We start from the raw sequence: 121,618 nt of genomic DNA, 5'->3' as shown, positions 1-121,618 counted from the left end.
CATTAAATTCAATACCAAGTCCCTCAGTAACAGAGGTTTCCTGTACCGACTTTGATCATTTTGTCGATAGCGCTGTAGGCTCACTGCGAACAACACTTGACTCTGTAGCTCCTCTTAAAAAGAAGTTAAAAAAGCAAAGAAAGTTCCCTCCTTGGTATAACTCTCAAACCCGTAAGTTAAAACAAATATCGCAAAAATTTGAAAGGAATTGGCGATTAACCAAACTGGAAGAATCTCGTTTAATCTGGACAGACAGTCTCAAAACTTATAAGAGGGGCCTCCGCAATGCCAGAGCAAACTATTACTCAGCATTAATAGAAGACAATAAGAACAACCCCAGGTTTCTTTTCAGCACTGTAGCCAGGCTGACTGAGAGTCAGAGCTCTATTGAGCCTTGTATTCCTTTAGCCCTTAGCAGTAATGATTTTATGAGCTTTTTTAATGACAAAATTCTAACCATTAGAGGCAAAATTCATGACCTCCTGTCCTCAGATAGTAGGCCTACCTATCTAACCTCAAACACAGCTGTAAGACCTAATATATATTTAGATTGCTTCTCCCCAATTTCTCTTCAAGAATTGACCGCATTGATTTCTTTCTAAATCATCAACGTGTCTCTTAGACCCCATCCCAACTAGGCTACTTAAGGAGGTCTTTCCTTTAGTTAACACTCATACATTAGATATGATCAATATATCCTTATTAACAGGCTATGTACCACAGTCTTTTAAGGTAGCTATAATTAAACCTCTACTAAAAAAGCCCACCCTGGATCCAGAGGTGTTAGCCAACTATAGACCAATATCTAATCTTCCCTTTATGTCAAAGATCCTTGAGAAAGTAGTCGCAGACCAGCTGTGTGATTTTCTCCATGATAATAAACTATTTGAGGAATTTCAGTCAGGATTTAGAGTGCATCATAGCACTGAGACAGCACTAGTTAAAATTACAAATGACCTTCTGATTGCTTCAGACAAAGGACTTGTCTCTGTACTTGTTTTATTAGACCTTAGTGCGGCGTTTGACACAATTGACCATCAAATTCTACTGCAGAGACTGCATCACTTAATTGGCCTAAAAGGTTCTGCACTGAGCTGGTTTAAATCTTATTTATCTGATCGTTTTCAGTTTGTTCACGTTCATAATGAATCGTCATACGTACCAAAGTTTGTTTTGGAGTTCATGAGTTCTGTGCTCGGACCAATCCTATTTACTCTATATATGCTTCCTTTAGGTAACATCATTAGAAATCACTCTATAAATTTCCATTGTTATGCGGATGATACACAGTTGTATTTATCGATGAAGCCACAAGAAAGTAATCAATTAACTAAACTCCATAACTGCCTTAAAGACATAAAAACCTGGATGAGCACCAATTTCCTGATGTTAAATTCAGACAAAACTGAAGTTATTGTTCTTGGCCCCAAACAACTCAGAGACTCTTTATCTGATGACATAGTTTCTCTAGATGGCATTGCTCTGGCCTCTAGCACTACCGTAAGAAACCTCGGAGTAATATTTGATCAAGATTTGTCTTTTAATTCTCATTTAAAACAAACCTCACGGACAACATTTTTTCATCTGCGTAATATTGCAAAAATTAGGCCTATCCTGACCCGAAAAGATGCAGAAAAATTGGTCCACGCTTTTGTTACCTCAAGGCTGGATTACTGTAACTCTCTATTATCAGGTAGCTCTAGTAAGTCCTTAAAAACTCTCCAGCTAATTCAGAATGCAGCAGCACGTGTACTAACAGGAACTAAGAAAGGAGATCATATCTCTCCTGTTTTAGCTTCTCTGCACTGGCTCCCTGTAAAATCCAGAATTGAATTTAAAATCCTACTGTTAACTTATAAAGCTCTAAATGGTCAAGCTCCGTCATATCTTAGAGAGCTCATAGTGCCTTATTATCCCACCAGAACACTGCGCTCTGAGAACGCAGGGTTACTCGTGGTCCCTAAAGTCTCCAAAAGTAGATCAGGAGCCAGAGCCTTTAGCTATCAGGCTCCTCTCCTGTGGAATCATCTTCCTGTTACGGTCCGGGAGGCAGACACCGTCTTCACATTTAAGACTAGACTTAAGACTTTCCTCTTTGATAAAGCTTATAGTTAGGGCTGGCTCAGGCTTGCCCTGTACCAGCCCCTAGTTAGGCTGACTTAGGCCTAGTCTGCCGGAGGACCCCCCTATAATACACCGGGCACCTTCTCTCCTTCTCTCTCTCTCTCTCTCTCTCTCTCTCTCTCTCTCTCTCTCTCTCTCTCGTATTCTATTACTGCATCTTGCTAACTCGGCCATTCTGGATGTCACTAACTCTGCTTCTTCTCCGGAGCCTTTGTGCTTCACTGTCTCTCAGATTAACTCATATCGCAGCGGTGGCTGGATAGCGTGACGTGCGTGGTTGTGCTGCTGCCGTGGTCCTGCCAGATGCCTCCTGCTGCTGCTGCCATCATTAGTCATTAGTCATACTTCTACTGTTATTATACACATATGACTATTGTCACACTTGTATACTGCCAGATATTAATATATACTTTCAACATATTGTACCGCAGTAGCCAGAACTATAACTATAATATTATTACTTTCAATAATGTTGTTGTAAGCTACTGTCATTACCTGCATCTCTCTCTCTCTCTCTCTCTCTCTCTCTCTCTCTCTGTCTCATTGTGTCATGTGGATTACTGTTAATTTGTTATGCTGATCTGTTCTGTACGACATCTATTGCACGTCTGTCCGTCCTGGAAGAGGGATCCCTCCTCAGTTGCTCTTCCTGAGGTTTCTACCGTTTTTTTTCCCCCGTTAAAGGGGTTTTTTGGGGAGTTTTTCCTTATCCGCTGTGAGGGTCATAAGGACAGAGGGATGTCGTATGCTGTAAAGCCCTGTGAGGCAAATTGTGATTTGTGATATTGGGCTTTATAAATAAAATTGAATTGAATTGAATTGAATTAATAAATGGATGGATGGATGTACTTCTGCTCTAACCTGCTATGGCTATATGGTCTTGGACATGTTGTTGTTTTGGTTTAACAGTGAAGCCTTCTGACCTGACCATTCCCATCACTGCCGCAGTGGCTGTTCTTGCTCTCATCCTCATCGCTGTCATTGGATTCATCATTTGCAAAAAGAAGAAAGTGAGTTTTTTTGAAGTGGTCTATTTATTTATTTTCAAAAAAAGGGCATCAATCACTGTTGTGAAGCAACCAACAGAAATACTTTTAGCATGATGATGATTAGACAGAGGGTAGAAAAATAAAAGATATCTATTTAACTTGAGTTAAATAGATAAAAAAGGGGGATCAGATTCAGTGGGGAAAAGGTGACAACTAAAATGATTTGTCGTCTCTTCTTCCTCTCTGCAGACACACAATCTCTGTGCCGCAAGTGGACTTTGTTTTTATGCTATTTTATCTGACATTAACCTATTCACCAGAATGAACTTTGGCACTGTACATGTCTGCAACATTTCTTTACATTTCAGCTGTGACAACTCTGTGGTTAATGTATGGTTAGGTTTAAGCACAAAAACCACTTAGTTAGGGTTAGGAAAACATCATGTTTTTGCTTGAAATACCCAGTTTGGTCAATGTAAACACGGCTGGAAATGTCACGCCGTCTTGTTAAAACAATACCCACTTATGTTGGTCTTGAACAGTGGTCTGTGGCAGCCATCCTAGGTGTCACAACACCCATCCCATCCTCCTCCTGATGGGAAACTCAGCTCATACACATGTAATACAAACAACAGCATACATATGAAACAAACAAAATGGATCATATCCGTAGTTAGCAGACACTTAAAACACAAACTTTATATACAACAGAGCATTCTCCATTCTGAATGACCAGCCTCTGCAACAGGTTGTAGCAGCTGTTTGTTGAAGGCAGTTCAGTGCAGGATGAGTGGAATAACAGTGTCTTTTGTCTTACAGCTCCTGAAAACAGCTCTGAGCTCTCCGAAAGACTGAGTCCAGAAACTTGATTCACAGACTCATTCTGCACACAATGAATTACTTCTAATGGGAGGGCAAAGCAGTAATTGCTGTGACTATTCACATCTCCAGTTAAACATCCCCTTAAGCTTCCTACAACAAACCTTTATATAATAAAGCCATTGAAAGCTTGCTTTCAAATCTCAGTTCAAACTGTTTTTCCTCTGTAAGATTACAGTCATGACACAAAGCAACAATTAACTTTCTAAAGCATCTCATGATATCATTTATCTGTTTCATCAGGACTTTGTTGGTGTGATACACACACACACACACACACACACACACACACATATATATATATATATATATATATATATATATTTATATATATATATATACATACATATATATATATACTGTCTTAAACAAAATAAACTTATAGCGTAGGTAAAACACCTCGTTTTTACGTTTATTTCCTTGTGCAACCAAAGCACGTGGTTAGGGTTAGGCAACAAAAACTGATGGTGAGATTTTTTAAAAAAAACAAAAAAACATCATGGTTTGGTAACATTTACATGTAAAGTGAACAGCTAGCTCCCAGGTGAACATCCAGGGTTTATTGGACCCATCCACCTCCCCTCCCGCCATTCCTATAGGGACTGACACCACCTGGCAGCATATCATACCATCGCGAAAAGTGCCTTTCTGTGTCGGTGTCTGATGCCACAAAGCATATGTGGTATTTGATGAGTTTGAAATGAGAACTGGCTGGGAATCCAAATTGGTGCAGGGAAATATGTGTCAGCTCCTTTTTGCTTTTTAGCTCTGCCCACTTCATTACTTATAGTGATAAGATGAGTAAGAAGATGAGGCCTTGTCTCTTTTTGAAAATTAGAAGTTTGCAAAAGAAGAAAAAAAAGAAAATTTCCAAATGTCCAGTGCTGTCCTGACCCAAAGCAAGAGGTTGCAATATAATTATAACCCTAAAGCCATTTTGGCCAATCACGCAAAGAGGACATTGGTGCCATCAGTGTGTAATGGCCCCTGACGGCTTCAGGGGGCAACAAGAATCACAGACTTTCACCTGGGAGGCCAGTGTTCTCTTCTCACATGAATGTACAGCCAAACCCTGTTATTATTTTTTTCAACCCGTGTGCTTTTGTTGCCTAAACCTAACTACATGCATTTGTTGTTGAAGGAAACAAAACATCAATTCTCGGTGTTGTACCAATGTAGTATATTTATTTTAAGAGAGTGCATACAAACTATACTTTTCCTGTGAAAACGTTAGTGTATTTTGAAAAGACACAATGCATGTAACAGGCAGAAGTTGACATGACGTCCCAGAACGTCAACAACAGATGCACCCAGGCTACAATGTAAGTCATATGTAGACATGGAAAGTCCACGACCAAGCGACGATATGTGATGAGGTCGGAGTGAGAATGTCTTTTGCGAACGTGTACAAAGTCCGGTTAGCAAGGTTAGAGCAACAACTATTTTGTGATGCCTCACAAAAGAGACGTACACCAGTGGTTTAGTGGCGGTTTAAGTGGTGAGTGTATTACTTGGTAGATGTGTAGGTTAACAAGGGGGAAGTGGGTATACTGGGCGGCACGGTGGTGTGGTGGTTAGCACTCTCGCCTCACAGCAAGAGGGTTGCTGGTTCGATCCCGGGCGTGGGAGCCCTTCTGTGCGGAGTTTGCATGTTCTCCCCGTGTCAGCGTGGGTTCTCTCCGGGCACTCCGGCTTCCTCCCACAGTCCAAAGACATGCAGGTTGGGGACTAGGTTAATTGGTAACTCTAAATTGTCCGTAGGTGTGAATGTGAGCGTGAATGGTTGTTTGTCTGTATGTGTCAGCCCTGCGATAGTCTGGCGACCTGTCCAGGGTGTACCCTGCCTCTCACCCGATGTCAGCTGGGATAGGCTCCAGCCCCCCCGCGACCCTCAAGAGGATGAAGCGGTTAGAAGATGAATGAATGAATGAATGAAGTGGGTATACTCTCCTGTATATTCCAGTGTTTTTTTGGCTGATAAATGGGTACACTGTAAACAGCCAGAAAAACAGATGGTTATACCCCGTTGACCTGCATATGCCCTCCACAACATCACTGGTGAACACTGATGTCACAAGCCAAAAACTCTGTTTTCCCTGTTTCTACATGTCAACACTGGAAACAGAATCTCTGAAATTCTTCACCCTGGACAGAGTTTAACAAAAATCTGTTTTCAATGATCTCAAACCCAGTTTGCATGTGGACAAAAGGCCACAGCACATAGAAACGCCACTTTTGAAAATTACCCTAGTATATGTGGACTTTACCCATGTTTTCAGGGCCTTTAAATAAAGAGAGGTGATTAGGAGAAAAAACAAGATGTTTGAGGCACAGATACTACTTGATAATAAATAAATAAATAATAATAAATAAAATGCTGAACACAGAATTTAAACAAAGAATGGCACTTTCAGGGCAGCTGACATCCTCGGCCTAATCTTGAGGATGTGTATTTATGGTTTTTGGTTGGTTTATATGTTGTTAGTGTATATGTGTGGTCATCCTTTCTGTATTTTAGGTTTGTGCACACACAGTCAGTTCAAGGTACCCACCCACTTCACTCTATCTGTATTCTATCTGGACATGTCTATAGTTTGGCTCTTATGTGCAGAGGGTTTGAGATATACCACTGTAAACATTTCTGCCAATAAAGTAAATATAATTTGCTTTATTTGAAAACTTGACTGCCATGTCCTGATAAAAAAAAAAGTTAATGTGTTAATATTCAGTCTGTATATTTCTTTGAAGTGTTGTAATACTTTTGCTGGAATCTCAGCTAACACTAAGTGTGTAAGGATGTGTGTTTGATAGCCTCATACATTGTATTTTAGTTTAGAGTCATTATTTCAAATAAAATTACTCCAAATCTTAAATAGATTGATGCCTGTATTTTTTCTTTTCATCAGAAAAGGTAAATGTTACATCTTCTGAATTATGAATAAGATTTTAAAATTATTAGTCAAACTTTAGTGCAAGTCAGATGTTTTGTGGACACACTGTCTAATCTTTCAGTATATTTTAAACCAGCAGTGTAAAATTCATGTAAGTTCATTGGTCACATGCAGCCCAATTAGATCCCCAGTGAGCCAGAGCAGTTAAACCATTGCACAGTAACCTATAAATAACAACACCTCCAAATGATGAGCAGTCTGACATGTCTTAAGGAAAGTAAGTGCAACTTCAACACTATGTCTCAGTTTTTCCACATTCAGTCAGTCTTATGCTCACTGTCATTACATGTGCATTTTTCCATTCACTTCCACTGCTGTGTAGTAATGCTGGCATCACCACACCAAACTAAAGTGGAAGCTAAAGAAGAAGCACATGAAGTTCTGTTTGATTTCGCTCTATAAAGAGAAATATTGTCTTTTTCAGAATAAGCAAAAAAAAAAAACCCAACAGAATATTTTGTACATGTATTCACACTTCAACAGTCTGACTTCTCCTCTGACGTTCTCAAAGCTTCATTCATAAATACACATTACAAATTTTGATACAAAATATATTCTTTTTAAAAAGGTGTGCAATAAGAATCAAGTGCTTCTAACAAAAGAAAAATTTTGATGCCACAATAACTTCACTGGAGTCATCCTCTAATCTTCAGCAGTAGCCTGTTGTGACAGATTCACAAAAGGACAGATTGAGTAACTGACCAACACTTACTAGACTTCATAGTTGACTTATTATTAAACTTTCATATGGAAGCAATTTATCTGTTTCTGGACTGTACTTAAGTGCAATTCTGAGATACCTGTAGTTTACGTGAGAATTTCTATTTCCTGCTGCATCATATTTCTTCTTCAGTACATTTCAGAGGAGCCTGTTGTTTACTTCATCCCCTCGTCACATTACTTTGATTTTAAGTTCTGGTTTAAGTCCAGTCTTTGTTGGTTCCTTGGTTTTCTTATGTGATCAGTTTTGTGTTTTCCTGCTCAACCCTTGAAATAAAAGTGTTTCATTTAAGTTCCTGTTGCCTGCAGTCTCCTGCGCTGGGGTCCACCTGCTCCACACAATGACACTTTTACTTAAGAAAAGGATCTAAATATTTCTTCCACTGTTGATTCCTAGTCTAACAGGCATCAGATGTGCATATAGCCACATTTCCACCGGACACTGTCTGTTCCCTTTAGAACTTGTACAACATGGACATAAACATTAGATCTTTTAGTGTTTCCACCACAGACACTACTCCTTGGGCTCATTTCTGCTCAATATTAGAAACATACACAGACACGGATAGAGCCTTCTGTCTGTACCCTGCCTTCGTTTTGTCTGTGTTTGTACATGTTTTGTTAAAGCTTACAGGTGCCGATGAAAGAGCAGTACCACTGGAGATCTGGGGGACAGTGTAATGTGCAATACGACTGTAGAAAGCAACAAAAAAATGGAACAAACCAGTAACATAGTGAAAAGAATTCTTTGTTAACATGTCACAATGTATTTAATGGCCCTTACAGACCACCGTTATCTACAACGCAGCCTCCATTAACATGACTTAAAACAAATGTTCTGCTATAATGACCTCTACATGCAGCAGTGCATACTCCTATTAACATGCCCTAATATGTTGTTAATCATGTCAAATATGGAAAAGGGAAACAGCTGTCACTTGTGCCATTTTCCTTCTTGGCATCAGTAGAAGATTCTTTCAGAGTTTTCCACAGGTGGCGGGCTTGTTGGACCGTGCGAACACAGCCTCCCTCTTCCATTCCTTCAAACACCTTCTTGAAAAGATCGATGTTGCGATATTTTTGCATATCTACAAACCTGTTAATATCCAAGTCTTTCATGATGTGTAAAAGTAGAAATGTAGGGGGGCATGCATCTGCAGCCTTCCAAACTGTTGTTGAATTGGTTTGTGTAAAATGTATCCATGAAAACACACAGAGCTGACTGTCAACAGACAAGAGACTGTAAACTGCGGTTAAACCTGAATACTATTAGCATATCCCACATCTTAATAAGAAAGTGCTACATTTGGAATAATATCTGAACAGAATTATGCTATTTATAAAACTAATAGAATAATAGTGAAGTATTAGTTTGCATGTAAACATAGTCAGAACTGACAGAAACACTGCTGTGGTGGGTAAAGCTTCAGGAGTAACAACATCTGGAGAAAACTGATGCTGCTGTCTGCAGACTCTGGGTCACTTATTAATCTGGGACCTTATGTGGGCTATATTTTTAGGCACTAGGCAGTCTTTTTGTTTTTTGTGGTGATTATTAGGTAGTCCAGCCCTTTATCTGTCACATCATGGACTTCTTTTGGATTTTCCACTTTTGAAACACAGTAATAAAGAGTTGAGTTTTAAATCTGTGAGACTGCTGGAGCCCCTGCCCCTCCCTCTTTGACTTCCATTGTTGTCACAGTCGCCACAAATTGGGTGCCCTCTACCGCAGGCCTGGGAGTTTGAGGGCTCTGCACAGTATTTTAGCTGTTCCTGGGACTGCGCTCTCTTGGGCAGAGAACTCAGATGTTGTACCTTGAATCTGCTGGAGGTCACAGCCACCAGTGCTCTGATTACCACTGGCACCACTGTTGCCTTTACTCCCCACATCTTTCCTAGCTCCTCTTTCAGCCCTTGGTATTTTTCAAGCTTCTTGTGTTCCTTCTTCCTGATTCTTGCTGGTGCTCAGGATTGCTTTATCTGTCACCACTGCCTTCTTCTGTTGTTTGTCCATCAACACGATGTCACTTTGGTTAGCCATCACCAGTTTGTCAGTCTGGATGTGGAAGTCCCACAGGATCTAAGTCAAGCTAAGTCATTCTCAACCACCGTAGAAGGTGTCTTCCATTGTGACCTTGGGACTTCCAGCCCATACTCAGTGCAGATGTTCCTGTACACTATGCCAGCCACTTAGTTATGGCGTTCCATGTACGCTGTTCCTGCTACATCTTACACCCTGCTATTATGTGTTGAACTGTCTCAGGAGCATCTTTGCACAGCCTGTACCTGGGGTTGTGTCTGGTGTGACAGACCCCTCCTTCTATTGATCTTGTATTAAGTGCCTGTTCCTGTGCTGCTATGATTAGTTCTGCTGTGCTGTCTTTCAGTCCAGCCTTTTCCAGTCACTGGGAGGATTTCTTGATGTCGGCCACTTTTTCAATCTGTCAGTGGTACATGCAGCACAGGGGCTTGTGATTCCTCAGTGCCCTGCTCAGGGTAACCTTGGCGGTGCCCAGGAGGTGAACTGACATCTCTCCAGCTACCAGTCCACAGTCCATATTTGGTCTGGATGGGGACTTGAGCCTGCTGCCCTCCAGTTTCCAACCCAGGTCCCTATGGACTGAGCTACAGCTGCCCCACTTTAATGCAACACTTCTGAAGGAAAGCATTTATGATAATAACATGCATATATCTGAGACTTTTATTGCACATGTGGGACCAGAACCATTAAAATAGGACGGAGGTGTTTTGACTTCAGTCTTGAAGGGATGCTGTGAGTTTTGGAAGCCACCAGATGTCGCTGTGCTGCTGCATTTGAGGCCCCAGAGCTTCATAAGGATTCATCCATCCATCACCAGTTCTGACTTAACTAAATTAGGGACTGTACAAACTTAGGACAGGAAGGGGGGTAATTTCACTAACCTAAAATTCACATCTATGTCCATTTTGAAAAAAAAAAAAAAAATCATGCTGCGCAACCAAATTATTACTGTTTCATTGCTGTTGATAATTTTAATCATATTGAGAAATTAAATCACTATTCCTGTTTTTTATAGGAATGGGAATCTGTTTTTTCTGATTTACCCAACAAAAAAAAGAAGAAAAAAACACACAATTTAAATGCATCTTTGAAACACTTTATTTGCTTTAATCATATTTACCTGACATACAAGTTTCTGTCTTTATGTACCCTTTGTCTTTTTGTCCACGGGATGATAATTTGAACAACAGCACAAGGCTAATTTCATCAGTCTAAATCTGTCTAACAGGGAGGGGGACCAGCTGTATGTTCCAGAGCAAATAAAAATAAATGAGCTCACAAATTCTTCTGGTTCCTATTAGAGTAAACATCACTTATTTTTATCTACAATTACCATTGCTGGTCTTTTTTTTTTTTTTTTTTTTTTCTTATTAAATGTAACGTAACAGAAGTTTTACATTAAATGGTAAAACAGTTTTAGAAGCTTTTAGCTTCAGGCAGCTTATTTAACTGGAGGTGTGGATACTTAATGTCACAGCATTGACTGCTCTGTAGTCCCACATGACATCACTGTGTGCAGGATGGTGTGTTTGTCAATTATGTTTCTGGATTCAGTCTCTCAGAGAGCTCAGAGCTGTTGACAGGAGCTGTGAGGTCAGAAACACACTGTTAGTCCTTTATCCTGCGCTGAACTATATCAGCTCACACTGAAAAACTATTACAATCAAAACCTTTTTAATCTACAGAGTGTGAGTCATATCAGAGACAATATAATAAAAGTAAGTTCTACTTACGAGGTGCAGGGCGACTGGCTGAAATATGAGGAAAAGAGAAATTTCAGTTGTCACAGTTTAAAATGCCAAAACATTTTTATTCTTATGTCTTTCACATAAATCAATCAATAAAACCTGTTTCCTTGTCTTTTTAGACCTCATTATATTTTGTGTATTAGATACTCTGTGGCTTACAGAGCTAAGGCTGATTGCTGCACTATTAAATGTTGCTTCAGTTTAGCAGTCTGAATATGAGCATCAGCTCAGCTGCTCTGGGTCTCTCACCTTTCTTCTTTTTATAAACTGTAAATCCAACAGCAGCAATGAGGACAGCAGCAAGAACAACCACTGCAGCAGTGATCGGGACGGTCATGTTACTGGGCTCCTCTGCTCAGACCAAATATAGAAAATAGAAATGAACAAAGAAAAAAGATCACAACATGTGCAGACGCATTTAAAACAGAAGTACATCCATCCATTTGTTCATCACACATACAGGTGGTGAATACAGTGTAATGACAATAAGCATCAGTGGTTGTGTGTGTGTGTGTGTCTGCAGAGATATACAGTACTTAAAGGGCACCACATATAAGTTAAGCTAAGTAGATACTGTACATGTTAGTGACTTTGATGTTTTTAAAGAGTGGACAGGCAGCATTAAAGACACCTGTCATTATGTGGTGAGAAAAAACAACATTTAAAAACAAGCACCTCAAGCTGGACTCGAAGGTTACAATATTTTTGCTGAAGGCCTACAATACAACCTAAACAAGTGGAGTTTATTAAAAGAAGTAACACTAAGCAGTGATGGTCTAACTAAAGACACTGTTGAGATGCATTATGGGAAATGCAGGACCCAGTGTTTTGGGGGATTTTGAAGACAGGGGGGCCTATCATACACCCAGTGACCCGGTGCATAGTGGCACACATTGCAACGCAACCGCAGTCAGCACCCACGTTGTGTAAGCAGCAAATGTACCTCCATAGTTTAGCTCTTTTACCCTAATTAGGTTTTAGTTTTGCTGCTTTAGTGTGCTACAATATTTGCTGCAGTGACATTACTGCTCTTACTTCATCACTCTCAGCAGAAAACAGCTCGCTTCCTCAGTTTAATGAATTTACCATGTAAATAGCACCAGCTGCAGGTACACCTGGCTTTAAAAGGGAATGGGGAGATTACATTTCAATTGGTTGAATTGATGTTGGGCCCAAAAAACACTTAGAGTTATTTAAGGGGCAAAACGTAATCCCTTTGCCCATTGAATCTTAGTTTGCAGTTAGATTATGCACTGGTTAACCAGCAAAGAGAAGTTGGACACACCCTTGATGCACTTGTGCCATGCACTTTAGACCATGTGCTGTAGATTGTTTAGCTAGGGCCCTAAAGGTCAGGATATATTGGCATTTACTGCTATGCCTTTCATAAATTAGACTGCATGATGAAAATGCATCATAAGTCACTGAAATGTCTCTTTAAGGTAGCATTTCTGTGAGTTTACTATATATTAAGAATTGGTAATTAGGAAGTGTACTGTATTTGTAAATTACGCTTAAAGTCTTCATGTTACTGTGAAGGTCACATGGTCTGATCTGTGATCCTGGAAAAGGAAGATAAATTAATATAATGCTGATCTTAAAATTATTAACAAATTTCGAGCAGATGATAAAAGCTAAAGTGACAAGAGAGTCAAACAATGACATCATTCAGCATACAAAACAGCAAGAAATTAAAAAAAACCCTCACCTTGGTCATTTGTGAATGCAGTTTTACCCCAGTTGGTCCTGATCACTGCTTTGTCCAGTGTGGTGACGATGTGGTCCTTCACACCAGAGAGATGAAACACACAGTCGTACCTCCTCCAGTCTTCAGGTGGGACTGATGAAAGGTTCAGGTCAACACTCATCTGGAAGGATCCATCGTGGTTGGGGAGGATCTCTCCGAGCTCCACGTCCTCATGAATCTCCTCTCCATCTTTCCTCCAGAACATCATGGCTCTGTCAGGGTAGAAACCTGTAGCGTGGCAGCTGACTGGAGAGGAGGTAGACTTCTGGAGGAGAGACACTGAGGGAAGGTCTGCAGAGATAGACAGAACAGTTTATATGATCATGAGGGTGAGCTGTTATGTATTACAAAACATGAAGTCACACTAAATCTAACTAGAAACAGTGAACATATCTTGTGCATCAATTCAATGCACAGCATGCAGTTTACCTGCATGACACTGCACTCACTGAATTATCAGAGAGGTACTGTACTACATCAGCATTACTCAATTACAATAATGTAAAGATACTCCATCTCATGCAAAAGTCCTGTAGTCAGAACTGATGCCTCTACTTAGTTGGGTAGTTTAGTCCAGTGGTTCCAGACCAGAGGGTTGGCCCCCGTTTACAGGGTCATGACATAAATCTGGGGGATCATGAGATGAGGGTCATAATAGAGAGGAAAGAGGCAAAATAGAGTTCTGTGACACAAATCTGTATTAACTGAGACTGTTTTCTAATCTGTGATTTTTCATTAAATATTGGATAATTTTACCTCTTACAGCCATGAATAGTTTTTTGTTGTTGTTGTTGTTGTTGTTGTTGTTGTTTAACTTTAAGAGTTTACATATAAATGACATCATTTGATGTTTAGGCAGGCCTCCGCCACCACACTTGAAGCCAATTTGACATAGTGGCCAAACCATGAAACCACAACTTCCAGGTCCATTACATGATGCCATAGAGACAGAGCGCAACACGTCATAACTTGATCGAAACTTATAGAGGAAATGTATCTTTGTCTGACAGACTTCTGAAAAGTGATGGGGGCCCCGAACAAGAAGAACAGCTGTTTTGTAATAAGTTGTAAACCAAAAATTGTAAAATTTACAATGCATTGTGTTTTATAAGCTTTTGTTTTTAATGTAAATATAGCTGTTAGTTAATAACCACTCATTTCTATGTGCAAAATTACCATTAACATCAATAATCTATCAATAAATCAATAAATCAGCCCTTATTGTCAATACTATTATCCCAATATGAGGTACTGTGAATTAAATGTATTAGTAGCAGACACAGATGCGAATAATATCACTAAAATGAGATTTATGAGAAAAGGGGAGAGGAGAGTGAGAATAAAGAAATAAAAAGAGGTGAGGGATAGTATGTTCATATCAGTCCGTTCCCATTCCCAGGTCAACAAATACCGACACTTTGCCATGCCCCTCAGCGTCTGATAGGGACACACAGGGCACCCTTTAGTGTATCAGGCTGTTCTCCTACACTGTTTCATGTTTTGCTGAAAAAAGTAATGCAGCTATGTACATATCCTTTGTAATTATGAGCCAATAATTCAAAGATGCAATTATGTGACCAAAGTGCTGCCAAGCGTAAAGAATAAAGGATCAGATCCATAAGGGGGAAGGCTGGAGAGGTGGATGGGTCACAAAACCCAGGACTTTCCCTGGGACACCTGTACTCAGAACTTATATCAAGGTTATGGCAAGGTATGTCCTTGCCATGTTTCTTCTTCTAACCCTAACCTCAGTAACTTTAAGTTCAGAGCATAACTTCATGTAAAGTACATAACGTCATTTGTAGGTGCTAGTCCACTTGTGGTTTCACATGGGACACAAACTGCGGTCCCCTGGTGAAAGGGTTTTGTATGACCCACTCCTCCTCCACCGTACATGAGCTTTCTTGCTCTACAATCTACATCAGTTGGTAACAGCATCAAGTATTGCTGCAGATGGGTTTACAATACAGTTATCTACGCCTGGCGCATCTCATAGAGATGACAAAGGTTGCCTTTGGCATCAATATCATAACCTAAGGGGTGTAAAAAGGGTCAGTGTTTGATGTCCTGGGAGTGAGAATGGGCTGTTCATATTTATAATACACTAAAAACAGGAGAGCTGAATGAACACTTTTGTGTCATTTAAAAAGCATCAGTGGTTGTGACTGTACCTGTTCTCTGTAGAAGACTCTTCCCATAGGTCCAAAACATCTTAAGCCATGCAGGAAACTCATTGATGAGGAAGTTCTTCCAAAACTCATTATTAGCTTTATTTCCATCCCACTCTTGTTTAATGATTTCAGCCTGCGGGTTATCGGCGATCCATGTCTCTGTCTCCGCGTCAAATGTGAGGAAGTCCTCTCCATTATAACCATACCTGACCAAACCATCTACCTTTTCAGTCTCGTCATCCCAGTCACAACCGACAATCTGCTGGTGAATGTGTACACCTAAGAGACAGAGATAGAGAGAAACTGCCTTGAGGTCCCAACACAGTCAGCTGTAGTTGATATTACATCTTATTACAGCACTTTATATACTTATGCATTTGCACACACTACATTACACACTAAGGCAGAAGTTCGTTCACAGGCAGAAGCAGAGTAATGTAGTGTATACAGTTCAATGCAGCCAGGAATGCACAAATTTGTACACTGGTGAAACAAAACAATCATTCCACAAGCGCATGGCACAGCACAGGAGAGCCAGCTCCTTACACTCCTTTGAGGACAGCAATGTGCACATCTTGGCCAGGGAAGAAAGATGATTAGAAAGAAGCGTGAAAGAAGCCATCTACATCAAACTGGAACGACCACCTTAAACAGAGGAAGTGGCCTATAACACCCACCTAAAATGCAGTCTTGGGATCCCTCCTCAGACAACTTAACATCCATTCACACCTGGAGCCATCTAACCATAACAACACTCATGATGGCCTGATGGGTCAATGACTCACATGTGACCTCGATGACTCTGCAAGGGCACACACCCACATACCGTTTAAAGAACTGAAGAAGTCTCTTGGTTGCGAGGTCTTCAAGAAACTCAAGCAAGTCCAGCTGACTACGATATAGCACTTAAGATATGTTTACTTTAGTGTATAATCACCTGGAAATAACAATTATCACACATTTGTTACCTTAAAATAATGTGTTTATATCTCTATGGGCAGCATGTCCTTGTCTGTGGGGATGGCCATGTTGCACTGCCATGTTTCTGCAGTGGCCCAGAATGGACAAACGAAACACTGGCTCTAGATAGGGACATTGTTGTTTTCATGTCAGCCACTGTGGTTATCAGCCCCTCCCTAATAGTGTTGGAAAAACACTAATTTTGAATGCGAAACTGATTTTTTCACTGTTTTTGCTGGTTTAAATCATCTGGTCCATTTGTTTTTGAGCAGTGGAGACGTCTGCAGATAAATTGTCCATCAGCAAACCCCCCTGATCAATGAACACTGAAGGAAATTTTACTAGGAGAGTTTCAGATGGTTGCAATCTGCAATCATCATTCTCAGATGCCACTAAATCCCCCTAAATCTTACACACTGTTCCTTTAACTAGTGATGGCCAAATGAAGCCTCATGAAGCATATTTTTTTATTTTATGAGCCCAATAGATGGCGTTCTTGGTTTGTAGAGAGAGGCTCAAAGAATGGCAATTCAGTGTGCTTTCAACCTTTTGTTGAACAGAAAGTGCCATCTAGTGGGCTCATAAAATAAAGAAAATGTCTCATGAGGCTTCATATGACCATCACTTCCTTTAACATACCTCCAGTTTGGTTGAGGTGTTGCCTGAAACTGATGGTTTGAGCTTTGAAGAACTGCTGATAATCCACGGCGCTCTGAGTGATCCTTTCCCAGAGTTGTGGTTCTTCTTTCATTAATTTTCTTATCCAGTCTTGCCTTGGTTCTGGTGTTGTCATGCTGCCATCATAGTAAGACAGAGGGACTCCTTCAACGTTTGCGACAGCCACATAGTCTGGGATGTTTGGAACTCCAGAAAATATCATTTGGTAACCCCTAAGGGAGTGTTTCACTGTAAGACAAAAAGTAATTTAAATGTATTACATTTATTTTTGACATGTTTGAATGGTTGTCACCTCTCCCGAAGACCAGAGAATCTTTTTTTTCTGTCCACTATTTGCCGAGACATACAGAATACATATTAGCCCTATACCTTTTAGTTCCACTGTAAATTTGTGCCTGTTATCTGTATTATGTTGTCACCTTCCAAGACCTTTATAAAAAGGTAGCAATACCAGTAGGCTACACACCTTAAATGGTATTCCTTAAACTTGAACTGCCTTGCACGCACCCAGCAGATACAGAGTGTATAAATAGCCTACAGTTACTATCAGTACAGGACACCCAAGGAAAAGATTGTAAATGCTATTGTACATAATTTTGATAAGTCCATTTAATGTAACCAAATCTCAATGAACACATCATCTAGGCTATCTTTAGCTCATACATTTATTTAATTTCACCTGACAGCCAAAAGACAAGTATCTGTGAACACATACAGTACCCTCCTGCACATATACAGTAATTATAGTCATGCCAATAAAGCAAACTAAAAATACAGTTTTTGATCTTAGCATGTATCATGACCTTACCTGCAAATGCAGCATGACAGAGGAGAAGCATCATCATCATCTTCTTCATCTTGTTTAGAGAGGAGTAGAGCTGTGTGTCTGAGAAGAGTGTCGATTTATGTTTTCGTTCAGTCAAAAGATGTTTGTTGGCTGTGTTGCGTTCTCTGAATATCTTAAGGTATGTTCACCTGTGAGTGACTCCCTACAGGAGTCACTAAAAAAAAATCCCCTTTACACACACACACACACACACACACACACACACACACACACACACACACACACAGATGTTATCAATAGCATGACAGCATATTTTCTCCACAGTGTGTTCAACAGAGACTTGTTCCTTGTCTTGGCTCTGTGTGGTAATTTGAGCCTCTGTTATGTGTCCATTTGTCTTTAGCAGCAGACAAGCACAGACAGACCTTTAGAAGAAGCAGGCAGTGTATCATATAACACACAAAATTTGACCCATTGGACTTGATGCAATTCACCTGTAAAGCTTTATTTATAAAGCACTTGTCAGTGAGTACAGCATGCTTTACAAAGGGCACTGTCTGCAGCACAGCAGTAGTTTCAGTGACAACTTGTTAATATTCTCCTGATAATACCAGAACTGTGGATTATAAAGGTCTGTCTAATTACACACAAACTAAAGTTGTTTCAGTTTGTTTTGTACCTCTGTGTCTGTCTTCACAGCCCTCCTTGTAAAAACAAAACAAAAAACCCCTGATTGACTTGCACGTTATTTCCTCATAGATCACACGATAACAGTTTCAGATAACAAGTCCAGCAAGAAATGAGGTCAGATGTTCCTTTCTTCCTGATGACTAGAACCAATTTATTTACTGTTACAGTGATCATGAATGAAAATCTGCAGAATTTAGCTGACATTTTTTGTTTGTTTGTTTGTTTTTCTTGTGATGTGATACAATAATAAATTAAGAAAAATGCAAATGCATTAATTTTAATGTATTTATTTTAAATCAAATGGGAGAACTATGGAGTTGCCACTGAAATTTCGCAGACGCAGGTTCCCTGTGGGCCCACTGATGACACATTTTCAACACAAGGATGTATGTAGATTAAACAAGTAAGTTTAATGTTTACCATGTTGTTTTCTTTGTTTCGCATGTCAGCCTGCCAGGTGATACTTCACAATAAGGGACACAACATTTGAGTACTCACTAAGGAACAAATTAGGAATGACTGAGGGACTAAGTGCTAGTGAAACATTAGTTGATAACAATCTTTCACGAAAACACATTCCATTCAACTGCGACCATTTCAGATAGCAACATATGACAGCAGTTATTTTTATAGTACCAAACATGGACATGACTGTTTGATGAATCCGTCTTTGTATTTTAAATATTATCTCTTTCACTGAATGTTTTGATTAAATAGTATTCTGAAATAGTAATGTTCGGGTACCCATTAGCTGACCCGGGAGAGCAGGCGACCCATGTCCTTGCCGCAGCGGCCGGGGGTTCAATTCCAACCCATGACCCTTTGCTTGTTACACTGGTCTGTGTCACGCTTCTTCCTGAAGTCCACTATCATCTCCTTTGTTTTTGTGATGTTCAGTGTAAGGTTGTTCACTGAGCACCACTCTGACAGTCTCTGTACGTCCTTCCTGTACGGGGACTCATGCTCCTCCGAGATGATGGTTGTGTCCTTCGCGAATTCAGTGATGTTATTGGAAGAGTGGGCTGGTGAGCAGTCCTAAGTATACAGAGAGTAAAGGAGAGGGCTCAGCACACAGCACTGTGGGGAGCCAGTGCTGAGAGAATTCCTTGATCCAGGCACAGATGAAGGAGGAGAGACCCAAGTCCAGCAGTTTGCCAACCAGGATGTCTGGTGGGATTGTACTGAATGCCAAGCTGAAGTCAAGGAGGAGTATCCTCACATAGCTCTCTTGGTGTTCCAAGTGACTCAGCGCGGTGTGGATAGTGATAGCTATAGCATCCTCAGTTGACCTTTTGGCTTCATAGGCAAACTGATGCAGGTCGAAGGAGGGTGGAAGGTTGGTTTTGATGTGATGGAGGACCAGTTTTTCAAAATACTTCACTTTCACAGGAGTGAGTGCAACCGGTCTATATTTGTTCAAATCCCCTGGGACTGCCTTTCTGCGGACGGGGATGATGGTTGCAGACTTCAGTTGTCATGTTAACCTCAAACCTGACAAAGAAGCGGTTTAGCTCCTCAGCCAGTGCACCATTGGTGGACGCAGTGCTGTCAGTTCTGCCTCTCTCAGGGTAGATAGAAGGGTCTACATGACACCGAGAGGGCTTCAAGATCAGGGCAGCAGTGTCGGGAAACAATCCTGCTGTCAGTACACTGGTCATGGTGAATATAGATACAGAGTCCCCCTCCTTTGTTCTTACCTGACTCCCTGCTTCTGTCCTGTCGGTAGCTAGTGTAGCCCGCTAGCTGTACTGTGGCTTTGGGAATGAGCAAATGTAGAAATGTTTCCATTATAATCAAACACACAAAATATGCACCAGACTACAGAGCCAAGAGCTGCTGCACAAGTGCGTGCTGCCATCTTTTTTGCCATCTTGAAATGCAGATGATATGCTGCTTTATATATCTTATTCTACAAATCCCCTTTCCAACTTATTTCTATTCATGTAAAGATTTGGGATCATTTCTAGGAACAGATCAAACCCTTGTTACATATGAATCTTTGTAAAAACCTGACCTGAATAATAACAGATAGTTGGGTGATTTTCTATTAAAATGGTGTAAATATGGGCAGTGTTGACAAAGTTCATTAAAGCAGACAAAACTATAGAAGAACATTTTAACCAGATATACATCAGGGTTAAGTCCAGCCTGTTCTCATTATGAACTTATCAAATACTTATGCTTATTCAGTGATTTCAGCATCAGATGCTGATGTGCAAAGACACCTTTTATGGCAATATGATCTGTACCTGGGTGGTGTCAGTTTGTAATGCCACTGGATGGCACCACCGAGTAATCCCACCAAGCAACGTAACTTTGTAATGCCACCGGTAACAAAGTAATATTAAAGGAGCTATATGTAAGAAATCTAAAGCAAATAGTCGTAAAATCCTCCTAATATGTCACAGAGACTAAGGAATAATGTTAATATAACATACTGATCTCACCGACAACAATAGTACAGCCAGAATATTTGCATTTAAAAAATTTTTTTGCGGTCTGCAAATCATGTTTATGTTTAGAATTTGTGTTTTGGCCTGTTGCACCACCCACTGCCGTGTACCAATCATGCAGTCATTAGAGTCTCAGCATCCAGGTTGCCAGTTACGACTGAGCTACAATGGCTGACGGTGCGACCAAAACCAAACGACCTTGTTATGAGTCCCAAAAACACCAAGATAAAAGTCGAGGTAAAGCGAGGGTCTATATAGGAGATGCGTTTGAATGGTGGAGACGGTTGAAAGCGGAGAAGAATTTGAAATCGGATGTCGAAGTGACTACTCTTCTCCTCGACAGGTAAGCTTTAGCCAAAGTTGGCTAACTAGCATCATAGCTAGACAGGGATGGACATTTCGAATACTTTCAACTGTTACTCATTTTCGATCATACATTGTAGCCCATGTGCAGGTGGGTCATTGACCCGACTGATTTTTTTGAGAAACAAATGTTAGCAGCACGGCAAGCAGCATTAGCAGTGTCCCAGTACATAGCATTAGCAGCCAGCTCCTCCTCAGCTGTATCCCAGCAGCAGTGTTAGCAGTGTCCCGGTACATAGCATTAGCAGCTGGCTCCTCCTCAGCTGTATCCCGGCAGCAGTGTTAGCAGTGCCCCGGTACATTATTAGCAGCCGGCTCCTCCTCAGCTGTATTCCAGCAGCAGTGTTAGCAGTGTTCTGGTACATAGCATTAGCAGCTGGCTCCTCCTCAGCTGTATCCCAGCAGTAGTGTTAGCAGCAGAGAAGCCGGACTTGCTCGAACGGTCCGCTGGAAAACCAAAGATCAAGGACGCGGCGGCCCTGCCACGGCAGCCGCCTGTGGGCAAACAAATCAGTCTTCAGCGTGCCGCTGTTCAGCCGCTGCTGGCTGTTTGCTTTGGTAACGGCGGAAACATTAGCATGATAATACTAAACTTTACATTTGACACTTGGCCAAATTTGAGTCCTCATTAGGTCTTCGCATATATATCGCTATAAAGCTATATAACATTACAGAGGTGAAGCAAAAATGAAGCATAGTTAGGTCAAATATCCTGCATATTTCCTCCAATATGTCCATCCCTAGTCAACAGCTAACATCAATTATAATACATCTTGACCTTTACTGATATAACAGGAAATGCGTGTACCCTCTGAGACCCACTCATGTATGATAAAACGCTCATCTCTTTAGCTATGTGGGTCCGAGCACCTCCACCCCCAGTAAGAGGCAGAGACCAGGGAAAAAGCACGTGATAGCTCCATCACTGTCAATTATTGGAGGTCCATCATCTGATACCCTTTCTAACCGGTCAGTATTCAGTGTCACATTGTTTTTATTTTCATTTCACATGCTGAAATGTTTTTAGTAGTCTAAAACAAATACAGTGTCTACAGAGAGGACCTCCCACCTATTGAGGAAGGAACAGTGCATGTTGAGAGCACCATGGATACCCCTGAAGACCTGCAGGAAAGGTAAATAAAGCCTCACAAGCCTCATAATAACATTGAAGAAAAGAAAATTCATTGAACATATACTTTTTTAGTGTAGTATCTACAATCCACACCTATGGTGACAGTCATCTTTTTTTCCAAAAGTATACAGAACATGAGTATCCAGGATGATGAAACCCAGACCATGTATGAACGTCAGATAAATGACCTGAGGAACAGTGTGTAAGTTCCACTGGATTTGCCTGTATAGTGTGACAAGACGTGTTGATGTGCTTTGACCATTTATATTTTCTGATTTCAAATTTGACAGTATTGATTGGGGTAATGGTGATGAGACTGAGGAGGAAATTGACGGTGATGACAGTCAAGATGAGGACTACGTTCCTCGTATTTGTATTCGGTATGTTACCATTTGATTCACATTGCTTCATGATGTTCCACTTGATAAGAATCTTAACAGTGTCATGAACACAGAAACAAATATTGCTCAGAATCATTCTCTCTCCTTAGACAGTCACTTAACTTGAAACACACACAAAAGATTAATTCTCAGAGAACAACCTCCAAGGGCAACTACACACAATAAATAATGTAACAATTTATGTAATTATGACTGCTTCAACACTATGTGCAATCATATACATTTTGAATTAATAGGTAATGTATAAATAGCAACTGTATTCATCTGTTTCATGTCTATAGGATGGGTGGAGCATTGCAGGCACCACCACACCTAGTCTGCCTGTAATAGATGCCAGTGAGACAGTACATGACATCCCAGAGATAGAGCCTCCATCAGTTGACCTACCCCTGCCTCAACCTCCCAATTTTCCTAATAAACTGGATGTCATAACAGAGGATGACCTAATCGGGAAACGTGCCTCCATCACCTATGAGGACTGTCTGAACCAGCTAGCAATATTCCTTGCGCTGCCTGTCTACAAGTGCCCATACACATGTGGTGTCAGCCAAGTGGAATGTCAGTACCGCCCCCCCTTTGAAGTTTCTATAACTCACAGGGGTACTGCAAGCATCATGGAATGGGTGAGTGGTTGTAATCACACGACATTGCAAACTAGTAGTTGTTTCTGTGTTAGAGGCATTGAAAATGGTTTTGTGACACTTGATTATGCTTTCAAAGTTGTTCATATCTACTTATTATTAGAAGCACATCTGTATTTGTATTTTGTAATTTCAAGTAATTTGTGTCTCATTCATTGCCAGACCTGTCGTGTTGGCCATGTTGTATGGAGATGGAGCTCACAGCCCACTGTGAAATACAGGAAGCTGGCAGGGGACTTCATGTTGGCCACCAACATCTTGCTCTCAGGGAGCAACTATGCCAAAATTGCCCTACTGTTCCGTTTAATGAACATGGGGATGGTGGACCATAGTTCCTTCTACAGTATTCAAGACACGTATTGTGTTGATACTATCAAGGAATGTTGGAAAAAGAAGAGGGCAGAGAGCATACAACGCCTACAAAACAAAGATGTGGTGATAGTAGGTAATGTAAAGTGTTTTTTAAATTCTTTTAGGCTTCAGTGGTTTGTTGAAGTGTGAATGTGATGTTCATTGAAAATAAATCATTATTTACTCTTTCAATAGCGGATGGAAGAATGGACAGTCCTGGGCACTGTGCCTAGTATTGTACATACACTGCCATGGAGAATGATTCCCGGGAAATCATTTCCATCATCACAGTGGACAAAAGAGAAACTGGGAGAAATTCAGTCATCATGGAGAGAGAGGTATTTGTGCGCGAACAGTCGATAGGCTTCTGAATGAGGTGAAGCTTGTCGAGGTCTGCACAGATGCCCATGTCCAGATCTCTGTTTATGTTAGGAATATTACTGGAAAAAATAATTGTAGTCATCATTTTATTTATTGTTTGGGGAAAAAAACTGTATTTACTATACGTAATGTTCATTTAATTTTCCTGAATTAGACAAAGGAAAATACAAAGACCTAGAGATGCAGCACAGCTTGGACATGTGGCATGGGGCCAAGAATTTGACCAAAAGGAGCCATTCTGTAAGTGTATTTTTCATTACAAAGACTTTTTGCATAATAACTTGTGGTTTGTTTTGATGACTGTTTTATCTGTACATCCTAGGCTGCACAGGTCAAAGGTCAGTCCAGCTTGTGCCATTGGTTGAAGGACATCGTCAACTGCTTTTGGTGGTGCTGCAAAATGGCAGATTCGTACCAAGAATTCATGGTAAGTTGTCATGGTTTGGAAAATACTTGATTGTCATGTTTTGGGAAAAGTCTGTCGTAAATGAATAATAAAGGTTGAGCTCTCTGAAGTAAACATGCAGTATAATAACAATAAGCTTGTTGGCAAAGGTAAAATAAAGTACATATGTTTCTATGGTGTTAGACAATACCTTATTGATTAAAGGTTACCATTGGTTGCTACTGTGACAGGTCATTGTGGACAGTGAGGTGACTCCCACTTATATGACAGCAGTTGTCAGTATGAAGCAGCAACATCAGCAGTATGTCATGTACAGTGTGCGTGCTTGTTTTTGCGAGTACATTATTTTACAGATACTGCCAACAACAAGTGTGTATTTTTATTTTATAAGCGTGCTCTCAAGAAGTACTCAAATCAGTCTGTGAAAAAAATGCAGTTGTTTATATATTTTTCCTAGGAGCTGTGGCTTGGACTATTACACCATGTCACCAGTGAACACAAGTGGGTGCTGGGCAGCTGCCAGCATGTGGACCTGGAATCTGGTGGAACTCAGCAGTGACTTGTGAGAGGCTCCATGGCACACACTGCCCTCAAAGCCGTCATGCAGGAACACTTAAAGTGTAGGACTAGTCGCTTGCCGTGGTCGCTCCTCGCTTGTTGCTTGACGGATGCGCCAACCTATCTGGCAACCTCGAGTCTGTAGGGGAGGGAGGGTGGACACGACTTGCAGCAGTATTTTGAATTTGAGTGCAGTACCCGTTTTGGCCACATTCTTACGTACAGCGCCCTTAAGGCCCAATCCCAATATCCCCCCTTGCCCACTACCCCTTAGCCCTTGGCCCTACCCCTAGCCCTTGCCCACTACCCCTTGGCCCTTGAAATGAAGCAAGGAGGGGTAGGGGTTGAAATCATTCCCTAGGAATTGGGACACCACTCACTACGTCACAGCGTCAGTTCCGTTCATGCATACGTAACTATTTTAAACAGGAAGATGCCAGCCATCTACATTTCCAACCGGCATCTACAATGGAGTCTTCAGTTGAGTTCATCCTACCGATTGCGTTTCCTGTATTCATCATGCTTCGTTCGATAGGGGACTTCTGCTAGCTAGCTAGCTAACCAGCTAACATTACGAGGCAGCATAGTTATACTAGCTGGCGTGTTATCGTAATGTGAAAATTCCGACAATTTTGCAGAACAGGACAGCAACCTGACGACAGTAGCGTTAGCTAGCTGGCTAGCTTTCTGTCAACTCCAATCAAGACATCGTGAATAGCAATAAAAAAATTGTTATGCCGTTCTCTACACAAATACACAGTTATTCGCAAACATTTTTACAAAAGTTCCATGTTTATTTGCGAAATTATACGTACATGTATGAACTTTTTTCCCTGTCTCTTGCTCGGTGGTAGCCATGGTGACGTCTACCCCTCGCTGGCAAGTCAGCATCTGAAATCCCTTGCACCGAAGGGCTAGTTTCATACCCACTACCCCTCGTTATGCCCCCTACCCCTACACGCAAAAAGGAATTGGGACACCCCTACCCCTTGCGGGAATGTGCAAATCTAGGGGTAGGGCCAAGGGGTAGGGCTAAGGTGGGGTATTGGGACGGGCCCCAAGAGCTGGAAAGACAGGAGGGGGGGGTGGATGGGTCCAACAAACCCTGGACCTTGCAAGGGAGCCAGCTGTTCACTCTCTGTGTCAGTTTAAAGCCAAACCATTATATTTTTTTCTCAACCTAACCATGTGCTTTTGTTGCACAAGGAAATAAATGTAAAACAAGGTGCATTACCGACTTTGTGAGTGTATTTTGAAAAAGACTTAATGCATCTGCATATGAAACTGTATATTTCATATAAGCATAGATTGACATGCTGTTCTGAACAGACGCAGGAGGTGACCTAGCCTAGATGTGAGAGTCCACTGACAGAGCAGTGATATTTGAGGAGTTGGAATGAGAACACTAGTAAAATCATTGTGCTGCTCCAGCTATAGAGGCCGTCCTCCAGCACCCCAGAGCTCCTGCTCTCTACCCAGCTGCTGCTGCTGCCGTCCACCTTCCAGGCCAGACTCCAGTCTGAGGGGAAGCCCTTGTTGGCCAGACACTTGAGCGTAACCTCTCCTGCAGCAGCTCCTCATCGGACAGAGGCAGCACCACCATGCTGAGGTTAGCACCACAAATGAAATGGTGTACGAATCAGTAACTATGACAAGCACAAATTAATACACTGGTGCTGGGGGACACACACCTGCTGGTTCCCGGTGTGCTGGTCAGCTTCAACAGCACCAGAGAGAATTACGCATAAGAACGGGACTGTGTGCTGGTGTTGCTCTGCAGTTGTGGGGGATGTGAATAGAAACGTCCAACATACTGTATACTATCAATTCCCAGATGTGTTGATCAGTGCTGTACACAGACATTTTTGAGGGCAGGTGGTCGAGCAAAAATTATGTTCATTCATCATTATGTACTGCTTTCAGAAATGTATCAGATCAATAATTGTCATCTCACCAAACATACAACGGTAATGCAGGTAAAACAGAATAGTGTTTGCGGGGGGCGTTCCAACATGAAATTAATAAATACGAATACCATAAAATATACATCAATGAAAAACATTAAAACCCTAGCTATCCAGTAATAAATCACAAACTAAAAGTCTAGTATAACACTCACACATCACACATCTACAGTGACCATTTTCAGAAATAGTGACAATTGGCAGTGGCAATGTGCAGTGCTGTGCAATATGTATAAGGTGCATGGAGCAGAGAGGCCAGTTTAACTGTTTAGCACCCTGACAGCATGTGGGAGGAAGCTGTTAAGAAGTACTGGTCCCAGATTTGACACTGCGGTAGCGTTTGCCTGATGGCAGCAGTTCAAAAAGCCTGAGGAGAGGGTGTGAAGGATCCCTGATGATGCTCAGAGCCCTGTTCCTGCATCAGCTCTGAAAAAGCTTGTCCCTGTACATGCCTTCATTGTCCATGTGGATGAGCCCAACAACTGTCAACAATCAGGTGCCCCTGGTGTCTCGCTACACAGTCATGTGTAAGCAGTGTAGACAGCAAAGGGCTGCGTACACATCCTTGAGGGGATCCTGTGCTCAGCGTGATTGTGTTGGAGGTCATGTTACCAACTCGGAGTGACTGAGGTCTCTCAGTCAGAAAGTCCAGGATCCAGGGACAGGTGGCGGTGTTGATGTCAAGTTGAAGCAGCTTATCTGTTAGTCTCCGGGGAATTATGGTGTTAAACTCTGAACTTGAGTCCATGTATAGGATCCTGGCGAAGGTGTTTGTACGGTCCAGATGAGACAGGACCAAGTGAAGTGTGAAGTGAAGGCGGGATACGTCAATTTTTTTGGCCACAGGGATAATGGTGGAGGTTTTGAAGCATCTTGGGACAGTGGCTTGGCTGAGGGAGACATTCCATTAAATTCAGCTTCTTACAAACATGTGTACATGCATTATGGCAGGGCTTGTTTTTACATTTTCTCGTGATGTTACTTTGCCATCAACACTCTTTAATTTAACCACAAAGTGAAATGTTGCCTCATTTCCTGCTTGTTCATAAATAAAATTAAATGTATGTTTTAAAATTCAATCCAAGGGGCAAGGGCTCTTACAGTCTCGCAGAATTAAAACTGCAAATGAAGCTCTAGCCAAAGTTCAGTCAGGAAGACAATACCTTTTCATGCTTAGGCTGTAACTTTCTTCTGCACCCTTGAGGTCTGTTAGTAGTGCATAATGACATGACAACACACAACAAACTTCGGGGGTTATGGAGCAGTGTGCATCAGTGTGTATGAATGAAAAATGAAAACAATAAACAATTTATTTCAGTTGATAACATTGTAACATGTAATAATATCACACAAAATCAACCTGATCTGAACTAAACTATATATATACTGTTGTGTATCACCCTTAGGGCTCTTTTTTGGAGTGTATATACATACATATATATATATATATATATACATACATACATATATATATATATATATATATATATATATATATATATATATATATATATATATATATATATGTATATGTATATACATATATATATATATGTATATACACTCCAAAAAAGAGCCCTAAGGGTAATACACAACACAGGGTATTGGGACCATACACAAAGACTGTTTCTGGAATCACATATTTTGAAGTTCACTGATTTGGTTACGTTTAAAGTTTTGCAAGTTATGTACAAAGCAAGATGCAATCAACTACCTGGTAATGTACAAAATAAATTTATGGAAAAGGAGGGGGGGTACAACCTCAGGGGACCATTGAACTTTAAAAAACCTGTAATGCATACAACCCTTAAAATAATGAGTATGTCCTCCTATGGTGTAAACGTATGGAATGGGCTAGAGGAAGAACTGAAACAGAGCAAAAACATCATTCAATTCAAAAACAGACTTAAACAATCAATTCTCAACAGGTACAGAGATGAAGCAGAAGGGGAAATGATCTAATTAATTACTTTACCATATCATGTCACACTGCATACACCAAACTGTAGAATTTGATATTGTTATGTATCATATTAAAGCATCTATATAGATGCATTACCGATGTTCTTTGCCATCTAAGCTTAAATCTAAAGTTAGTATGCTGCTTATTCAACTTTAAATATTAACTGGTCAGGGGTATAAACTAGGGGTAGGGCACGACAAGCGTAGTGCTTCTCCCTATCCCCTTTTTTCGGACATATGGACTCAAAAATTATATACAAAAAAAAAAAAAAAAAAAAGTAGAGTTTTCTAAAAAGGGCGTCATGATAGGATTTGTATTTCCTTTTGCATATTCTTTTTTCTTTTTTCCTTTTCTCTCTTCATTTATATTTTCAGATGAATGTATTCTATTTTCTTTGTCCAACAACCGAAAAACTAAACTAAACTATATATATATATATATATATATATATATATACATATATATTTTAATCAGGAAAAATTACAGTTTGCAGGTCCAAGTCCTTTTATGAAAGGAAACAAAGACAACACTTGTTTGCATGTTTTGCAGAATTCCCTCATACATTTCATGGATTTCTGTTTTGAATATAAACGTAGGAGAGCAGCTCTTACACATGAAATGCAGTACATCTGTTTAGCCCCCTACTATTTTTTTGTTTTACACTTTTATTGTTTCAGAATAAATATGTTTATTCACATATTATCCTTGTGTTGAACCTTCATGTTAAATCCAACAGTGGAGTAAAATGGCTTCACTCACCATTATTGTTTCTACTCCAGATGAAGAGCCCAGTGATGCAGAGAGTCAGCAGCAGTCCTACAACAATTCCAATCACAGCACCAACAGGAAACTGTGAGAGAGAAACTGGAACCAAAACAGATCATTCACACAGATGTCTTCACCACTGGATGGAGTTCAATGGGTGAGTGGGCCTTTAGTGTGGCTGGCCCTAATCTGTAGCATACCCTTCCTCAGGGTTTGCATCAGTGCACATTGGTTTTGTCATTTAAGTCACAACTGAAAACTCTCCTTTTAGAACAGCCTTTCCTGATGTTTCATAATGTTTTTTGAATATGTTCTCTCATCTGTATGCACTTCATTATTGTTGTTGTTGCTCTTTGTTTTTGCTCATTTGTTAACTTCTGTTATGTGTTGACTGGTTTTATAAAGTATCCTTGGGTGTCTTGAAAGGCACTTATAAATAAAATATATTATTATAATTAATATTATTATTGATCTGTCACACCTCCTTAACATCATTAAATGGTCGCAGTTCCACTCCAAAATTACTTGCTTAAGTCATGTCTCTAGTGTAGCATGCTACACATGCTAGCATACTATGCTACGTGGTTATTATGGCTGAATCCAAATGTCTAGACTTCACTGCACTTGCAGACTCGCAGACTTTGCAGGCACCTTCCCGGGAAGTATGAGAGTGCTTAGGGCTGTCCATATCCACAATTCATCCAGTCCACATGGGGCCTCTAGTGGACTTTCTGCAGGGTGCAGACTTCACTGATTTAATTACCCACAATTCATTGCAATATCATATTGCAAGTTTAAGTTTAAGTTATTGATAGTTTGGGCTATTAAAATTCTACTTGAATTGTGTAGGCCAGAAATAATATTCAACCACATCATGATACAGACATTTATTTAGGCTGTAGAGGCACTGAAAATACATTTTATTATTGTGGCCTATCAGGCTGCGCAGTTTAATAAGCTGAAAAATTGTGTGAATAACACAAAAGAAGGTCTTCTTATGTAAATAATGATTAGTTTATTGAGTTATAGGCTTGTCCTGATTTACAAACATTTCTGTTTTTGAATGCCTGTAGCCTGTTATATAGAGATGTATGTATACATTTTTGTTCAGTCACAAGAAAAGGCTGTACATGGGACTATATGACTATGACAGTAGCGATGAATTGACAGTTGAATGTCTCCATCGCAATATTATTATTCATTTATTTATATAGAGAGAAGCCAACACAATTTCATTGTACATGTTTTGTATAGTGACAATAAAGTTTCATTCATTCATTCATTCATTCATTCATTCATAAACATGTCACATTACATACGACGAAAGTCCACAAGGACTTAGTCCGCAAGTCCAGAGGGTGGACATTTAGATTCAGCCCCCTATAGGGGCTTCTTTGATATTTGTACAACATTACACCAACTTTATTGCTTTGTATGCTACATCACATTACTTACTGTGTGGAAGTGTGGGGAAATAAATATACAAAACAAATACAAATCCAATTTTCAATTCTTACCTTACCTGAAAGTATCCAAAAGTTGTTTCCAGACAGAGAAAGTCAACATGTTTTGAGAGGTGTTTTTATGTTCAAAAAGTCATCGGTGAGGAAAAATGCAGAACTACATTATATCTCATAAAGGAATGAGTTTATGGAACAGTTGTAGTGAGGAACTGAAAACATGCAGAACATTAAGTAGGCTTAAACATAAGTTTGAACATAAAGTATTGATTAAATATGAAAATGAATGATCAGACTGTAATACTGACCTTGAAGAACAGGGTACAGAAGCTTTAAGTGTGTAAGTTACCTTTTGTAAGTTGTTTTTTTGTGTGTATGTTGTATTTTGTTTTGTTGTTGATTGCTACAAATGATGTGCTGTTAAAAGGGTAGGTGTTATAAGCTGTGGCTTTAACCTACTGTACACCTTTTTCAGAATGCAGAAGTGTCTAAGTTATGTTAAATCACTTTATTGTAATGTTTTGCACTGTACTCTTTAAGTATCTGCCATTTTCTGTGAGAGGCTGTGACTTTATTAACATGAATTTGTAGATGAAGACATGATGTTCTCATTTCTGTTTGCAGACCGAAATAAATTCTAAATTCTAATCAATTCCCTCCTCTGCTTCTCTAATAACTACTATGGCCACTAGGGGTTACCTTACAATAATGGATTGACATAAGCTGCTTGCACTGCAACCTATGTGGTTGGTCTTTTGGTGAAAGCAGGACGTGTAGCCCAAGATTAAGGATTAATGAAAGAGGCACGGTGGTTTGGTGGCTAGCACTGTCGACTCACAGCGAGAGGGTTCCTGGTTCATCCCAGGAAGGAGCCCTTCTGTGCAGAGTTTGCATGTTCTCCCTGTGTCAGCGTGGGTTTTCTCCGAGTACTCCGGCTTCCTCCCACAGTTCAAAGACATGCAGGTTGGGGATAGGTTAATTGGTGACTCCAGATTGTCCGTAGGTGCCAATTTGTGTGTGAATGGTTGTCTGTCTCCAGTGGTGTAGTGGTAATTGATGAGGTGGGTGTACTACTAGGTAGATAGGAAGGTTACCGATGAGGAAATGGGCATATTCTCCTATGTGTTACAATGGCTTTTTAGCTGATAGGTGGGTATACTGTAACTGGATAGAAAAAGAAGTGGGTATACCCTGTATACCTGAGTATACCCTCCACTACACCACTGTCTGTCTCTATGTATCAGCCCTGCGATAGTCTGGCGACTTCTCCAGGGTGTGCCCTGCCTCTCGCCCAATGTCAGCCCCCCCGCAACCCCCAAGAGGATAAGCGGTTACAAAAATGGGTGGATGGATGGATGGATTGATCGATGGAATGAAGTATGACAGTTAATGGATAACAAATTAATTTGAGCATAACCTCTGCAGTTAGGATCCATGTCTAGCTTTAGCAGATAACCTAACAGGTGTGTTTTTTACATTTTCATTATATTTGACTTATTCTTACCCATGTTGGTCCTGATCACTGCTTTGTCCAGTTTGGTGATGATGTGGTCCTTCACACCAGAGAGATGAAACACACAGTCGTACCTCCTCCAGTCTTCAGGTGGGACTGATGAAAGGTTCAGGTCAGCACTCATCTGGAAGGATCCATCGTGGTTGGGGAGGATCTCTCCGAGCTCCACGCCCTCACGAATCTCCTCTCCATCTTTCCTCCAGAACATCATGGCTCTGTCAGGGTAGAAACCTGTAGCGTGGCAGCTGACTGGAGAGGAGGGAGACTTCTGGAGGAGAGACACTGAGGGCAGGTCTGCACAGAGAGGGGAGCGGGGGTAGAGAAAGATGAGATAGCGAACATGAACGGACAGATGAAGAAATATGAAAAGAAATCAGGACAAGGAATAAATACAAATAATTAAAACTGTGTTAGCTTAAAAACATTACAGTTGATAATAGAGTATCCTCTGCCCGCTTTCTAGGGATCATGGTGGATGACCAATGCAACTGGATAGAACAAATTGAATGTGTTGCAAAAAAAATATCAAAGTCTGTAGGAATTATCAGGAAAATCAGTTCATTCCTCAACAGATCCACCTTGCTTACATAATACTACAGTTGAATATATCCATACCTAACATACTGCAATCTGGTCTGGGCTAACACCTATCCCACCAATCTCCACAGGCTCCATCTGCTCCAGAAACGCTTTGTTAGAACTGCTACAAATTCAAATTTCAGGGCTCCATCCTCTCCGCTGTTTTCCAAATTGAACATTTTGACTATAATTGATATTAACATCATGCAAATCTGCGTCTTCATCTACAAAACAATCCACCTAAGTCATGTATTACCAAATCATTTTCAACAGTATTTCTGCACAAACTGAAGTTTCCACTCATACGCAACAAGGCAAGCACGTGACCTCCACCAACCCCGTTGCAATACCACCAGAGGGTAGTACACCATCAAATACAAAGGATTCTGTTGTGGAATGAACATCACCAACTGGCCAACAGCTCTTCTTCTCTGGCAATATTCAAAAAAAGATTACTGTTGAAATGATCAGAACAGCAAAAATTGGTTTGACTGTCTTAATTTGCCTTCCCTAGAGCCACACCGTTTTTGTTAATCTTACCTATTTTTGCTAGGTTTAGGTGAGTTCATTCTATAAGCCTTTCGGGTTTCCGACCTCACCTGCACATTTCTCTGTATCTTCCTCTCTACCAAGAGAGATATATACATGTATTTGTCTTATTTTTAAATGTATATGTGCAAATAAATAAATCAAATCAAATCAATTAAATCACGTGCAGTGATTCTCTATACTGGCTCATATCAGTTGTAAATAAGTATATGTTGCAACAAGACTAATGTTGTGTCTCACATGGGATACTTCTCTACTTATACCTGCTATTTTTAATGCATGAGTGCGCTCACGCTGAGCAGTATGGTGAAATGCACTGCACTATGAGTAGCCAGATGGTACACTAATAATGATCAAAAAGTTGAGAGTGGAATATTTGACACTTTTCACCCTCAGTGGTTGCCGTGTCGCCATCAACTTGGGCAGGACCACAAACACATTTCAAACTTGTGAAATGTTGGGCATATACCGCGGTGTACAACAAAGCATCATACAGATATACGTGCATTTTTCACTACCCGTGTATGGTGGTCAGATATGAGGCATCAGTTTGTTTACAGGGTTTATTTTTCAATAATTTGGTACCTCAAATTATAACATGAATGCTAACAGTAGCTTGCTAGCTAGCTAACAGAGGCACATTTTGTCATCAGGCATGAAGCTCAGCGTAAATTCAATCAGGAAGACTTTCTTTGCACTCATCCATTCACAATTCAGTCCCCCTCACTCCCACTGCTTCCTCTAATCAGCTGACTATGGATGTTCACTCTTCTAATTATCTAATCAAACCTTGCCACGATCTCTATTAGCCAACCAGGATGCTACTGCAAAATTTTAAATCTGCTCTCTCCTCTGCTTCTGTCAGCCATCATTTTAGGCAGAATCATTGCACCCTCCTCCACCCCGTTCACCTCCAGCCATCGTATCCAGAGTCCAGGACAAGCTCAACAAAGACTCATTCCTCTGCTCATCCAGATCATCAGTACTTCTCCATCTTCTCCACATCCTCTTCTCATCTCATCTCACCACCTCTACTACCACTAGCATCTAGACCCCAGGAGGTTCCCTATTTGATATGGATTCATCACCCTGTTTAAAGCATACCATCTCAAAGAGGTTTCATCGCCAAAGACCTGTGCACATGTTAATAACTATTCTTTTCACTATAAAAATGAGTCTATGTGAACAATAGGTTATGTTTGATATTCATGCATGCAAAATTGTTGTCTTCACTGTAGAATAATTAAGTATTAATCATCATTAAAGACTGGGTATAATGCTCCGCCCGGTTGCAATTTGCCAAGCAGAAGAAAAAAAGCTGTCAAATCTTGTGATCGTCATTTCTGATAAGTGCTCAGTGGCTGTGTTTGATTTAAGACAGCAGTACCCTAATAAAATTTGTACACAACGCAAGGAGGCTCAGTAGCCTACATAGTGTTTGCAGTGGGCTAAATGTGAGTGAACCAATGGAATTATTTGATTTGAGACACATCATGTGAGTCTATGCCATGCCAGCAGCTGTGAGAAATTGTCACAGCACCCTTTGAGCTAAATGCTAATCTCAGTTTGCATTCTCAGTGCATAACAAATTTCATGGCAATCCAGTCAATAGTTGTTGGGATATCTGAATCCTGACCAGAAAGGTCAACCCACTGGTGGCACTAAAGGAAAAGTCAAAGGATCACCTAGGTCAGTAAAATTAATCCTCTGGGGATCTTGAATATCTGTCCAAATTTTACTACAATCAATTAAAAAGGTTGTTAGAAAATTTCATGTGTAGAGCACTCAAACATGTCAGTCTCTACTGATTGGTGAGATCTAAATCAAATGTTCCTGCCACAGAAAACGGCCAAAAGAAGGTAATGTCAGACTGATTGGAGTGAAAATACAATGACAGTTCAATCAGTTGCATGGTGTAGCTATTGAGCAAGTGTTCTTTATTCAAATAAATACAATAAGTTTGTGCTCTAGAGAAAGGATCAGCACTCAGTGAATAACCTCCTAAGCCCTATGATAAGCTATTATGGCAAGGCTTAACTATACAGACCAGTGAGCAGTGATATCTAACACATCTTTGGGGTCATTAGGTGGGAACCTCCTTTCACCAGTGTTTCGTCTCGTTGGTCCCACGACACCTCTAGGAGGCTAGACAGTGATCTCTGGCATCCCAGAGACACTCTCCTAATGCCAGGTCTCACTGCTCCCCACACCAACCCAATAACCTCCTTTACCTTACTTACACATGGCTTTCTCAGCCCAAAAAGCACTGCCACCTTCAACCAAACCCAGGCTCCGTACATGCGAGCTCCAGGTAGAGACAGTGCTGATACTACCTTTCCTAGCATATTCACCATACTCTATTTCACACGCTACATAGCATAACTCCAGTATAAGCTATATACAGTAAGTGAAGGCCAAACTGTTGGGGGTCACTCTTGAGGGAACACTTTCATGGTTGCTAAAATGAGTAGAGGCATTTCAGTTATCAGAAAGTGTGCTTATGTTTTTTTTGAACAGAGATGACAATTAAACAAGCTGCCTGTCTTGTCCTTCACTGGTCTAAGAGATACAGTGCGGAGGGGATGCATGCCAGCCATGGATGAGGATAGAGGACAGATCCAGCCTGATCCAGTATTAATGAAATATCTGTGCCTTAAGAAAACCAACACACCTATATTCACAGACACACACTGTTAATAGACACCATCATGAAACCAGACATGCCTGCATGGGAAGCTTTGTGCTGCCCTTACCGAAGACCAGTGCTTTAAAGAATGTGTAATGTACAGAGCCATGTTGATATGGAATAAACTACCACTATACTTAACCCAGGTTACTAGTAGTACTTTTAAGTACAGATGGTGTACTGTTTGTGAAGGTTATGTGTATTTGTGGTGCTCTTTTGGGTGAACCATGTTTCGTGTAGTCACATATAGTTCATGCAGTTACGTTTAATTCTATGAGCCTAGGTTTTGGGCTCTATTGGTTTGCTATCACAAAATTTGATTTGATTTGTCAATGTTGTAAATTGTCTATGATGTCATGATTGATTATTTTGTTTTGTTTTGTGTTGACCTCAGGAATAGTAGTCATTACTGCGGTAACGACTTATTAGGATCCTGATAAAGGAATAAAGAATAAAGTCTGAGCAGGTTGTATGAACATTGCTGTGTCCATGAAACTACATCAGATTATGCTATTGTACCTTTTCTCTGCAGGGAGCTCTTTCCAAATGCCAAATACATCTTCAGCCACTCAGGACAAATGTTTGTGAGGTACATCTCATAGTATTTAAGTCTAACTTTCTCAGTGTCCCATCTCAGTTTGGTGATGACAGCCTGTGGTTTCGGAGCGACCCATGTCAGTGTCTTCAGGTCCAACGCTAGGAAGTCTTCTCCATTATAACCGTACTGATTGAAAGCATTATCCTCTCCAGTCTCATCGTCCCACTCACAGCCAAACATCCTCTGTAGAATGTGGTCACCTGCGAGAGAAACAGAAGCCGAGACTGTAAATAATGATGTACAAATAATATCTCCAGTGGAAATATAACCTTAAACATGTTGTACATTGCATCATGCACTGCAATCCTCCCAGTTACGTGATGTGCTAATGATTCAAGAGCAGATGATCAATGCATTTTTACTCAGTGTGAGTGATCAAACCCAACTTCTACTTCATAGCTTAAAAGTTACAATAATGGCTATATTCTGTAAATCCCAGATGGAAATGATCAAAATGGTTGTGTCTTGCATTCTGTGTACATCAAACTGTTACATACACAAAGTCACACCATGGCTTAGGTTTTATGATGCCGACCATGAACTGCAACATCCCTGATTGGAGTCCAGCTGGGGACCTTTGTTGTATTTCTCTTGATCCTGACCTGCTGTGATGTTATGCAGTTATCAGCAATGGTAATCACATCAGATGAGGGTAGCTGCAGTTTCTACAACCAGGTACCACAGTTACTCTAACTTCAATGCATAATGGGAAACACCATCTAAAAGCTCATTGACTCCGATATTTGACAACAAACATTACGGGTTATAGAAACTCTTAGTTTTCTAATTAACTGTACAGATTTAGATTTTCTTAGTCGTATTTTCTACTCTGAAAGTTTATTTCGTTAACAAAATATTTATTCTGCATGTGATGAAAACTTGTATCAGCCTAGAGAGGCAATCCAACTACTTTGGATAAAGTATTAAAATCTTACATAACTTAATCTTACAAAATATTTGCTTTTTTAAAAAACAATTATGCAGCAACACAGAATTTAAGATGAAAAGTGGGGCTTTACGATTCTTGAAATAAAATCGGTGCAGACACGTGAAACCCTGTTAGTCCAATTATCTGACAACAATGTATTCCTGCTTATTCTCTCCCTGTTAATGTGTAATTGTGAGGGTATTTTGACTACTGATGGATGGTTTCAATTCCTATATCTTAGAGTGGGAGTTAGTTTGTGTTGGACAGGTCCAGCAAACAAGCCTAACCAGCAGCCGAGTTGTGGTTGACAGTAGTAGTGATATGGCTGCTGTATAAGCAAATTGGTTTGATGGCTGATTATTAATTTGTGGCCCTGCAGAGGGTTTCTTCACTTTACAACTAGGGTTCATCCCAGTATCCCTCTCTGACTCCTCTATCCTCGATCACTTGACCCAGAAATTGATTGACACCGGCCATCTTGAAGGACGTCTCAATCCGTTAAACGCGCTTGGAGGAAACCAGGGGTTCATTAGAATACCTGGTCTTGCATCCATGTTTCCCTCACTTGTGTCTCTTCCTTACGTCAGCTGGATCAACTGACAGGAGGATTTATTAACTGATATACATATATAGATATATCTATATATGTACATATAGATATATATATAAAGCCTTCTGATAGCCGATCCAGTTATCAGGAGAGCTAAGAGCTAAGATGCAAGGAAGAGACACAAGTGAGAGAAATGTGGATGCAAGATCAGGTATTCCGATGAACCTCTAGTGCTGTGTCATGGTCTGGCTTCTGTTCTCATTCACTTCATTCACCTCACCTGTCCAGCCTACACAGCTGCCTCCCATCATCTCATCTACTCAACAGTATTCCTGCTCTCGATCCCATCATTGCCAGATTGTTGTTGCAACCAGTGTGGTACTTTGTCAATGTACACTACTCTATTCTGTACCATCACTTATTTTTCCTTCAAAGTTCAGCTTGCCTGAACTTTCGTTGTTTTTTTTTTTTGTGTCTTCAGGAACAGGACTCTCCGACCCCTCTGTCTCCCCAGCTTGTCTCACCACCAGCTTATTCCCCCATACCTTGAGCCATCTCCCAAGACACGCTCACCCCTCACCAGCCTGCCCAGCTCGGCCCTGCCATCTTCCTTCACCCCACTCCCCTCCTGCCTCTGGAGCTCCTCCACCATCCTCATCAACCTTCATTCATACAATAAATCCATCATCACTCTACACTCCCTGTCTGTGTCTGTGTTTGTGTCCACCTAGAGATCATAACAGCCAGCCTTATACCCAATGACTATTCAAGCAATTTCATTCATTCATTCATTCATCTTCTAACCGCTTCATCCTCTTGAGGGTCGCGGGGGGGCTGGAGCCTATCCCAGCTGACATCAGGCGAGAGGCAGGGTACACCCTGGACAGGTCGCCAGACTATCGCAGGGCTGACACATAGAGACAAACAACCATTCACACTCACATTCACACCTACGGACAATTTAGAGTTATCAATTAACCTAGTCCCCAATCTGCATGTCTTTGGACTGTGGGAGGAAGCCGGAGTGCCCGGAGAGAACCCACGCTGACATGGGGAGAACATGCAAACTCCACACAGAAGGGCTCCCACGCCCGGGATTGAACCGGCAACCCTCTTGCTGTGAGGCGAGAGTGCTAACCACCACACCACCGTGCCGCCCTCAAGCAATTTCACTGTCAGACAAATTTCCAATGTTGGAATAACATCATGAGTTTTACCTCAGTTTATACATGCTTCCATGATCTTGATCGTTATAGGTGTAAGGTGGTCATTAAACTCAGTTTGAGCTATTTAAAGTCAGTCTTTTTTCATTCTGACATTCAAATAAAATCAGTTTTTCAAAATTCAAAGTTTTTAGTCTTGGCTCACACAAATAGTGAAGTTAAGTAACCAATAGCTGCGCTCTCTCCAGCACCAAATAGGAAGCAGCAAACTGGGTTAGAAAGTAAAAATAGAGGGGACTCTGGGGAGGCACAAGGATGTAAACAAGTCTTGGTTCTCTTGGACTGTGGAAAAGAGGAGGAACTGATGGAATGAACAAGGGTTGGTGTTTAATTCGGCGTGTATCTGATCCACCAACAAGCTCTTATTTTAGAGAGAAATCCAAATTTTTTAAAAGGTTCACTTCTCATTCCCAGTCTCCTTTTACTAAAATAGCACATCTAATATTTGCAGGCTGTTGGTGAGTTAAGGCAACATTGTCCACAAATACAACTCGAATTCGCTTTTACATCTGGAACCTCCCGTCTACAATGGGCTTGAGACATGCCCTCGTTGAGGATTTGGCTCAGATTCTGGAGTTACTCTCTTATTCTGAAGCCTCCTTTAAGGAATCTGATGTGTGGAAGCCTCTTGCGACAGCATGCCTTTGCTGACGTCGACCCCAGCAGAATTCAAACCCTTGACCTTTTGCATGGAAGACGAGTGCTCTAAGCACTACACTAGGTATCTTGATCAATTATATTGATGCCGAAGTGACAAGAATACTGAAAACATATCAAAGCTTTTATCTTGTGACTCTAGAGTTATGTGTTTTTGTTGACATGTAAGGAGTTGTTAATATATCAAATTTCTCAATGGGAGTTTGCTGCAAAAGTTTCCACTGGAAACAGGATGAGAAATAATCTCAAAAGGAATCTAGTTTTCATCCTGAAAAAGGTTACCCTGTAAGATCTCCAGTCTGTGCAAAATCTTATAGTATGTGACTGAAAACTCACAGTGTCTTTAGATGTGAGAGGCTGTCACACTTTAGTCTTTTCAAAAGCCGTCTGATGTATGGTAAGCATAAAATGCACAATAGTTTAGCAGTGAAAAGTGAAATAAACCAAATACTCTACCTCCACTTTGGTTGAAGTGCTGCTTCAAACTGTGAATTGTGACTTTGAGGAAATTAGGTTCATTTTCAAGACACTGTCGAGTGTACCACTCCAAGTGCTGAGGATCATTTTCTAACAATTCTTTGGCCCAGTCCTGTTTTGGTTCTGCTATCTTTTTGTTGGTGTCGCATCAACCCACCAAAAGGTCATCAACCACTGCAGCAGCCATGAACTCTGACAGATTCGGGACTCCAGATGAAGCAGTTAAGAAAAACCTCAAGGAGTGTTTCACTGCGGGACAGACAAGATTAATAAATATACATATGATACATATGACGTATTCAGTTTGAGTCAATTTAAAAAACATCACTTACCAAGTTTAGGTAACAGCGAAACTAAATCAGTGTAAACAACTGTAGCTAAGCAGGAGCAAAATGCAGAACTGAGTGGAAAGTGAAGATTTGTTCAATGTGTCTTCCTGGCAGAGGGAGGTGGGAGTGTCTCTGTTCTGACTTGAAGTGGGCAATGAAACAGAAGTTGTTTCACTTCTGTGTAGATCTCTGTTTCAGCACATTGTCTCAGAGCATGTGACAAATGAGAAATACTGTGTGACTTTGACATCTGACACATCACATGTCACTGGTGTATCAGAAAATGTTTTATTCAGTTTGACAGGTTTGCAGTAAACTCTGTGATCGTCTCATTTGTGGGCTAAGAACAAAAGACAATAATTAGATTTCAGCACATGAGCCCATAGTAACACAGAGCCTGAACTACAACAAATAGGGGTGTGCATATTTCTCTAGGTTTTATTGGACAGTGCACTAATTATTTTTATTTATTGAATTATTTTACTTAAGCATATTGAACAATAACATTCACATTCGTAAGTCAACCCTCCTTTGAAAAAAATTGTAACACCCTCCACCAATATCTAACATCTATTAATGACAAAGATGAAAAAATGGTGTCTACATTTGAATAAAGAGCTAAATAAATATAAATGTAAATATAAATAAATGGTTACTGAGGTTTTGTGGCTAGTGATGGGCTTGTGCATTACAATATTTCCACATGAATAAACATGAATTGGATCAGATGATGCTGCCACAATCAAACCAATAAGATGATTTTGCATGACCAGGGGTCTCATTATAAACATGGCATATGCACAGAACGAGACCTGAAATAGGCATCTATAAAAAACATACTTGACAGGAAGATGTATGCACTTGTACCAAAACTCTGACCCCTGTGTACGAACATTTTGGAGACAGGGGAAATTGGCAACACGAATGGCGATGATGTTGTGGAGAGGGTGGCTGCAGTTCCTGAGGGCGGCCTGCACCTTGCTATGTGTGCGTCTCTCCACCACAGTCTCGACTGAATCCAAGCTCCTGCCAAATACTGAACCTGCCTTCTAAATCAGCTTGTCCAGCCATTATTTGTTCTTGTGCTGCCTCCCCAGCAGACGACAGCGTACGGGATTTCCTCTGCCACCACTGGTTGGTAAAACATATGCAGCATGTCACTGCACACATTAAAGGACCTAAGCTTCCGGAGCAAGAAGAGCTGGCTCTGCCCCTTCTGGTACAGGGTGTCTGTATTAGTAGGAATGCAGCTGATACTCGGAGTGGAGTGCACACCAAATAGCTTTAAATAATAGCAAAACAGAGCATCAGCAGTTTCCAGTAATATTTTCCAACACTGTAAAAACTGATCACCATGCACAATTTCAGTTTTCAGATAGTTTTTGCGTGTAAAATGGCTGCAGTGAGCATGGCTATGCACACACAGAGCACACTGGAGACATAGCAGTGGCTGCCACACACTTTTCCTTCTCTATTCACCTTACGTACATCTTCACCACCTGCATACATATGGAACTATATGGATTGCATAAACTGGTAAAGTCTGGGGGGGGGGAAGCCACATTATTGAACTCCATATCCTCATTTTGAGTCCTAATAATGATGCAGGCCAAGCTCGCAACAACAAACTTAGATTAATGAATAAACTGTGTTCACCTATAAACTTTCATCTTATAATAACCTATAATATCCCAGCATCGAGGATTCACTGATAGTCCCAGTCAGTTTGGTCCGGTGTGAAGCAATTGGTCTAAATGCTGTAAATTATATATAAACACTGAAGTGACACTTGGTTGTTATTGTGATTCACTCTTGAAGTCCTGTTGATCAGCAGGCGCATTTCTATGCATCAATACTCTCAAGGTGCCTTGCATTGACCCTTTATGGTTGGATGTGGACATGGGAGCACATGGGAGAAGTTTTCTTGTAGGCTTTCTCCAAGAAATCTATTTATTTGAACCCTTAACCAGGACATCCCCTTCTGGTAGAAAGCCCTCGAGGACAGTGTCTCGTAACTGAGGACAATTCCAAGCTGATTTGGGATTCATAAAAGGAAATTGCTCACTGTCAGGCCTACGCATGGCTTTATAAGTCAGAATATTTTTTACACTATACACTTTTAGCATGGATCCTATGCACTGTTTCATAAATGAGACCCCAGGTATGTTGGAGACATTTCCTCCAGAAAACTGTTACAAAGAGTATCAGGACAGTCCACAGACAGATTACAGCAGTACTGTGGGGCAAAGAAGTAGACAGTGACATCTGGTGGCTTTAATTGGATATGGCCACAGAGAGCCAAGAGAGTGCCCCAGGAATGAGTTCTACAACCCAGACCATCAATAAATCTGCTTGACTCCGTGGCAGTCACCCTCATTCATGCCTTCGTCATATCCGGTCTGGACTATTGCAATGGAGTCTTGTCCAGGGTTCCCAACACAGTGCTGCACAGGCTCCAGTATGTGCAGAGCTCAGCTGCTGGGTTCTCACCCATACCTAGCCCGAGCATCAGATCACCCTCACCCTTTTCCAACTTCACTGGCTTCAGGTCAAATCCCGCATCCACTACAAACTCCTCCTTAGCTACATATCCCTTCACAGTCTTACCTGAGTATCTGTTTGACCTCCTCCACCCTAAACCCTGTCCCAGACGTTACGGTCTTTGAATCTAGGTCTGCTCTCCACCTCCTAACCCAGCCTGCAAATTTTTGGTGACAGAGCATTCAGTGCGGCAGGCCCCACGATCTGGAGCTCTCTCCCAGCAAAGATCCACAAAGTTCCATCTCTGGACATTGACAAAAAACTGCTAAAGAGGCTTGTGGCCTCTAGCTCACTCATCACCAAGAAAAATTATTATTTCCGTTCTTGTTTTTTTGTTAAATTTATTGATTTTATGTTTTCTTACCCCATAAAGCAGCCTTGGGTACCCTGAAAGGCGCTACATACAGTACAGGCCAAAAGTTTGGACACACCTTCTCATTCAATGCGTTTTCTTTATTTTCATGACTATTTACATTGTAGATTCTCACTGAAGGCATCAAAACTATGAATGAACACGTGGAGTTATGTACTTAACAAAAAAAGGTGAAATAACTGAAAACATGTTTTATATTCTAGTTTCTTCAAAATAGCCACCCTTTGCTCTGATTACTGCTTTGCACACTCTTGGCATTCTCTCCATGAGCTTCAAGAGGTAGTCACCTGAAATGGTTTTCCAACAGTCTTGAAGGAGTTCCCAGAGGTGTTTAGCACTTGTTGGCCCCTTTGCCTTCACTCTGCGGTCCAGCTCACCCCAAACCATCTGGATTGGGTTCAGGTCCGGTGACTGTGGAGGCCAGGTCATCTGCCGCAGCACTCCATCATTCTCCTTCTTGGTCAAATAGCCCTTACACAGCCTGGAGGTGTGTTTGGGGTCATTGTCCTGTTGAAAAATAAATGATCGTCCAACTAAACGCAAACCGGATGGGATGGCATGTCGCTGCAGGATGCTGTGGTAGCCATGCTGGTTCAGTGTGCCTTCAATTTTGAATAAATCCCCAACAGTGTCACCAGCAAAACACCCCACACCATCACACCTCCTCCTCCATGCTTCACAGTGGGAACCAGGCATGTGGAATCCATCCGTTCACCTTTTCTGCGTCTCACAAAGACACGGCGGTTGGAACCAAAGATCTCAAATTTGGACTCATCAGACCAAAGCACAGATTTCCACTGGTCTAATGTCCATTCCTTGTGTTTCTTGGCCCAAACAAATCTCTTCTGCTTGTTGCCTCTCCTTAGCAGTGGTTTCCTAGCAGCTATTTGACCATGAAGGCCTGATTCGCGCAGTCTCCTCTTAACAGTTGTTCTAGAGATGGGTCTGCTGCTAAACTCTGTGTGGCATTCATCTGGTCTCTGATCTGAGCTGCTGTTAACTTGCGATTTCTGAGGCTGGTGACTCGGATGAACTTATCCTCAGAAGCAGAGGTGACTCTTGGTCTTCCTTTCCTGGGTCGGTCCTCATGTGTGCCAGTTTCCTTGTAGCGCTTGATGGTTTTTGCGACTCCACTTGGGGACACATTTAAAGTTTTTGCAATTTTCTGGACTGACTGACCTTCATTTCTTAAAGTAATGATGGTCACTTGTTTTTCTTTAGTTAGCTGATTGGTTCTTGCCATAATATGAATTTTAACAGCTGTCCAATAGGGCTGTCGGCTGTGTATTAACCTGACTTCTGCACAACACAACTGATGGTCCCAACCCCATTGAATAAAGCAAGAAATTCCACTAATTAACCCTGATAAGGCACACCTGTGAAGTGGAAACCATTTCAGGTGACTACCTCTTGAAGCTCATGGAGAGAATGCCAAGAGTGTGCAAAGCAGTAATCAGAGCAAAGGGTGGCTATTTTGAAGAAACTAGAATATAAAACATGTTTTCAGTTATTTCACCTTTTTTTGTTAAGTACATAACTCCACATGTGTTCATTCATAGTTTTGATACCTTCAGTGAGAATCTACAATATAAATAGTCATGAAAATAAAGAAAACGCATTGAATGAGAAGGTGTGTCCAAACTTTTGGCCTGTACTGTATATCCATCATAAGTTATTAATATTATCATCAAAGTTCAGTACTCGCTGGCATGCAGGGAGGATTATTAGACCCAATCTAAAATATTGTTGATTCACAGGCTCAAACTGAGAGAGAGAACAGCAACAATGGCAGCTATATGATGTGCTACCAGTTTATTAATCATTATTTTTTACATGAAAAACAAAAAAAAAACAAAAACAAATTCTTCTCCTATGGTGACATCACATCAGATCATAGTTCACTTGGATCCATTTATGGAACCGGAGAGAGCCAAACACACTACAGCTTATCAACACAACAAGAAAACATCTTCACCTCTTTGACACGTCAGAAAAACACAGGTTACTTTGTCACAGGTGAAGAGAGGCCGACCGACTCATCTATTAACTTTACCTATAAACCAGTTTTGAGCATAAGAAGCAGTTCTTGCTCACAGTAAAATAACTTATATTTACATTATAGACAATAATATAGCTATGTGATTATATATACAATATACAAATAAGCACCCTTTACTGTAAATCACATTTCATTGTTTCTTTTCACACCTCAACTATGTTTGAAGTTGTCAGAAGCATCTTTGACAGAGCTACTGGCAAGCTGTTAGACTTCTAGTGGTCATACTAAGCTAAGCTTGTCTGGGAGCTTCCTCTGCTCAGAGTTGACACTGATATCAATCTTCTCATCCAACTCTTGTAAGAACGCTTCATGCTCAGATAATATTCATATTACTGCAGCTATAGTCACAGATGAGTATGTGGACTCCAGACAAACTTTTGGAGACTTTATTGAAAAGCAAAACATCAGCAACAAAAGAGAGCAATTCGTTTGACTTTCACATTCATTTATGGTTATCAGTACACAGGAAAATGTGCCAAAGGTTGTGTGGATTCATACAGAAGCCCAGTATTCATGTTAAATGATGTTTAACCTATCAATAGGTCCTGGGTTAGGTGTGGTGTTATAAATCTGCTGAGCCCTCTGACAAGTGACACAATTCTCTTACCCCCACCTAAATATTCCGCAAAAATCAAAAACATTAATTTAGCATGCATAGACACAGGAAACAGGGAATAAATGAGAAAAAAAGGTTCCTGAAAAAACAACAACAAAAAACCAGACATTTGTAAAACAGACTTAATATGGGCCCTAGGCCTTGTTGGGGTATTTTTACTGCCTTTACTTTTAAGCTCATATCACAGTCATTATAAAGGCTACATACACATGCTATATCTTGTTTTTTTTTTTAGGACAATCTGGGCTAATCAGATTTGCCATCATTCCATGTCCTTCTATGTGCCTGTATTTTATATTAATTTTTATATCAATGAAAAAACAAATCTGTGTTACTAAATTCTTACATTTTTACATGTATCTCTGCATAGCAAGTTGGAAGAAGACATATTCTGCCATATATGAAGAGGGGAGACTCTCTGGAATCTGGCAATATAAGAACCATGATGGTGGGACATTCTGTCACTTCACAGTTGTCCAAAACATGCGGTTTGTGCCAGGCGGACATGATTGCCAGTATTTTTTCATTATTGCAAGAAATTCCATTGACTCATTCACAAGTCAAAAATGTGTTTTATCTGAAAGAAACATGCAATATTTACATCTAAGATAACAGAAAAATAGTCACCCAAGTGCAGTGATGTCCTCCGAGATAATATTTGCCACTTTGTTTGCATAAAATTCTGGACGTTTTCTTGTCGACATGATCTTGACTTACTTCTCAGTGCTCTGTGCTGCTCTTTGACCTGACCTGAATGTTTTTTTGTGGTTGTTTTTCAGTTTCAGTTATATATTGGGGGGGCATGTCCCCCTCAATGTATATGGTGACTACTGCCCTGTCAGCATGCATAATTAGGCTACAGTTGTCTGGGTGCGCAAAGGTGAAGTGCGCTTGTCTTGTAGAGCTGGGTTGAAAAAATCGATTTAATCGATTCTAATCGATTTTCCTTTAAATGGCACAATATCGATTCATTAATTAAAAAATCGATCTTTTACTTTAACTATTTTCCTCCGTGGACGTGCTGTACAGCCGGTAGCAGACTGCAGCAGCCTGCAGTACTATCAACCCAAGTAGTCTCGCGAGATCAGCATTTAGCACCTGAGGTCATGGCGAGAGATCTCGCGAGACAGCCGGGCACTGAATGAAGACAGAGCAGTACAAAATTGTGGGAGCGTGTCCACTGAAGGCATGGGTCTACGGTGCAAGTATTTTCACTCGCATTTTCCCCTAAAAATATAAAGCGCACAATTAACGTGGTGCACCACTATGACAACACCACATCATTGACAGATCCATTAAAAATCCGACAACATACAGCCAGTTATGTCTTCAAATTGGGAGGTAGCCAGATCAACTTGTGACCACACTGTCCATGCACTGAGGAACATTTTACAATCTCACGGCTTTCCAATACAAAAAACAGAAGTTTTAAATCCACTTAATTGATAAACATAACGTTTATTGTTGTGCTACAGGCTGATAAGGCCAATATTCATATACTCACATGGAAATACTTTATTTTAAATTAAGCAATAAAGCAGTAGCTGTGTATGTACAGCCTAGTGTTTGTCATATTTGTACGCTTTTAATCGCCTTAATGCTACAACATAAATAGATAATTTATCTTAGAGATAAATCTATTATACAGCTACTGCTTTATTGCTTAATTTAAAATAAAGTATTTCCACGTGACGTGAGTAGGCTATATGAATATTGGCTTTATCGACCTGTAGCACAACAATAAACGTTATGTTTATGAATTAAGTGGATTTAAAACCGCTGGTTTTTGTATTGGAAAGCCGTGAGATTGTAAAATGTTCCTCAGTGCATGGACAGTGTGGTCACAAGTTGATCTGGCTACCTCCCAATTTGAAGACATAGCTGGCTGTATGTTGTCGGATTTTTAATAGATCTGTCAACAAAGAGCCATTGTTCTAATGGCGTACCGCGTTAAATATGGGCTTTTAATTTATTTTCCCAAAATGAAGCGGATTCGAATCCCATGAAAATATTCTTTTTTACGTTTCACAGGGCTGAACGGTTCTTTAATATGGCATATATTTATTTAGGCAGGAACCAGAGACGAAACTGTGTAGTCCTATTTAGAAAATTTATTCGAGATAAGAGTTAGATTTACAGGAAAAGCAACTTGGCCTCTTCCTGTTTTCAACATTCCGTCATAACAAGTGTGATTCAAACCGCGACTGAGTGTCGGTCCGTGACTGGGTTCCTCCAACAAGAGTCCAAAGACGGATCAGGTCGACTATGTTTTGATATTGTTATGAAAAACTGAATAAAGAGGCCTTCGCGAGGACAGCTACGTGTTCTCTTCCTGGTTGAAAACAGCTGTTGTCACTACGACAACCACAGACGCATTCGGCTGAAGGTTGCCAGTTAACAGGGTCGCGAGTAAATCCGAAACGCCGGCGATAACGTTAACACGACAAACAGCAAGGCTAACGTACTGATGCTCCTCAGACACACACACACATACATATACCGGACAGCCTCTCAGTCCTTAGCCGCTAACGTTAGCTCATGTACAATACAGGAGGTACCACACAGAAACTTTTCCGAAGGGTCATAATGTGCTTCCAGTGACTGTCACATCACTAGCGAACGTTGTGTACACTACGGACACGGAGAGCAGCGTGCCTGCTCTCATGGGACAAAGATCCTCTGAGAAGAAAGACGGTTCACTCTGCTCTGCCGCCAGGGACAAACTGGGAGGCAAAGATCCTCTCTGAGAAAGAAGTTTCACTTTGCTGCAGGGTTCACCTACGTATATTGTGCATCACAACCACTGTAGTGTATTGCACAAAAGCTTTATAAGACGGTTACAGGCAGCAAACTTGTGGATGTCCTTTGTTTACATTTTTTGTAGCCACTTCATTTAAATTGTCTGCCTTGTGATTAGATTTAATTTAAAATATTTATTTTGTATGTGTTAGTCAGGTAATGTTAAATAAAAGTACATGATCACTAATGTAACTGCTTTGGGGTCAATTCTTAATGTAAACAGTATTTTTAATAGTAATGCACCAGGTCAGAGGGTTCCTTGTTAAATATACTTCGTTAGTTCTCAGAAAATATCTTAATATCCAAGCAAATTCTGTATCATAATTGAAATATACTTGACTGAATGGATATTGAACTGAACTGAATCGGATCAAACTGAGTCCTTGAAAATCGAATCAAATCGATCTGGAAAATCTGAATCGATACCTAGCCCTATTGTCATACAAAGTTTGATGGAGTGTCAACTGGACAATATGGAGATATTTGCATCTTGAAAGCCGGACTACAAATGTTGATAGACAGGCAGAAACACACACAAGCCTAAGACGTGGTAAGATACGATATTCCTCACTATATGAAGTGACTGATAACGAGATCTGTATAATGGATTGTAAAGAAATTTGTCAGGTTTTTATTTTGTAGACAATTAATCTGTATTTATAGTGTGATGGGATGACAGCACAATGATGTGTGTGGTATCACTGGAAAGCTCTGGTCCTGCGCTTTCATGTGATATGCATGGCATTTCTGTGCGAGCCTGCATTCGCAAGTAATCCATCCAACAGTAATGTGTGTGCAGAGCTGTATGAAAGCTTTCTTATACATAATTTTAGTGCAACTTTATAATTTTTTTTGCTGTGAAAACACTGGACTACCGACAAGCTACAGCTACGGTTCCGCTGTTTCATGTGATATGCGTGGCTTCTCGCTATGACGAATGGTCGCGGAGAAAATCCATACAGAAGAACAGGTGTGAATTTGGATGCACTATGCGTCGTTCAGGCCCATAGGGTTAAACCACTTCATTCAGATTGCAGGGAGCCATCTTCCAGTCTTTTTTTGTAAAGCACATATCATAGTGTTTACTCTTTTTGTCAGTCAGGTTTCTGGATTGAGTTTCTCAGAGAGCTCAGAGCTGCTGTCAGGAGCTGTGAGGTCAGAAACAAACTGTTAGTGTGAAACTGTGTGAAGTCCACTCATCCTGCTCTGAACTTTTATAAACAGTAAATAAAAGAAACATTCTTGAAAAAGTTCATGTGCACAATAATGTGAAACCTGTTTTAATCTACAGCATTAAGTGTGAATCAGATCAGTAGAAACAGAATAAGAGTAAGTTTTACTTACAAGATGGGGGACATTGGGCTGAAATCAAAACAAAAGACAAATCATTTCAGTTGCAGTTGGAAATGCCAGAATATTTTTTGTCACCTTATCCCCAATGAGTATGACCTCTCCTGCTCACTGCAACTGAAAAATAAATTAATCCCACTCTTCTGTTCAGTCCTTACTGTGCAATCTCTGCCACGCATAAACCTGGAGGGGATCATGCATTTGGTCGTGTGTAAGTGTGTGTGTCTGTCCAGAGAACTCACAAACTACTGGACCCATCAGCCTAATATTTTGTGAGCACATTTCTGCCTGTATACTGAAGGACCTCTCCTAGTTGTAGTGGTTCACAGTTGTTGGAAAACTTGTATTATTGACTGTTTCATACCATCACTGACAGCTGACTTCTCACTCCTCTTAACCAGCTGGTTATTGGTCACAAGTTTTCCAGAAATCAGCTCAGCTAAGGCAGCACTCACACTAAAAATGGGTATCTGCATATGTATGCAGAATCTGCAGTCTGTTTGTAGTTCGGGTGGTATTGACCGATCATGTTTGAGTGGCAGGTAAACAGTCCACTCATATTCTGATATCTGTTTAGAGAGACTGGTTGCAATGATCCACACACAGAAGAGGAAGTCATGGCCCTGATACCTACTTGCTACATCTGAACTCTCGAAATATTGGCCATTATCTGTCAGACTGATACTGATCGGTTCCAAGATTACATTCAGACCAAATCAGTTGTTGTGGTGACGAACCACACGGTTGTGTGGCAGTGTGGGAGTTTCACTTAAATGATCAAATCGTGGAAGTGGTGGATGGAGACTATATAAAGCCAATCTAACCATTTCAGCGGCTGAGTATTTGACTTAACTAAGTGTGTTAATGTTGGCTTAAAAGATCTGTAGAATTCCTGTTGATTATCATCACTGTAGCATCTTGACTGCCACAAAAAGACACTTGAGTGCACACACACACACACACACACACACACACACAAACAAAACCAGTGCTTTCCTTTTGTACACTAGTACAGAAGCTGTTAACAGCTGTTATTATTATTATGACTCAGGCTTTAAGCCCAACAACACTTACTGTTGGTTGCTTCAAATTATGGGATGCAGTGAACTGATCTGTGTTTCAATTTGCAACCTGGGTAAGAACATCAACTAAAATCAAAGTACTGGAAAAGCCAAGTAAGTAGATGATCTTTCCATTTTTCTCTCTCACCTTTCTTCTTTTTGTAAATGATGAATCCAGTGGCAGCGATGAGGATGAAAACAAGAACAATCACTGCAGCAGTGATGGGGACGGTCATGTCACTGGGCTTCTCTGTTGAACAACAACAAAACTTACGATCACTACAGATAAAGCAGGTCAGAACAGAGGCACATCCATCCATCCAGTGTTTCATTCATACTTACATTTGGATTTGTTGCTGTGAACTAAGACTGAATTAGAGTCCAGTTAATACAGGATAATTGGCTGTTGTCTTAAAAGTGTGTGTCTGTAGAAATATATGGAAACCCTCATGTGCTGGACTTAAAAGCAATAAGCACCTTGTGGTGGTAAACCTAAGCAAAACAGTCAAGTTGCAGTTACAGTTTACAGCCATGTCTGTCCAGACTCATGTGTAGTCATGACAGTAGATGATGCTTCAAATATGGATGTTGCTGCAAATAAGCTTCAAATTAGCTCATCTTTGAGCCCGAGTGGATGTCTGTGCCAAATTTGAGAAAATTACCTCAAGGCCTTCTTGGATTAGTGCGTCCATGAGAATGGGACAGACGCAAAGTCAAAGTGACCTTGACCTTTGACCACCAAAATCTAGCTAGATCATTGTTGAGTCAAAGAAGACGTTTGTGCCAAATTTAATGAATTTTCCGCAAGACGTTCATGAGCTATCGTATTCATGAGAATGGAACAGATGGACAACCTGGAAAACATAATGCCTTTCAGCCACGGCTATTGCCGCTGTGGAGGCATGAAAAATTAATAAATACATTCACATGTAAATACATTTATGTCAACAGCTTAAGAGAAATATAATCTTTTTCAGAATGAGGGTAAAAACCAGAATAATTTCAGCATGTAAACATGTAGTCAATGTGGCCTGTAAAATGCTTGAAAACTTTCTATGACCTTAAGAAAATCAAATAATCTTGTTAGGCTCAGATGATCTGACCACTGATCCTGGGGCAAGCAACTTCCCAGTCACAGGGAGACCAAAGCAAACAGACAACCAAACAAACTGTAAGCCCTTTTTAAATAGAGATCACGCTATAGTGCCATGACTCCTTTCTTTGTTCAAACAACAGTGGCATCAAGTGTGTGATTTTAGACAGCATCCTGGCATCGTGGAATCAAAAGAGGCATGACGGGCGTGACATGTAACACAATGGTGTCAGCCTGTAGTGTGAAACATGACATATGCGTCAGGTAGCGCTTTATAAAAGATAACAAAAGCATAACATAGCAGTAACAATCATTAAAAAGTCCCTGTCACATGGCGGCTGATCTCACCCTCTGCTTGGAGGGTAAGGAGCTCCCAGACCTCATTGTGTTCCCAATTTGTGAACATTTTCAGCCGCTGTTCTTCTTCTTTGAGTTAGCTGCTAACTGCTATCAGCTACTTTTGAAATATTCCAGCGGTGGGTCTCACACATAACACGTCACACCTGTCCCATCCATGGTCCTGTCATGCTGACAGTCCCTTTTACACAGATGCTGCTTCGATGCTGTCATTACCTCCACTGCTGGCTTAAAGGCAAGACAACTCTGTCACCCCATTCCTCCATTATACCTTTTATACAAAACAGTGAGGCAGCATAATAGTGTAAAATTCCTGCCTTGAAAAGGCAGTGTAAAAGGAGCTATAGACATACAGTCCCTTTCAGCACCCTCTGATCTCACTCTTACCCATGTTGGTCCTGATCACTGCTTTGTCCAGTTTGGTGACGATGTGGTCCTTCACACCAGAGAGATGAAACACACAGTCGTACCTCCTCCAGTCTTCAGGTGGGACTGATGAAAGGTTCAGGTCAACAGTCATCTGGAAGGATCCATCGTGGTTGGGGAGGATCTCTCCGAGCTCCACGTCCTCATGAATCTCCTCTCCATCTTTCCTCCAGAACATCATGGCTCTGTCAGGGTAGAAACCTGTAGCGTGGCAGCTGACTGGAGAGGAGGGAGACTTCTGGAGGAGAGACACTGAGGGAAGGTCTGCACAGAGAGAAGCAAATAAAGACATATGTGAGTTCTACCTTTCTTTTGCACAGTACATTTCGATGCTTGTTCATACCAGTGGTAGATAATTGTTGCTGGTCAGTCTAAAAGTGATCTCAATCAACAACAGAAGGTGTGAAAATTCTCCCTGGCAAAATAAATGAATAAGTAAGTATTCAACAACAATCCAACATCCGCCTGTTTTTGTGGATTATAACAAAGCAGATCATAGCAGTGTTCAATGAAACAGCAATATGTCTATTCTGAAACTCTGTGAACTTACTTAACTCATGCTAACTGTGCACTAACTATCACAGTCTCAGCTTGGATGGACAGAAATGTCAGAGCACTCCAACATGTCAGTTATTGTCAGACAGTCTGGAGTGAAAATACAACAGCAGTTTATTCTGAGCAGGTTGTATGAACGTTGTTATGTTCATGAAACTACATCAGGTCATGTGATTCTACCTTTTCTCTGCAGAAAGCTCTTTCCAAAGGCCACATAAGTCTTCAGCCACTCAGGACAAATGTATGCAAAGAAGTTTTCATGACGTTTTAGTTGGACTTTGTCAGCATCCCATCTCAGTTTGGTGACGACAGCCTGTGGTTTCGGAGCGATCCATGTCAGTGTCTTCAGGTCCAATGATATGAAGTCTTCTCCATCATAACCATACTGCATAAAACCCTTAACCTCTCCAGTCTCATCATCCCACTCACAGCCATTCAGCCTCTGGAAAATGTGGATATCTAAGAAACAGAGTCTGTAATTAACAGTGATGTACAGATGATACCTCCAGTGGAAAGATGATCTTAAACATATTGTACATTGTGTGACGCTCAGTCTTTTGGTGTGTTTATGATTCAAGGTCAGATCATCAGTGCACTTTTTCTTCACATAAGTGATGAAACCCAATTTCTATTTCACAGTTTAAAAGTTACAAAGGTGACCATATATTTTAAGATGATGTAGTTTTGCTGTTGTTTAATGTGTTCCCCAATCAATCAATAAATCAATATGTTCACTGTTTTCCATGGAGACATGCGAGAACAATAAAGTTTCCTTCACAAATTCAAGGTAACAGGGTGAGACTAACTGATTTACACATGGTCATTTTGTGGGTGAAACATTCCTTTAAGATGCCAAACACGAGCTGCAGTGTTACTGGTTGGTGTCCAGCTGAGGACCTCATCTCTCTCCCCCTCACTTTCTGTCATATCTGAACTGGTGCTATCTTATATCCTTAGTCTTTGATGCAGTCCCAGGTTCCAGTGACCAGTACAACTGACAGTTATCCAGGAATTCACTGAATTATCTTTATTGCATAACCTCAACTCCTTGGATTACCAAGTGAGCAAACTGTGCAAGGCAGCTGGAGTTTATAGAGCTGAAACTACTAGACTTGTCCAGACTTGAAACCCAGGCAGCTGCTTGGTTGCCTGGTGGAGATCTGTACTCTGCTGCAGTGGTTCCTAACCTTTTTCCTTAAGGGACCCCTTTTCAATTACCCCTGACTAAGTGACATATGTTATGGATATTTCATATTATATTCAATACATAACAATAACAGTAAAGAACAACTGAAACTTTACAATTAACTCAAATAGTGAACTCAATCATTGCAGGAAGTTGTGCAAAATGAGTAAATGAATTTTGAGCAGCGTTATTTCTGTGAATTTTACACCAGAGATGAGTTTTCCTGATATTTTTAGAACTCTGTCTTATCTTTATTTCAACAGTCTTACTTGATCAGTTCATTTTTGAACAAATTCAGTGTTTTCATCTCCCAGATGTTTGGCCATTGTTCTATAAGCTCTGTGGCAGGATGAGGCTGTTTCACAAAGACTGAAGGCTCTATGAATATAGCTTATGCTCAGGTCTTTACTATGCACCTATCCTGGGAGATTTTATAACTTAAATAATAATCAGAACTTTAAAAATAACAATTTAATTTACTTTTCTTCATAGACATAAAATGAAAGGCTGAGTTATAGGCGGACTGTATATGAAAGAAAAAATTTCTTACACTCCTTTAAATCAAGAAGGCCTCGCAGTGCTGGGAACCAGTGCTCTCCTGAGTGCACTTTTCTGGTTTGACTATCGATGTTTTGAAATATCATACTGTGGGAATGAGTGAGGGTCACTTTACTTTACAGCTAAGATGCAGAGCACTTTAACAGTAAGAATGAAATACAAGCTGTACCTCCACTTTGGTTGAAGCGCTGCTTCAAGTTGTCCATTATGGCTTTGAATATATGTGGCAGGATCTCAAAACAGTATTGAGTGTACCACTCCAAATGCTGCGGATTGTTTTCTAATGCTGTTTTCATCCAGTCCTGTTTTGGTTGTATTCTCTTTATATTGGTGTCACAGTAACCCGTCAGAAGGTCATCAACCATTGCAGCAACCACAAGCTGTGGGAAGTTTGGGATTCCAGAAGATGTAGTTAAGAAAAACTTCAGGGAGTGTTTTACTGCAGGACAAATGAGGGACATTCAGTTTAAATATACACATCATCATCACCTTCATCATAAATATGATATATTCAGTGTGACTGTGATCCATTTTAAACTTACAGTCTTACCAAATTCTAAAGTAGCCTACTGTAGAAGTGAAAGTGAACTTAAAAGTGTGTCCTGGAGCTACGCAGGAACCAAATACAGAGCCCAGTGGAAAGTGAAGCAAATATTCACAGTGTGATCTCACCTGATGACGACACGTGACACAAGAGAAGCAGCAAAAGTAGATTTTTCATCTTGTTTTGATAAAAAAGTGACCGTGCTGGATCAGCTGTTTGTTCTGCTTTTTCTTGGCACTGGGAGGAGGGAGTGTCTGCTTCTTCTTCTTCTTCTTCTTCTTGTAGGTTTTATGGCAGACGGCAACCAGTGTTAAGGTGCATTACTGCCACTCACTATATTGGAGTTATTTATCCCCCATGAAATGTATTGGAAAACTGTTTAAAACTAGGAAATTATATTTAAACTTGAAATTATATTTTCTGATACCATATGAGAGGAACAGGAACTGCCCATTGGTTCTACAGCCCATTGTTCCGACCATATTAAACTCATTGTTCCGAAGTCTGTTCCGAAATCATCATGATGCCCTGTGGTTAAGGTCTGGCTAGGTTTAGGCACAAAAACCACTTGGTTAGGGTCAGGAAAAGATCATGGTGTGGGTTAAGATGAAAAAGAAAGTGACAAACACATAAGCCGTGAGCCTGCTCCGCCTCAAGCCGGTCGCGGAGCACCATACGCCCGCAGCGAGCCGTTCAGCACCGCGGACAGTCAGACTAATGAGATGTTGAACCAATGGGCTGTTGAACCAATGACATGGACCCAGAGGAACAAGATCAGAGCGCCTGTAAGTGGTAACCAGTAAATAGTCAGCACCAGGATGTTTTGCTAACCTGCAAAACTCTCACACCAGAGCAGTGTCAGCTGTTAGCACGAGATGTGAGCTGTAATTCATCAGTAAATAAGCAGCATATGTGTCTGACTGTGGAGGGTGGAGTTGTTGAATAGATGTTTGGAGCTTGTTGTACTGTATGCAGCGTTGGCTATTAGCAGCTAGCTGGTTGTTAGCCGCTGAACTGCAGCAGAGCGAGCAACCGCCAGCTGCCAGACTTCACATCTGTTGATCCCCACAGGACTCCACTCAGTCTGGACTGTCTGAAGCAGGTTTATGGTTTGATTCCTGTTTGACAGGCAGCTCGGAGGTTCAGTTCTGTCAGTGTAGCTATGCTGTGTGAAAACAGTGTGAACTCTGGGTGGAGGATACAAAAGCTGGGAAATGGAGCAGGTGGCTAATGAGGGATTCCACATGATGTCTGAAGTTTCACACGTCGCTGGTGCTTCACAAAATGTTTCGTTCAATTTTATAGTTTTGAACTGAACTGAATTAGGGACTGTACAAATTTATTGGGGTGGGGATGAATCTCTTATTTAATTTTATAAAAAGGCAACACCATTCAGCATTATATTTTTCTTTAGACCCTCTTATGAAAAAACTGCAACACTCTCCCCTAATTTATGACAACAATCTATTTATAACAAACAAGACAAAATGGTGAAAATACAGCCACTCTATTTTTGACTAAAGAGCTTATTAATGGTTATTACAGTTTTGTGGCTAATAATGAACTTGTGCACCCCAGTATTTTCAAAATGACATCCACAGAAAAGTTTGGTCTCATTTTGAACATCTGCAGATTCATTCCAAAACCCAACATGTCATGATCCACTAAAGTTAGGCATGATACACGATGAATAAATCCTCCTTTTTATTATCTTTGGTGCCACCTTGACTGTAAGGGAGCCAGGAGGGACAATTCTACCAGGTGCAGCTCTCCACAGTCGGGCTGCCACCTGGTTTTGTTCCACCCTGCACATGGCGTTGTACCATGCCAGGAGCAAGGTGTCATGGTTTTGAATTACACTGTATTTATCATTCATTTATTCATTTGGGATGTTTGTACATTAACTAACTCTGTTCCCACTGACTGCCCTCCCATCAGTAGATTCACTCCACCTGCTAATCATCACTCAGCTCTTCCTCATCCTCTCATTAGCTCCCTTCTATATTTACTGGGACACTTTCACTGTCAGTCTGCCAGATTGTCTTTGTGCCATGTGCCTTAGCTTTCCACTGTTTGATATCTGTTTTGTGATTCTTATCTGGATTTTGACCTTGCCTGTATTTTTTCATATTAACCCTCATCCCAACCCTTTGATACTTTGCTGATTGCCTGTATTTTTTCCAAGTAGAAACTCCTTGCTCAGTTTATCTGCCTTCTGAGTCGAGCTCGTGGGATTTTGTCTTTGAACTGTGACACATGGAGCATTTTACCTGCCCGATTTTGTAAACTGGAAGATTTTTATGATTTAGTCAATTTTCCTTTCTGTTTGTGCTTTTACCACAAGGAAGTAGGCTGTATTGTTAAACGTTGATATTGTTCAAAGTCTAGTTATGAACGACATGGATCAAAGATTTCTGGCTGTGTTTAGTTATTAAAATCATTCATCCTAATAATTATCTTACCTATAATTCACACACAGAGCCTGTTGACAGGAGAAACCAAACTGCTCTGCCAAATACGCTGCAGCTCTGTCAACAATAGATGAAGAGTGCATTTTTATTAGCTTCTGAGACGCTTCTGAAACTCACTGCAGCACATCTGCTGTCTACAGTGACCACAGTCAGCTCAGGTGACCGCCTGGTGGATATCTCCTACTGAGTGCACTTTTCTAGTTCACAGAGCTACTGGTGAGCTGTTTCCTCCTGACTCTGTGTTCATACTAAGCTAAGCTTGTCTGGGAGCTTCCTCTGCTCAGAGCTGACAATGATATCAGTCTTTTAATCCAACTCTTCTGTAAGAACACTGAATGCTCAGGTAATATTCATATTACTGCAGCTATAGTCACAGATGAGTAGACTTAAGACAAACTTTTGAAAATGGTTGACTTTATTGAAAAGCAAAACATCAGCACCAAAAGAAAGAGCAATACATTTGATTTTCACATTCATTTATGGTTATCAGTACACAGGAAAATGTGCCAGAGGTTGTGTGGATTCCTATAGAAGCCCATTATTCATGTTAAATCATGATTGACCTTTCATTAGGTCCTAGGTTAGCTGTGGCGTTATAAATCTGAGCCCTCTGACAGGCGACACCATTCTCTGATCCTGACCTAATGTATCTTTAAGCTGCCTTTAAATCCTTCACTCACCCAAGCAAAGAGCTGAAACTCTGCTGCCTGATCTCTTCATCATATCTGCTCAGGCTAAACTACAGTCCAACGATTCAACAGGTAACTTCATGACTGCCATGGTCCGCTCAACTGTCCAACCACCATCACTGTCTATGTGGCTCCTCCAGTCTTACCAGTAGCTACTAGTTAGTAACCCCTGTGGTAAACTTGTCATGAATCATGTCTCTTCACCTGTCCTGTCTAATCCACCACAAGAGGTGATTTTAATCACTGCATTCAGTCTCTACATGTTGACAGAAACCTGTAATTCATTTGTTCTGAAGCCATAAAATATTACAATATAATCAAAAACATTTATTTAGCATTCTTAGAAACAGGAAACACTTTGTTGCATCACAGTAAAATAAGTGAGAAAATAAAGATTAATAGAAAAATCTGACATACTATATGTAAAACATTAAAAATGTGTGATCTGGAATAAATTTATTATATTTCATTTTTGAATATCAAGCATATGAATCATAACCACTTCATTCTGATTGCAGGAAGCCATCTTTCAGACTTTTTGTAAAGCTTTGTAAAGCTATAATGTAACAGATATCATAGTGTTTACTCTTTTTGTCAGTCAGGTTTCTGGATTGAGTTTCTCAGAGAGCTCAGAGCTGCTGTCAGGAGCTGTGAGGTCAGAAACAAACTGTTAGTGTGAAACTGTGTGAAGTCCACTCATCCTGCTCTGAACTTTTATAAACAGTAAATACAGAAACACACTTGAAATAATCAGCACAATAATGTGAAACCTGTTTTAATCTGCAGCATTAAGTGTCTATCAGATCAGTAGAAATAGAATAAGAGTAAGTTTTACTTACGAGATGGGGGAAGTTTGGCTGAAATTAAAAAAAAAAGATGATAATTTCAGTTACAGTCGGAAATGCCAGAATATATAAATCCATTCCAGCCTTCTGATTAGTCCTTACTTTATTTACTTATCTCTTTTCTACTACATCATTGTAGTTTAGTCGTATTATTGTGACTGACAGGCTCTGAGCCTGACAGCACTTACTGTTGGTTGTATAAAATTGAGTTGCAGGGAACTGATTTTTGTTTCAATTCAATTCAAATGCAACCAGGATAAAAGCATCAACTCAAAGACCAAAATCAAAGAACTAAAAAAGCCAGTTAAACAGCACCTTTCCTCTTTTTGTAAACAATGAATCCAGTGGAAACAACGAGGACGAGAACAACCACTGCTGCAGTGATGGGGACGGTGATGTCACTGGGCTTCTCTGATAACAACAACAAAAACAAAAATAAAACATAGGCCCGGTACAGATAAAGCAGGTTTGAGCAGAAGTCCATCCATCCATCCATCCATACATACTGTACATACATACATACATACATACATACATACATGTGGGTTTGTTGCTGTAAACTAAGACTGACTTGCTCCACCAGACTCCACACACAAAACAAAATCATACAATACAGTACCAAAATAAACTTGATGAAATCACATTAGTTCATAATCACAAATCAGCTCTATAATCATACAGAACAGCCTTTGTTGACCAGAATCTATCCAGCCTGTGTTTAAAAGAGTTAACTGAAGGAGCCCGCACCACATCCTCTGGGAGCTCATTCCATGCCTTTACAGCACGAAGTGTGAAAAAGTTTTTTCTCTTTTCAGAAAAATACTGGAATACTTTTAGGGAGTTCCCTCTTAACTCATACTGACTATACGAAAAGTTTACAACAGGCTCAACTGTGGTATCATATATTCCATGAACAAACTTATAAACCTCGATCATGTGTCCTGTATACTAAAGTTGGTAGTTGCGATTTTCTTAACCTCTCTTCACATGACATTTCTTTGAGACCTGGGACTAATTTAGTAGCTCTCCTTTGAACCTTCTCAATCTTTTCTATGTATTTTAATTTATAAGGACACCAGACCGAGCTTGCAAATTCAAGATGTGATCTCACCAGGGATTTGTATAATGGCAAAAATATTTCCTACATAAATTTTGAAAGGTTCTTATGATCTTATAATCTTATAACCACCAGCATGGAGTTTGCCTTTTTAACTTTTTCTGAAATGTGTGCGTGGAATTCAAGTGAACTATCGACCAGTACACGTATGTCCTTTTCCTCATCCATATGCTTGACCACCAATTCTCCAATAGCACAATTAATTTTATTGTCATTAGATTTCCCAGTGTGTAAATGTTTATACTTTTCTTAATTTAATTTCAATAACCACTCATCACACCAGTTACTCATGCTATGGAGATCTTCTTGATGATGGGCTGCGTCGGTGTCCTTAGTAATTATTCTAAACATTTTAGTATCGTCCGCAAAAAGATACACATCAGATTGTAACATATCTGGTAAATCATTTATATAAACAACAAACAGAACAGGCCCCAACACAGATCCCTGTGGAACTCCAGAGGTCACTGGTTTCCAGACAGAAGTGGCACCATTTACCACCACCTGTTGTTTTCTATTACTTAAAAAGCACTGTATCCAGTCTGTAACTCTGTCATCTATACAATAGGATTTTAGTTTTGACAGTAGTCTTTCATGGGGAACTGTATCAAAAGCTTTTTGGAAGTCCATATCTATGCAATCAACAGACTGTCTATCCAAAGCTGCAGACCACTTGTCAAGAACTGAGAGAAGCTGAAGTGTAGTTGATCTTCCAGATATAAATTCATACTGCTTATCGCTGAAAAGACTATTTGATTTCACATGATCAGCAATATACGTCCTGATTAGCTTTTCCATTGTCTTACATACTACGGCTGTAAAACTAACTGGCCTGTAGTTTCCTACTAATGATCTATTTCTTTCTTTGAAAATTGCACTGATTTGTGCCTCTTTCCATTCACAGGGTAACTTTGATTCTAATGATTGATTATATAATATTGTTAGAGGTTCAGCAATCCTACAAGCCAGTTCCTTTAAAGTCCTAGGATGTATTGCATCTGGTCCTGGTGATTTGTAGATGATAATATTCTGTTGAAGCTGTACACTGTCCAAGTAGTTATCATAAAAGGTTCTGTTTGCTGGACTTCCAATCCTGGCAGTTCAGGAAATTGCCCTTCAGGTTCCTTCACAAATACACTGCTGAAGTATTCTGACACCTTTTCATTATCTTTGTCCGTTTTAGGGGATTTAATGTTATTCTGGTCAGTATACAAATCTCCAACTGAAGTCCTAATTTTTGTCCTCTCATTTATATAATTCCAGATAACCTTTGGACTCTGCTTAGATTGCCTTGCTAAATCTTCTTCATAATTTTTTCTTAAATTTCGTGTTCTCATTTTCACAGTTTCTAACTCTGCAATACTCCTGTTGTACCTCTGGGTTTTTACTGCTTACTGCCTTTCTTGCAAGGATATTTTTTTCATTAATTTTACTTTTCATAATGTTGTCTAGGGAAAAGTTTTGTTTTTCATTCTTATCATAATTTTTTTTTAGGATTTTACTACTAGGTACAAACTCATCCTCCACTTCATTCAGCTTCGCTTTAATTAGTCTGCTTTTTTTTTTTTATCAACATCGTGATTAGCTAAATGTAATTTCCAATCAAAGTTTTCCAATTCCCTGCATGCTTGCTCTAAATTTGCCTTATTCTATTTTTTTCTTATTAATTCATTACTCAATGCTTTTGTACAACAGATGACCTTAAATAATAAAACACAATGATCACTTTTGCCCAAAGGACTCAAATACGAGACATGTGTTGGATTTAAAAAGACAGACACTGTGGCACATTTTGGCAAAAACTAGAATTACCTCTTCATGGTTGTTCGCACTCACAGTTTATACCCATGTCTATGAAAACATGGATGCTTCACACACATCTTCCCCCCGACAGCACAGAGGATCTAAACAATCAGCACAGTTTCAAGGTGGACACCCAAGATTAGTGTCACCAATTCAGTATCTGACCAAATGTCTCTCTTTCTGTTCCTGAGTTATGACGCTGAATAATGGCCAGAAAAGTGTTTTTGCAGAACATTATGATGTCACAGTGAAGTTGACCTTTAACCTTTTTGTCCTATCAGACAGCTGTGTGAAATTTTGTCATAAGTAGAGTATGGATTCCTGAGTTATGACCAAAACTATATTGTGTGAGGTCACAGTGACCTTATCAAAATATTGCGTTCATGAAAATGAGTCAGATATAAGGTCACAATGACCATGGCCTTTGACTACCAAAATCTAATGAGTTATTTCTTGAGACCAGGTGAACATTTGTGCCAAATTTCAGGAAACCCCCTCGAGGTGCTCTTGAGGTATCACATTCACAAGTATGGCACAGACGGACAACCTGAATGCGCAATGCCTCATGCCACAGTTACTGCCGGAGCAGAGGCATAATAATACCTGAATCATAATATAAGAAAATAAATAAATCTAAACTGAAATGATCAAAGTTGTCTTCAGTTTAGCAAATTAGATTCAATGGAAATGTTGTGGAGAGTTCAACATTGGCCATGTACTGTATGATTCTGAGTTCACTAAAGAATGGACACGCAGAGCAAAGCTGTTATTTGTGTGGTAAAAACAATGTGGTCTATAAAATGTTTAAACTTTCTTTGACTTTAAAATGATCTTGTTAAGCTCACAGGATCTGACCAGAGATCAGGGGGCGAGCAATGTGCATTGGTTTATCATTATTTTTTGAAGATGACTTCCCAGCTAAACTGGAGGACAAAAGCTAAACTACCCAATGCTGAGGTAGCTAACACACTCTCTGACAGGTTAGGCTTTTTGTCCATGTGGTAGCATTAACATGTTCACAAAATAAAAAGAATTGGCATGCTCGACTCACCGTCTGAAAAATCACCGGGTGCCGACCCAAAAATCATAAACTGAATAAATCAAAATGTCAGCACTCACAGATATCATATATATCAGTCTTTTAATAACGCACAGCAGTGTCAAAAAACGGACGCGTTTCAGCACTTGGCTTTCCTCAGCGTTAATGAGCAAAGTGGGTGTAACCCACATACATAACAGCCAGGACCTTGCTGAATACCTCCAGCTGTCATCAATCAATCTCTTTCACACTTGAGGCAAGCAGAGAAACAGTAGCTTTTTTGGATGTGAGAGTAGATAAATCGAAACTGTTACAGACGACTGTCTTAAGAAAGAAGACTGATAGGAATAATTACTTGCATTTTTCGAGCTATCATCCCCATAGCCTAAAAAAGAGTTGCCTTATAGTCATTTGTTAAGAATAAAGAGAATTTGTAACTTCGAGGCAGAGTTTGAGAAACAGGCTGATATCACGTGTGACCGTTTTCGAGAGAAGGGGTATGATCAGGGTCTGTTGAATTTATGTCTGTGGAATAAGTTAAAAGCAAGGCTGAATAATAGCGGCATGTTTTGATAACGCAATCAAACAGCGTGCCGTGACGGGCGGAGTAAAGTGTTGGCAGTATGGCAATCTGTCCATCACCGCACTCGCATTTGCGACTAAAAATAGTTTTGAGCGAGCAAAATAGGCTTAAATCATTCAGCACGCTGTGTGAGTACACATTTCAACCACCAGCATAAACGATAGGCGAATCCCACCGGATGTGGGTTGAACGGGGGTCACAGACACAGACAGTAATGTATTCCTGTCAAATACGGCGGCCATCAGCTTACTGGCGGCGACGGAGAAGTCGGCTCCAATAATATCCTCTTCTTGGCGTCATGACTGCCCAGTAGTACCTGAACAGCTGAGCCAGTCAAACACAGGTATGTGACGTGTCAGAGGAGAAACGAGCCGTTCACATTTCTGTCATTGTGGCAGGTAACGGTCCACAAACCTCACCGCACTTTAGGGACTGTTCTTTACTTATGGAGGGACTGTTCTTTACTTATGGAGGGACTGTTCTTTACTTGTCAGGGGAGGAGGGTGGCTGGTGGATTCTTATTTTATTTATTTTATTTTGATCCCCCCATGTTAATCACTTATTGATGCTGTTTTTGAAGTATGAATAAGTCAATAAGTAATTTATTCCATTGAAATATCATTGATGTATTATAGAAAAGTGATTAATCTTTTTATAAATGATAAAAGGCACATCTGCCTCATTTTTGCTGTGGTATCCTGATACTACTCAGAACCGTGATATTTTCATTGGTATCGTACCATGGGTCCCAATTTTGGTACCATGACAACACTAATCTGGAGGGAGTTCATCTGTAAAAACTAATGAAAAACTAAACAACAATATTTGGTATTCGGTACTCGGTATTCGGCCAAGCGTTTAATATTATTTGGCTTCGGCCCCAAATTTTCATTTCGGTGCATCCCTACTCGGGTTCATGAAAAAAATAGGGACAGTCTATTAGTATCGAATCCCCCTCCTCCCAAAAAGCAGCCCCTTATTTTGTCAACAACATTTTCTCCGATTTCTCAGTCAGTTAAACATAGTGTCAGAAAACACTGGCATATTTTATCTAGTGATCCCGTTGTGGGCCATGAGTTTGTGAACCATCCTATATTCGCTACAAAGCGACCTCAGAATTTGAGTGACAGACTCGTTAAGACAGATCTTTATGTTAAACCTAAACATTTTTTAAGTTCTCCTTCCCCAGGTAATTTTCCTTGTTTGAATTGCATAAGCTGCAATGCTATGATTAAAGGAGACCAGTTCTCACATCCCCACACAAGTAATAAAATGAAGATCAGGAATAGAATCACATGTCGGTCCACACATGTAGATTACCTGTTGAAATGTCCTTGTGGTTTATACTATGTGGGCAAGACAAAAAGAGAACTGAGAATTAGGATTTCCAAACGTAAGAGTAGCATCAGAAATGGTGATGAGAGATCTCCGGTTGCCAGGCACTTTAATATGGCCGGCCATGGAGTTTGTAGTTTACGCTTTATGGGGATTGAGTTGGTCAGACCACTTCTGAGAGGAGGGGATAGAGAGAAGAAACTTCTCCAGAGAGAAGCTTATTGGATACATTACTTACAAACTGAACATCCCAGGGGCTTAAAGGGCCAGTGTGTAAAATGGGTTGAAAACTGTTGAAAACAGTGACATCAGTGGTCAAATTCTAGATTGCAGGGCTCACTCGCTCACCCCCCTCCCCGTCGGGTAAATGACGGTGGCCTCATGGGGACAAAAAGCCTTGCGCAGACACGAGTTTTTCAGGAGTAGGTCTATCTAGCGACGAGGTGAATGTTTATTTAGAAATCTAAACCATGTTACGATATTGTAATGAATCACTCACGAGCAGGAGACCAGAGTAGCATTCGGGAAAAAGGCCAGTTTATCTGAGCGCTCCAAAAACTCCGGTAACACTCCAGGGGGTAAAAGACTCCGTCCCAAACTCTTCTAGCGTAACACACACACTTAATACACACATACTTGTTTACAGTACCTAGCGGGTACCCCCTCCCCTCTCTGCTCCACCAATCTCCAGCCCGCACACTGACTGACAGCATAGCCAGTAAACAGAGCTCAGCTGTTTATTTAGCCTAGCAATATCTCCGGACTACAGTAGCTGCAATGGACGACTTTGAACGCGATTTTGAAGAGTTTCTTGTAGCGGACACAGACCCAGAGCCATACCTGGTTGAGCCGGAGTACACAGATGAGGAAATCCATGTTTTGGATGCTGAGAGGGCGAGGAGAGAGGCTGAATCCTCCGCTCCCATTTTGCTGCACAGAATGGGATTCGGTGCTACCATTGTTGGGGAGATATATCATCAGGAGGAAAAGCGCCGCAGAGAGTGCATCACAAGGAGTGAAGTTGCGTCTTCTTTTCCTCGCAGATGACGGTTCGGCTTCATTCTCTCCTGTTGCATGGTAAGTGTGGTCCATTCGCAAACTTTATAACTAAAAAACTTTTCACTACTCTCTATCGACGAACTACTTACACTCTCTGCTGTTTCTTCCTCCTTCTTCCTTCCTTCCGCTGTCTTCGTTGGTTTCTTCGTGTGGTTTATACACACGAAACGTGTTCTCTGACTGGCTGGATTGTCTGCTCGGTCTGCCATACATACACGGCGGCGCAAGATGGCGACCTCTCTAAAGCAAGGCCCTTGCTATATATATATATATATATATATATATATATATATATATATATATTATAAGGCTACGAAAATCAAATGAATTTTATTTTATAGCGATTATACACTTATATAAACATATTAATGGGTAGAATATTCAGATTCAGATTCAGATTTAATAATAAACCATGCCAAATATTACACACTGGCCCTTTAAACGAAGAACTGGTATTTTCTTGTTTTTTAAAGGAGCAATAAGTGAAATTCATCATTTCTAGATTGAAGGAATTAAAAAATTGCTATGTGAAGAACTAGAGGTGTAATTTCATCTGGAGTATAACATGACCTCACACACCCTCTCTCTGTGTTGATCTCCAGCCCCTTGTTTACAAGCCGGTCTGGCTGCGCGTTCATATACATTCATGTGAATCCCCCCCCCCCCCTCGGAGCCCTTGGCCCTCCCTCCCTATAAAAGGCTACAGCCAGTGAGCAATGGCAGAGCGTATTTTCGAAGTGAAATGGCGGAGTCAAATGTCTGTTTTAATTAGTGTTACAGTAATGTTAGGCACATGGGGCTATGTCGATTCAATTAAATTTAATGTTACAATCGTAGCATGGGTTAATGTCCGGAGCTTGAGTTATTAGCGGCTCTGACCCAGCAATGGGTCAGGCATTACGGTTGTGATAGGTGAGTAGCCCGGCAGCCCAGCTAACATTTGCAATTAGCATTGTAAAATGTAGCCTGGCGAACAGCCTGGCGGGCTGTGTTTAGCTATTTCCCTGCCTACTTCAATGATGATGGTACCTGTAATAAATGTTATATATTTGCTGAGATGGAGGCGAGGCTCAGTGACTAAAGGAGCTGGTAGAAGCACTCCATAGCTGCAAGCTACTCCAGTAGCCATAGTAGCTCTAGTGCTACTGAATGAAATGTAAACACAACAGTACATATTTGACCACTTATTTTTTTGACATTTTAGGGGAAGCTGAGCTTCCCTTGCAGTCTTAGAGCAATCGCCACTGTGCTAACGCTAACGTCCCTACTCTTCTCTGTGAGCCTGGCGGGCTCGCGGGCTTGCGGGCTCACGGCTCAGCCTCACGGAGAAGAGTAGGGACGTTAGCATGGCAGCCGACTAGTGCTAACACTAACAGGAAAGCAGGGAAATAGCTAAACACAACTAAGCCAAACTAAGTTGGCTGTTTAGGTTTTATTTCCTCGCCCCTGTGGCGAGTGAATCTGCCTGTAGTGAAACCGGGACTGGTGCTTCCTCCTCAGGCTCCACTTCACTCAGCAGCCAGCACAGCCAGTTACCCCTGGTTTGTTATTCAGGTTAATGTGAGAAGAAGCAGCGGGTATATCGGGCAGCTGAGTGAAGTGGAGCCTGCGGAAGAAACACCGGGACCGTCTGGATGTAATAGTCCATGGAGATGCTGCGTGCTTGGCTGCACAAACGAGGCGAGTGGGGTGGGGGGTGGAGAGCAGAGGTAGAGGGAGGAGTGGCTCATGACACACTTTGTTTTGGTCTACAGGCAGGGCACAACAGCAAACCTAGCGGTGAAACGATTTCACTTTTTGCCCCGTTAAGAATGTGTTTTGATCTTGTATATTACAAACGTAACTTATTATGTGGGTGTCCTGTATATGATTAGCTGACAGCATTACATGCATACATTGGTTATTGTTAGTATGTAGTTTTACCAGTCATGTTACAACTGGAGTAATCATGGGATGTCATCCTGCATATTAGATATGTATTTTCCTGACACTAAACTTTGGAAGAGAGATGTTGGTTTCCCGTTTTATTTCAGAGTTGTGTGTCAGGATGTGCACGTATTCGTCATCGGGTATGATTAATATGTTCGACATGTAACCCATTCGGTCTTGTTGATAGGAGGCTCATCTTTTCTATCTTGTAATTTAAGGATGCTTATTTACATTGTTTACTGGTACTGTTTGATTATTGTATTTTGATTACTGCTTGTTTGGCTGATATAGCCATTATGTAATATTTACCTTTAGATGATTTACACTTTTTATTTTGTTTATTTCGGGACGTTTACATATTTGTTGATACTTGATCTGTTCAATATTTTATCTGATCAGTCACTGTTGAGATTTTTTGATGTACTGAGGTTGGTCATCTGATTATTTTAATTGTATAGGCTTAGGATACCTATTGGCCACTCTTTGTATTGTCTTCTCCATATCTTGTTCTGTGGATCTTTGGGATTGATTGGTTGATTGATTGATTCATGCCAGCTGGAGGTATTCAGCAAGGTCCTGGCTGTTATGTATGTGGGTTACACCGACTTTGCTCATTAACGCTGAGGAAAGCCAAGTGCTGAAACGTGTCCGTTTTTTGACACTGCTGTGCGTTATTAAAAGACTGATATAATATCTGTGAGTACTGAAATTTTGATTTATTCAGCATGAACACATTAACAGACCCTTCCAGCACCAAAGCAGTGAAAAATCATGAACTGCAGGACAACTAACGTAAGCTAAATACATCTTTCTCACATCTGTCACTCTTACCCATGTTGGTCCTGATCACTGCTTTGTCCAGTGTGGTGACGATGTGGTCCTTCACACCAGAGAGATGAAACACACAGTCGTACCTCCTCCAGTCTTCAGGTGGGACTGATGAAAGGTTCAGGTCAACACTCATCTGGAAGGATCCATCGTGGTTGGGGAGGATCTCTCCGAGCTCCACGTCCTCATGAATCTCCTCTCCATCTTTCCTCCAGAACATCATGGCTCTGTCAGGGTAGAAACCTGTAGCGTGGCAGCTGAGTGGAGAGGAGGGAGACTTCTGGAGGAGAGACACTGAGGGAAGGTCTGCACAGAGAGAAGCAAACACAGAATATGTGAGTTATACTCTTTTTTGCACAGTAAATTTGAATGCTTGTTCATACCATTGGAGGATAATTGTTGCTGGTCAGTCTAAAAGTGATCTCAATCAACAACAGAAGGTGTGAAAATTCTTCACACAAGTGCGCTAAGTGCATTCACACTGCATAGTACAGGAAAATGCAGTGTACTACTGGCGCAAACAAAACGGTCCAAAAGTTGAGTGTAGAATGATAGACACCTCTCACCCTCAGCTGTCACCATCCTTGTAATGTAGCAAACTTCTCAGCTTTTGATTCAGATTCCGATTCAGATTCAGAATACTTTATTAATCCCCGGGGGGAAATTGTTTTTGTTCCAATGCTCCGTGCAAAGTAGAAATAGAAATACAGTATGAAAGGAAACAAGAGATAAAGATGAAGATATAAATAAGATACTAAAATAGCCAATGAAATAAATAAAATAAATATTAAAGTAGACATTAAAATAAATAATAAAAATAGTAAAGTAGACAATCTGAAATATATACAATATACAATGAAAAGGTTGTAGCGTTATAAATGAAATAAGAATGAGTAATTATATTGTGTGTTTTGTTTTATAAATAGCCAAATGAGTCCGATAATCAAAGGGAGGAGTTGTATAGTTTAATGGCCACAGGTAAGAATGACTTCCTGTGGCGCTCAGTGGTGCATTTAGGAACAATCAGTCTCTGGCTGAAGGTGCTCCTCAGTTCGACCAGAGTGTTGTGGAGAGGGTGAGAGCCATGCTGAAGTATCGCCCGCACCTTTGACAGCATCCTCCTGTCTGACACTGCTGTCAAAGGGTCCAGCTGCACCCCCACAACGTCACTGGCCTTTCTGATCAGCTTGTTGAGTCTGTTGGCATCGGCTACTCTCAGTCTGCTGCCCCAGCACACCACAGCAAACAGAATAGCACTGGCCACCACAGACTCATAAAACATCCTCAGCATAGTCCGGCAGATGTTAAAGGAGCGGAGCCTCCTCAGAAAATAGAGGCGGCTCTGTCCCTTCTTGTAAAGGACTTCAGTGTTCTTAGTCCAGTCCAGATTATTGTCTATGAACACACCCAGGTACTTGTAGTGTTCTACAATGTCCACGTTATGCCCCAGGATGGAAACTGGGGTCACTGGTGTCCTCGTTCTCCTCAGATCCACCACCAGCTCTTTTGTCTTTGTTGTGTTGAGCTGCAGGTGGTTCAGCTCACACCATGAGACAAAGTTATTCACCACAGCCCTGTATTCAGCCTCCTCACCCTTGCTGATACATCCAACTATAGCAGAGTCATCAGAAAACTTCTGAAGATGACAAGACTCTGTCTGGTAGCTGAAGTCCGTGATGTAAAGGGTGAAGAGGAAAGGAGATAGGACAGTACCTTGTGGAGCCCCGGTATTGCTGACCACTGTGTCTGACACACAGTGCCGTAAGCGCACGTACTGTGGTCGGCCAGTGAGGTAATCCACAATCCAGGACACAAGGGGGGGATTCACCAGCATCGCCGTCAGCTTGTCACCCAGTAGAGCAGGCCTGATGGTATTGAAAGCACTGGAGAAGTCAAAGAACGTGACCCTGACAGTGCTCCCCGGCTTGTCCAGGTGGGCGTAGATGCGGTTCAGCAGGTAAATGAGGGCATCCTCAACTCCAATCCGGGGCTGGTAGGCGAACTGGAGGGGATCCAGGTGCGGCCTGACCATAGGCCTGAGCTGCTCAAGGACGAGTCTCTCCAGGGTCTTCATGATATGTGACGTCAGTGCCACCGGTCGGTAGTCCGAGAGACCGCTGGGCCGCGGTCATGACATGGCGGGGATAACACGGAGCATGTTGGTTATACATGTTTTTTGCACTAAGTACCAGTACTGTTGTTAAATAAAAGGTGTCAGTGATGTTTGTTGGGTCTGTAATGATTTGGTTCTGTGAACAGTAATGCGAGTGCTAACATTAGTTTGCTAGCTAATGTTAGCATTTGCTGGGTAGCTAACTTGCTCCTAGCTAAGGCAGCACATTTTAATCAGCACTGATGTTGTGACGTAGGATTGGTTTAAGTGTGGGTGGAGACAGCAGTCAAATGTTGGCAATGATGCTCCACTGTCTGTTTGCAATTTGTCATTTAAGAAGAAAACAAACATGAGGAAGTAGAGGTCGTTAAAAAGCCGTCGTCATTTCCAGTGAGTGCAAAATGGTAGTTTGCGATTTGAAACAACACTGGCCTGTTGAAATTAGTGCACCACGCAAGAAGTACATAGGCTAGTACAGAGTAGGGGTGAGTTCGTGTACAAAAATCTCTGAACATTTAGAGTGGGTCAATTTTTTTGTGTCAAAGTGTGCGTGGGTTTCACCGCTGGGTGGTGCTATTGCATTATACTAGTAAAGCCCCAGTTATCTGAATACCAACCAAACGGGCCATTTAACCAACGGTTACAGGCCGCCACTCCGAAATATCGCCATTCCGACGGTCCGCCATCCCGAATTCTGGTCCCTGAGTCCTGACAGTAAGGTATGGTGAGCCTGTAGAAGCCGAATTTCCCATGTATGTCAGCGATTAATTCAGGCTGACATTACCTGTTTTCAGCGAACTCATCTGGTATTTTTTTTTATTAAAAAAGCATGGCATATAGGTCCACAGTAACTTATTATTAATATTGGGTCTTATAAGAGTGGGCTACAGTGAGTACCGGGCCATCAAATCACTGCATCCGCGGTGAAAGGACACGGAATTGTGTGCGCTTTTACGCACGGGTCAAGGCGATTATGGATATTTGATGTGGGAAAGATGTAGCCTGATGTATTACCTGTTTTTAAGCGGCACCGAGTCCGTCTGTCCGTCCGTAGCACGAGTCATGTGCACCAGTTCACCACCGACCCGTGCGTAAAAGCGCAAACAATTCCGTGTCCTTTCACCCCGTAACGGACGCGCCGTTTTAATAAAACAGGCTAGGAGGCTACTGACCTGTTGCCAAACCCGGTCTTACATCATTTCTTGTCATATTCACAGTCGATCACAGTTGGTCAACAATTAGTATCACCCCCCTCCCCTATAAAAAAACAGTTTTTCATTTATGATCCCACTCACCCCTAGTACACAGTGTATTAAACTGAAGTGTAGTAACGAAAGTATGCGATTTTGAGACACACCCCAAGTCTCCGCTGTGATGGACAGAAACAGAGCACTCCAACATGTCAGTCTCTACTGATTGGTGAGAGCTAAATCAAACTTTACCGCCACAGAAAACAGTCAAAAATAAGTTTGGAGTGAAAATACAACAGGAGTTCATTCTGAGCAGGTTGTATGAACATTGTTATGTTAATGAAACTACATCAGGTCATGTGATTCTACCTTTTCTCTGCAGAGAGCTATTTCCAAAGGCCACATAAGTCTTCAGCCACTCAGGACAAACATGAGTTAAGTAGTTTTCATAGTCTATTAGTCTGACTTTGTCAGCATCCCATGTCAGTTTGGTGACGACAGCCTGTGGTTTCGGAGCGATCCATGTCAGTGTCTTCAGGTCCAATGATATGAAGTCTTCTCCATCATAACCATACTGCATAAAACCCTTAACCTCTCCAGTCTCATCATCCCACTCACAGCCAATCATCCTCTGGAAAACGTGGATACCTGAGAAACAGAGACTGTAATTAACAGTGATGTACAGATGATACCTCCAGTGGAAAGATGATCTTAAACATATTGTACATTGTGTGACGCTCAGTCTTTTGGTGTGTTTATGATTCAAGAGCAGATCATCAGTGCACTTTTTCTTCACATAAGTGATGAAACCCAATTTCTATTTCACAGTTTAAAAGTTACAAAGGTGACCATATATTTTAAGATGATGTAGTTTTGCTGTTGTTTAATGTGTTCCCCAATCAATCAATAAATCAATATGTTCACTGTTTTCCATGGAGACATGCGAGAACAATAAAGTTTCCTTCACAAATTCAAGGTAACAGGGTGAGACTAACTGATTTACACATGGTCATTTTGTGGGTGAAACATTCCTTTAAGATGCCAAACATGAGCTGCAGTGTTACTGGTTGGTGTCCAGCTGAGGACCTCATCTCTCTCCCCCTCACTTTCTGTCATATCTGAACTGGTGCTATCTTATACCCTTAGTCTTGGATGCAGTCCCAGGTTCCAGTGACCAGTACAACTGACAGTTATCCAGGAATTCACTGAACTATATTTATTGCATAACCTCAACTCCTTGGATTACCAAGTGAGCAAACTGGGCAAGGCTGGAGTTTATAGAGCTGAAACTACTAGACTTGTCCAGACTTGAAACCCAGGCAGCTGCTTGGTTGCCTGGTGGAGATCTGTACTCTGCTGCAGTGGTTCCTAACCTTTTTCCTTAAGGAACCCCTTTTCTATCATAACTAAGTGACATATGTTATGGATATTTCATATTATATTCAATGCATAACAATAACAGTGAAGAACAACTGAAACTTTACAATTAACTCAAATAGTGAACTCAATCATTGCAGGAAGTTGTGCAAAATGAGTCAGAATTTTGAGCAGCGTTATTTCTGTGAATTTTACACCAGAGATGAGTTTTCCTGATATTTTTAGAACTTCTTTACACAGTTCTCTGTCTTATCTTTATTTCAACAGTCTTACTTGATCAGTTCATTTTTTAACAAATTCAGTGTTTTCATCTCCCAGATGTTTGGCCATTGTTCTATAAGCTCTGTGGCAGGATGGGGCCGTTTCACAAAGACTGAAGGCTCTATGAATATAGCTTATGCTCAGGTCTTTACTATGCACCTATCATGGGAGATTTTATAACTTAAATAATAATCAGAACTTTAAAAATAACAATTTAATTTACTTTTCTTCATAGACATAAAATGAAAGGCTGAGTTATAGGCGGACTGTATATGAAAGAAAAAATTTCTTACACTCCTTTAAATCAAGAAGGCCTCGCAGTGCTGGGAACCAGTGCTCTACTGAGTGCACTTTTCTGGTTTGACTATCGATGTTTTGAAATATCATACTGTGGGAATGAGTGAGGGTCACTTTACTTTACAGCTAAGATACAGAGCACTTTAACAGTAAGAATGAAATACAAGTTGTACCTCCACTTTGGTTGAAGTGCTGCTTCAAGTTGTCCATCCTGGCTTTGAATATATGTGGCAGGATCTCAAAACAGTATTGAGTGTACCACTCCAAATGCTGCGGATTGTTTTCTAATGCTGTTTTCATCCAGTCCTGTTTTGGTTGTATTCTCTTTATATTGGTGTCACAGTAACCCGTCAGAAGGTCATCAACCATTGCAGCAACCACAAGCTGTGGGAAGTTTGGGATTCCAGAAGATGTAGTTAAGAAAAACTTCAGGGAGTGTTTTACTGCAGGACAAATGAGGAACATTCAGTTTAAATATACACATCATCATCACCTTCATCATAAATATGATATATTCAGTGTGACTGTGATCCATTTTAAACTTACAGTCTTACCAAATTCTAAAGTAGCCTACTGTAGAAGTGAAAGTGAACTTAAAAGTGTTTCCTGGAGCTATGCAGGAACCAAATACAGAGCCCAGTGGAAAGTGAAGCAAATATTCACAGTGTGATCTCACCTGATGACGACACGTGACACAAGAGAAGCAGCAAAAGTAGATTTTTCATCTTGTTTTGATAAAAAAGTGACCGTGCTGGATCAGCTGTTTGTTCTGCTTTTTCTTGGCACTGGGAGGAGGGAGTGTCTGCTTCTTCTTCTTCTTCTTCTTGGTTTTATGGCGGGTGGCAACCAGTGTTAAGATGCATTACTGCCACTCACTATATTGGAGTTATTTATCCCCCATGAAATGTATTGGAAAACTGTTTAAAACTAGGAAATTATATTTAAACTCTAAATTATATTTTCTGATTCCGTATGAGAGGAACAAGATCAGAGCATATAAAGGGGGTAACAGTCAGCACCAGGATGTTTTGCTAACCTGCAAAACACTCACACCAGAGCAGTGTCAGCTGTTAGCACGAGATGTGAGCTGTAATTCGTCAGTAAATAAGCAGCATGTGTGTCTGACTGTGGAGGGTGGAGTTGTTGAATAGATGTTTGGATTTTGTTGCACTGTATGTAGCGTTGGCTATTAGCAGCTAGCTCTGGTTGTTAGCCGCTGAACTGCAGCAGAGCGAGCAACCGCCAGCTGCCAGACTTCACATCTGTTGATCCCCACAGGACTCCACTCAGTCTGGACTGTCTGAAGCAGGTTTATGGTTTGATTCCTGTTTGACAGGCAGCTCGGAGGTTCAGTTCTGTCAGTGTAGCTATGCTGTGTGAAAACAGTGTGAACTCTGGGTGGAGGATACAAAAGCTGGGAAATGGAGCAGGTGGCTAATGAGGAATTCCACATGACGTCTGAAGTTTATATTATTTAATTTTATAAAAAGGCAACACCATTCAGCATTATATTTTTCTTTGAACCCTCTTATGAAAAAACTGCAACACTCACCCCTAATTTATGACAACAATCTATTTATAACAAACAAGACAAAATGGTGAAAATACAGCCACTCTATTTTTGACTAAAGAGCTGTTTGATAAATGGTTATTACAGTTTTGTGGCTAATAATGAACTTGTGCACCCCAGTATTTTCAAAATGACATCCATAGAAAAGTTTGGTCTCATTTTGAACATCTGCAGATTCATTCCAAAACCCAACATGTCATGAGCCACTAAAGTTAGGCATGATACACAATGAATAAATCCTAATTTTTGTTATCTTTGGTGCCACCTTGACTGTAAGGGAGCCAGGAGGGACAATTCTACCATTCTACCCTGCACATGGCGTTGTTCCATGCCAGGAGCAAGGTGTCATGGTTTTGAATTACACTGTATTTATCATTCATTTATTCATTTGGGATGTTTGTACATTAACTGACTCTGTTCCCACTGGCTGCCCTCCCATCAGTAGATTCACTCCACCTGCTAATCATCACTCAGCTCTTCCTCATCCTCTCATTAGCTCCCTTCTATATTTACTGGGACACTTTCACTGTCAGTCTGCCAGATTGTCTTTGTGCCATGTGCCTTAGCTTTCCACTGTTTGATATCTGTTTTGTGATTCTTATCTGGATTTTGACCTTGCCTGTATTTTTTCATATTCACCCTCATCCCAACCCCTTGATACTTTGCTAACTGCCTGGATTTTTGTATCCCTGTATTTTTTCCAAGTAGAAACTCCTTGCTCAGTTTATCTGCCTTCTGAGTCGAGCTCGTGGGATTTTGTCTTTGAACTGTGACACATGGAGCATTTTACCTGCCCGATTTTGTAAACTGGAAGATTTTTATGATTTAGTCAATTTTCCTTTCTGTTTGTGCTTTTACCACAAGGAAGTAGGCTGTATTGTTAAACGTTGATATTGTTCAAAGTCTAGTTATGAACGACATGGATCAAAGATTTCTGGCTGTGTTTAGTTATTAAAATCATTCATCCTAATAATTATCTTACCTATAATTCACACACAGAGCCTGTTGACAGGAGAAACCAAACTGCTCTGCCAAATACGCTGCAGCTCTGTCAACAATAGATGAAGAGTGTATTTTTATTAGCTTCTGAGACGCTTCTGAAACTCACTGCAGCACATCTGCTGTCTACAGTGACCACAATCAGCTCAGGTGACCGCCTGGTGGATATCTCCTACTGAGTGCACTTTTCTAGTTCACAGAGCTACTGGTGAGCTGTTTCCTCCTGACTCTGTGTTCATACTAAGCTAAGCTTGTCTGGGAGCTTCCTCTGCTCAGAGCTGACAATGATATCAGTCTTTTAATCCAACTCTTCTGTAAGAACACTGAATGCTCAGGTAATATTCATATTACTGCAGCTGCAGGCACAGATGAGTAGACTCAAGACAAACTTTTGAAAATGGTTGACTTTATTGAAAAGCAAAACATTAGCACCAAAAGAAAGAGCAATACATTTGATTTTCACATTCATTTATGGTTATCAGTACACAGGAAAATGTGCCAGAGGTTGTGTGGATTCCTATAGAAGCCCATTATTCATGTTAAATCATGTTTGACCTTTCATTAGGTCCTAGGTTAGCTGTGGCGTTATAAATCTGAGCCCTCTGACAGGCGACACCATTCTCTGACCCTGACCTAATGTATCTTTAAGCTGCCTTTAAATCCTTCACTCACCCAAGCAAAGAGCTGAAACTCTGCTGCCTTGTATCTCCATCATATCTGCTCAGGTTAAACTACAGTGGCTGGCCCAACGACTCAACAGGTAACTTCATGAATGCCATGGTCCGCTCAACTGTCCAGCCACCATCACTGTCTATGTGGCTCCTCCAGTCTTACCAGTAGCTACTAGTTAGTAACCCCTGTGGTAAACTTATCATGAATCATGTCTCTTCACCTGTCCTGTCTAATCCACCACAAGAGGTGATTTTAATCACTGCATTCAGTCTCTACATGTTGACAGAAACCTGTAATTCATTTGTTCTGAAGCCATAAAATATTACAATATAATCAAAAACATTTATTTAGCATTCTTAGAAACAGGAAACACTTTGTTGCATCACAGTAAAATAAGTGAGAAAATAAAGATTAATAGAAAAATCTGACATACTATATGTAAAACATTAAAAATGTGTGATCTGGAATAAATTTATTATATTTCATTTTTGAATATCAAGCATATGAATCATAACCACTTCATTCTGATTGCAGGAAGCCATCTTTCAGACTTTTTTTGTAAAGCTTTGTAAAGCTATAATGTAACAGATATCATAGTGTTTACTCTTTTTGTCAGTCAGGTTTCTGGATTGAGTTTCTCAGAGAGCTCAGAGCTGCTGTCAGGAGCTGTGAGGTCAGAAACAAACTGTTAGTGTGAAACTGTGTGAAGTCCACTCATCCTGCTCTGAACTTTTATAAACAGTAAATGCAGAAACACACTTGAAATAATCAGCACAATAATGTGAAACCTGTTTTAATCTGCAGCATTAAGTGTGTATCAGATCAGTAGAAATAGAATAAGAGTAAGTTTTACTTACGAGATGGGGGAAGTTTGGCTGAAATTAAAAAAAAAAGATGATAATTTCAGTTACAGTCGGAAATGCCAGAATATATAAATCCATTCCAGCCTTCTGATTAGTCCTTACTTTATTTACTTATCTCTTTTCTACTACATCATTGTAGTTTAGTCGTATTATTGTGACTGACAGGCTCTGAGCCTGACAGCACTTACTGTTGGTTGTATAAAATTGAGTTGCAGGGAACTGATGTTTGTTTCAATTCAATTCAAATGCAACCAGGATAAAAGCATCAACTGAAAGACCAAAATCAAAGAACTAGAAAAGCCAGTTAAACAGCACCTTTCCTCTTTTTGTAAACAATGAATCCAGTGGAAACAACGAGGACGAGAACAACCACTGCTGCAGTGATGGGGACGGTGATGTCACTGGGCTTCTCTGATAACAACAACAAAAACAAAAATAAAACATAGGCCCGGTACAGATAAAGCAGGTTTGAGCAGAAGTCCATCCATCCATCCATCCATACATACTGTACATACATACATACATACATACATACATACATGTGGGTTTGTTGCTGTAAACTAAGACTGACTCGCTCCACCAGACTCCACACACAAAACAAAATCATACAATACAGTACCAAAATAAACTTGATGAAATCACATTAGTTCATAATCACAAATCAGCTCTATAATCATACAGAACAGCCTTTGTTGACCAGAGTCTATCCAGCCTGTGTTTAAAAGAGTTAACTGAAGGAGCCCGCACCACATCCTCTGGGAGCTCATTCCATGCCTTTACAGCACGAAGTGTGAAAAAGTTTTTTCTCTTTTCAGAAAAATACTGGAATACTTTTAGGGAGTTCCCTCTTAACTCATACTGACTATACGAAAAGTTTACAACAGGCTCAACTGTGGTATCATATATTCCATGAACAAACTTATAAACCTCGATCATGTGTCCTGTATACTAAAGTTGGTAGTTGCGATTTTCTTAACCTCTCTTCACATGACATTTCTTTGAGACCTGGGACTAATTTAGTAGCTCTCCTTTGAACCTTCTCAATCTTTTCTATGTATTTTAATTTATAAGGACACCAGACCGAGCTTGCAAATTCAAGATGTGATCTCACCAGGGATTTGTATAATGGCAAAAATATTTCCCTACATAAATTTTGAAAGGTTCTTATGATCTTATAATCTTATAACCACCAGCATGGAGTTTGCCTTTTTAACTTTTTCTGAAATGTGTGCGTGGAATTCAAGTGAACTATCGACCAGTACACGTATGTCCTTTTCCTCATCCATATGCTTGACCACCAGTTCTCCAATAGCACAATTAATTTTATTGTCATTAGATTTCCCAGTGTGTAAATGTTTATACTTTTCTTAATTTAATTTCAATAACCACTCATCACACCGGTTACTCATGCTATGGAGATCTTCTTGATGATGGGCTGCGTCGGTGTCCTTAGTAATTATTCTAAACATTTTAGTATCGTCCGCAAAAAGATACACATCAGATTGTAACATATCTGGTAAATCATTTATATAAACAACAAATAGAACAGGCCCCAACACAGATCCCTGTGGAACTCCAGAGGTCACTGGTTTCCAGACAGAGGTGGCACCATTTACCACCACCTGTTGTTTCCTATTACTTAAAAAGCCCTGTATCCAGTCTGTAACTCTGTCATGTATACAATAGGATTTTAGTTTTGACAGTAGTCTTTCATGGGGAACTGTATCAAAAGCTTTTTGGAAGTCCATATCTATGCAATCAACAGACTGTCTATCCAAAGCTGCAGACCACTTGTCAAGAACTGAGAGAAGCTGAAGTGTAGTTGATCTTCCAGATATAAATTCATACTGCTTATTGCTGAAAAGTCTATTTGATTTCACATGATCAGCAATATACGTCCTGATTAGCTTTTCCATTGTCTTACATACTACGGCTGTAAAACTAACTGGCCTGTAGTTTCCTGCTAATGATTTATTTCCTTTTTTGAAAATTGCACTGATTTGTGCCTCTTTACATTCACAGGGTAACTTTGATTCTAATGATTGATTATATAATATTGTTAGAGGTTCAGCAATCCTACAAGCCAGTTCCTTTAAAATCCTAGGATGTATTGCATCTGGTCCTGGTGATTTGTAGATGTTAATATTCTGTCGAAGCTGTATAGTGTCCTCAGTAGTTATCATAAAAGGTTCTGTTTGCTGGACTTCCAATCCTGGCATTTCAGGAAATTGCCCTTCAGGTTCCCTCACAAATACACTGCTGAAGTATTCTGACACTTTTTCATTATCTTTGTCCGTTTTAGGGGATTTAATGTTATTCTGGTCAGTATACAAATCTCCAACTGAAGTCCTAATTTTTGTCCTCTTATTTATATAATTCCAGATAACCTTTGGACTCTGCTTAGATTGCCTTGCTAAATCTTCTTCATAATTCTTTCTTAAATTTCGTGTTCTCATTTTCACAGTTTCTAACTCTGCAATACTCCTGTTGTACCTCTGGGTTTTTACTGCTTACTGCCTTTCTTGCAAGGGTATTTTTTTCATTAATTTTACTTTTCGTAATGTTGTCTAGGGAAAAGTTTTGTTTTTTATTCTTATCATAAGCCCTGATTTTTAGGATTTTACCACTAGCTACAAACTCATCCTGCACTTCATTCAGCTTAGCCTTAATTAGTCTGCATTTTTTTTTATCAACATCGTGATTAGCTAAATGTAATTTCCAATCAAAGTTTTCCAATTCCCTGCATGCTTGCTCTAAATTTGCCTTATTCTATTTTTTTCTTATTAATTCATTACTCAATGCTTTTGTACAACAGATGACCTTAAATAATAAAACACAATGATCACTTTTGCCCAAAGGACTCAAATACGAGACATGTGTTGGATTTAAAAAGACAGACACTGTGGCACTTTTTGGCAAAAACTACAATTACCCTCAATGGTTGTTCGCACTCACAGTTTATATCCATGTCTGTGAAAACATGGATGCTTCACACACATCTTCCCCCCGACAGCACAGAGGATCTAAACAATCAGCACAGTTTCAAGGTGGACACCCAAGATTAGTGTCACCAATTCAGTATCTGACCAAATGTCTCACCTTCTGTTCCTGAGTTATGACGCTGAATAATGGCCAGAAAAGTGTTTTTGCAGAACATTATGATGTCACAGTGAAGTTGACATTTGACCTTTTTGTCCTATCAGACAGTTGTGTGAAATTTTGTCATAAGTAGAGTATTGATTCTTGAGTTGTGACCAAAACTATATTGTGTGAGGTCACAGTGACCTTATCAAAATATTGCGTTCATGAAAATGAGTCAGATATAAGGTCACAGTGACCATGGCCTTTGACTACCAAAATCTAATGAGTTATTTCTTGAGACCAGGTGAACATTTGTGCCAAATTTCAGGAAACTCCTTCAAGGTGCTCTTGAGGTATCACATTCACGAGTATGGCACAGACGGACAACCCGAAAGCACAATGCCTCCTGCCACAGTTGTCGCTGGAGCAGAGCAGAGGCATAATAATACAGGAATCATAATATAAGAAAATAATTAAATCTAAACTGAAATGATCAAAGTTAAAGTTGTCTTCACTTTAGCAAATTAGATACAATGGAAAAAAATCATGTTGTGGAGAGTTCAACATCGGCTATGTACTGTATGATTCTGAGTTCAGTAAAGAATGGACACGCAGAACAAAGCTGTTATTTGTGTGGTAAAAACAATGTGGTCTATAAAATGCTTTAAACTTTCTTTGACTTTAAAATGAACTTGTTAAGCTCACAGGATCTGACCAGAGATCAGGGGGCGAGCAATGTGCATTGGTTTATCATTATTTTTTGAAGATGACTTCCCAGCTAAACTGGAGGACAAAAGCTAAGCTACCCAATGCTGAGGTAGCTAACACACTCACTGACAGGTTAGGCTTTTTGTCCATGTGGTAGCATGAACACATTAACAGACCCATCCAGCACCAAAAACAGTGAAAAATCAATGAATCATGAACTGCAGGACAACTAACATAAACTAAATACATCTTTCTCACATCTGTCACTCTTACCCATGTTGGTCCTGATCACTGCTTTGTCCAGTGTGGTGACGATGTGGTCCTTCACACCAGAGAGATGAAACACACAGTCGTACCTCCTCCAGTCTTCAGGTGGGACTGATGAAAGGTTCAGGTCAACAGTCATCTGGAAGGATCCATCGTGGTTGGGGAGGATCTCTCCGAGCTCCACGTCCTCATGAATCTCCTCTCCATCTTTCCTCCAGAACATCATGGCTCTGTCAGGGTAGAAACCTGTAGCGTGGCAGCTGACTGGAGAGGAGGGAGACTTCTGGAGGAGAGACACTGAGGGAAGGTCTGCAGACAGAGAGAAGCAAGTACAGAATATGTGAGTTCTACCTTTTTTTGCACAGTACATTTCAATGCTTGTTCATACCAGTGGTAGATAATTGTTGCTGGTCAATCAAAAATTGATCTCAATCAACAACAGATGGTGTGAAAATTCTTCTGAACAAAATAAATGAATAAGTATATTAAAAACCCATTAACTACGCCTGCCTTAGTTACCTCCACACTGTCTGTATATAGATAGAAAAGGAAATTACACCACAACTTAAAAAACTCACTACAGTCAGAGAAGAAAGATCCGCCTGTTTTTGTGGATTACAACAAAGCAGATCATAGCAGTGTTCAATGAAACAGCAATATGTCTATTCTGAAACACTGTAAACTTACTTAACTCATGCTAACTGTGCACTAACTATCACAGTCTCAGCTTGGATGGACAGAAACGTCAGAGCACTCCAACATGTCAGTCTCTACTGATTGGTGAGAGCTAAATCAAACTTTACTGCCACAGAAAACAGTCAAACAGAAGTTAATGTCAGACAGGCGACTACTGATGTAATGGAAACTACATCAGGTCATGTGATTCTACCTTTTCTCAGCAGAGAGCTCTTTCCAAAGGCCACATAAACCTTCAGCCACTCAGGACAAATGTATGCGAAGTAGTTTTCATGGTGTTTTAGTCTGACTTTGTCAGCATTCCATCTCAGTTTGGTGACGACAGCCTGTGGTTTCGGAGCGACCCATGTCAGTGTCTTCAGGTCCAATGATATGAAGTCTTCTCCATCATAACCATACTGCATAAAACCATTAATCTCTCCAGTTTCATCATCCCACTCACAGCCACTCATCATCTGGAAAATGTGGATATCTATGAAACAGAGACTGTATTGAACAATGGTGTACAGACAATACCTCCAGTGGGAAGATGATGTACATTGTGTGATGCTCTGTTATCCTCCCAGTCTTGTGGTATGTTTTTGATTCAAAAGCAGATCATCAGTGCACTTTTTCTTTACATAAGTGATGAAACCCAATTTCTATTTCAAAGTCTAAACGTTACAATGGTAACTGTAAATTTTAAGATGATATCGTTTGCTGTTGTTAAATGTGTTCATCAATATGTTCACTGTTTTCCATGGTGGCATGTCAGAACAATGAAGTTTTCTTCACAAATTCCATGTAACAGGTCGAGATTAATTGATTCACACATGGTAATTTTGTGGGTGAAAGGATATATCTCATCTACAGTAGTTGCATTGGTGTGAACTGACAGGTTTTTAGAACATTGCATAATGGTGCATTGCATGTAGTTGCCTGTTTCGACTTAACACCCCTTTAAATCAAGAAGGCCTCACGGCCCCCCCGTGATGCTTTGGCATCCCCTAATGGTTGGTTGAGAACCTGTGCTCAACTTTGTGCACTTCTGTGGTTTGACTATTAATGTTGGTGGGAATGAGTTTGGGTCACTTTACTTTACAGCTAAGATACAGAGCACTTTAACAGTAAGAATGAAATACAAGCTGTACCTCCACTTTGGTTGAAGCGCTGCTTCAAGCTGTCCATCCTGGCTTTGTAGGCGTGTGGCAGGTTCTCAAGACACCGTTGAGTGTACCACTCCAAATGCTGCGGATTGTTTTCAAATGCTGATTTCACCCAGTCCTGTTTTGGTTCTACGACCTTTATATCGGTGTCGCAGTAACCAGCTAGAATGTCATCAACCACTGCAGCACCCACAAGCTGTGGGAAGTTTGGGACTCCAGAAGATGCAGTGAAGAAAAACTTCAGGGAGTGTTTTACTGCAGGACAAATGAGGTACATTCAGTTTAAATATACACATCATCATCACCTTCATCATAAATATGATATATGTGGCAGGTAGCACGGAGGAAAAAACGAGGGGCACCAGGTAGTGACATCTTTAATATAGGGAAGAGGTGGAACGAAGGCTGTGATGCTGGTTCAGGCCGTTGGGATGAGACAGGTGCACATCTCATCCCATGCTGGCGGTTTGGGAGGACAGCACCAGTGAAATGCAGACAAACTGGTAGACTGTGAGCTGTTATCTGTGTGTAATGTGTTATTCTGTTGAGTTTGAATGTTTGTCACATTTATTGTTCCCATGCTTTTCAGAGCTGCTTCCCTGTTGGGTTAAAGGCGCTGGTAGTCGGTAGGAAAGATCAACGTGTTTTTAATTCTAGCCATGTAGCTTTTTAACATTTAATCACTATGCATTTTAATCTTTTGTTATTAAGTTTTTTATGATTATCCATCTCTGTCTCTGCAGAGCATCAGGGATCCATTAGCTGCTCTTTCTGTGGGCAAGTTAGGGGGTGATCACACAGAAATGAGACGCTAGAGACGTGGACGCTTCAAAGACGTTTGAAACGCTGAAAGCGCTTATTCAATGCGTGCTAGCTACTGGCGTCTGACACTCAACAAGTTGAAAATATTTTAACTTTTCAGCGTCTACGCGCGTCTAAAAAGAAGGGTCTACAAAAACGTGCATCTAAAAAGACGCCAGAAAAATGCCTGTTAAAAAGACGCACCGTATCATAGAAATACAATGGTTTTACTGACGTTGCATTTCTAGCATTTCATCTCGGTGTGATTGCTCCCTTAGTCCACCCTGACACATGAGCCGGTAAAGGGACAAAAAGATATGGGTGTTGCCCTCAGGGCAGACTCGTTTTCTTTCTTTAATTTTTGATTCACTTTAATCCTAGCACTTCAAATGCAAGACGTATTGATTGCAGTGTGCACTGTTCTAACAGTGGAACTTAAACCCTGCCTTTTAAGAGACGGCTGGGGGGCCAATCCTGAGGAGGGTGAAGTGGGAGAATACAGATTGCATGTCGAGCTTCGGTAATAAAAAATGTCTCCCTGATAAAAGCATGTGGTACTGTCATTAAAGGGATTAAGATGAATTAGAAGAAAAAACATTTGGAAAAGAGTACTAAGAACAGTTTGAAGTCTGAGGTTTTTGCTCACAGGGATTACTTTTAACATACATTTAACTTATTACTTGAAACTTTGTTTAACAGGAACATCTGATATTGTAACACTGGCTGAAACATTTGAATACATTTTATGTTTATGTTACTATTGTTTTTCGTTGTTGTCAGAATTTAATCAAAAACTAGTGGTGTGTATTTGTCCATGCATTTAAAACAACAATAAAAGGGGTGTGTGTTTGTGTTGGCATGAATGAATTTGTGGTGTGTTTGTAGTCAGTGCTCTTACAGCCCTGAGAGAAAAGGCAGGAAGAAGACAGGGTGTGAGAGGGGTGACAGTGAGTGATAGACAGACAGATGCAGTACAGCGCAGTAGAGATGGATGGGTAATGACCGGGCTGTGAGCAGCTAAGGACAGCTAGAGGTCAGAGGTCAGCAGTGATGCTGCAGTGATGAATCAGTGTGTAAAAGTAGCAGCACTGTCACTGCGGACTGAAATAAACATTGCATAATTTCAAATAGTGCTAAAATCACTTGCTTAGTGTGTAAACAATCTCTCCATTTGTTAGAAGCTCTGTGTTCAAACTAGGGCAGCAATGATTAGTCAACTAATCAATGACTAATCAACTATTAAAATAATCGGTGACTACTTTAGTAGTCGACTAATCGGTTTGAGTCATTTTTCATAGGAAAGTACGATAAAAGTACCCCCAAAATACTCTTATTGCACCTTCAAATATTGGCAGACTTACACACTCTCCCATGACAGTGATCTAAAACCCTTTAGCGTGAGTACGAAACAAGACATTAGGTGACATAATTTTGGGGTTTGGGAGAGACAGACCGACATTTTTCAACATTTTAACACATTTTTCGATTAAAGTTAAGTAAAAGATTAGTCGACAATGAAAATAATCGTTAGGTGCAGCCCTAGTTCAAACCAGTAGAAACAGAGCCCTGGAACAATTAAATGATTCTTCTGACCTATAACAATAAATAGGCTACTTTTTTTTTTACCTGTCACACTAGACTTTTGTACATGGATACTTTTTTCTTCAGTGATCTGATTAGTCAGAGGTCAGGGTGTTGACAGCCTGTGATCCGATACCCTGAAGTTAAGCAGGTTAGCTGAGTTAACCCTGAAGGTACCTTGCTAACTTCAAATCCTGCTTCGTAGTACAGGCCTCTGGTTGATAACCAGTTTTGCAGTGCTGGTTATCCAGATGGCTGATATTAGAATTAGTCAAACCAGATAACGAGAAGATATCCTGGGTAAGATGAACTGGCTTTGTAGTAAAGGCCTTAGGCGTGTCATACGTAGCCTCCATATGCCCTCACTGTCTGTCTTCATCTGTCTGGCTGTCTAACTATCTGTTTATGTCCTGATTACGTAGTCTTCACTCTAATACCTGTCTTTATTTGTCTTGCAAGGATTCAAACTCTTTTATTGCTGATTATGTGATGTCTGCTAATGCTTCTGTCATGCTATGCATAACTGTGTCCCTTCTGGTAATGCTTATGTCTTGTTGTCTATAAATGCCTTGTTTGCTAATGTCTTGTGCATAACTGTTTCTTATGTGATAATTTTTATATCTTGTACATAATGTCTGTTGGCTGATTGCTTATGATCTGTCTGTCCTCTGCCTTTAATGTGCTAACTGTTTCACTTATTTTGTATTTATGTTCTCTTCATGCTTTTATATCTTTCTGTTTTGTGGCTATCTTAACATCTGGTCCAGGGACAACAGTTGAAAAGTATCCCTTGGCTAACACATTTACAGCAACATCTTGTTATGTGCACTGTAAAACTCAAATCATAAAGAAACAAAGTACTGTAGACGTAAAAGTGAAACGAAAATACAAAACCGAGAACAAAATACATAGTCGAGTAGAAAGTGAAGCAAGTCTCACCTGATGACGACACGTGACACAAAAGAAGAAACAAAAGTATTGTTTTCATTTTGTTTCGATGAAGAGGTGACCGAGCCGGCTCAGCTGTTTGTTCTGCTTTCTCCTCGCACTGGGAGGAGGGAGTGTCTCTGTTCTGACGCGACTCTGTTAGGGACTGTACAAAACTTATTGGGGTGGGGAGGGGGATGAATCTGCCGTTTCATTAATTAATTAAAATAAGAAAAAAAAAAGAAAGACAAATAATTCAGTTCCTAACTGATCACAGTGACACATCGTTGTTTAAACTATGCTGCGCACATGACATAATTTGTAGCATTCATAATTCACAGAGACAATTTTTATATCTGTCAGTGATCCAGTATAACTAAAGGAAGCAGATGAAACTACAAAAGCCCAGTTTTCACCAGCAGTCTGATAATAATAATAATAATAATAATAACAACAATAATAATAATAATAATACATTTCGTTTGTAGGCGCCCTCGCGACATTAAAGGTCGCCGTACAGGCAAAGATAGAGAAAATAACACCAAATTGAAAAAGTCAGTGAGATAAGAAATAAAGTAACAGAAAACTATGCATAATAAAATAATAATAACATAACAACAAATAAATATTCAGCAAAACAAGTTTACAGTAAGTAAATTCTGTGTAAATAGTGAAGGTGTGTGGCTAGATGGACAGCAGTCATACTGAATAGGCTTTTTGAAAGAGACTGGTTTGAAGAAAGGGAGAGAGTTGATGCTACAAATGTCCAGCGGGAGGGAGTTCCAGAGGCCGGGGGCAGTACAGCTAAAGGCTCTAGACTCCATGGTGGTCAGGCCGGCTGGTGGGGCAGTCTCATTTTTATTATAAAAAGTTGTGGGTGGTACCATTGAACCATTCCATACAATCCTGTTTTTTGGGGTTTTTTTTTCGTCAGTTGGTAAATGGAGAATCAAAATTTGGAGACTATTTTGCAGAATGTACCTACTGTTTCTACAGTGACAAGTTTACATACATTAGTCAACTGTAACTTTAAAATGAAAGACTGTTTTGCTGCTTTTTTACCTTTACTATTTAACATTTAGCAGCTATAGACTGAGAAAAAAAAATCATTTAATTCATCATGTTGCTCAAATCACCAGCAGCTATCAGCAACTGTTAAGGTGGAATGTTTTCTTGCATGTTACTCAGTGCATGAGTTGAAGTGAATCAATCAGTACAACTTAAATGCCAATATGATAATGTCAATGTCAATTTTATTTATATAGCACAATTCATTACAAGTAAACTCAAAGTGCTTTACATTAAAAACAAAAATATATATCACACAACATTAAAATCCAGAAAAACATCAACACAATTATATAGAAGCCCCTGCCCTGTCACGTAGCCGCACATGTAAGAAGTGCAGTCATATGATTAGGACACCCTAATGCCAAGGTTTCTGACTTACTCGCTGCATTTCAGAGACAGTGATTCCAAGTGCGAGGACATTATTTGTCTTTGACTTTTTGGACCAACTAGGAGAATCTCAGTCTTGTCTGTATTCAGCTGTAAGAAATTTGTGGACATCCAGTGAGTAATATCATTAAAACAATTAATTAATCTGTTGATAGGACTGAGATCATCGGAGGAAAGTGAAATGTATAACTGTGTATCATCAGCATAAGAATGGTAGGAAATATTATGTTTCTTTATGATAAAATCAAGTGGGAACATGTACAAATTGAAGAACAGTGGCCCAATAACTGATCCTTGTGGGACCCCAATGTGATATGATAACTCTGACCATTCCATTTCTGTTCATTGTCTCTTTTGCATAGCATATGCTGTGATTATGATTTGAAATACCACTTTTTCCTTACTTGGAGAAAACAAGAATGTGTGTGCTCCGACAACACTACAGCCCTGCACAGCTCTTAACCCCCCAGCCTGTTCCTTTTGTTTTTAAAAATGTTGGTGTGCAACCCCATTCCAGTGACAATTAACAAGATGCAGACGTTCCTTTGCCTCGAGTAAAGAAGAAAAACAGTGAGAGCTGTACAGGACAGTGATGTGGTTACTTTGTGGTAACATTTCTACCTACATTACAGCCAATAGATGGCACCAGAGGGTAAACTCAGAATCTTCACACAACAACAAATGAGGCAACGGTGGAGGCCAGAGGGAGCGTTGTAAATGGTGGAGTTCTGTGACGCCATTAAATACATTGCAACAGGTGGACAGAGAATTCTTTTCGCTATAATGATTTGTTTGGTCCCGTCATTTTTAAAATGTCTTTGTCGTCTTCTACAGTCATGTCTCACTTGAACTAACACTGCCTCCGATCTCCGGTGGTACTGCTGTGTTTTGTCCATATCTTTGAGCTTTGGGGTTGCATTTTTGATGTATGAAAGGCGCTATATAAATAAAGTTTGATTGATTGACTGATTGATTGATTGATTGATTGACTGATTGAAGAAAACGTGCACAAATATGGTGAAAATGAACACAGAGTACGGACAAAAGGCTCCATGTGTGTCTGTGTATTTCATAAACCAACTTGGGTAGCAGTACCAGAAACACAGATGTTTCGACAGAAAGTCAGTTTATTAAATTTACCAAAAGGACATTTGTGAGTGCTGCCTTTTTTCCCTTTCTGTTTGCCTGTTTTTGGCCGTGCACCTTTCGAGGGGATTTATTTTGAGAGTGCTTGCTTCTTTCCTACATGAGTCTGTATATTTCTAACATTGAGCATTAATGAGCCTGCACTGGTTTTGTTCATATTATAGTATAAAGATGAGTGAATGATAATCATTTGTATTTGGTTGAAGTTATTCCATTAGAAGATATACACTGGAGTAAAAGTGAACCCATTTTTTTTTATTAGTACTGTAACCTGCTGTCATGGTTCAGCAGTGACGCATGTCTGTTGCCATGGTTACTGAGCTCAAAGAGGGAAGTGAAACATTAAAGACCAGTTTCATCCAGTCTGAGGGAGACCAGCAGAACTAGTAGTCACTTCTGCCGCAACCAAAAAGACAGAGTTTAGTTTATCTCATAAAAACCTTATTAATCTCTCTGCCTGCAGTGGGTCGTGCTGCCCCCCTCCAGTGAGGAGCTGCAGCAGGGGAAGGCCACACTCATGTGACTGGCCAACAAGGGCTTCCCCTCAGACTGGAGTCTGGCCTGGAAGGTGGACGGCAGCAGCAGCAGCAGCAGCTGGGAGGAGAGCAGGAGCCCTGGGGTGCTGGAGAAGGACAGCCTCTACAGCTGGAGCAGCACCCTGAGGCTCCCTGCAGACCAGTGGAGGAAGGTGGGCTCTGTGACCTGTGAGGTCACCCAGGGCTCCCAAACTCCACTCGTAGAGACACTGAGGAGAGACCAGTGTTCCCAGTCCTGACCTGACTCACTGGGACTCTGCTGCTGGTTTTACTCTGATACTGCTCTCAGTCTGCACTCAGCAATTCAGTCTTTCTATTTTCTTTTTCCCATCACCCACACTTTTATAACACGTTTCATTAATAAAGCTTTGCTGCATGTTGTAACTTATTATTTCAAAATAATAAAGACCTTTTCATCAAATCAATGGTTTTCATGTGTTCTTGTACAAGAACAGACTTGCTGTCTAAACGGTACCCTAAAATACTAAAAGATTTATCTCAGCTGAGTTTGCTTGGAAGTGTCTTTAGAAAGAAAATATGAGAGAATGTAATGCCACGATATTTTCAAAACAAAGTATTCATCTGATAATCATCGAATTATGACCCACACATGGCAAAGTCAATTCATTCTTTATTCCAGATTCCTTAAAGCTTTTGTTACTGCAGAAACTGTTTTTTACTATAGTAATTGTAAGCTCTTTTTTCTGCATCATAGCTGATTTTGTAAATATTTTATGGAAAATCAGATGTACTGTAAGTATTTTATAAATGCAATGTGCCATTGACAGAAACTCTGATCTGGAAATGATTTTAGATTTTAAAGATTTTAAAGATTAATGAATCTGAGTAAACTACAAATTCTCAGAAGAATAAATTGTATTTGGAATATGAAGTAGGATATCATCATAGTATCAGTGTCAGCAGTGTGAACTAAAAATATAACATGACTAATGTATTTTCATATGAACACACTGTCATTGAAAACATATCACGTGTTTAAGATTGTTGATAACTGAACAACTTTCATGTAAATAAACTGATTATTTATATATATATATTTGGAGAATAACAAAACATTAATATTATTATAACTTTTTACAGTATAAATACTATTTCCTGACATTATTCTACTATATGAACTTCAGTGCAGGTCAAACTTTCTGTGCAGCTGTTGTGTCAGATCAGTTCCTCTCCAGCTGAGGGAGGTTTTTGTACGACGTTGTATCATTGTGTGAACGGGAGGCTGTAATCCTGCTGACAGTGATAAACGCCTGCATCTTCAGCCTGAACTCCACTGATGGTCAGAGTGAAGTCAGTTCCAGACTGAGTCCCACTAAAACGATCTGAAATACCAGACTGACGGGATTGAGCATTATAAATCAGGAGTTTAGGAGCTCCTCCTGGTTTCTGAAGGTACCACTGCAAGTCATTAGTAACACTTGAACTGGCTTTACATCTGATAGAGACAGTCTGTCCTGGAACAACAGACTGAAATCCAGGAGACTGAGTCAGGATGATTTCTCCTGATGAATCTGGAAAACATGAAAAAGAGCAGAAGGGTTATTGAGACAAATCCAGTTTGGAGAAAGACGATCAACATCCAGACAGAAGAGTATCATTTCTTTAACATGGAGAACAGATGGAAGAAGGTAAATGCTGCTTGTTTCAGTGTTTCTCCATCATAGCAGAACATCATTGAGGTGAACCTGGTTGCATCCTGAAGCAAAGTTTTCAGAAGAGAGTCTCACCCTGAACAAGGAGCCCCAGGGTGGCCAGCAGTAGAATCAGTGACATCATCATTGTGCTGTCAGCGTGTCAGTGGCTCTGAAAGGCCTGGACAGCCACTGATCAACACTGGTCTCTTAACAGCAGGGAGCAGAGAGGCAGGACACATATGCAAACACACAGAGTCAGTCAGCTGTAGCTGTCCTCAACATATCATGGTGTTCATCTCTCAGTGGTGACAGCATTGATTATTTCTATGTTTCTCTACATAGTGGGGCATGAAAGAATGGTACAATTTTGTCACTGAAAAAAAAAATCATTTGGCTTCCTCCAAGTAAATACAGTTTTGTTGTCTGCCCCTTATACCCCGGGGAGGGGTCAAAAGGAATAAATGAAATGAAATGAAATGCTATAGTGTGACATAAAAAGGTTTCACACCAGGACACTGATGTTGTTTTGCTCGACATCATGTTCATTCTCTTAGCGAAGGGATTAATGTTAATTTAAACACTTTTGAGAAAATGGAGAGCTTCAATATCTGCAATTAATACTTGTCGGAAATTTGAAAAGCAGAGAAAAGTACACGGAAGAGCTGCTTCAGTTACTGTCCACATTATTAACTAGAGGAAGGGAAGCTGCAGGTTTTTTCATGTATAAATGAATATCATCTATGTAGAAGATGATTTTACTATGGTGTTACTTGAAGACGATGTTTGAGAATTTTATGTTTCACATCTTTTTAAAGTTTAATTGTTCAAGTGTTCAGATGTTTCTATTGTATCATCTGTTCAATCTGCCCTCAGAAATATAGGTGTCACTTTCAAACAGACATTGACTCTTGAGCAGCATTTGAAGTGTTTGATCCACCTCTGTATTTTTCAGTCAAGATACAATATAAAATGTTGTGCAGGTGTGCCTCAAGCTAAGATGAAGATTTCACTGCACTTACTTATTTGTCCATTTACTCTGTTGTAACTGTGTTTTGCCATGTCTTTCACATCCATGCATCACTAACCAGTGGTCCAGTGGGCTGTCATATGGCCTTTGACCAGGTCCTTAAAAAGATCTCATATCACTGTCTTCATTTTTGTTGCTCGCTTCCTCCTACAGAAAAAATCCAGTTCAAGAAACTTGTGATCACTTTTAGAGGTCTACACAGTCGGGCACCCTCCTACAGTATATTAATGATGTTATACAGGCCTAAACACTAGGAGGTCAGAAACGTCTCATGATCAGGTAGCCTGAGTATCAGACTGAAGCTTCCAGAACCTTCAGTCTGACATGGCTTCCACTGAAGGCGATTTACAAGGGGGAGGGAATTTGATTTTTTCCCTAACCAATCAGTAGAGATCAACGACTCACCCAGAATCTGACGTCATTAGTATCCATGCCTCAGGGTGCCGAAAACAAGTGAGCATTGCCCGTTTAAAATGTCTCCGTCGTCGTGCACGCCCAGCTGCATCGCCGTTAAATCCAGTTTAGCAGCTTCCTTAATTTGGTCGTTCATTAACGCGAGTAGTGGCGAAATACCTCGATAGCATCGTTAATGTGGTCTGTAGGATCTGTAGCGGTCACCATTGTTGCTATCCTCACCAGTTACCCACCGGCGTACAGCTTGACATCAGCGTGGCGCTGATTGGCTAATCGCTAGACCCGCCCCCACCCCTGGTGTTCATTGGTCCGTCCGGCGTTTGGACGAGATAAATCGCAAATTCATTGAAGTATGCCAGACCAGAGATACAAGCCTACTCAGTTGAGTGGGCGGGGTCTATGGTCTGGAACCAGGCTAATGATCAGGGCTTGTTGGTTTTCAAAGTATTGTTATACAACAGTTTGTGTGATGTCTTGTGAAAACTCACACACAATGGTTTGTATCATATCTAACAACTTAGTGCTTAATGTTAAGTTATGTACATTAGGTTTAGAAAAGTAAAGTTATGTAGGTTAGGTTCAGGAAAAGAAACATGTTGACAATGTGCCTTAAAATATGTCAAAGTTCATGTAAGAGCCAAATATGTCATTCCACTCAGCAGACATGAATTGTGTTTACCATGGATGTACACTGGTAGCGCTGTACTGGCACTTGGAGCACTAGTGTATAAAGGTAGGAACAACATTGTTTCTGTCAGGTGTTTCAACCTGGAGGAGCAAAAGGTTTTTGACCACTGATGTGCAGTACAGTGTACAACGTGCTGTGTGTTCAGTTTGAATAAAGGATAAAAAAATGGACATTTATTGAACCTGTGTTTTGTTGGAATGAATAAACATGATGGTTGTTCTGCAACTGGAACCTACAGTTTATTGTCTTAACTCGACACAGCCAAGGAAGCCGTGGCATCAACCGTGCAAATTGCAGCAGCCAGGTCAAGCCGGGTGAAACATCCATTTAGCTCCTACAGTTCACTTGGTTTCACATGATACTGGACACTGGTTTCCTGGAGGACCAGTTTAAAAATAAGTGTATTTGTAGTGCTATATAGGTTTCATTTGCTTGAAAAAGAAAAGTGTCATGTGAAAAGACTTAGGAAAGTTACGGTTTTTTAATCTAAATGTGTGTGTGTGTGTGTGTGTGTGTGTGTGTGTGTTTGTGTGTGTGTGTGTCCTCAGTGAAGTGTATCAGTCTCTGCAGTAGCTTCCAGCTGCAGCAGTCAGTCAGAGTTTGATCCACTGCCTGTAAAACGACCTGCAATCCCTGATGCTCGAGTGCTGGTGAGGTAAATGAGCAGTTTAGGAGTTTCTCCATCTCTCTGTTGGTACCAGGCTAAAAGGTGGTAGTTGCTTCAAACATGAACATCCCTACTGGTCCTACATGTGATGGTGACGGAGTCTCCCACAGCAGAGCTCACTGCTCCAGGTTGAGCAGGAGTTTGATTCTCTAGACTTTACCTGTGAAGCAGCAGCAGAGGAGAGTCCAGATGAGGACGGAGATCAAAGTCATGTTTTTGATGAGGAGGATTTCTGTGGCTTCTGTTGTCATGAAGGACAGCTGTCAGTCATCCAGTGTTCAACTCTCAGGACTATAAACTCTCCCAGAGCACTGGAGCATGGTGCTGCTGATGCAAAGTGGCTCTCTATGGAAATGCTCTGACTGACTCCAACAGGGACTTGGATTACTCTGATGATGCTGATTATCAATGGATCAATCACTTTATCAGAGTATTGATTAGGAATGTGTTACTTCCTGTTTTATAAAAAGCTTTGGTTTGAGTTGGATGAGTTGATTTACTTGCAGAATATTATGATGAATTCCCACTTATTCACAGCCACACAAATCACCATCACTGTGGGATGTATTCAGACAAAATTTATTTTCATTTATCATAATCTACGATAAACATAGGTTCATGATAATTATATATATCAGGATTATTAATGGCAGGATTTATAGGACAGTTTTCCTTTGGAATTTTAACATTTATTTGAATTTGTTTTACTGGAGGAGAAATTAATACTGCTTGTAGATGTTTGACGTTTCATATAGAAAATGTTGTGTATATATTCATAGTTTGTGAATCAGTCTCTAAACGGTTCAACCAGTTATTACACAATCTGGGTAAACTGGGAATATTTTTGGTGAGTTTGTTTGTGTCAAAGTCAGAGAGCCGTGTCTCTCTACAGTGAGAGGTTTTTGTACGGCGGCTCAGTGAGTTTGTATCACTGTGGTTCACATTCGGTGGAGGAACCAGACTGGATGTTGGAAGTAAGTCAAATGTTTAAAATGTTTATTTTTTCAGCAGCCATGTTTTCTTTATATTATATATTTAAAAGGCAAGAAACAGTAGTTGCCTTTCCATTTAGTTTTTTGACATATTTTGCATTAAAAGACAAAGTTAGCTTTTGAATGAGAAAATCAAACATCCATTGTAATGAAAATAAAACATGCAGCTAGAAGATAAATCTTTATTTCTTACTTAAATGCTAAAGTTTCATCTTGAGGGTTTGTAGGTTTACTTCAGTGTGTCAAAGTCAGAGAGCCTCTCTCTACAGTGAGAGGTTTTTGTACTGCGGCTCGATGAGTTTGTATCACTGTGGTGGACTTTTGGTGGAGGAACCAGACTAGAGTTTGGAAGTAAGTCAGATTTTAATAAGAAGTTTATACAGAAATATCAAATACCATACTGTAAAATAATGTTTCAAATTTCATTTTTAAATGTTTGTTTTGTTCATAAAGCTCTTAGTATTTTTGATATTATTTCTCCTCTTTTATCATGGAGACACACTCAGAGCAGCTTTACAAGCATTTCTTTACACATTCCTGTCATACTGGCATTCAAATGACTTGATGATGAAGATAAAGCTTCAATTCTACTGTAAAAATGTTTTAGTTAGTTAAGTTAATGTTTAGTTTTCCTCCAAATTGATAACTTTTGTTATGATGAAGTAAAACATACTTTATTCAAGTAAAATTGAACAGAGTGAAGATACACATCAGTATTTAAAAAAGTGCAAATTCTGTTATCTTTTTTATTGTACTAAATAATGTTGGATTTTTATTTCTTTCAGTAGACACTAAAGAATGACTGAAATCCACATTAAGAACATCTTATTGTTTTTCTTTCATTTTCTGTCTTTATTAATGTTTTCTCTAAATCCTTTAAAGTATTGTATGATCAGGTTTTTTGATGTGTTTGATGTGAAATTTTTACAGTTTTTTCAAATCTGCTGCTTTTATGTCCAGTGTAGTTTGATATATTTGAGGTCATTCTGTATGATGATTGTCTCTGTGCTGATTTGCATGAGAGGCTTCTTAAAGGGAAGTGAAACAATGTGTGAGTGAGTGACTGATGGAGCAGAAAAACCATCTGACAGAAACTCCTTAAAGGAGAAAATCAACTCTCACACAGTAAAGGTGTCCAAGTGTCTGATGGTTGATTGACAGCTGTGTGGTCCCTGTCCCTGATTGGTGTCTCCTAGGTGATGTGCGTCCCACCCTGACGGTGCTGCCCCCCTCCAGTGAGGAGCTGCAGCAGGGGAAGGCCACGCTCGTGTGTCTGGCCAACAAGGGCTTCCCCTCAGACTGGAGTCTGGCCTGGAAGGTGGACGGCAGCAGCAGCAGCAGCAGCTGGGAGGAGAGCAGGAGCCCTGGGGTGCTGGAGAAGGACGGCCTCTACAGCTGGAGCAGCAACCTGAGGCTCCCTGCAGACCAGTGGAGGAGGTTGGGCTCTGTGACCTGTGAGGCCACCCAGGGCTCCCAGACTCCACTCTCAGAGACACTGAGGAGAGACCAGTGTTCCCAGTCCTGACCTGACTCACTGGGACTCTGCTGCTGGTTTTACTCTGCTACTGCTCTCAGTCTGCTCTCTGTCTTTCTATCATGTGACCAATTTAACAGTTCTCACCTTGAAACAGCAATGTTTTTATTCTTGTCATAGTGCTTATGCTGTTAATGCTGTATAATAAAACATAAGCAAATAAAAAACATTGTCTGAATACTTTTATTGCAACAGTTCCCTTCTCCCACATGTTAAGAGATACAAGATTATAACCCATGTCACAGTTAGATTGTCTCACTGCTGGTGATGGTTTCATTAATGACTTCTTGAATCATATAATGGCACTTACCCACTAAGTCATTGAGGTTCATCTGACAATGTCTCTAGCAGTATAATTATGGATCAGGGTAATTTTGATGAAATTATTTTAAAATGTGTCAAATCTAAATGACTTAATAGAGTTTTAAAGATTAGGAACAAATTGCAGATTATCATCAGCATAAGATGATATAACATGGTTCTTCAATGATGTTCTTACGTCAAATATTTAATGCTGTTGTTGCTGATTTTTTTTTTTTAAAACATTAACCATTCCATGTAAAGTCACCCAGGTATATCTTCACCCTGAGGTGAATGAGGATTCCTGTTTCATGAACATTCATTTGCATCAAGACAATATAGTCAGTCCTTTAAATACATCTACAAAGATTTTAAACTAAAAAGATATCGAGATCTGAAATAAAAACCCCATCAATGAGAAAAATAAAGAGTATATAAAAATAACATTTTTCACATTTTTCAAAGTCTACACGTGGGTGCATTGAATCGACATAAAACACTCAATCTTAAATAAAATGAAACTGATGGAACTGCTAATGTCTTATTTTTACTACATTCTGTTTTCATGTGTCATTGGAAAAAGTCTTAGTTTGTTGGAAACCTCTCAGTGTGTTTCACTTAAATATAACTTTAAAAATTTTAACCTAAAAAGTTGAATTAAAATTGGTATTGTTGTGTTTTTATTTAACTTAGAGAGAATTATAATTAATTTTAATAAATGCATTTATTATTTGTGTTAATATTACACAATCTATATTTCTTACTGTCTTACTTTTTTGAGTATGTATCTCATTTACACAACAACAGTCATTAGAACTATTAATATATAACTGGTGTTTCAGTGTCTGTGCAGCTGTTGAGTCAGATCAGTTCCTCTCCAAGTGAAGAGGATTTTGTACAACGTTGTATCACTGTGGGAACGGCCAGCTGTAACCTCCCTGCTGACAGTAATAAACTCCTGCATCTTCAGTCTGAACTCCACTGATGGTCAGAGTGAAGTCAGTCCCAGATCCACTTCCACTAAAACGATCTGAAACACCAGACTGACGAGTTGTAGCATAATAAATTAGAAGTTTCGGAGACTCTCCAGGTTTCTGAAGGCACCAGTGAAGGTAGGTGCTCATATCTGAACTGGCTTTACATCTGATAGAGACAGTCTGTCCTGGAACAACAGACTGAGATCCAGGAGACTGAGTCAGGATGATTTCTCCTGATGAATCTGGAAAACATGAAAAAGAGCAGAAGGGTTATTGAGACAAATCCAGTTTGGAGAAAGACGATCAACATCCAGACAGAAGAGTATCATTTCTTTAACATGGAGAACAGATGGAAGAAGGTAAATGCTGCTTGTTTCAGTGTTTCTCCATCATAGCAGCACATCATTGAGGTGAACCTGGTTGCATCCTGAAGCAAAGTTTTCAGAAGAGAGTCTCAGCCTGAACAAGGAGCCCCAGGGTGGCCAGCAGTAGAATCAGTGACATCATCATTGTGCTGTCAGCGTGTCAGTGGCTCTGAAAGGCCTGGACAGCCACTGATCAACACTGGTCTCTTAACAGCAGGGAGCAGAGAGGCAGGACACATATGCAAACACACAGAGTCAGTCAGCTGTAGCTGTCCTCAACATATCATGGTGTTCATATCTCAGTGGTGACAGCATTGATTATTTCAATGGTTCACTACATAATAAGGTATGAAAGGATAGAAAAATTTTGTCACAAATAATTTTATTTTGCTTCCTCCACATAATAAAGTTGATTCTGTTTGTGAGTATGTTTTAACATCTACAGTGGTTTTTTTGTTCTTCAGGTGTGAAGGAGAAAAAAAAATCACCCAAAATTATTTTAGCGATGAGATCAATATTAATTTAAACACTTCTGAGAAAGTGTATATACCAAAGTCTACAGTAAGTGAACAGAAGAGCTGCTCTTCATGTATAATTGAACATCGTCGGTCTAAAAGATGATTTTACTATGGTGTTACTTTAAGAAGATGCTTTATATGCTGATATGTTTCTTACATCTTATAAAAGTTTCAATGTTAGAGTGTTCAGATATTTCAATTTTATCATCTGTTCAATCTTTCCTCAGAAATGTAGGTGTCACTTTCGATAAGGCATTGACTCTTGAGCAGCACTTGAAGTATCTGATCCACCTCTGTATTTTCCAGTCAAGACACATCGTACAATGTTGTGCTGGTGTGTCTTAACCCTATGGGCCCGAACGACTCATAGTGCGTCCAAATTCACACCTGTTCTTCTCTTTTGATTTTCTCCGTGACCGTGCGTCATAGCAAAGCCACGCATATCACGTGAAACAGCAGAATCATAGCTTTCCGACAAGACCAAGCACTTGTTGGTAGTCCAGCGTTTTCACAGTGAAAAAAAAAATGATAAAGTTACACTAAAATCATGAATGACTGAGCTTTCATGCAGCTTTGCACACACATCACTCTTGGATGGATTACTTGCGAATGCAGGCTCGCACAGAAATGCCACGCATATCACATGAAAGCACAGGAGCAGAGCTTTCATGTGATACCACACACATCATTGTGTTGTCATCCCATCACGCTGTAAATACAGATTGATTGTCTACAAAATAAAAACCTGACGAATTTCTTTACAATCCATTATACAGAGCTTGTTATCAGTCACTTCATATAGTGAGGAATATCGTATCTTACCACGTCTTAGGCTTGCGTGTGTTTCTCCCTGTCTATCCACATTTGTAGTCCAGCTTTCAAGATGCAAATATCTCCATATTGTCCAGTTGACACTCCATCAAACTTTGCATGACAAGACCAGCCACTTCACCTTTGTGCACCCAGACAACTGTAGCCTAATTATGCATGCTGACAGGGCCGTAGTCACCATATACATTGAAGGGGACACGTGCCCCCTCCACCAACAACAACAGACTTTGTTTACTGCAAACAAAGTGGCAAATATTATCTTGAAGGACATCACTGCACTTGGGTGACTATTTTTCTCTGATCTTAGATGTAAATATTGCATGTTTCTTTCAGATAAAACACATTTTTGACTTGTGAATGAGTCAATGGAATTTCTTGCAATAATGACAAAATACTGGCAATCATGTCCGCCTGGCACAAACCACATGTTTTGGACAGCTGTGAAGTGTCAGAATGTCCCACCATCATGGTTCTTATATTGCCAGATTCCAGAGAGTCTGCCCTCTTCATATATAGTAGAATATGTCATTTTCCAACTTGCTATGGTGAGATACATGTAAAAATGTAAGAATTTAGTCAGACGGATTTGTTTTTTTCATTGATATAAAAATTAATATAAAATACAGGCACATAGGAGGACATGAAATGATGGCAAAAATACCCCCCAAAAACGCCTAGGGCCCATAGGGTTAACTTAGGATGAAGATGACTTTTGTTGCAAAGTATAGCTAGGTATGCGCTCTATAGGTTTTATTTGCATAAAGAAGAAAAGTCAGAGATTAAAGAAAGTTCATTCATTCATTCAAGTTTTGTTTGGACTACATTTTATCATGAATATTTCTCATGCTGCTCTGTGTGTCAATGTTTTCTTGTAACTGGACAGAGTTGAGATGGCTGTGATCCAGTATGAGGTCAAAGGTCGTGACCAAGTCTTTTCAAATTTACCGTCTGAGCTTGTTTCCTCTTTATTAACTCGCAAAATCAATCAAATCAATCAAATAAGAAAAAGAGATTATAATGAGAACTGTGTGTGCACAGTGTGTGTGTGTGTGTGTGTGTGTGTGTGTGTGTGTGTGTGTGTCCTCAGTGAAGTGTATCAGTCTCTGCAGTAGCTTCCAGCTGCAGCAGTCAGCTCAGTTTCTGTTCAGTCTGACTGAGGGAGGTTTTTGTATGACGCTTTTTCACTGTGTGAACACGTACTGACTGTTGATGACATGAAAACTCTGACAGTAGTAAACTGCTGCATCTTCAGTCTGGACTCCACTGATGGTCAGAGTGAAGTCAGAGTTTGATCCACTGCCTGTAAAACGACCTGGAATCCCTGATGCTCGAGTGCTGGCATAGTATATGAGCAGTTTAGGAGTTTCTCCATCTCTCTGTTGGTACCAGGCTAAATGGTTAGAGCTATAAACATCCTGACTGGTCCTACATGTGATGGTGACGGAGCCTCCCACAGCAGAGCTCACTGCTCCAGGCTGAGTCACTGTGACCTGACCTCTGGACTCTGAGGATACAGAGACACAAACATAAAGCAGCATCATGGTTTTGTCAGCTTCATTTTAGAGGGACAGATGTTGATAGAGGAGAGGAGTTTGATTCTCTGGACTTTACCTGTGAAGCAGCAGCAGAGGAGAGTCCAGATGAGGACGGAGATCAAAGTCATGTTTTTGATGAGGAGGATTTCTGTGGCTTCTGTTGTCATGAAGGACAGCTGTCAGTCATCCAGTGTTCAACTCTCAGGACTATAAACTCTCCCAGAGCACTGGAGCATGGTGCTGCTGATGCAAAGTGGCTCTCTATGGAAATGCTCTGACTGACTCCAACAGGGACTTGGATTACTCTGATGATGCTGATTATCAATGGATCAATCACTTTATCAGAGTGTAGTTAGAAATATCTCCAATTTGATAAAATTTTAACGACTTCATAACTTTTGTTTCAAAATGTTTGATTTAGGCACCTAAGGGCCAGCTGGAACATTTCAAAAAGTCTTTTATTCCCTGTTCCATGCAGGCATTGAACACAGAACAGCTGCATCAGGGAACATTTATTTAATAAGAACTGCTTTCTTGCATTATTTATAGAACTTATTTTCTGCTACCTCATCCATTTGCACGACTGTATATTGTATGCTGTACACTCTGTATGTTTTTAAAGGTGTGCTGTGTGCATTGTATCTACCTTTGGTGAACTAGAAGCCAAATACAAATTCTGCGCAGGTTGCCAATGACATCATTCTAATCTTATCAAGTCTAAAATCTTTTGTATTATTTTAATTAACCACTGGAGAAAATTAACAAAAATTGCATTTGAAATTAAAAAACATATCAAAAACATGCAATCTGGAATTCTGTGTCTCTGTGTTATTGTCAGTTTTCATGTTTTTGGCAAGATCTTACAAACAGAGACTGATTTTAGTGAGTTTGTTTGTGTCAAAGTCAGAGAGCCGTGTCTCTCTACAGTGAGAGGTTTTTGTACGGCGGCTCAATGAGTTTGTATCACTGTGGTACACGTTCGGTGGAGGAACCAGACTGGATGTTGGAAGTAAGTCAAACTTTCAAAAACCTGTTTTTATTGAAGAGCTTTTTTCCTGCCTTTATACTCAGCACTCTGGAACTTCTATATTATTATTTAATTTTACAGAAATATTTTGCACTGAAAGACAGACTGATTTTGAAATAGAAAATCAAGAGGTGATTGGAAAGAAAATGACGAATTAAACTAGATGATAAATCCTTATTTCCAACTTAAATTATAAAATTGCATTTGAGTGCTTGTAGGTTTAGTTCAGTGTGTCAAAGTCAGAGAGCCATGTCTCTCTACAGTGAGAGGTTTTTGTACAGCGGCTCAATGAGTTTGTATCACTGTGGTGGACTTTTGGTGGTGGAACCAGACTGGATGTTGGAAGTAAGTTTCTTCACAAATACTAGATACCATATTCTGATTTGTAATATTTGCAATAGATTAAAAGAAACTCGATTTGTTTACTTTATTATTCATGCTCTCATTTCTCCTCCTAAACCATGGAGAGTAACTCACAGTGGCTTCACAAAATTCCATCACACTGGGATTTTAAAAAAAAGCTTGAAATATAAAGATGATAAAACTGCAAACCTGTTTTTCAAATGTTTTCTGATATTATATATAAATTTTCCTCCTAAATAATACCTGTTTTTAGAACAAATTCAGAATCAGTTGTTAAATATTGTTGAACAGAGTGTAGATAAAAGTAGGTATTAGAAAATGCGCAAGATCACTTCATTTTGTCATCTAGTGTTTTAGATATTGAAAATATTTTGAACACTTTTTTAATGATGACTGAAATCCACATTAAGAACATTTGATTGTAATCTGTTTAATTTCTATTTCTGGTTCTGTTTCCACTAAATATGCCATTAATACGTAATGGTTAGTCAAGGTTTTGGATATGAAAGATTTTTTCGAAATTCTGATATTTTCTGTCCAGTGTAGTTTGATATATTTGAGGTCATTCTGTATGATGATTGTCTCTGTGCTGATTTGCATGAGAGGCTTCTTAAAGGGAAGTGAAACAATGTGTGAGTGAGTGACTGATGGAGCAGAAAAACCATCTGACAGAAACTCCTTAAAGGAGAAAATCAACTCTCACACAGTAAAGGTGTCCAAGTGTCTGATGGTTGATTGACAGCTGTGTGGTCCCTGTCCTCTAAGCTGATTGGTGTCTCCTAGGTGATGTCCGTCCCACTCTGACGGTGCTACCCCCCTCCAGTGAGGAGCTGCAGCAGGGGAAGGCCACGCTCATGTGTCTGGCCAACAAGGGCTTCCCCTCAGACTGGAGTCTGGCGTGGAAGGTGGACGGCAGCAGCAGCAGCAGCTGGGAGGAGAGCAGGAGCCCTGGGGTGCTGGAGAAGGACGGCCTCTACAGCTGGAGCAGCACCCTGAGGCTCCCTGCAGACCAGTGGAGGAGGTTGGGATCTGTGACCTGTGAGGCCACCCAGGGCTCCCAGACTCCACTCTCAGAGACACTGAGGAGAGACCAGTGTTCCCAGTCCTGACCTGACTCACTGGGACTCTGCTGCTGGTTTTACTCTGCTACTGCTCTCAGTCTGCTCTCTGTCTTTCTATCATGAGACCAGTTTAACAGTTCTCACCTTGAAACAGCAATGTTTTTATTCTTGTCATAGTGCTTATGCTGTTAATGCTGTATAATAAAACATAAGCAAATAAAAAACATTGTATGAATACTTTTATTGCAACAGTTCCCTTCTCCCACATGTTAAGAGATACAAGATTATAACCCATGTCACAGTTAGATTGTCTCACTGCTGGTGATGGTTTCATTAATGACTTCTTGAATCATATAATGGCATTTATCCACTAAGTCATTGAGGTTCATCTGACAGTGTCTCTAGCAGTATAATTATGGATCAGGGTAATTTTGATGAAATTATTTTAAAATGTGTCAAATCTAAATGACTTAATAGAGTTTTAAAGATTAGAAGCAAATTGCAGATTATCATCAGCATAAGATGATATAACATGGTTCTTTAATGATGTTCTTATGTCAAATATTTAATGCTGGTGTTGCTGATTTTTTTTTAGAACATTAACCATTCCATGTAAAGTCACCCAGGTATATCTTCACCCTGAGGTGAATGAGGATTCCTGTTTCATGAACATTCATTTGCATCAAGACAATATAGTCAGTCCTTTAAATACATCTCCAAAGATTTTAACTAAAAAATGTTGAGGTCTGAAATAAAAACCCCATCAATGAGAAAAATAAAAAGTATATAAAAATAACATTTGTCACATTTTTCAAAGTCAACATGTGGGTGCATTGAATCTACATAAAACACTCAGGGCCCTATTTAGGTGGTCTTAAACGCGAAGCGCCAGGCGTGCGGCGCATGGGCGTGTCCCAGTCACTTGCTAGTTAGACAGCGCGTTTTTAGACTGTGCGTCATGGCGGAGAGTCTAAAAGGGTTGGACTTACTCTGTGAATTAGTCATGGGTGTGTTTTGGGCGGATCATTCAATAAGCCAATCAGAGTGTCACCTCTCATTCCCTTTAAAAGAGGTGCAATTGGAGCGCATGGTGGAGAGCTAGTTAGATGGCAGACCTACCAACTGGAAAGAGTGAGTGTTTTACAGCTGAGGAGACGGATCTCCTCGTGCGGGAGGTGAAGGCCCATCAGAACCAGATCTACGGGGACAGCAGACAGGCACCCAAGCTCCCCGAGCTAAAGCAGGCGTGGGATCACTAATACAAGAAAGATCTTACTAAATATCTGTGGAATATTATTTGAACCTGTTTTCATCATATAACAGAGCGCAGCTGTCAGGACTGCCGCAGAGCTCCCCAAGGTGCTGATCCTGCAGCTAGGACCTGTTCAGCGTTTTCTCCCCCACCCACGTTTGTTAATTGTTTTCACGTTTCCTAGAGCTGTGTTCTGCCTCTTATTTGCATGTGTGTCCTCTGTACACTCAGATAACGATATAATAATATAATGTAGCCTAGTATATAATGTAGCCTAGTATAACATGTTAAATAAATGCAATGTGTGAGCTTTGGTTTTCAATCAAAAAAATGATTGATTGGTCAGATAATTTCACAATTTCATTTGTCATTATTACAGATTATGATGACCATTATTACTGCGATTAGATCATTCTGATTAATGACTGACCATTAAGACGTGTTTCTGATAAATATTTTAATGTGCACAATAATAACCTTTCACATTGTAATCATATTTTTATTTGTTATCTTTTGCATATGTGTGGCTGCTCCGTGTGTGTCTGAGCAGAGTGCACGCGCGTTGTGCACCCGCCTAGAGACGCATATTACTAACTTGTTTAACAGTGAAATACTGCACCGTTGACTTTAGACCAGGTTTTTGTTGGTCACTGGCACATTTGCTTTTTACGTCATCTAACTAGCAACGCGCCATGACTGCGCCTGACCACTCCTCATTTTTAGACCAACACACCCACAGAAGCGCAAGTTCATTTGCTAGTTAGACGATAAGGGCGCAGGGCGTGAAAATGACAACTGCGCCTGCATCTAAATAGCAATGACACTTGCGACATGTATTATGCGCCCTCTACCATCCACTTTAGAGCATCTAAATAGGGCCCTCAATCTTAAATAAAATGAAACTGGTGGAACTGCTAATGTCTTATTGTACTACATTCTGTTTCCATGTGTCATTGAAAAAAGTCTTAGTTTGTTGGAAACCTCTCAGTGTGTTTCATTGAAATGTAACTTTCAAACTTTGAACCTAAAAAGTTGAATTAAAATTGGTATTGATATGTTTTTATTTAACTTACAACTTAGAGAGAAATATCATTAATTTTCAGAAATGTATTAATTATTTGTGTTAATATTACACTATCTATATTTCTCCATCTTACTTTTTTGAGTATGTATCTCATTTACACAACAACAGTCATTAGAACTATTAATATATAACTAGTGTTTCAGTGTCTGTGCAGCTGTTGAGTCAGATCAGTTCCTCTCCAAATGAAGAGGTTTTTGTACGACGTTGTATCACTGTGGGAACGGCCAGCTGTAACCTCCCTGCTGACAGTAATAAACTCCTGCATCTTCAGTCTGAACTCCATTGATGGTCAGAGTGAAGTCAGTCCCAGATCCACTTCCACTGAAACGATCTGAAACACCAGACTGACGAGCTGTAGCATAATAAATTAGAAGTTTCGGAGACTCTCCAGGTTTCTGAAGGCACCAGTGAAGGTAGTGGCTCATATCTGAACTGGCTTTACATCTGATAGAGACAGTCTGTCCTGGAACAACAGACTGAGATCCAGGAGACTGAGTCAGGATGATTTCTCCTGATGAATCTGGAAAATATGCAAAAGAGCAGAAGGGTTATTGAGACAAATCCAGTTTGGAGAGAGATGATCAACATCCAGACAGAAGAGTATCATTTCTTTAACATGGAGAACAGGTGGAAGAAGGTAAATGCTGCTTGTTTCAGTGTTTCTCCATCATAGCAGAACATCATTGAGGTGAACCTGGGTGCATCCTGAAGCAAAGTTTTCAGAAGAGAGTCTCACCCTGAACAAGGAGCCCCAGGGTGGCCAGCAGTAGAATCAGTGACATCATCATGGTGCTGTCAGCGTGTCAGTGGCTCTGAAAGGCCTGGACAGCCACTGATCAACACTGGTCTCTTAACAGCAGGGAGCAGAGAGGCAGGACACATATGCAAACACACAGAGTCAGTCAGCTGTAGCTGTCCTCAACATATCATGGTGTTCATATCTCAGTGGTGACAGCATCGTTTATTTCAATGGTTCACTACATAATAAGGTATGAAAGGATAAAGAAAATTTTGTCCCAGAGAATTTTATTTTGCTTCCTCCACATAATAAAGTTGATTCTGTTTGCGAGTATGTTTTAACATCTACAGTGTTTTTTTGTTCTTCAGGTGTGAAGGAGAAAAAAAAATCACCCAAAATTATTTTAGCGATGAGATCAATATTAATTTAAACACTTCTGAGAAAGTGTACATACCAAAGTCTACAGTAAGTGAACAGAAGAGCTGCTCTTCATGTATAATTGAACATCGTCGGTCTAAAAGATGATTTTACTATGGTGTTACTTTAAGAAGATGCTTTATATGCTGATATGTTTCTTACATCTTATAAAAGTTTCAATGTTAGAGTGTTCAGATATTTCAATTTTATCATCTGTTCAATCTTTCCTCAGAAATGTAGGTGTCACTTTCGATAAGGCATTGACTCTTGAGCAGCACTTGAAGTATCTGATCCACCTCTGTATTTTCCAGTCAAGACACATCGCAATGTTGTGCTGGTGTGTCTTAACCCTATGGGCCTGAACGACTCATAGTGCGTCCAAATTCACACCTGTTCTTCTCTTTTGATTTTCTCCGTGACCGTGCGTCATAGCAAAGCCACGCATATCACGTGAAACAGCAGAATCATAGCTTTCCGACAAGACCAAGCACTTGTTGGTAGTCCAGTGTTTTCACAGTGAAAAAAAAATGATAAAGTTACACTAAAATCATGAATGACTGAGCTTTCATGCAGCTTTGCACACACATCACTCTTGGATGGATTACTCGCGAATGCAGGGTCGCACAGAAATGCCACGCATATCACATGAAAGCGCAGGAGCAGAGCTTTCATGTGATACCACACACATCATTGTGTTGTCATCCCATCACGCTGTAAATACAGATTGATTGTCTACAAAATAAAAACCTGACGAATTTCTTTACAATCCATTATACAGATCTTGTTATCAGTCACTTCATATAGTGAGGAATATCGTATCTTACCACGTCTTAGGCTTGCGTGTGTTTCTCCCTGTCTATCCACATTTATGGTCCGGCTTTCAAGATGCAAATATCTCCATATTGTCCAGTTGACACTCCATCAAACTTTGCATAACAAGACCAGCCACTTCACCTTTGCGCACCCAGACAACTGAGGCCTAATTATGCATGCTGACAGGGCCGTAGTCACCATATACATTGAGGGGGACACGTGCCCCCTCCACCAACAACAACAGACTTTGTTTACTGCAAACAAAGTGGCAAATATTATCTTGGAGGACATCATTGCACTTGGTTGACTATTTTTTTAGTTATCTTAGATGTAAATATTGCATGTTTCTTTCAGATAAAACACATTTTTGACTTGTGAATGAGTCAATGGAATTTCTTGCAATAATGAAAAAATACTGGCAATCATGTCCGCCTGGCACAAACCACATGTTTTGGACAACTGTGAAGTGTCAGAATGTCCCACCATCATGGTTCTTATATTGCCAGATTCCAGAGAGTCTGCCCTCTTCATATATAGCAGAATATATCATTTTCCAACTTGCTATGGTGAGATACATGTAAAAATGTAAGAATTTAGTCACACGGATTTGTTTTTTTCATTGATATAAAAATTAATATAAAATACAGGCACATAGGAGGACATGAATTGATGGCAAAAATACCCCCAAAAACGCCTAGGGCCCATAGGGTTAACTTAGGATGAAGATGACTTTTGTTGCAAAGTATAGCTAGGTATGCGCTCTATAGGTTTTATTTGCATAAAGAAGAAAAGTCAGAGATTAAAGAAAGTTCATTCATTCATTTATAAGTTTTGTTTGGACTACATTTTATCATGAATATTTCTGATACTGCTCTGTGTGTCAATATTTTCTTGTAACTGGACAGAGTTGAGATGGCTGTGATCCAGTATGAAGCTGAGGTCAAAGATCGTGACCAAGTCTTTTCAAATTTACTGTCTGAGCTTGTTTCCTCTTTATTAACTCGCAAAATCAATCAAATCAATCAAATAAGAAAAAGAGATTATAATGAGAACTGTGTGTGCACAGTGTGTGTGTGTGTGTGTGTGTGTGTGTGTGTGTGTGTGTGTGTGTGTCCTCAGTGAAGTGTATCAGTCTCTGCAGTAGCTTCCAGCTGCAGCAGTCAGTTCAGTTTCTGTTCAGTCTGACTGAGGGAGGTTTTTGTACGACGCTTTTTCACTGTGTGAACACGTACTGACTGTTGATGTAGTGTTCACTCTGACAGTAGTAAACTGCTGCATCTTCAGTCTGGACTCCACTGATGGTCAGAGTGAAGTCAGACTTTGATCCACTGCCTGTAAAACGACCTGGAATCCCTGATGCTCGAGTGCTGGCATAGTATATGAGCAGTTTCGGAGTTTCTCCATCTCTCTGTTGGTACCAGGCTAAGTAGTCAGAGCTATAAACATTCTGACTGGTCCTACATGTGATGGTGACGGAGCCTCCCACAGCAGAGCTCACTGCTCCAGGCTGAGTCACTGTGACCTGACCTCTGGACTCTGAGGATACAGAGACACAAACATAAAGCAGCATCATGGTTTTGTCAGCTTCATTTCAGAGGGACAGATGTTGATAGAGGAGAGGAGTTTGATTCTCTGGACGTAAGCAGCAGCAGAGGAGAGTCCAGATGAGGACGGAGATCAAAGTCATGTTTTTGATGAGGAGGATTTCTGTGGCTTCTGTTGTCATGAAGGACAGCTGTCAGTCATCCAGTGTTCAACTCTCAGGACTATAAACTCTCCCAGAGCACTGGAGCATGGTGCTGCTGATGCAAAGTGGCTCTCTATGGAAATGCTCTGACTGACTCCAACAGGGACTTGGATTACTCTGATGATGCTGATTATCAGTGGATCAGTCACTTTACCAGAGTATTGATTAGGAATGTGTTACTTCCTTTTTATAAAAAGCTCTGGTTTGAGTTGGATGAGTTGATTTACTTGCAGAATATCATTGTGAATTCCCACTTATTCACAGCCACACAAATCAACATCACTGTGGGATGTATTCAGACAAAATGTATTTTCATTTGTCATAATCAACGATAAACATAGGTTCATGGTAATTATATATATCAGGATTATTAATGGCAGGATTTATAGGACAGTTTTCCTTTGGAATTTTTCCATTTATTTGAATTTGTTTTACTGGAGGAGAAATTAATACTGCTTGTGGATGTTTGAAGTTTCACATAGAAAATGTTGTATATTCATAGTTTGTGAATCAGTCTCTAAATGGTTAAACCAGTTATTACACAATCTGGGTAAACTGGGAATATTTTTGGTGAGTTTGTTTGTGTCAAAGTCAGAGAGCCGTGTCTCTCTACAGTGAGAGGTTTTTGTACGGTAATGTATCGTCAATGTTTGGGAGGAAAACGTTTAATAATTTGTCTAAATTCTGATATTTTATGTCCAAGTGTAGTTTGATATATTTGAGGTCATTCTGTATGATGATTCTCTCTGTGCTGATTTGCATGAGAGGCTTCTTAAAGGGAAGTGGAACAATGTGTGAGTGAGTGACTGATGGAGCAGAAAAACCATCTGACAGAAACTCCTTAAAGGAGAAAATCAACTCTCACACAGTAAAGGTGTCCAAGTGTCTGATGGTTGATTGACAGCTGTGTGGTCCCTGTCCTCTAAGCTGATTGGTGTCTCCTAGGTGATGTCCGTCCCACCCTGACGGTGCTGCCCCCCTCCAGTGAGGAGCTGCAGCAGGGGAAGGCCACGCTCATGCGTCTGGCCAACAAGGGCTTCCCCTCAGACTGGAGTCTGGCCTGGAAGGTGGACGGCAGCAGCAGCAGCATCAACTGGGAGGAGAGCAGGAGCCCTGGGGTGCTGGAGAAGGACGGCCTCTACAGCTGGAGCAGCACCCTGAGGCTCCCTGCAGACCAGTGGAGGAAGGTGGGCTCTGTGACCTGTGAGGCCACCCAGGGCTCCCAGACTCCACTCTCAGAGACTCTGAGGAGAGACCAGTGTTCCCAGTCCTGACCTGACTCACTGGGACTCTGCTGCTGGTTTTACTCTGCTACTGCTCTCAGTCTGCTCTCTGTCTCTCTCATGATGTTTCAGTGTGAACATGTTCTTGCTTGTGTTGATAGTTTCAATATCTCAGAGCAATAAAGATTTGATCAAATGTATCATATGAGTGTCGTCATGTGACTTCATTTCTTGGACATATGTTATATATTCGGAGCATTACTCAAACTAATGCACAAAAGCCACAACAGTAATAAGTATTTTTTAATGGGCTTCAGACTGTGGATATGAGTTCCCATTATACATCAGTTCATTTATTTTGGTGACAATACACATGGTAACACCATCTTAATAGTAAAACACAAAGCTCTCTGTTATTACTGATGTCTGTACTTCAAGAAATTTCACCTGTTAGGTTTGTGTGTTGTTAAATTCTACCTGGAAATTATTCTGATTTAAATTCAAAGTCTTAATAGTAAGAAGGTATTGGGGATTAGAAATAAAAAGCAGTGTATCAGCTGCATAAAGTCACATAACATGAATCCAATTAAAGATTTTCCACCAAAACAAATTTAAGTGAGACTGATCAACTTCAGCAAAGGACATTCATTCATTCAATCACTGAAGCCTTTATTCAAGATTTAGGAGATGAATTGAAGGAGACACATATTTTCGATGATGCTGAGCATGAATAAAGACATAAAACAATCAATAAGCAAACACATAACTATCATGCATATCAATTAAAACAGTAATGAAATCATTCAAAACAACAATAATAAATGAGCTCTTAAAGTAGAAATACAGGGTGATGACCTGCTAAGGCGTAGATAAAAGCATGTGCACTCAATTAAAACAAGATCAGAAATAAGGCACTTATACAGTCAAAAGGTGGCAGAGTGTCCAAGTTTAAGGTCTTTTGTAGATTATTCCATGTATGAGATGCACTGTAAGAAAATAACATTCTTTCTAGTTCTGTTCTGATTAAAGGAGTGTGAGACAACAACCTATTCTCTGAATGAGTACCAAGAATTTGTGAGGACAGAGTTAAGAGTGATGACTTGTAGGGTGGAAACATCTGCAACCAAGCTTTATAAATAAACAAGTACCAGAACTGTTACCGCCTCACAGCCAAATGTGGCCAGCCAACCTTTTGGTAAACTTGGCAGTGGTAGGTGCTGTAACAATCACCTGATATGAACCTTAGGGCTGAGTGGTAGCCAACGTCTAGTGATTTTAGTGTAGAGACAGCAGCTTTTCCATATATAAGATCCAAAACAGACCAAAATACACTCTGCAATTCTTTTCCTATGTACTAAAGGCTCATGTTTCTGTACAGAAAGACAAGTATTATCTTCAATTTGGCAGTCAAAATTTCAGTATGGTGCTTAAAATTAGGACTGTCATCCAGCCAGATACCAAGGTATTTGTACTGTTTGACTCCCTCTATGGATGAGCCGTTTGCAGAATGAATTTTGAAAGACTCAGTACGAGTAGCCTTGGTGAATAGCATCCATTTGGTTTTGTCTAAGTTAAGTTCTAACTTATAGTTATGTAATTGAAATTGAAGTGAATCAAAAGACAATTGTAGACTTTTAATGGCTGATTGAGCAGATATTGCAATACAATATAAATTTGTGTTGTCTGCATACAGCTAACATTTACATGATTCGAAATAATATTGGCCCTAACACTGAGCTCTGTGGGACACCTTTAATATTTAAAAAATTGGAATGAACATCACACATCTTTACACACTGCAGTCTATTGGAGAGGTAGTTTTCAAAAGACAGGCAGCTGACAAAATCAAAACCAATTTGGGACAGTTTATTTAAAAGTAACAAATAGTCAACTGTGTCGAATACCTTAGACAAGTCTATAGACAGAGCAGCACATGACATTTTGCTATCCAAGGCTAATGTAATGTCATATACAACCTGGGTGGTTGCATATATGGTAGTGTGTATAGGCCTAGAGCCAGACTGTGAGTGAGTACAGAAAACAAATACTGTAGATTACAATTGACAGCAATTGTCAACAGATTGAAATTGTCGATAAAACACAAGTTGTGTGATGGACAAACTGACTGCAACCATGTGTGCAACAGGGCGATTGCTCTGAGACAACAAGGGAGGCTGAACTTCCCCTAAAATTTCATAGAAGAAATGGTCAAATATGCACTTTGAATTTACATTAAAAAAGGAATTTACATTGCATTAAACGTGCCTCCCTGTCATACATTCTCATGTCAGCACGGTGGACGCGGAGCCTCCAAGCATTCCTATGAGACAGCACTGAGCAGGTTTTTTTCATGCAGCAAAGCGAGACGGTCATTGGATAAATGCAACAAAATTGTCACTGTCAGGGAGGCTCAGCTTCCCTGGGACCTAATGGAGCGGTAGGTGGGAGAGGACGCTTGGTGTATGCATGATGATTGGAGGAACTGTCTACAAGGCTGAACCCCTTTGTGATTGACAGCGCTTTTGAAATACACACCAGCATCGTCGCATTTCGAGCTCAGTCCCATGTGGATATTTGCGAATGAAGTCTTCTGACAGAGTGCTGACACCACCATTTTAGCACCAGGTATGCACAAAGGGACACTGCAGTTTTGGATTTAATATTTCTTACAATGGAGTCACCAGCAACCAGAGATGTAGGAGTGAGCAATAGAAACTTGCTGTCAGAAGTTGAGCGCACAGCCCGGGCAGCCAGGTTGGGTCAGTGGCTGTAGGAAGTGACCTAACAGCCTGACAGAGCACCCGGAACAGGGGACACTGGTGCACGTCGGGTAATGGCAGCAGGGACGAGCTGCGATGGTGTTCTGAAAGCAGGGGGAAGTTCTCTTCATCCAGGATATGAACTGGATTGTGAACTGAATTTCACTGGGAGGAAGAGGATGCAGGGGAGCCTATTTCCCTGGGCAGCTGGGAAAGTAGAGTTGGTAAAGGTTGGAGATTCGTCCTTCCAGCTTGGCAACTTTTGAGTCAGATGAAGGCAGTGGTCACACCCGGATGGCATGGTGAGTGGTGGCATGCTGGGTTCAGATGGAAGCTGGGGAAACAGAGAGAAATGGCTACAGCAGCAAAGATGTATAGTGTGTGTTGAAATTCAGCTACTCCAGGTTTAGCTATTGATTAGCAGAGGCACAGGATAAAAGCTTACATGTGAGGACTCCACAGCGTTATCTTCATTATCATATATCCTGGCTTGGGCAGAGATCAGAGCAGATTTAGGTCCTCCAAAGAGTGAAACTTACTTGGCCCACTGAGATGAATGGGAATTGGACAAGTTTTCAGTGATGATGGTTTCTGCCAGGCATAGAAGTGTTTCAATAACTCTATTTATACCAAATCTAGACATCCGATGACTGAAATTGTTTAACCGGGTCAAATAAGCAGGTAAAAATGAAAATGTCTAAAAATGCAACATAAAAGTATGTCTTATAAGAGGATAAAATGTCAATTTTGACAGAGCTTTTCTGGCAGACAAACAACACGTTGATGCATGCCTGTGTCACCAATAACATGAAAGAGATGAGAGGACAGTCTCTGTCTCTTGCTGTCTGTCAGCCGATTTAACACTTAAGTAACACACATACACTTGTATGAATGTGGTTACATTAAGTGGGTCATTTATGTCTTTTATATTTTCATGATTCTAGGTGATATAAAGCTTTTTGTTCATAATAGTGGGGCGGCATAGCTAAACTATCGTTCATTTTGTGATGAAAGCACAAAATTTGGTACACTCATTGCTGAATATATGTTGAATGAATCTGGATATTGGGGCATCGCAAAAACACACCCTAGTTGCCGTAGCAAACATTTATTCAATAAAATTAATCAAAAATATTTAAATGATTCATTACAATATTTTAAAAATGTAAATATGTATTAAATTAAGAAAAATACAGTTAGACACTCACAGTTCACATTAAATTAAGAACAAGCGCAAATTTGCAATAACTGCGACCTCATGCATGCATGCATCCACACAACATGCATATACACAACCTCAAGAAAAGCAAATTTTTCATTTTGAAATGCTTAGTATAGCGCCACCTATGAATGAATCCTGGTCATTTTTTCTGGCATAGTTACCCATGGTCTCTACTTGCAGTACGCAGATTTCGAACATTTTTGGTTAAGTACTTTTTGAATTATTCAAGAAAAGCTTTGTGGACTGACCAACCAACCAAAAATGGCTGCCAGTGGTTACTGGCATGGAATGGTTTGGCTATCCTATAGGTGCTGTTTCATGTTTTTAGTGCCACAAATATAATTTAGAGGCATATTAAAGTGGAAAAAGCTTTATAAAAATGTAATAGAACAGAACAAGAGCTTTTAAAAACGTTTTATTAGCTTCTCATTCACAGTTTACGGCCTCCTCTTTGGCTTGTCTTCCTGTGTTGCTCCTTAAAAAGCAAAAAATGAAAATATTTTAATCATTTGCCAGATTAGTGGGGCACCATAGCTCAATATTTTTCTAGAATCGTTCAGTTTTGTGATAAAAGCACCAAATCTGGCAGATGTGTTGACAAGTATATTTAGAACAAATCTGGATATTGGGGCATCAGAAACTCGCCCCCTGGTGGCTAGTGCAGGCAATTGAATCCTACCTGCCCATGGACCCGTCCCGTTAATTGGATCCACTCCAAAATGTAATAGCTTCTAAGTTGGACCATGCTACATGCCTGCACCAAGTTTTGTGAAAATCGGTTGGAAAGTTTTCATGTAATTCTCATCCAAAAAATGAATCATTAATTTGATTAATTTTATTGAATAAATGGTTGCTACAGCAACTAGGGTGTGTTTTTGCGATGCCCCAATATCCAGATTCATTCAACATATATTCAGCAATGAGTGTACCAAATTTTGTGCTTTCATCACAAAATGAACGATTGCTGCGATATATTGAGCTAAGCCGCCCCACTATAACATATGTTTACATTTACATTGGTGGCAGTCACTCAGTCTGTGGGGACATGGCTTGGGAACAAGAGGGTCCCCAGTTCAGGTCCCCATATGGACTGAACAAGGAGTGGGGACTGGGAGCTGAAGAGCTGTTGTGAGCAAGGCACGAAACCTTTAACTGCTAGGAATGCCTGTCCATGGGCAACCCCCTCGATGTGACATCTTTCCATTAATGCATGTGTATGTGTCTGTGTCTTTCTGGCCTGTGTGTGTGTGTGTGTGTGTGTGTGTCCTCAGTGAAGTGTATCAGTCTCTGCAGTAGCTTCCAGCTGCAGCAGTCAGTTCAGTTTCTGTTCAGTCTGACTGAGGGAGGTTTTTGTACGACACTTGGGTCCTGTTTGTGCATGTGTCTGTGTCTTTCTGGCCTGTGTGTGTGTGTGTGTGTGTGTGTGTGTGTGTGTGTGTGTGTGCGTGCGTGCGTGCGTGTGTGCGTGCATGAAATCTGTAAAATAACAACAGAGTGAAAAAAATGAATTTTCCAATTTGGGTGACTTTTGATCATGAATGTTTCTGATGCTGATCTGTGTCTTTGTGATTCCTTTTAATTTGATAAAGTTCAAATAGCTGTGATTGAGTATGAAGCTGAGGTCAAAGGTCATGACCAAGTCTTTTCAAATTAACTGTCAGGAGATTATACTGGGTTAGAAGCTGTGATCGAGAAATTAATTTGATTTCCACCAAGATCATTTTTTGTTTCACTTGACATTGTGTCTTTCTCTGTGTGTGTGTGTGTGTGTGTGTCCTCAGTGAAGTGTATCAGTCTCTGCAGTAGCTTCCAGCTGCAGCAGTCAGTTCAGTTTCTGTTCAGTCTGACTGAGGGAGGTTTTTGTATGACGCTTTTTCACTGTGTGAACACATACTGACTGTTGATGACATGAAAACTCTGACAGTAGTAAACTGCTGCATCTTCAGTCTGGACTCCACTGATGGTCAGAGTGAAGTCAGCGTTTGATCCACTGCCTGTAAAACGACCTGGAATCCCTGATGCTCGAGAGCTGGCATAGTATATGAGCAGTTTAGGAGTTTCTCCATCTCTCTGTTGGTACCAGGCTAAGTAGTTAGAGCCATGAACATCCCTACTGGTCCTACATGTGATGGTGACGGAGCCTCCCACAGCAGAGCTCACTGCTCCAGGCTGAGTCACTGTGACCTGACCTCTGGACTCTGAGGATACAGAGACACAAACATAAAGCAGCATCATGGTTTTGTCAGCTTCATTTCAGAGGGACAGATGTTGATAGAGGAGAGGAGTTTGATTCTCTGGACTTTACCTGTGAAGCAGCAGCAGAGGAGAGTCCAGATGAGGACAGAGATCAAAGTCATGTTTTTGATGAGGAGGATTTCTGTGGCTTCTGTTGTCATGAAGGACAGCTGTCAGTCATCCAGTGTTCAACTCTCAGGACTATAAACTCTCCCAGAGCACTGGAGCATGGTGCTGCTGATGCAAAGTGGCTCTCTATGGAAATGCTCTGACCGACTCCAACAGGGACTTGGATTACTCTGATGATGCTGATTATCAATGGATCAATCACTTTACCAGAGTATTGATTAGGAATGTGTTACTTCCTTTTTATAAAAAGCTTTGGTTTGAGTTGGATGAGTTGATTTACTTGCAGAATATTATTGTGAATTCCCACTTATTCACAGCCACACAAATCACCATCACTGTGGGATGTATTCAGACAAAATGTATTTTCATTTATCATAATCTATGATAAACATAGGTTCATGATAATTATATATATCAGGATTATTAATGGCAGGATTTATAGGACAGTTTTCCTTTGGAATTTTAACATTTATTTGAATTTGTTTTACTGGAGGAGAAATTAATACTGCTTGTAGATGTTTGAAGTTTCACATAGAAAATCCATTTTTAAATGTTTGTTTTGTTCATAAAGCTCTTAGTATTTTTGATATTATTTCTCCTCTTTTATCATGGAGACACACTCAGAGCAGCTTTACAAGCATTTTTTTTAAACATTCCTGTCATACTGACATTCAAATGACTTGATGATGAAGATAAAACTGCAAGTCTACTGTAAAAATGTTTTCTAAAGTTAATTTTTAGTTTTCCTCCACAATGATAACTTTTGTTATGATGAAGTCAAACATACTTTATTCAAGTAAAATTGAACAGAGTGAAGATACACATCAGTATTTGAAAAGGTGCAATTTCTGTTGTCTTTTTTATTGTACTAAATAATGTTGGATTTTTGTTTGTTTTAATAATCGCCAAAGAATGACTGATATCCACATAAAGAACATCTGATTGTTTTTCTTTCATTTTCTGTCTTTATTAATGTTTTCTCTAAATCCTTTAAAGTATTGTATGATCAGGTTTTTTGATGTGTTTGATGTGAAATTTTTACAGTTTTTTCAAATCTGCTGCTTTTATGTCCAGTGTAGTTTGATATATTTGAGGTCATTCTGTATGATGATTGTCTCTGTGCTGATTTGCATGAGAGGCTTCTTAAAGGGAAGTGAAACAATGTGTGAGTGAGTGACTGATGGAGCAGAAAAACCATCTGACAGAAACTCCTTAAAGGAGAAAATCAACTCTCACACAGTAAAGGTGTCCAAGTGTCTGATGGTTGATTGACAGCTGTGTGATCCCTGTCCTCTAAGCTGATTGGTGTCTCCTAGGTGATGTCCGTCCCACCCTGACGGTGCTGCCCCCCTCCAGTGAGGAGCTGCAGCAGGGGAAGGCCACGCTCATGTGTCTGGCCAACAAGGGCTTCCCCTCAGACTGGAGTCTGGTCTGGAAGGTGGACGGCTGCATCAGCAGCAGCAGCTGGGAGGAGAGCAGGAGCCCTGGGGTGCTGGAGAAGGACGGCCTCTACAGCTGGAGCAGCACCCTGAGGCTCCCTGCAGACCAGTGGAGGAGGTTGGGATCTGTGACCTGTGAGGCCACCCAGGGCTCCCAGACTCCACTCGCAGAGACACTGAGGAGAGACCAGTGTTCCCAGTCCTGACCTGACTCACTGGGACTCTGCTGCTGGTTTTACTCTGCTACTGCTCTCAGTCTGCTCTCTGTCTTTCTATCATGAGACCAGTT

At 40.3% G+C, this 121,618-nt stretch overlaps 4 protein-coding genes, 1 pseudogene and 6 gene segments (V, D, J or C); 3 read left to right on the top strand and 8 right to left on the bottom strand.

The window, feature by feature from the left end:
• Window positions 1-10,778: 10,778 nt before the first annotated feature.
• On the bottom strand, window positions 10,779-18,045 carry LOC125905333 (major histocompatibility complex class I-related gene protein-like). 2 transcript variants are annotated; one of them, XM_049603270.1, is made up of 7 exons: window positions 17,817-18,044; window positions 16,970-17,236; window positions 15,371-15,649; window positions 13,161-13,490; window positions 11,702-11,803; window positions 11,438-11,455; window positions 10,779-11,290 (listed from the first exon to the last, which is right to left on the bottom strand). In XM_049603270.1, the coding sequence occupies exons 1-7, from the start codon at window positions 17,863-17,865 to the stop codon at window positions 11,241-11,243; spliced, it is 1,095 nt and encodes a 364-aa protein (XP_049459227.1). In that variant the 5' UTR covers window positions 17,866-18,044; the 3' UTR covers window positions 10,779-11,240. The 2 variants fall into 2 exon arrangements, with proteins under 2 accessions (XP_049459227.1, XP_049459228.1); XM_049603271.1 differs by lacking the exon at window positions 11,438-11,455 and having other exon boundaries at window positions 17,817-18,045.
• Window positions 18,046-23,663: 5,618 nt separating this feature from the next.
• LOC125905210 (major histocompatibility complex class I-related gene protein-like) lies at window positions 23,664-43,906 on the bottom strand (annotated as a pseudogene).
• A 4,995-nt stretch (window positions 43,907-48,901) lies between these two features.
• Window positions 48,902-57,199, bottom strand: LOC125905336 (major histocompatibility complex class I-related gene protein-like). 2 transcript variants are annotated; one of them, XM_049603274.1, is made up of 7 exons: window positions 57,059-57,199; window positions 56,556-56,825; window positions 54,823-55,101; window positions 54,049-54,351; window positions 52,360-52,461; window positions 51,145-51,162; window positions 48,902-50,948 (listed from the first exon to the last, which is right to left on the bottom strand). In XM_049603274.1, exons 1-7 carry the CDS (start codon window positions 57,105-57,107, stop codon window positions 50,899-50,901), a joined length of 1,071 nt encoding a protein of 356 aa, XP_049459231.1. In that variant the 5' UTR covers window positions 57,108-57,199; the 3' UTR covers window positions 48,902-50,898. The 2 variants fall into 2 exon arrangements, with proteins under 2 accessions (XP_049459231.1, XP_049459232.1); XM_049603275.1 differs by lacking the exon at window positions 54,823-55,101.
• Window positions 57,200-59,798: 2,599 nt separating this feature from the next.
• LOC125905339 (major histocompatibility complex class I-related gene protein-like) lies at window positions 59,799-76,681 on the bottom strand. Its single transcript, XM_049603279.1, has 7 exons — window positions 76,543-76,681; window positions 76,040-76,309; window positions 74,301-74,579; window positions 70,632-70,934; window positions 61,251-61,346; window positions 60,930-60,947; window positions 59,799-60,738 (listed from the first exon to the last, which is right to left on the bottom strand). The coding sequence occupies exons 1-7, from the start codon at window positions 76,589-76,591 to the stop codon at window positions 60,689-60,691; spliced, it is 1,065 nt and encodes a 354-aa protein (XP_049459236.1). The 5' UTR covers window positions 76,592-76,681; the 3' UTR covers window positions 59,799-60,688.
• Window positions 76,682-78,846: 2,165 nt separating this feature from the next.
• On the bottom strand, window positions 78,847-89,310 carry LOC125905338 (major histocompatibility complex class I-related gene protein-like). Of its 2 annotated transcripts, XM_049603276.1 has the most exons (7): window positions 89,189-89,310; window positions 85,853-86,122; window positions 84,916-85,194; window positions 84,033-84,335; window positions 80,286-80,381; window positions 79,965-79,982; window positions 78,847-79,773 (listed from the first exon to the last, which is right to left on the bottom strand). In XM_049603276.1, exons 1-7 carry the CDS (start codon window positions 89,235-89,237, stop codon window positions 79,724-79,726), a joined length of 1,065 nt encoding a protein of 354 aa, XP_049459233.1. In that variant the 5' UTR covers window positions 89,238-89,310; the 3' UTR covers window positions 78,847-79,723. The 2 variants fall into 2 exon arrangements, with proteins under 2 accessions (XP_049459233.1, XP_049459234.1); XM_049603277.1 differs by lacking the exon at window positions 84,916-85,194.
• Window positions 89,311-93,540: 4,230 nt separating this feature from the next.
• Window positions 93,541-94,203, bottom strand: LOC125905363 (immunoglobulin kappa variable 3D-7-like). The segment is given in 2 exon segments: window positions 93,541-93,848; window positions 94,065-94,203. Coding segments are annotated over 2 exon segments (360 nt in total).
• A 3,484-nt stretch (window positions 94,204-97,687) lies between these two features.
• LOC125905373 (Ig kappa-b4 chain C region-like) lies at window positions 97,688-106,505 on the top strand. The segment is given in 2 exon segments: window positions 97,688-97,741; window positions 105,993-106,505. A coding segment is annotated over 1 exon segment (255 nt).
• On the top strand, window positions 97,733-100,807 carry LOC125905209 (Ig kappa-b4 chain C region-like). The segment is given in 3 exon segments: window positions 97,733-97,741; window positions 98,059-98,110; window positions 98,956-100,807. Coding segments are annotated over 3 exon segments (390 nt in total).
• LOC125905355 (Ig kappa chain V region 3381-like) lies at window positions 103,038-104,010 on the bottom strand. The segment is given in 2 exon segments: window positions 103,038-103,788; window positions 103,896-104,010. Coding segments are annotated over 2 exon segments (414 nt in total).
• Window positions 105,177-121,618, top strand: part of LOC125905370 (Ig kappa-b4 chain C region-like) — a 29,257-nt gene continuing 12,815 nt past the window's right edge. Inside the window, exon 1 of the C gene segment in view lies at window positions 105,177-105,191.
• Window positions 108,695-109,513, bottom strand: LOC125905361 (immunoglobulin kappa variable 6D-21-like). The segment is given in 2 exon segments: window positions 108,695-109,126; window positions 109,343-109,513. Coding segments are annotated over 2 exon segments (363 nt in total).

This window comes from Epinephelus fuscoguttatus, linkage group LG17 (genome assembly GCF_011397635.1).
Source record: "Epinephelus fuscoguttatus linkage group LG17, E.fuscoguttatus.final_Chr_v1".
Classification (NCBI taxonomy): Eukaryota; Metazoa; Chordata; class Actinopteri; order Perciformes; family Serranidae; genus Epinephelus; species Epinephelus fuscoguttatus.
The sequence above is the reverse complement of the archived record's forward strand: the minus strand, read 5'-3'. Positions and strand labels throughout refer to the sequence as shown.

What these genes read in the sequence shown, in the direction of transcription:
- LOC125905336 (XM_049603274.1), bottom strand. Translation starts at nt 57,107, where the DNA reads ATGAAAAATCTACTTTTGCTGCTTCTCTTGTGTCACGTGTCGTCATCA. An exon ending in GAGCTTTCTGCAGAGAAAAG is followed by an intron (nt 54,352 to 54,822) that starts GTAGAATCACAT and finishes CTCTCTGTGCAG; the next exon opens with ACCTTCCCTCAGTGTCTCTC. An exon ending in AGTGATCAGGACCAACATGG is followed by an intron (nt 52,462 to 54,048) that starts GTAAGAGTGAGA and finishes GTTGTTCAACAG; the next exon opens with AGAAGCCCAGTGACATGACC.
- LOC125905338 (XM_049603276.1), bottom strand. Translation starts at nt 89,237, where the DNA reads ATGAAAACAATACTTTTGTTTCTTCTTTTGTGTCACGTGTCGTCATCA. An exon ending in GCGCTTCAACCAAAGTGGAG is followed by an intron (nt 85,195 to 85,852) that starts GTACAGCTTGTA and finishes TCTGTTTCATAG; the next exon opens with ATATCCACATTTTCCAGATG. An exon ending in GAGCTCTCTGCTGAGAAAAG is followed by an intron (nt 84,336 to 84,915) that starts GTAGAATCACAT and finishes CTCTGTCTGCAG; the next exon opens with ACCTTCCCTCAGTGTCTCTC.
- LOC125905333 (XM_049603270.1), bottom strand. Translation starts at nt 17,865, where the DNA reads ATGAAGAAGATGATGATGATGCTTCTCCTCTGTCATGCTGCATTTGCA. An exon ending in CTGTCATGCTGCATTTGCAG is followed by an intron (nt 17,237 to 17,816) that starts GTAAGGTCATGA and finishes TTTGTCTTACAG; the next exon opens with TGAAACACTCCCTTAGGGGT. An exon ending in GAGTCTTCTACAGAGAACAG is followed by an intron (nt 13,491 to 15,370) that starts GTACAGTCACAA and finishes CTATCTCTGCAG; the next exon opens with ACCTTCCCTCAGTGTCTCTC.
- LOC125905339 (XM_049603279.1), bottom strand. Translation starts at nt 76,591, where the DNA reads ATGAAAAATCTACTTTTGCTGCTTCTCTTGTGTCACGTGTCGTCATCA. An exon ending in GTGTCACGTGTCGTCATCAG is followed by an intron (nt 76,310 to 76,542) that starts GTGAGATCACAC and finishes TTTGTCCTGCAG; the next exon opens with TAAAACACTCCCTGAAGTTT. An exon ending in TAGCTCTCTGCAGAGAAAAG is followed by an intron (nt 70,935 to 74,300) that starts GTAGAATCACAT and finishes CTCTCTGTGCAG; the next exon opens with ACCTTCCCTCAGTGTCTCTC.